This window comes from Arvicola amphibius, chromosome 10, assembly GCF_903992535.2.
Source record: "Arvicola amphibius chromosome 10, mArvAmp1.2, whole genome shotgun sequence".
Taxonomy (NCBI): Eukaryota; Metazoa; Chordata; class Mammalia; order Rodentia; family Cricetidae; genus Arvicola; species Arvicola amphibius.
The window spans coordinates 45312486-45445545 of NC_052056.1; the positions used below are offsets into that span (position 1 = coordinate 45312486).

General features: G+C 40.3%; 3 protein-coding genes across 6 annotated transcripts; 2 read left to right on the forward strand and 1 right to left on the reverse strand.

The window, feature by feature from the left end:
• Positions 1 to 824: 824 nt before the first annotated feature.
• Positions 825 to 55964, reverse strand: Atp6v1a (ATPase H+ transporting V1 subunit A). Its single transcript, XM_038344650.1, has 15 exons — positions 55663 to 55964; positions 34854 to 34948; positions 32348 to 32476; positions 29867 to 30081; positions 29498 to 29635; positions 27117 to 27268; positions 24944 to 25106; positions 24160 to 24268; positions 15101 to 15223; positions 14904 to 15018; positions 12908 to 12971; positions 11568 to 11771; positions 6421 to 6515; positions 4453 to 4624; positions 825 to 3068 (listed from the first exon to the last, which is right to left on the reverse strand). Exons 2-15 carry the CDS (start codon positions 34933 to 34935, stop codon positions 2976 to 2978), a joined length of 1854 nt encoding a protein of 617 aa, XP_038200578.1. The 5' UTR covers positions 34936 to 34948; positions 55663 to 55964; the 3' UTR covers positions 825 to 2975.
• Positions 55965 to 56523: 559 nt separating this feature from the next.
• Naa50 (N-alpha-acetyltransferase 50, NatE catalytic subunit) lies at positions 56524 to 72785 on the forward strand. Of its 2 annotated transcripts, none has more exons than XM_038344651.2 (5): positions 56524 to 56838; positions 67424 to 67560; positions 68131 to 68250; positions 68918 to 68984; positions 70525 to 72785. In XM_038344651.2, the coding sequence occupies exons 1-5, from the start codon at positions 56831 to 56833 to the stop codon at positions 70700 to 70702; spliced, it is 510 nt and encodes a 169-aa protein (XP_038200579.1). In that variant the 5' UTR covers positions 56524 to 56830; the 3' UTR covers positions 70703 to 72785. The 2 variants fall into 2 exon arrangements, with proteins under 2 accessions (XP_038200579.1, XP_038200580.1); XM_038344652.2 differs by having other exon boundaries at positions 67427 to 67560.
• Positions 72786 to 83201: 10416 nt separating this feature from the next.
• Positions 83202 to 132663, forward strand: Usf3 (upstream transcription factor family member 3). Of its 3 annotated transcripts, none has more exons than XM_038345250.1 (7): positions 83202 to 83455; positions 106426 to 106543; positions 108410 to 108474; positions 109890 to 109918; positions 113075 to 113157; positions 120687 to 120783; positions 124801 to 132663. In XM_038345250.1, the coding sequence occupies exons 3-7, from the start codon at positions 108428 to 108430 to the stop codon at positions 131235 to 131237; spliced, it is 6693 nt and encodes a 2230-aa protein (XP_038201178.1). In that variant the 5' UTR covers positions 83202 to 83455; positions 106426 to 106543; positions 108410 to 108427; the 3' UTR covers positions 131238 to 132663. The 3 variants fall into 3 exon arrangements, with proteins under 3 accessions (XP_038201178.1, XP_038201180.1, XP_038201179.1); XM_038345251.1 differs by lacking the exon at positions 83202 to 83455 and adding an exon at positions 97116 to 97134; XM_038345252.1 differs by lacking the exon at positions 106426 to 106543.
• The last annotated feature ends 397 nt before the right edge of the window (positions 132664 to 133060 follow it).

The window sequence follows — 133060 nt, forward strand, 5'->3', positions numbered from 1 at the left end:
CAGTGCGTATTTTATAAGCCAAGCCAGTAACCTCCCTTTACCTATGTTCTGTTCCCTGGAGAGCCCTGACTAACACACAAGTTGAGGGATGCCTGCATTAGCGAAGCATATTTCATGATGTGTCTGTGAGGCCAATTCTAGAGATGGTTAGTATACTAACTAAGAGGGAAGGCCAGTCCTAAATGTGGTTGGTTGGCATCATCCAATAGGCAGGAGGAAGCCAGCTAGTGCAAACTCCTCTCTTCCTGAATGTCTGTAATGCTGCCATCACCCACAGATGCCGACTCCAGCTTCTCCAGCCTTTTCACATGGACTCTTAAGGAAACACCTCGGCTGTCAGCCTTGGCCTGGGGGTTGTTTCATTAGTCATTCTTGTACTACGTACTGCTGAACATGCAATTGGCCACTGTGACACCATGCAAGCCAATCTAGTCACTCCCACATGTACACATCGAAATAACATATTGGAGGGCGACAATGGATATTGGTAAATTGCTATATTAGGTCTAAAATTATTTACATTGCAAACTGCAAGACTTAGTTCAAATTGAACAAAAATGGAATGAGTTCCACAGATCACCTCTAATTTTGAAAAAACATTCACTTAAGGCAATGATCAGAATGGGATAAGATTCCGTAAGCTGTACTTCCCACCTACCAAGTGATATGACTGTAGGCTACTGTGAATACCACAATCCAACCTCATGATGCAGTAATCTATAAAGTGAAACATTTTTGAAAGAACATATTTTAACACTAAGTCAAAATATAAGGTGGAATGTTTTCTAAGAGATCTTGTGCTCCCCCCAAAAAGGAAAGTAAAGTTAATTTAAATCCACTTTTTATTTTTCATAGACTTTAATAATTATACATTACTCTTGACAGAAAGACAGTGAAATCTTAAGGATAAGGAGGCAATTTATATAGCCTCTTCTATTCGTTGTTCAGGATGGAAGTTTCCAAAGGGTGTAGGTGTGAGATTTAACACTGGAAAAATACTTATGAAACTTGTTTAACTGGCTGCACTCGGGACCAGGCACAGCACAATAAATAGAACTGCATAATCTTTTAAAAAGATCGCTGTATTTTAACCTAGCCTTACTAAAGAAACACTATCAGTGAACAATCCAAAACTCTACAATGTGGATAAAAGGAAAGTTACAGTGGAAATCTGAGCAACATTTCTCTAGTTTCTTTGCACTCATACATCAACATTCTTATAAGGAGGAATAATGCACATCTCAAATCCAGGACAACAAAACCAAACTTGGTCAAGTAGTTTCTTTGGATCATTCACTCTGGTCACAGGCCTAGTTTGCTGGTAGGTGTAAGTAGAGGGTTTTTTTTAAAGATATTTTTCATTTCCACTAGTCAGGGCCTCTGGATATGAAGTCACATTGGAAGCAAACTGATTAAGCAGCACCATTAATCCACATGTCAACAAGTCATTGCATAATCGGTATCTGTCAACGTCGTTAACAGTCTTTAAAACATGGCATGGAAGAAGATCCTTCCTGAACAGCAGTCCACTGTGTAAAGACATGCACTGCGCAAGGATTTACACATTATGTACGTCTACCCAAAAGAAATGTACCACTTAATAATTTAAATAACATACTGAGGCTTAAAATAAATACTTTGTTATTACACTTGTGTACTTGAGAGTGTCAGACATATTCAGTACCCTTCCCCTCCTGAAGAGGAAGCATGGTGCTAGCACGATCAGCCAGAGAGTGAACAGGGGGCTAGCTCTCCAAGTTTTCAGAAATGTGCCTCATTGTGCAAACATGGAAACTATTATTGAAACATACTGAAACAGTGAGACAAAATTGATTATTTTCTTTTTTATGACTCAGTTTTTGTTACCAGTTAAATACAAGAATAATTCATCTAGTCACAGAATGGAAACTATCATGCTGCTATGACCACAGATACGTTGAGAAGCTCTCTGAGCCAGTGAATAAAAAACATATAAAAGTAATATTTCTGCGATTGGTAGACTCACTGTTTTCAGAATTTCAACAAGCAAACAAACATGACACATGTACCTTGTAAAAATAATGCCACTCTGGCCCCAAGCATCACTACAGCACAGCTGTTCTTACAGGGCAAACGCCTGTAACCACTATATGCTTCTTTGTGGCATTCCAGCTCCCACTGCCACTCTGAGAAGCTTGTCCACCTAAGTTTAAGGAAAAGAACAGCTATGATGTGGATCATATTTTCAATGATTTTTAAATTGTACTTTAAAAAGATTCTTAATAATTGAGTATATAAAAGTCCTTGATATTGAATTTCTCTTAGTGAAATAAAATATGCTTTAACAAGATGATGTTAATTTAAGTTTGACCACCTGACTCTATTTTTCTTTCTTTCACATTTTCAGAGGGAACTGAATTATCTGTTATGCTCAGCCTTGCAAATGCCTGTTATAAAGACAAAATAGTTCCCAAGTGCCCCATAAACACTCCTGATTGATAATGGGGGAAGCTATGTATAATTGGAACATTAATCTTTTATGTTTTTAAATGGAAATATTTCTTACAAAACGGTTATGCAACAAAACACAGAGCTGCAAGCAGTCTGGCCACAAACGCGGAGCCATTCCCTAAGTACCCATCCACGGGTACCAAGATCTGGCCTTCCATTCCCAGTAGAGTCCATGAGCAGTCCTGTTTACAGTTTAGTGGAGATGAGGGAAGGGGTGGCCACCTTACAGACACGTTTACAATAGCGCAGCCATTGTGTGCCACGGGCAATGCATTCACCAGTTCAGATAAAGGTCAGGGAGCCCCTTCAAACACTGGCACATTGGAATGTTTGCTTTGTAAGACCTACCAAAGAAACAGCAAGACAAATGAGAACACAGAGGCACTAGTCTCAAAGCTGCACAATATGGAAGCAAAGGATTTGAGATGAGAAATTCAGGAAAATATACACATAGCTTGCTGAGACAGAGGAGAGAGACTACAGTTTTAATCTTCAAGGCTACGGAATCCATTCTGCATGTCTTCAAGAAGTTGTGCGTAGTCTGCCTTGATCTTTGCCTCTCCATCTTTCACTGGATCCTGAAAAAGAAAATAATACAAATTCAATTTACCTATGGGAAACAATTTTCAAGATGTAATTCATATGGAATACCAGGTTAGGTTGAGGTATACTGGTGAATCACAGGTAGGAGTCAAAACTACCCCATTTTCTTTTACAGTAGAAATGTGCAAATGGACTAAAATAAAACAAAACCCATTATTTCAGTTTTGAATTTTGCCTGCTGCTGACACTCAGTGCTCAAACCTCAGCAGTGTGTCCATCAGTGGAAATCCTGTAGCATCACACATAAGCAGGTGTGTGCACACAACAACTGGGAGTTAACTCAGTGGACTTCCTGTGGAAGGCTGGAGCATCACAGTAAGTCAATACGGCACATCTAACTGAATCCAGGTCATCAGGCTTAGGAACAAGTACCATTACCCACTAGGCCATTTTGTGGCCTGCAGGTCTGTGTTTCTGTAGTATAAATATATCCAGAGCATCATTTTCAATGGGTGATTAATACATATGCTTATATATCATGACTTAGAAATAATGCAATGTAGTCCAATTCATCAAATATTTATAAAAACACTCATATATCTGGGTTTCTACTGGAGAGTTCACTTAACTAAACTTTGCTTATGAGAACGTGGAGTCTAGGTGAGATAATAGATACTTTAGTAAATTAACTGCCATCTAGCCTGGAAGTCACTCTAAACTGCCTAGTTGCTAAGACAGAAAGAAAAGGCATTAGGATTTATTTTAGACATGACACACTATCATGTTTTAAATGTGTGTGGTGTGCCTGAGTATATATCGGTACATCATTTGTGTGCAAGAGCCCTTAGGGGTCACGAAAGGTCCCACATCCTCAGTTTCATGAGTGTGATACACCACGTGGTGCTGGGGAGCAAACCCAGGCCCTCTTCAAGACCAGACAGTGCTCTTGACTGGTGAGCCAACTCTCCAGCACTACAAACGCGACACAGGACAACCTTTACCACTGGGATTCCTGCTTGACCATTACTTGGAAGACTGTTTTTGTTTTATACAACCTAAGCATTATAAAATGAAAAATGCAAATTTCAGGAACTTAGAGATGGCCCAGCAGTTAAAGGCTGCTGGTTTTCCAGGAGCCAAGCTTAGTTCCCAGTACCCACACTGTGCACATGCACGAGCTCCAGGTAATCCAACACCCACTTATGGCTTCCACAGGTACCTGCACACACGTGGCACACAGATGTGCAATAAATGCATATATACACATAAATAAAGTGAAGTAAACCTTAAAAAAGAAAACGCAAATTTCATATCTCAGGTTTGGAATTCAAATAGGGCAGGAAGGAAAAGTGAGGGACGAAAGGGAAGGAGGAAGGTTGGCTTCTCTCTAACAAAGGCTATAGCAGAAAGAAACTGTACCTTAAATTTCATGGAGGAAAGTTTATAGAGGATCTCCCCCATGTGCTCACGGATAATGGACCATGTGATTTTATTGTCACTCTGGGCAGTGGTCTCAACAGCTCTACGGGCCATATCATAAAACGAAATCATATTGGACAGCATCCCCACTGTCTTATAGAATGGACAGAACCTGGGGAAAATGAACAACAGGGCAGTTAGCAAAAACAACCTACAAAACAAACTCACACTTTTATCAATTGAAACTCTATAAATTACCAGTCATTAGTGTCTTTAAACATATATTCTGCTTCTAACTACTAAACAGAACGCAGTGAAGCAGCACAGCCACACTCTAATGGCTTGTCAGCAGTCTGTTTTGGTACAAGCAGTTAAATATGTAACTCAAGTGATAAAGCAACTGAGTTGTAAAGAGTCTTTGTGATCAGAGATAAGGTTTAATGAAAAATAGGAAAGCAGAGAATTGCAAAGTTCCTAAGTTACCCTGTCTCCCCCCACACCCGTTCTCTTTTCACTGTGCTGAACTGAGAGTCTTGGGTATGCCAAGTAAGCTACCCCCAACCTTCAGTGCCTTTTAGTATATGCAGTTTTATCTACATATACCTTTACTTGTTTTTGTTTGTTTGCTTTTTCAAGATAGGGTTACTCTGTAGCTTTGGGGCCTGTCCTGGAACTAGCTCTTGTAGACCAGGCTGATCTCGAACTCACAGAGATCCACCTGCCTCCGCCTCCCGAGTGCTGGGATTAAAGGCGTGCACCACCACCACCTGGCCTATCTATACCTTTAAAAAGCATACACACACATGTATGTGCACAGATACACACACACACACACAAGCAAATGCTCAATTCCATGTATTTTAATACAGTCTTTCTGAAGAATTCGGCCCCTCTTTTCTTTATATGGTGGTTTATTCAGGACAGATCAGAGTTCTGATGCTAACTGACATACTGACTTATATTTTACGTTCACTCCATTCTGATCACTCCTACTTGTTCAGTTTTCACCCTCTCCAAGACAGAGTCTCTTCTGTCCACCACTGTGTCCACCACACCAGCTTCTGCAGGCCGCTGACAGCATTCGCCTTGCTATCAGGGGAGTAAGACATGGATGTGCGCTACTGTGCTTGGCTTTGTGTGTTTGGAGGGCTTGGAATCAGGTACATTGAGCCCCTTCCCTAGCTCTTTTTGGTCCTTTATGGAGTCAAATATGATTTAAGAGAGAGGTTAGCTTAAGACACAAGGCTCAAATTCTCAATGTTGAAAAGAAGCAGGTTGTCTAACCAAGCTATAGCACTAGTAGAGAGTGAAAACAAGCAGGCACTGGGCAGGGGTGGGAGAAGGCAGGACGGAATCTCAACAAGATCTTCTGTAGCAAGAAGCTTCGGATCCTGGTGAAATTAGGCAGGGGCAGCACAAAATGAATACTTGGGCAAGGACAGGAGAAAGCAGCAGGAAAGAAAGATGAGGCAGGGGATGCTCCTCCAGGTCTGCGCACAAAGCCATAACTCACTCTAATTAGAGACATTTGTGTGCACGAAAGCGGCAGAATTTGACTAACAAGCAAACTGCGATGCAGGGGCACATTAGATGTCTGCTATAAACATACAGAACAAGCAAGATACTGAGTCAGAATGTACTTGTATGAGCAAGTTTTCAATGTGCAGGCAGCTTCTTTGCCAAAATACAACAGAAAGTCTTCAAATGTCTGTAACTCCAAGATCTGACACCCTCACACATGCAGGTAAAACACCAATGCACATAAAACAAACAAAAATACACTAAAAAAGAGGAAATTAGGCCTGGTGTGGTGGTACATACTTTTAATCCCAGCACTCTGGAGACAGACAGTCAGATCTCTGAGAGTTAAAGCAAGACAGGTCTGCAGAGTGAGTTCCAAGACAGCCAGGGCTACACAGAGAAACCTTGTCTAAGGAGGAAGAGGGGAAGAAAATCAGCACAGCATACCTGTCGTAAGGAGTGTACCCATTTTGCTGTAGGAAATCATCTTTGATAAGTTTTGCTACCTCCAGAGTGATTTTATCTGTCTCTGCTAAAGAGGCCTAGAAAACAAAAGGATATTTTAAGAAATTTCATCCCATTGGTGGGATCAATGACAACAAAATCAATTAGCAAGCAGGCACCAACACACACTTACTTATCACTAATAAATCCTTGATTTTTAACAGTCGTAAAACAGTACATGATATAAAATTAACATCCAGAGTGACTCATGCCTATGATGTCCATACTTGGCCAGCTGAAGCAGAGGACTGCTGTGAGCCCCAGGCTAGGCCGGATGGCAGAGTTTCAGGCAGGTCAGAATAGCACTTCTCGAGGTTCTTCAGTAGTGTAAAGCACTATCACAGTCAAACACTTTATCTTGTACACCTGAAACTCTAAGCCCACAAGGTGCCCTATTTCAGACAGCTGACAGAAGTAGAACCATACACTATTTGTGTATTTCATTTACATCTGTGTTGTAGCAGTGACTAAGGGATCTGTCTGCTTGTTCACCAAGAGGTGGACACCTGAACCACTTTTACTCTTGGCCACATGGATAATACTTCTATGAATATGAGTATGCAAGATTACTAATTTTTAAAAAATTGTTATTTTATGTGTATGAGTGCTTTGCCTGCATGTATGTATGTGTGTTATGTGTGTGCCTGACTCCCAGGGGTCAGAAAGCACTGATCCTTGGAACTGAAATTATGGATGGTTATGAACAGATATGAACCCTGAAAGAACAAGAGCTCTTAACCGTTGAGTCATCTCACTAGCACTGATTATTCTTTAAAAGCACCAGTGTGTATGTGTGTGCGCATCTGTGTGTCCTGGGATTAAAGACATGTGCCACCACACCACCACCTTGATGTGGGAGGGTCTTCTGTTTTAATAAAGAAACTGCCTTGGCCAGCCCTTAGGTGGGTGGAGTAGACAGAACAGGAAGAAGGAAGTGAGGTAGATGGCTCAGTCAGATGCCACGCCTCTCCTAAGTTAGATGGACTGCCATGCCTCTGCTCAGGGAGAGAGATGCGATGAAGCCAGCCACCAGGACAGACATGCTGAATCTTTCCCGGTAAGACACCGCTGGTGGTGTTACACAGATTATTAGATATGGGTTAGTCAAGATGTGAGTAAGAGGCTGAAAATAATGGGCCAGGCAGTGTTTTAAAAGAATACAGTTTGTGTGATGTTATTTTGGGGCACAAGCTAGCCGGCAGCCAGGGCAGGGCGAAAAGCAGGCCTGCCCTGCCGCTCATCACTACACCACCTGGCCCCATACCCATTTTTAAAAGAGTACTTTTTTACATCCTACCTTGACTCTATTATTTGAATTCAGCTTTTAAGCTTGTTTGGCAGAAACCTACAAAGTCCATAGAGTTGCTCTGTTAACATTACAGGACGTTTAGAACAATGATGGATAGTTAAGTATTTGCTTATCTGAGTGTTGTTTTATTGGTAAGCAAGCTAAATTACAAGAGCTCTTCAACCTGTGAGTACCACTGCCCCAATGCCCTGCTGTTAGCAACCACCTGGCCAGCCACAAGATAATACCATTTTGGCTAGGATAACTAACAGGAGCAAAAAGGGAAAATCCAGGAAGTTCCAGGCACTCTGGGTGATCAAATCTTTCAGAACCTTCATAAGCAAACAAACAAACAAACAAACTAATCTCTTTCATCTCTATTTCATTCTTCAACCACACTTAAATATTAAGCTTGATATGTTTTTGTTTTAAATTATGAAATAACACATATTTTGTTTTGTGAAAATACTTCTCATTATTTAAAACATTCTCTAGTGTTTCTGACTGGCTGATTTTAAGATCTACCATGCTGTTCTGGGATATATAATCACTTCTTTCAACTCTGGCAATTTCATTCTGTGTGCACATCCTCCATTCTTTACCTTTCTCTACCTGCCCTGGTAGAGGGGACTGAACTTTCATCTACTTTCTACTACTACAAGTCCTAAGAACTCAAGACACCCAGTAAATTCTGTCTACAATGGCCACTCCAAATGATATACCTACCAATAGTATACCAGTCCTGGAGCCCACACTACTTGACAACAACTAGCTGGACAATTCTTGCACTCAACCTAGTGTAGATTGGTGTGTCACTGCTGTTTGAAGGATTGCCCACAGGTTTGTAATATTTCTGGTTTTCTTTTCTCATCTGTCTGCTCTACCCTTTGCTTACAATTTAAAAAGTAGAGCATCAATTTTATTTACTGAAAACTTTTAAAACTTACTACATTTTATTTCATGTGTATGCTTGCCTGCATATATGTCTGTTGTACCAACATGTACCAGGTGTCTACAGAGGCCAGAAGAAAGTATCTGTCTCCCGAATCAGGAGTTAGTTAGGAACCGCCATGCGAGTGCTGGGAACCTCTGAAAGAAGAGCAAGCGCTCTCAACCACTGAGTTCTCTCTCCAGCTCTACTGCTGTTTTCTCTTGATGTTATGCTCAAAGAAAATCTAAGAAGTTCTTTTCTAATCCTAGATAACAAAAAGGTTTTAAAGATTTGTTTTCTTTTCTTTTTTTAAAAGATTTATTTATTAATTATGTATTCTGTCTGCATGTCTGCTGCAGGCCAGAAGAGGGCACCAGATCTCATTACAGATCGTTGTGAGCCACCTTGTGGTTACTAGGAATTGAACTCAGGACCTCTGGAAAAGCAGTCAGTGCTCTTAACCGCTGAGCCAACAATTATTTTGTCATCCTTCAGGATTTCCATATTCAACTGAACACAGTGATAGTAACCATTTGCTCAAGACAGGGTTTCCCTGTATAGCCCTGGCAGTTCTGGAACTCACTCTGTAGATCAGGCTGGCCTCCAACTCAAGAGATCCGCCTGCCACTGATTCTTGAGTGCTGGGATTAAAGGCATGCACCACCACTGCCCAGGAAGCATTCTAGTCTTAACATTGATTTTAAAAAGAAATGCATCTGAAATTTCTCCATTCTCTATTAAGTAAAACATTCCCCCATGTTTTAATATATTTTTTGTATTTTCATTTATCTGTGTGTAGCATATGTGACTGTGCACATGTACATGCCCATGTGGAAGCCAGAGGACATTGTGTTTCTTCCTCTATTATTCTCCCTTTTTCTCTTGAGACAGGGTCTCTTGTTAGTTTAGAAGCTCGCCACTTTGGCTAGGTGAGCTAGATGGTGAGCGTCTCAAATCTGTCTGTCCCTGCCCCTCAATGTCAGGGTTACAAGTGTGTGCAGCCATACCTGGTTTTTTGCATGGGTGTTGGGAAGTTGAACTTTAGTGCTCAGGTTTGCACAGCGTGTGTGTTTGCACAACACACCCCTACTGAACTATCACCCCAGCCTTTTTTCTCTTAATTTATTTTAGCTTTTATTCATGTGCATGTGTGTGAGAACATGTGCACTTCTGTATGTGTGTGAACACAAGCAGAGGTCAGAAGATGGCATTACAGGCCCAGCATGGGCGCTGGGACTGTACGCAGGTCTTCTGTGAGAGCAGCAAGTGTTCTTAACCACCAGTCCAGCCTTCCTGTCATCGTTTTTTATTTAAGATAGGGTCTTGCTGTATTGCCTGGGCTACTATCAAACTCCAGGGCTCAAATACCTTTCCTGTTCTGTGACCCCAGTAGCTGTAAAATAGAGGCACACACCAGCATGTGGAGCTTTGCATATTACTTTTTACAGAGTTAGAAACTCTATTCCTTGTTTTGTAAGAGATTTCTAAAATTGTAATAGTAAACATCAAATATTTCTTACTTATGGGTTGAGATATCATTTTTCTATTACATTATTTATACTGTTACAATGCATTATGTTGTGTGTATGAATGTGTGTGTGTGTGTGTGTACAACTTTGCATGTGTGCATGCGGAAGCCAGAGGCTGATATTGGGTGTCTTCCTCAACTGTTTTCCACTTTAATTTCACTCTCACTGAATTTGAGATTTACTAGTAGAATGGTGGCCCAACAAGCCCCAGGGACCCTCCTGTCTCTGCCTCCGCAATGCTGGAATTGTAGGTGCACACGCCACACCTGGCTTTTCCATGGGTGATGGGGATCTGAACTCAGTGCCTGTGATTGCTCAGCAAGCACTTTACTGACTGAGTCACTGCCCCTGTTCCTAATAATACATTTTCTGTGCCACATTTGCTAAACGTTGCTTGTTTATGATGGCATTGTATTTGTAATGCCCTACTAGGTTTAAGAAGTGAATGTTTAATATTTTTATCAATATTCATAAACAAAATGTTGTTCTCAAATTGTCTTTATCTGGCTTTGCAGGCCTATTTCTTGCTCCTTTGAAAGGATCACAATACTCTGTAAATACTAGATGTGTAATATATGCTATAGATGTTGGCTACCTAATAATATTATCCTTTGTTAGAAAAATTAGGAGGCTATTTTAACAATACAATATAAATAACAGGCCTTTGCACAGTGGTACACACCATTAATCCCAGTATTTAGGGGGTAGAGACATAAGGATTATGGGTGTGAAGCTCAGCTGAGCTACACAGGAATAATCTATCTAAAGAGTGGGGAGGGGTAAATCCTGGTTAGTCCTGTGTACAACCTGAGAAATCATTCACATGTGAGATTTAATGACTAAGTGTATTTACAATATCGTCCTTTGGAATATCTAGACATAGGCTATAGAATATAAGTCACTAATTGAAGGTCACATAGGCAATTATTAGAGGAACTAGAATCTAATCCTATTCCCAGTTCTAGTGCTCCTACAAAAATGATGTTAACTGGCCCTAATTTTATACTGAATTTGATTGGTGGTGGGTGTCTTGTTTTCACCTGTCATGAATCCAGAACCATGCTAAATGCTATATGGAATTTTAAAGGTTTAATTAGTGTAAAAGGTACTTCATATTTAAGATTTTTGCTTGTTTTGAGACATGATCTCATACTCACAGCCCACAATAACCTGGAACTTACTCAGTAGAGCAAACTGGCCTCATAATTGTGGCACTCTCCCTACCTCAGGCTCTGAGCACCAAGATTAGCCAGGAGCCATTAATACCAGCTAGGCAAGCACCTGCATACCTAAGCATCAGCAACTGGTATAACACCCCAGTGCAGTCCCCGTTCTAACTCACCTTCCCCACAAGCTGCACAATTTCTGCCAGGTCCTCTTCTTCCTGCAGAATCTCCTTAGCTTTGGTCCTCAGAGGAACAAACTCTGTGAAGTGTTTGTCATAGTACTCGTCCAGGGCACGCATGTACTTGCTGTAGCTGATGAGCCAGTTGACGGAGGGGAAGTGCTTGCGTTGAGCTAGTTTTTTATCTAAGCCCCAGAACACCTGATTTAAAAAAAAGAAAATTAGACTTTTCTTTTATAAAGTAGTGCAGTATATCTATTTGTCCCCAATAAACACCTTTTAACTCCTTGAGCCAATTACATATAATATTAGCATATATAAATATAATATTCATATATGTGCGAATATAAATATGCAAATAAATTGTGCAAAAACCAAACTTAACTAAAAGACACATTTCTCCATTTTCCAGGTGGGTAATATCTACAAATCAAGCCTATCGCAATTTCCTTAAAACTACATCAAATGTGATAGTTAAAAGGAAGATGGGTGCAATTAAAGATTATTAAAATAAGAACAGAAGAACAAGAAAGGCTGATTGAGATGGAACAGTTTCCTTGAGTAAAATTCTTAAAATGTTCTGATGAATTCAAGTCCCTATCATAGTGAGTCAATTAAATAATATTTGACATTCATTTTTGAGGCCAAATTCTCAGATACTTTATGAACTGATAACTTTGTCCCAATTCCCCCCCACAATTTAAAATCCAAAATTTAGCAAATATTAAATACTTTGATAACTATAGAACTAGTCTCTATTGTTTCACATGATGCTGGCAGAAACCGAGAAAGGTTTTTCCTACATAAAGATGTACTCATGAACATATTAACATTGTTAACATTGTTTTACTATAGCTCTGATTCACAGACCGCTTTTATTTGGGCTTCTTTAATGACTAGCTATCCAGTAAAATTTATGCCTTGACTCAAGTAAACAACTATCTAGGCAGAAACCACATTTTCCAAGCTTGCTCTCACGAAGTAGAAGACTAGGCGAGGTAACGGCAGAGCAATGAGAGTGGAGTCAGGTTGAAGATGCCCACTTTCTGATGGGTTCATCTGCTTCCGACTATACTGTGATATTCTGGCATTATGCAGCTTTGGGCCTACTTAGTTCTCTAGTTAGAGAAAACTTTGCTACCTGGATGTATTTCCAGACTTCTGTTGTTTATTATAGACTGTTAAGAACTAAGAAAAACCAAAATGTATCAAACTTTCACAATATTAAGGATGCTATTAAAACATTTTATTGCTACCACTTCTTTAGTGACTAGATGAAATATCTGCTGATCACTTAGCAGAATTACAGCTGCAGTATGGCAGAGGGGAAGACATACCTGAACAATACCCAGAGTAGCAGATGTGACTGGATCAGAAAAATCACCACCAGGCGGAGAAACTCTAGATTAAAAACAAAATACAATCATTAGAAATGTTTATGACTAGGCGATGGTGGCACACCCTTGTATTCCCAGCACTCAGGGGGCAGAGGCAAAAAGATCTCTGTGAGTTCGAGGCCAGCCTGGTTTACAGTGAGTTCCGGGATAGCCAGGGCTGTTATATAGAGAAATTCTATTTTGAACCACCCCCTCCCACAAATGTTCATGAAAAATAAATATTTGAAAATTAGACAAAGACATTGAAATATTTATAAAAATGATATATGAACATCAACCCTTTTTTTTGTTTGTTTGTTCTGCTTTGTTGAAACAGGGTTTCTCTGCTCAGCCTTCCCTGTCCTGGAACTAACTCTGTAGACCAGGCTAGCCTTAAACTCAGAAATCTGCCTGACTCTGCCTCCCAGTGCTGGGATTAAAGGTGTGTGCCATACAACCTGGCAGAACATCAACTTTTTTAAAAAGTTACTTTGTTTTTGTTGCTAGAAATGGAATCTAAAGCTTCATGCCTAAGCACGTAAGCAAGAAGCACATTATACCCGAGCTCTGTTTTAAAAAAGTCAAACAGGCAAAACAACAACAACAACAACAACAAAAAAACATAAACAGTGTCTGTGCACACAGATTTGCAGAGGTGGGTGTATGTGTAGCATGTGTACAGGGAACACACACAGCGGTCCGGGGACAGCGCTGCATTCAGCCTTTGCCTTTGAGACGGTTTTTGTTTGCCACTGTATATACTATCTTGAGGGTTTCTGGTGATTCTCGTCTCTATGCCTCCCATATTGCTATAGGTGTGCTGAGATTTAAAAGCTTCCTACCAGCCAGGCACAGTGGTGCACACCTTTAATCCCAGCATTTGGGAGGCAGAAGCAGGCCGAATTTGAGGCCAGCCTGGTCTACCGAGCTACACAAAGAAACCCTGTCTTGAAAAAACAAACTAACAAAAGAGTGCCCTATTACACCCTGTTTAAGTGGGCCCTGGGAAGTCAATGTGGTAAACATTTAGCCCAGTGAGCCACTCCCCAGTTCCCAGCATTAATGTTTGCATATGCATAAGATATTAGAAGTAAATGAACCTTGTAAAGAAAGATCTTGTTGAAAATAAGAGGGACAATTATTGAACGTCATCTAGTATGAGAAATAAGACAGTCATTTATTGTAATTAGTTTCATATTCTAATCAACAAGATGAAATAGTAAAGTCTGAGAACAAAGTATGGCTTTATGTGGTAATCGTAAATGTGTATTCTGTCTTTAGCATGCTATAACTTCACCCTAACATGTCTGCAATTTTTAAAGTTACTCCTAGGATATACCAATGAGGGAAGTCACACCAATGACCCAAAGGCACAGAGACAGCCAGAGTCGTTGCACAAAGAGCTTCTGAATCTACCCTCCCAGAGGAAGGTAAACATACTCTCCTCCCTTGCCTGGCTCCTGTGGGCGCAGGTGGGCGTATGTTCAGCCCAGTGGATGACTGCCATTGATTCTTGGGAGTCACCCACCTTCATTTTTGAGAACGTCTCTCACTGGGCCTGAAGCTTACCATGCAGGCAGCGCTGCCTGGCCAGCAAACTCCAGGGGTCTACCTGTTTCCACTCCCTACCCCGTTTTGGGATTAGAAGCATGTGCCGATATGCCTAGCTTTTTTTCCTTTTTAATGTAGCTTCTCAGGCTCAGTCTCAGGTTCGCATGTTGATGTGGTAAACACTTTCCTGAGTGATCCTGTCCTAGCCCCTCTCTTTAAAATAAACTTCCTTTTCTTTCGAGAAGCAAACAACATAAGCTGGGCATGGTGATGCATGTCTGCATCCTAGAACTTGGTAGGCAAAGGCAAGACAGCTAGTCCCAAGCCACCTGGGCTATTAGTAAGCCCATGTCTCCATTGAAAAAATAAACAATTAAATAAAGAAACAAACAGTTCGGCTGCTTACGCTCCTACAATGCTGACACTTCCTTCTCTTTCAGGGTTACCAAGACATTTCACTCTGCCTGCTCGTTCATAGAAAGAGGCCAGCCGGGCACCAAGATATGCAGGATAGCCACTATCTGAAAGACAAAGGGGGAAGTTTAAAAGGGAGTTCTAAGCTAGCCCCTAAAATTCTACCAGTGACAACAACATGAGACTTACCTGCAGGCATTTCTGCTAAGCGACCAGAGATTTCTCTGAGGGCCTCAGCCCATCTAGAGGTAGAGTCAGCCATCATACTGACGTGGTAGCCCATGTCACGGAAATATTCCGATAGTGTAATTCCTAAATTGAGAAGAAGATGTTGAGTTACCCTGCCAGAATACAAACTACTGACTGTTTTGTCCCTAAGAACTTTAAAACAGTGGGCGTATTAAGTACTTTGTTAGGCATTTCCAAGTTTGTTCTTCTAGGCATACAGCTTAGCCATATTTCTAAGCATCTTCTCCATTTAGATAATACCATGTAAGAGACCTCAATCTAACAGAATGTTATTAAGAATTCTGTTCTACAGACAGGCAGGTTATGCATTTTTCTAAACTTCTCAAAGCCCTCAGAGCATGTGCTGAAGACCAAGGAGTCACTTTTGGCTCAGACTTCAGCACAGAATGAGAAGGGGTACCCCAGCCACTCGAAACAGCATCTACTATGGTGATAACTGTAATTTGAGAACTTTTTGGTACCACAGCCAACCCTTCTCTACACAGTCTAGAAACCAGGAAAAGGTTTATGGCCCGCTCTAACTGAAATAAATTTCCAAGCCCGACTTGACTGCACCACACATCAGCCACTCCTATTTAACTAAGCTTGTCGACACGAGGAATACCACAAGTCTCCAAATCCCTGATGCATAGACCAACCCTGCCTTAGAAAGTAAGATACAAAGAAGTTTCTGGATTTTCGCTGTTATTTGTCTTAGCCAAAACTTTCCAATTCTAATCTATTAAGATTAATATATGTAAGTATATAAACTTATATATAAACTTATATACTTACATATATTAAAGAAAATAAAATACATATAAATGATTTCAAAAAATATATACTACATGCAACTCTAAGGTAACAGAAATGTACAGCTATGGTTATATTGTCAGTGTTTCCAAACCTAATGCATTGTTTTAGCAAGAAATTCTCCCCCCCAAAACCCAAAAATCAAACCAAACCAAAAAAGCTCAAATAAGCAAAGAGAAAACGTTGCTGCAAATCAGCACTTAAAATGTACCACAGTGTACAAATCAGAATAACAGCACAATATAAAATAGTTTCAGAATCAAGTCTTCAAGAAATGTTACTTATTAGTATTTAGGCTTAAAAACACATCAGCTATCCAACCTAATGGTTAGAACAGAGTTTTTATATAAACACAGATGTGTTTTAGGTCTGTGATGAAATGTTAGCAACACTTGTATGTTTATATTAGATACTTCTAGAAAAGATAAACAGACACAAGTAATGAAGACCTCTCTTATGACCTACATATGGATTCTGCCTTCAAAGAAAAACCAAAAATAAAACAACCCATAACTCAGACAAAATCAAAAGGGTGAAGCTGGGGATAGCGTGAGGTAATGGGGTTTGGACCCTTGCATGGGGTGGGATGTCAAAAACAAACAAACAAACAAACAAAAAAACCAACCCCCCCCCCAAAAAAACCTAGTTGCACTAAGAGATTTAGAAGAAAAGCAGTATCTTCATTGATCAAAAAAGCTTTCATAAATTAATATGAAAGATAACTACCATCCAAATGGAAAACTGACAGCAGGCAGAGTTTTTACATGGGTAACATACATGGGAAAAGAGGTTAGTTCAGTTTACATTACAGACTGACTAGGGTGTAATAAAGCAACAATTGGTAAAATGTCAATCATCATGCCCAAGATCAAAAACACTGATAACAGCTTATGCTGGAGAGGTTGTGAGGTTAAGGGAACACTCCTGCATTGCTGGCGGGAATGCAAATTTGTACAGCCGCTTTGGAAATCAGTATGGCGATTTCTCAAAAAATTAGGAAACAACCTACCTCAAGACCCAGCAATACCACTTTTGGGTATATATCCAAAGTATGCTAAATCATACCACAGGGACATTGCTCAGCTATGTTTACAGCAGCATTATCTGTAATAGCCAGTACCCGGAAACAACCTAAATACCTCTTGACCAAAGAATGGATAAGGAAAATGTGGTACAATGGAGTACTACACAGTAGAAAAAAATAATAACATCTTGAAATTTTCAGGCAAATGGATGGATCTAGAAAACATCATATTGGGTGGGGTAACCCAGACCCAGAAAGACAAATATCATATGTACTCACTCATAAGTGATTTTTAGACATAAAGCAAAGAAAAACCAGCCTACAGGCCAGAAACCCAGAGAAACTAGACAGCAAAGAGGATCCTAAGAGAGACATACATGGATCTAAATAGGAAGGAGAAAAAGACAAGATCTCCTGAGTAAATTGAGAGCATGGGGACCATGGGAGAGGGTTGAAGGGGAGGGGAGAGTAAGGGAGAGGAGCAGAGAAAAACATATAGCTCAATAAAAATAATAAAAAAGTCAATTATCAATTTCAAGTGCTAGGTACTTGAGTGTTCACTGTACTACTGCTTCAAGCTTTATGTGTTTGCTAATCAAATCAGCACTGGTGAAGATAAGAAACAGAATTCTTCTTATAGCTATGGCATCACTGAAATAGCTATCAGGATTAGACCATAATGCAATGTTCACCACAAATATGCTGGTTAGATTATGATTACTGACGCTAGAGAGATGGTGTAGAAGTTAAGAACACTTACTGCTCTTGCAGAATATGCTGTTTTGAGTTTCCAGCACCTAGCTGGGTGGCCTCTAACTTCAGTTCCAAGGGATATGATGCCCCCCTCTGGCCTTTGCAGGCACTGCACTCAAGCACCACCATTTAAATCAATATTTATTTAAATATTATTTTATGCTTATGGTCTACCCATATAAAGGGAAACTGCAGCCACATAAAAGAATGAGGCATATTTCCTGTCTTAAAGTGGTTAAAATAAAAACGAGTTCTACAAATTCAGCGTGGCAAAGACACATTTAACCCTATGCTAAAAAAAAAAAAAAAAAAAAAAACAAATAAGGAAAAAGACCTAATTAAGTGAAAACAAGCATCAAGAATTCACCTGAAGCCAGGCCATGGTGGCGCACGCCTTTAATCCCAGCACCTGGGAGGCAGAGGCAGGTGGATCTCTGTGAGTTTGAGGCCAGCCTGGTCTACAAGAGCTAGTTCCAGGGCAGGCTCCAGAGCTACAGAGAAACCCTGTCTCGAAAAACCAAAAAGAATTCACCTGAAGCTACACAAACTCAAAATGACCAGTGGTAGATGTTCCCTGGGCCAATTTTGGCATGGAGGAGAATTAGAAAGGCAAAACTCAAATCATGCAGGCACTCCCTACTCCCTATTTCTATTACATAAAATGGGCAGGCAGGGTAGAGGAGAAAGAATTCACTATCAATGCTTGCTGTTCACGAAACCGTAAAATAATTACACAACTGCATGCATAACAAACTTCACAAGTATCCGTGAAGAATTCCTGCTCCCCTGCAGCAGTCACAGCCAGCTCCGCCTGACTCTTACAAAGAGGAGTAATTGTAATAAGTATTAGCATGGGAACTTAAATGAAAACAACAGAGAAGGAAGCACAGTGATGGCAAAGGACCTGCCAAGGATCAGATCAAAAGTGTGACTAAAGCGAATTAAAAAGAAAACCTTAATCATGCATCCTTCCACAGCATAAGATTTCAGGGTGTAACTAACAAGATGAGCAGCTTTATGACCTCACCAAACTCAATAAAGACCTGGAAGAAAAATAAAACTACTACAGAAATGAAGGAGCAACACTAAGAACAAATACCATTGAGGTGGGAAGTCCTTCTGTATATGCATTGAACAAATTCCACTTAAAAACGTGAGAGAGCTTGAAAAGGAATTCTAGATGAGACACAAAAAAACAGAGTTTAGCGCAGTTTCCTGCTCTGTTTGCTGGCAGAAAGCAGAGACGTGACTCCTTTAAGAGGTTTCCTGACTCAGTTTTAGCAGTAAAAACTAAGTGGCTTCTTTAAGAAATGGCAGCTTCTTGGTTCGTCAGCATGGAGGGCTCCAACTCTGTTCTGTGAGCAGCATGTTACAAATTGCTTAGTGGTGACACAGACCCATTGCGACCCTGGAGCTGGGGGGGAGAGAAGGGCTCTCAGAGGCAGTGAGCATGCCTCTGCCATGTTGGACTGGGCAGAGCAAGCAGGCAGGGCTGATGAGTTGGTCTTAGCCATGCTTGCTTAGCAAAAAAAAAAAAAAAAAAAAAAAAAAAAAGCTTCTGGTCAGAAAATAATTACAGATACACAATAAAGACAGATTCAGATTAAAAAAAAAAAGACCTCTAAATGGGTCACAGTGTGGATAAATATACACAGGCTTGGGAGAGAGAAAAAAACGAGTATAGAGAATTATAAAAAGAAGTAAATTGTTTAAAAAATAAAACAAAGTTTTTAAAGAGACAGAGTAAGACGGTCATAAAGGAGTACAGAAAAATAAGCCATGTAAAGATGGAATATACACAGAGAGTCTGGATTATGCATATTATTGTGTTTTCTTTGAATTTTTTTGACCATGAATGAGCTAAGTACAGAGAGACATTTAATTGTACAGGCTGCTAAGCTAAATCAACATATATAGTTTAAAGGTAACTTGACTTCAAAATTTGATTCTAAGGATAAGTTGCTTGGAAAAGAGGTTCTGCTTTAGTTTCCATGGAGGATAAGAATCTGTGGATGCCTTCCAGACTAACGTGATATTGTTTAAAAATATTTGTTTACATTTAAAGAGGATATGCTATTGAGATTTGCATTGATATGGATCTTGGTTTATTGATACAAACTTAAGGTCAAATTTGTTATGTATATACGTTTACTCTTGATTTAAAAATGTAATTAAGAAATTATAATATATAATTAAGAAATATAGGTTAATAGATAATCATCTATAATAGTCAAGTTTGTAGTCATGTTAGGTTGTCTAGCTAGATAGAGATATATTTCAATTAGACAGATAATCTTCAAACATTTCAAAGACCTATGGAATATGGCATTTAAAATATTTTAAGAGCTTAAGACTTTTCATGACAATGAGACATATCTGATCCTGGTATCACCAATCTACTTCAAGAGGATGATGGGCATCAAAGAGGCTCCTTATGGAATTTGATAGCCATTTAGGCAAGAAACTGCTCTTGCCTGGACTGTTTGATGTTATTCTATATGAACTGGACATGCAGAACTCACAGAAAAATTACTGCTGAACTTGCCTAAAGTTGAGATGGTCCCTTTAGGGTTCCTGCTTCATGAAAGAATAGCCAGGCATTTTGCAGGACATAGAAGAAAGCAACTTATAAACTTTGTCAATACAAGGCATAAAATAATTTCAAATTTCCTGCTTCATGGGAAAATCTGCCAGATACTATGGGCCTATAGGCTGAAGAGTGGGTGCTCCAACATTACAGAAGAACTTTCGGTGACTGTCCAGGCAGTGAGATGTCTCTGTCAATTCTAGAGTTTTGAAGGTTGCTTACAATGCACTTCCTGTTTACATAGGTAATATAGGCTTCTGGAGTCTTTGATGGAGTTGAAGAATAGATAGTTATAATTATAGTTTTCTTTAGTTATGAAAAAAATAAAGCAGATATAAATATTGTAACTTTAATTCTTGCTTGATACCTATTTTGTTTTATGTAATTTTACTGTTAAAGTTAAAACCTTCCTTTTTATTTACACTGAAAAAGGGAGATGATGTGGGAAGTCCTTCTGTATATGTGTTGCTTTTATTGGTTAATGAATAAAGAAGCGGCTTTGACCTGTGATAGGGCAGAATAGAGCTAGGCGGGAAAACTAAGCTGAATGCTTAAAGTAAGAAGGTGGAGTCAAGGAGAAGCCATGTAGCTGCCACAGGAAACAGACGCTTCCACTGAAGCCTGCCAAAACTTTGCCAGTAGGACACTACCTTGTGGCAATATAGATTAATAGAAATGGGTTAATTTAAGATATAATAGTTAGAAAGATGTTTAAGCTATTAAGCAGGCAATATTGCAAATAATATAGTTTCTGTGTGGTTATTCAAGTTTGAGTGGCCGGGAACAAATGAACTGTCTCCACCAATACATCATTTATTTGTGGATATATGAAAGTCTAAAGAAAAGGACTGGATGGGAAATGGTACAGGTAGAAGATCTAGTATGTCTAGTGGAAGAAAAGGTTTCAGACACAATTTTCAAGTCTTTCCAAGTCGGGCACATGCCCTTAATCCCAGCACTCAGGAAGCAGAGGCAGGTGGATCTCTGTGAGGCCAGCCTGGTCTACAGAACTAGTTCCAGGACAGTTAGAGCAGTTCTACAGAGAAACCCTGTCTCAAGAAACCAAAAAGTCCTTCCAAATAAAAGATACACTCAGAGACTGAGAAGTCTCAAAGTTATCAGTACTGTCTCATGTCCTGAAAAAGCTATGAGGCCTCAAACTTAAAGAGATATTCCTTGGAGTAAAAAAAAACTTCCAAAAGAAAGGTTTAGTTGAACAAGAAATAAGGAAAGAAACTAGCCACAGCAGAGCCAAGGAACCCTGGCTCCAGATAGGAAAGCCAAAGTCTACATAATATTATACCTATTTTTTTTTTTTTTTTTTGGCTTTTCGAGACAGGGTTTCTCTGCAGCTTTTTTAGAGCCTGTCCTGGAACTAGCTCTTGTAGACCAGTCTGGCCTCGAACTCACAGAGATCCGCCTGCCTCTGCCTCCCGAGTGCTGGGATTAAAGGCGTGCGCCACCACCGCCCGGCTAATATTATACCTATTGTTTTAGAACAATAATTCTTGAAAATGGAGAAATGAAGGTGCTAAACAGAATGAAAGAGCAAAGATGAAAAGTTGTACTAAGTATACAAAATTTCTTATCTTTTATGCCCCTTAAAATAATTATGGAGGCACAGATTCAACACAATGCCCATCAAAATCCCAGCAAAATTCTTCAAAGACCTTGAAAGAATGGTACTCAACTTCATATGGAAAAGCAAAAAACTCAGGATAGCCAAAACAATCCTGTACAATAAAAGAACTGCTGGAGGCATCACAATCCCTGACTTCAAACTCTACTACAGAGCTACAGTACTGAAAACAGCCTGGTATTGGCATAAAAACAGACAGGAGGACCAATGGAACCGAATAGAAGACCCGGATATCAATCCACACATCTTCGAACACCTGATCTTTGATAAAGAAGCAGAAAATATCAAATGGAAAAAAGAAAGCATATTTAACAAGTGGTGCTGGCATAACTGGGTATCAACAAGTAGAGAATGAAAATAGATTCATATCTATCACCATGCACAAAACTCAAGTCCAAATGGATCAAAGACCTCAACATAAAGCCAGCCACACTGAACCTTATTGAAGAGAAAGTGGGAAGTATACTTGAACACATTGGCACAGGGAACCACTTCCTAAATATAACCCCAGCAGCACAGACACTGAGAGAAACAATTAATAAATGGGACCTCCTGAAACTGAAAAGCTTCTGTAAAGCAAAGAACATGGTCAACAAGACAAAACGACAGCCTACAGAATGGAAAAAGATCTTCACAGAGGTCTGATCTCCAAAATATACAAAGAACTCAAGAAATTGATCATCAAAAGAACAAATAATCCAATAAAGAAATGGAGTACAGTCCTAAACAGAGAACTCTCAACAGAGGAATCTAAAATGGCTGAAAGACACTTAAGGAAATTTTCAACATCCTTAGTCATCAGAGAAATGCAAATCAAAACAACTCTGAGATTCCATCCGACACCTGTAAGAATGGCCAAGATCAAAAACACTGATGACAACTTATGCTGGAGAGGTTGTGGGGTAAAGGGAACACTCCTGCACTGCTGGTTGGATGCAAGCTGGTACAACCCCTTTGGATGTCAGTATGGCGATTTCTCAGAAAATTAGGAAACAACCTTCCTCAAGACTGAGCAATACCACTTTTGGGTATATATCCAAAGGATGCTCAATTGTGCCACAGGATGTGTGCTCAACTATGTTCATAGCAGCATTGTTTGTCATAGCCAGAACCTGGAAACAACCTTAATGTCCCTCGACCAAAGAATGGATAAGGAAAATGTGGTACATTTACACAATGGAGTACTACACAGCATAAAAAAATAACGACAGCTTGAATTTTGCAGGAAAATGGATGGAGCTAGAAAACATTATTTTGAGTGAGGTAACCCAGACACAGAAAGACAATTATCACATGTACTCACTCATAGGTGGTTTTTAAACATAAAGCAAAGCCAGCCTACAAACCACAATCCCAGAGAATTTAGACAACAATGAGGACACTAAGAGAGACTTACATAGATGTAATCTACATGGGAAGTAGAAAGTAGAAAAAGACAAGATCTCCTGAGTAAATTGGGAGCATAGGGACCTTGGGGGAGGATTGAAGCAGGGAGGGGAGAGGCAGGGAGGGGAGCAGAGAAAAATGTAAAGCTCAATAAATATCAATAAAAATGTATATATAAAATAATTATAGAGGCATAAACATATTTAAACATAGTACAATATGTTAAAATATAAACTAATAGTAAGATGAATCATCATAGAGAAGGCAAATGTATTGTTTTATGCTCATTAAGAGAACTGGAAGCTTGGACATAGCTCATGAATACTTGTCTAGAATGCACAAGGCCCTGGATGTGCTGAACAACAGCAAAAGGTGGGGTGGGGATGTAGGGGAGAGCAGGGGGTAAAGAAGACAACGATGCCACCGGGTTACAACCATCTAATGTCTGGAGAGATGGCTTACTCAAAGATTAGGAACTTGCACTGCTGTTGCAGAGGACCTGAGTTCTGCCCACAGGACCTAGACGGGCAGCTCACAACTGCCTATAACTCTAGTTCTAGGGAATCTCACACTTTCCTCTGTCCTCTGAGCATACACATACATGTGATACACACACATAAAAATTTTTTAAAAAATTTTATACTCACTTATTTTCATGATACATATAATAAATAATTTAGACATTTCTTAAAAGCTAGCAATATGATTAGATGGGAGTTTTCTAGGATGAAGTTGTAAAAAAAAAAAGCAAAGGAAAAAAATGGGTGCTAGTGTTTTAAATGAGCTGTTAAGTTCTTTTATTCCAACTCCTAACTCACCAGTGTAAATAGAGGCTTCTCTTGCAGCTACAGGCATATTGGAGGTATTGGCCACCAGTGCTGTCCTCTTCATGATTGACTCTACTTTACCATCAACTTCCATAGTGAGCTGAGGGTATGAAATCCATTAGTGATCCCCCAGTTTCTAAGTATAACATTTCAACATTCCGATTTCTCCCCCCCTTTAAAAAGTTATAACTTGTTCATGCTTAATCCTTTCAGTCATAATTCCCAAAGAACGTCCCCCATCATGCCAACCCTCTTCCCTGGCCCACAATGCTGTTTGACAAATGGACAATTACAAGTGAACAAAAGAAACCCATTATTTTGTGAAAAAGGAAATGTTACCAGAGTAACCTAGATCACAAAGCCCATGTAAAGCTTAGACAATTAAATGTTTGGTTTCTTTTGTAGACACTGTCTCACGTAGTCCAGGCTAACCCTGAACTACTGACCCTCTTGGCTCTGCCTCCCAAAGTGCAGGAATTACAAGCATGTGCCACCACACCCAGCTAAATATAAACATCTTATTGTTTTATCCGTCTTATCTTTCTCTCATGTGAGAACAAAGATGAGAAACTTTTAGGTGTTTAACTCCAAAGAATTCATTTCCTTTTTCTTTAAATATACAAATTAATCATGAATATTAATTTAAAATTCTTCAAAAACATCTTGAAAACTGAAAGCACTGTTCTTTACCCAGCATAAAACTATTAATTGCCAATGACAGCTGGTGAGCCGTTATTTTCTCTAGAGAATTATTTGAAGTTTTCTACAGACAGACCTCGGGGAAGTCCCGTAGAACTTCAGACATCTCATTTCCTCTTTCACCGCATCCTACATAGATGATCACATCGCTGTTGGAGTACTTGGACAGAGACTGTGAAATCACTGTCTTTCCACAGCCAAAAGCACCTGGGATAGCAGTAGTTCCTCCCTGAACACACCTAAAAGACAACAACAACAACAACAAAGAGATGGACGTGGTAGGTCACGCCTGTAGCCCCAGCATTTGGAAGGCTGAGGTAGTAGGATGATCTATGATTGGAGGCTAGCTTGAATCACATATCGTTCAGAGTGAGACATTGACTGTCTCCAAAACAAGGTAGCAAATTAGCAAATATTTTCTCATGGTTAAACATCTCTATCATTTACAGTAGATGGAAAGTGAACATGTATTCTATAAGGCGCCCGAGGAAGAGCTATATGAAAACAGCAAGGTAACAAAATAGCATTGATGACATTCATGCTTATACAAGTCTGTTCACATAAAGGCAACATGCAGATTAAAGCTATAAACAATATTTGCAGCATATTTCCTGAGGGGGTAGAAAAGGCCTAGGAAATTTATATCTTACCATAAAGTTAATATAGTCAGAAGAAATAATAAGGTCATCCTAAAAGAGGTATGATATGGGATGAGAAAAAGCCTAAGAAATACTGAAGCTTACAGGAGTTGTGAGCAGGTGAGAGCCGGGATTTCATGGCAAGGCAATAAATACTCAAAGTCGTGAGAAATTAAAAATACTGAACTTCCTTTTTTTATAGTTTTTTTGATAGGGTTTCTCTGTATAGCCCTGGCTGTACTGGAAATCTGTAGACCAGGCTGGCCTATAATTCACAGAGATCTGCTTGTCACTGCCTCCCTGAGTGCTGAGATTAAAGATATGTGCCACCACCCCAAGCTTGAAATTTATTTCTTGATTGACCAAGTGTGGGGACAATGATGACACGGGTGACACCAGACATGGGAACAGCAATGCTAAGGGCAGGGGAGGAACTGCACGGTGAGAGGAGTGGTGGTACCCAGTGTTTTTTTTTCCAATTTGGCCATGAAGATGCAGGGAAAGTAGTCGACAGAACAGGATAAACATGGCAAAGCATACCTTTTTGTCCTCTTCCCTTCCTTTTTCACTAAATTGGATACTTATACAAAAAGGCAGAAGAGGGAGAGGTCCTTGGGGAGCCAAGAGATGTGATCAACTCCAAAAGGGGAAAGGAGGAAGATACAGACAGGAATGTGCACTAGGGGTTCATGGTGGGAAATGGAAGGAGCGCCACAGTGAAGGAGGAAGGGGAAGGAGGAGGAATGGAGTCGAATACTTGAAAAGCTGCTGAGAGCAGCAGAGGACCACAAGCAGGGACAGAAGGACTGCCGCACAGCAGAGTGTGCAGAAATCCATTACTACAGATCATCTGGTCTTTCTCAGTGTCTGTGCAAAGCACAGCAAACAGTGGGACTGACTCATAGCTCTAGGTGAGTCTGACAGAATACACAGCTTTTCTACACTACTAGGAACTACTAATAAGAAAAAGTTTGTAGAGTCTAATATGAATAATGAAGGATATGGAGTCAGGAAGAAATGACCAGAAAGAAAGAGTCAGAGGACAGAGCTCATTATGGGAAAGTAGAGACTCAGTAAGAGGGCTAGGGACTTGGGTCAGTGGCAGAGTGCCTGCTCAGTCACTGTAAGTACCGCTATTTTAAAAAATAAGTTTAGTGATGTGAGGTTGAGGAAGAAACCAGTCTTTTCTGAAAACTAAATGGTGAGGGCATTGTAAAAAGCACAGCAGAATACAGAAGCCTCATGTCTAGCAAAGGAAACAGAAAAGAGCACACTCTACAATACCACTGTTGGCAGCATACAGAGGCCATTTGATTTTAGAAATTAACAATAGAAAGCCAATCTATTAATTCTAGGAAGGATAGTTACATGCTTTGCCACAGAGTCTTCTGGAAATTTTATTTTTCAGTAAGTTTATAAAAATAATGCTATTTGTGACTATGGAGTCTTAAGTATTGGCAACAGAGGTACCTAATTCACCATTGTTACCCTGGCCTAGATAAAACCTGTCACAGTATCAAATACAGAGAACTCATATCTGCAATGATTATGAAAAGACAGATACATGCAGTAAGTAACTTGAGGGCAAACGGGGGAACATATCAAACTTACGGAAAAAGGGCATCAAGAACTCTCTGGCCAGTAAGCAAAGGATGGTTTGCTGGTAGCTTTTCTGTGACAGGCCGGACCTGACGCACAGGCCATACTTGGACCATGCTAAACTTCTCCTTCACACCTTCAAATTCAAGCTCCAGGACGACATCCTGTAAAAAACAAAAACAGTAGAATTCTAAGGGTGGCTAAATCTGTGAATGGTTCTCCCAAAATGTGAGCAGCCCCAGTTCCTCTTGTGACAGAACAGGGCTATGGACAAGAAGGGAGATGCACACTTTCTATTATGTGTCTTACATACGGCCATGCTTTTTTATCCTGGGTGTACTACTAGTTCATTGATTAATAAAAAAAGTGTGGTAAGAGGTTTTTGGAAAGGAGCACATGACACAGTAAGCAGCTACATAAATTGTATACTGTGAATAGCATTGGTTAATGAATAAAGCTGGTTTGGGCCTATTGCAGTGCAGAACAGGACAAGGTGAGAATTCCAAGCAGATAGAGGAGAGAGTAGGCGGAGTCAGAGGGAAGCCATGTAGCTTCCTCAGGAGATAGATGCTGGACAGGGGATGGAACCTCACTCGGTAGGCCATAACCACGTGGTAATATACAGATTAATAGAAATGGGTTAATTTAAGATATAAGAGCTAGGCAATTAGAAGCGTGAGCTAATAGGCCAAGCAGTGTTGTAATAATACAGTTCCTGTGTGATTATTTCGGGTCTAGGCAGCCAGGAAACGAACAAGCAGCCTCTGTCTATAGCGCACGTCTTTAATCCTAGCACTAGAGAGGCAGAGGCACGCAAATCTCTGAGTTTGAGGCCAACCTGCTCTACAGAAGGAGTTCTAGAACAGCCAGAGCTAGACAGAGAAACCCTATCTTGAAAATCCAAAAAACCAAACCAAATCAACCCAAAATTTAATGTTAACTTTTATTAATATGTTTAAAAAAGAAGTGATAATATGACAGCATCTATGAACACTGAGACTGTTTCAATTCTTCTCAAAGAATTCCAAATTTCAGGAGAAACCTGTAGCTTGCTTAACACACAAACGGTCTGTTTTACAGCAATTCCTCCACTGGGAATGGGCGAATCTCTTAAGCTAGTGAACAGCTCTAGAGAGCTGTCTTAGAACACCAAACCAACCCATGTTCCCATATGCTGTAAAGCACACACTTATTTTCGGCAAATAGTTTTTGAAAAACTGGTTATTTGCATTTTACTAGGGGGTTATTACATGTTATCATGGTCTTCTCAATAAATTATCTTCAGATTCAAAGACTGCTGAGTCTACTGTATCTGACACTACGTGACATAAATAAAATGGCACACTGGTGCAGGAGATTTGATTGTGCTGTGAAACGCCATTCAATGTTAATAAATGAACCTGGGATCAGAGGGTGGAGTCAGTGACTAGCTGACAAGAATGAGCCAGGGGACCTAGGATATGGACAGACACAGGAAGGAGGAGGAAAGGACTTCAGAGTTTCACAGTCTTTTGGGTTTGGGAAGGTGTGGGGAGGTTTACCCTCTAGCTGGGTTGGCTGGTTGGTTCTTGGCTTCTCTGATCTAGCAGGTTTTCATCCCACCATCTGACTCTCAAGTCCTTATTATTTTTTTGGGGGGGGGGGGGCTGGTTTTTCAAGACAGAGTTTCTCTGTAGCTTTGAGGCCTGTCCTGGAACTTTCTCGGTAGACCAAGTTGGCCTTGAATTCACAGAGATATGCCAGCCTCTGCTTCTCCTGGGATTAAAGGTGTGCCCCCACCGCCTGGCTCAAGTCCTTATTTGTAAATAGAACAACTTAGATAAAACAATAGCCATTCTGGTTGCCTGGGGGGACCTGAAATCCCAACAGGCCTTGTGGGCAGTGGGGTAAGACTGTGGGTCCTGGAGCATAGAGAGTAGTTAAAATATCAGTAGGCTGAGGTGCGGTCGCTAAGCAGAAATAAAACAGCAGTGCACTTAAAGTAATAATTCACACAATCTATTAAATAATTATGTGACTACTAATTGACAGTTAAAATCAAAGTTCATTCTAATCCTAATGAATATAAGATTTAGGCAAATCTATCAGTTAAAAAGATAGGAAAATGTCATACTTCTTTTTTAAAAGGTACACTCTGTTTCTTGTATTCTCAAGTCCAGGTCAAAACAAAATCACTCTTAAAAATTTATATGGCTCAGTGGTAGAATGATTACTTAGCATATGCAAGGCTCAATTTGTTCCCTACCATCATAAAAATAAGGAAAGTAAATGAATAAACAAATAAAAAAACTTAAATTATTAGAAATGTTTTAATGGTTTTAGGGAACGGAACTGCTGGTAACTGCCATATATGAACAAGTTGTTGTGTAGGACAAAACCCAAGTAGTACTTACAGAGGCGTCATAATGCCCAGGTGGTGCGATGTAAGTCACACTTCCTCTGTTGCGTGGGGGTAACATGATTTTGTGTTTGATGAGTGAGTTCTCATTGACAATCCCGTAAATATCCCCACCAGTGATATGACTACCAACCTAAGGAACAAATGCATTCACTTTTTAATACTTGAGTAAACCAAGGAGACTTACCCTTACTTTTGCATTTGCCTAACATAAATAAAGCATTAGTCTATGTACAATAAATGCATTAAAAATTGGACAGTACATCCATGGTTTGTTTATTTAGACTAAGAGTATAAAATAGTTTACTAAATACACATTTCAGTCTTTCACCAACTTTAGAAATTCCTGGTTACACAGACATACCCGTAGATTTTTGCTCGGTGTAAACTCCCATTTGATATCTCTGCTAAGAGCAGACACATTTACTCCTCTGGGAATGTAGATACTTTGGGTCTGATTACTGATATCTGACAGGGGTCTCTGAATACCATCAAAAATGGCTCCCATGATGCCAGGACCAAGCTCTACTGAGAGAGGCTTCCCAGTGCGGAGTACAGGGTCTCCAACAGAGACACCAGCTAGAAACAGCAGTTGAGGAAAATGTAAAACAGAGTTGGAAGATACTATTAATAGAAGTAACCATTTAAAAGGGGCATGACATTTAAGGAGATAAGATATAAGTTCCCAAGGTTTCCCATAGACTTGATATTTCAGTAATATTTTACAGTTTCTAAGGACAAAAGATATACCTATGATCATATCCAAAGAGTTTAATAAGTGTGTATATCCTAACAACTGATATCAACGAAAGAATAATGAATAAACTGGAAACAAAAAGAATTAATTTCATTCCTAAACAACCACAATTCTAATGATGAGAAGGGTGTATGTATTTTTTGGGATACTGTAGGACTTTCAGTAAGATTGGAAACCTACTGCATTTTTTGTCTACCACCTTGATTTTAAGTCTGTTAACCACAAAAGCTCAGCCTTGTAAACATTCATGATGTCAGTGACAAGAATATAATGCAACCAAATACTGTAAGCGGCTAGTCATGTCTGATGAAGTATCTTCACGTTCCTGTGTGAGCCTCGGCGCGTCCTGGGCACTGCCGAGTCTACTACTGCAACTGTTCAAGGGCCTCTGCAATTCAAGAGTCACAGGCTGAAGAACAGGAGCAAAAGCATTTCCTTCCTGCTCCACTGTGAACAACACTGCACAACAGCAGTCTTCTGTAACCAATAGTGATACTTAGACAAAAAATATAAATTCTGAGAGCTAAGGAGATGATTTAGAAAGAGAAGAGTCTAAAGTTGAGCACTGATAGTGAATCTTCCTTGTTTTATAGCATTTGTTGACAGTACAACTAATAATACTTCACTGGGAATAATTTAGAAAAATCTCTCAAAATTAAAAATGGTTACACTGTAACATTTTTAAAAAAGATTATAAATCATCAAAATGTATACTATTGATTACAGAATCATGATAATCCTATATGCTAGAATTATATGTAGCTATAAAAAAGGAGTAAGAACATCTATGAATTACAGGAGAAGGGTCTCTATAACATGTATTTTCATTATCAGTATCTGATTTGAATTTTATTAAACCTATGCATTCAAAGAATTTCTCAAAAAAGTATTCCTTTCTCTAGATTACATCATTAACATTTTTCCATGATCTCAGTTATTAAAGTGCTTGCAAGCATGAGGATCTGAATCCAATCTCCAGCATCCATGTTAAAAAGTACATTAAATCTCAGCTCTGGATAGGCAGAATTGGGTTCTTGGGGCTGGAGAGCCAGCAAGTCTAACCTATTTGGCAAGCTCCATGCAAAATGAGAGCTCTTGTCTCAAAAATAATGTTGGGTGTCACATGAGGTTACCTTCTGATCTTCAGCCACATGTGTCCTCACATGCATGCGTACCTGCACACACATGAACCAGAGACTTCAATTCCTTCGTAGATAATTCGGTTTTACATTAGCACCAACTACTCCTACAGGGAAGCTAGCTATTTCCAAGCATGCTTGTTAGAAGAGCAAGAAAACAAAATCTGCTTAAAACCCCAAAGAATTAATGCTGACCTTGAGAATTAAGTTAAAAGATATATGAATTTCCAAAAGACCAACTCTCTGTGAGGTTTACAGAGAATTACAGAATATTTCTTTACATTTTTATTTAAAAAATGTTTCTAGCATTGGTTTATCATGTGTGCATGTGACTGCAGGCATGGAAGGATAGGACAGCGTTGTACCCTCAGTTTTCTCCTTCCACCTTTGCACGAGTTCCAGGGTTCAGACATCTTGTTGGATTTGGCGCCAAGCATCTTTACATGCTCCACTATCTTATTAGCCCCTCCTCTATTTTCACAGAAAATTGGAAATAGGAATTATGCATAAAAGTCAATATAGTAGCGACCTAATAGCAAGAACTTCTTAGTGCTAAAGCTGTAATATATTATCCATTAAAGATTGAGAACAGTGAAATGATCTATATTTACTATTTTTTAAAAAATCATGACTAGGTAATTTTAACTACATCAGCCAATATTATTAGTCCATTTACACTTTCCTCTGCAATATAAAATCTTCTAAATAAATTTACAACTGTCCTTCCTGAAGTTTGTGACACCAAACATTAAGAGCAATAAAAATTCAGAATACAATTCCGGCTTCTTAAGCAAGAGCATAATTCCCAGTAGTTCTTTCTTGAATATTTCTTTATGATATGTATATCACTCATGCATTATCATTGGTTATTACTGCTTCTACTTTTGCCTTAAACCTTAAAACCCCTGACACACAGAAAGCGGCAGAAACCGAACAAAAAAAAGGATACAAGTTTCTTCATACACCTGAATGGTGGCCATGTCACCTTCCAATCGGATAATCTCTCCAACCAGCTCGCTGTGACCCACTCTCACCAGTTCATACATAGCCGCACCCGCCATGTCACAGGCTGTAACCACTATAAAGAACAAGAGACTGGTGACCCAAAGTTCTGTGAATAATTACAAATAATTTCAGCATCCAATAAATCCGGTAGCACGCCTTCTCATTTATTCATAAGGAAGAAGAACTCCCACCATGGAGCAACCTTTACGGTCTCACATAAAGACATACTTTTAGTAAGTGTCACAGAGGAGACAAAATAAACTTTTAGGCTAAGGTCACTGATCAATGCAACACAAAGCAGACCAGTTTAAGCGCTTGAAGTCTCACACGAAGGCGCTTACCTCACAGTGCTGCAGTGCATCCTGAACAACCCACGTTACTTTACACATGCGATGAAGGCTTTTGGAACCAGAAACAAACAAGCAAGCAAACACCTTACACTGGAATTAAGAGCTTCCGAATGTCATACAGTAAACAGTCTATTGTGCTGTTATCCCATGACAGATAACAATAAAGCAAGACTTTTGCTTTTCATTACTTTAAACAAGTGATTCCACAGTTTCCTTAGATGTGAACCTTTAGAACCTTCAACAAACTGTTAATTCGAGGATTAAAGAAGAATTTTATCCATAGTCAGATGGTACACATCTGCAACCTTAGTACTTGGGAAGCAGAGCCACGATCAGAATATGTATATGTATGTATGTATATAGCAAGTTCAAGACCAGCCCAGGTTATTTGAAATCTGCCTAAAAATAACACCACTGCCCCACATGTACATAATTAATTCCTTCTATTAAAGAATAGGATGTTTATAACCAGCCTCCACCCCTGTATAAACTTTCAGTTAAGAAAGGACCTCTAGGGCTGGAAAGATGGCTCAGAGGTTAAGAGCACTGGCTGCTCTTCCAAAGGTCCTGAGTTCAATTCCCAGCAACCACATGGTGGCTCACAACCATCTGTAAGGAGAGCTGGTGCCCTCTTCTGACCTGCAGACATGCATGCAGACAGAATGCTGTATATATAATAAATAAATAAATCTTACCAAAAAAAGAAAGGACCTCTATTTTCAACTCACAAGCAGGAGCCAGAATTAGAACTTGCTGCTATTTTGGACCATGCTGTCTAGCAAACAAAAATTATTTTTCTGAAAGGGAAGAGAAGGGTGCCCCATTTGTAGAAATGCATAAGAGCGAACCCATTCTTAATACTTCGCCTGCAATACAACTGATTACAGCTATGTGATAGGAACTGCTGCAGTGGAAAAGAATAAATGCTAATTAACTTGCTCTAGAAAACTGAAGATCTATTAGTTTCCTATTTACTTCTGTATATACAATACAAGAAGGATTAAAATGTCTGGAAATATCAAAGAGTGAATTTAAAAATCCTATTTCATAAATCCCAAAGGCTATTATTTTTTTTGTGGGTTGCAACTCTTTTGGTCACATGTCAGATATCCTGCATATCAGATATTTACAGTGAAATTCATAACAGTAGCAAAATTACAATTATAAAGGGGCAATGGAATAATTTTATGGTTGGGTCACCATATGAAGAACTGTATTAAAGGGTCACAGTGTTAGGAACCACTTCTCTATTAAGAAGTACTTAGGAATTAAAAGGGATCAAAAACAATGAAATGTGTACTCTTTACTTCTTGCCAATGAGCCTATGCTCATTAAATTCTTGGAGAGAAGTGGGGCACATAAATTAAGTCTTCATCTGTGAAACACCAAAAAGCTGTCATCACGCTCACTGTGATAAGAAGACAATAACTATGGTATGATAGGAAAAATGAATTTTTATGTCACTAACAAAATTAACAATGAGCAGTTGTACCCAGGGAACTGCAAGTCACATTTATTAGTGGGATATTCAACAAAAAAATGAATGCTAAAATGAGAAGATTATTTTAAAATACAAAGTTTGACCAAATGGATATATACAAAATTTAAAACTGCTTTCTATTCTCAGTATCAGGCCATCAGACTTCTTTCTTTCTAGTAGTCAGTTGTGAGATAAACCTGCAATAGTCATTCAGATCGATGTATAAACACAAAGACATGCTAACATTACAAAGAAACTCTCTGAACGTCATTATAGAGATCAACTGAACATTTATTATACATCAAGGTACTGTGTATTAAATGTTACAAACCTTAAAGCTTTTTAAATTTCAAATTTAACAACAATAACAAAAAATTGAAGCTATGTTTCCCTAATAAGCATGGTATCCCAAAACTGGATCTCAACGACAGACCACCGATGAACGTGATTAGTGCTTGAGGACCCACCATGATGGCTACACCCCTTCGTAGTCACTACAAGATCTTAGAGTAGCAACCCATCTCTGTGAGTCAGTAGGAACTTGTTTCTCCCCACGGCCCTTGGAAAGATGCTGCTCGCAGGGAGGCATCCTTCCTCTTAGATGACTATATATTACTTACCAGGCCCTGAGACTCCATGTACATAACCAAATGTGCTTTCTTTATCTTCATCACGTATTTTAGGTAGCTTGGAGAAATCCATTGTACTAATTTACCTAAGCCAAAAAAGGAAAGTAAATCAGAATTACAAACTCTAAGACAAAATAATTAGCATAGATGGTATATATTCTGTTCCAGATGAAATGTAACATAAAATTCAAAATTTAGTTACAAGGACTCCACCACTATGTTATAATAACCAAGTTATATTTTTACATCTCATACTCAACAGAAAATACTAAAAAATTTCTATTGATTTAGTTAGCCTTTATGCCCATATCCCCACCCATTGTTCCCTAACTTCCTCTCTAATTACTTGGATTCATTCCATAAAGCTCTGTGAAGGCCTTTGACTATAGTTTTTTCTGCTAGGTTACCTAGTTGGTTACCTCCTTTAGGGCTCTATTCAAATGCCATCTTTTTCAATTGTATCTAAGCATCTATCTCAATTGTACCCTTTCCTTTATTTTTTCAATGCTTTATCCTTAATGTGCCTTAATGTGTGTATGTGTACAAAATGCATACCTGGTGCCTGCAGACAGGCCAAGAAAAGGGTGCTGGATCTCCTGGAACTGGAGTGATAGGCTGTTGTGAATCACTGTGCAGGGGCTGGGAAACTGTCCAGGGACTTCTGCAAGAGGAAACACATTTGTAACCACTAAGTCCCCATCTTTGTTTATTTATTTTTTTAATCATAACAGTTGTTATGGAACAAACTGTTTTACATTCAAAATCTATCTTTAAGAATGCCTGGGGGGTCGGGTGGTGGCTGTGCAGGGCCTTTATTCCCCAGCACTTGGGAGGCAGAAGCAGGAGAATCTCTTTGAGTTCGAGGCCAGCCTGGTCTACAAGAGCTAGATCCAGGACAGCTAAAGCTGTTATACAGAGAAACAAACAAGCAAACAAAAAACCCCAGAAAAAGAAATGCCTGGGGAGGAGGGCGGCATTTTTCCATTTTTTTTTCTTTAGTAGAACACAGAACCACTAAGAACATTTAGTTCAGGGCCTGGGAAAATGGCTTGGTGATTAAGAGCACTCGATTTTCAGAGGACCCAAGTTCAGTTCCCAGCATCCATATCACAACTCACAACTGTCGGTAACTCCAGGTCTGGAGGTCCAGGGTGACATCCTATTTTGGCTTCCACAGGCACCAGGCATGCACAGGATACACAAACATGCAAGCAAAACATTTATACTCATAAAACAAAAGTAAATATCTATAAAATTATAAATATAAATATTTTATAAAATAAATAAATCTTTAAAAACAGAAAATGTACTTCAACCTCTCTCTACCTTTAGATGTACAATCTGAAAACTTCAAGGGACAACTGCCTGTGTGCAAACAGAGGCTAGAACCTGGCCGGGTGGCCCACACTAGTATTCCTGCACTTGGGAAGCAGAGTCAGGAGGTTTGTCATGAGGTTTTGAAAGATACCCTGGTCTATCAGAAAGCTCTGGACCAGCCTGTGCTATAGAGAGAGATCCTGACTAAAAACACAAAGGACACATAAAAAAAAAACCAAGAAGGAAAATTGGTGATGGGATTCTGATGTTGAAAGTTTATTTTGGGGGCTGCTGATTTAACTTAATAATTATTAATGATTATATTACGGTGATAAAAAATACTTGGATGTGTGAATGCATAAATAATGCCCTCCAATCAACCACAAAATAAGTGCTATATGATATACATTTAGTAAACGTTCAAAGACTACATGTTTAGTGAAGGCAGTATGTGTACAACTAGAAGAAGGGTGAGTGGCAAAGGCATTCCAGATGGGACAACCAGAGAAGAATGGAAATAAAAGATTCGGGAACAGCATAACAGACCAGTCTGGCTGGTAGAAAGCTTACCTTACGTCAGGGCAACAATAGGGATTAAGTATGCAGAGATACATGATACTAATTTATACGTCTCTACCTGAATGTCAAGAAAACAAATGCACTCATGCTGTTGCTCTAACACAGTAAAAATCAGGGGAGAGGCTTGAATGGCATTGGACTTCATGTGTACTGAATGTTTACTCTGCGGTCCTCTGGAGAGAAAGGTCCTGTGGTAACAGCTAGAGAAAAAAAGCTGCAAGCTAAAAACACGTGACTATGTTCAGAGTGCTTTTACTGGTTACCCCGCTGTACTATACAGAAAACTGACTTCAGTTTCAAGGTCTAAACACTGTATTGGGACAGGAGGGAAACTGACTCTACCATAGGAGATACGGGTAAAGTGCAGACCAATATGGAATAAAGCATATATAACAAAGGTAGTCCGAAAACAGTTCTAGAGCGCTGAATCCAGACAGAAAGAACACAGGCAGGAAAACCAAGGCCTGAGCTTTGTTGAGATGGCAACACCAAGGAGTGATTTTCAGTATTTTTGGAGATGCTAGATGATCACAGTTATACCACACACATTTTTGTTTTGTTTTGTTTTGTTTTCTCTGTAGCTTTGGAGCCTGTCCTGGGACTAGCTCTTGCAGACCAGGCTGGCCTCGAACTCACAGAGATCCGCCTGCCTCTGCCTCCCGAGTGCTGGGATTAAAGGCGCGCGCCACTACTGCCCGCTCAATTTGTAATCTTTAGCTGTGTGGAGCCTACAGGTAAATCTTGGGTGTTTATTTCTCAGGAGTGTCTGCCCTTGCCTTTGAGAAGAGTCTTTCGCTAGGACTTGGGTGAGGCCTAGGCATTTACCCGTCTCAGCCTCCAGGAAGCACACCTGACTTAGTGGGCCGGTGCTGAGGACTGAACTCACATCCTGATCCTATGAGCCACAAGCACTTTACGGATTGAGTTATCGTCCCAGTCCCGAGAACAAGGCTTCCTAGAAAGTACCAGATGCTGGGAGAAAAGACAAAGGAAAAAACCCTAAAGATAACATATATAGTTAGGATACAGGTTGTCAAAATCTTCAAACCAAGAGGAGGACGGAAAGATAGTTTAGCTAAGAGTCTTTGCTGCTCTTACGAAGGATCAGATAACACCCATGACCAGGCAGTCACAACTGCCTGCAACTCCAGCTCAAGGGGATCTGATATCCTCTTTTGGCCTATACAGTTAGCCTATACATACAAATATACACATAAAAACTCTCCAGGGCTGGAGAGGTGGCTCAGTGGTTAAGACAGTTTACTGCTCTTGCAGAGGAGCTCAGTTCAGTTCCCAGCACCCACACGGTAGTTCACAACTGTTCCAGGCGATCCACTGTCAGGTGATCTCTGTGGGGTCTCGTATGGATGTGATGCGCATGCAAACACACATTCAGACGTGCACACATATATGCACACCTTCAGAAAAGTAGACATGGTAGTGAGGTCATTGGCCAGACTAAGTTCTTCCCCAGTGTGGGTATTCCCTGTACAGTGCTTGTGACACATGATCATCCGCCCAGTAAAGTGGAGACAGCATGAGACCTTGAGTCAGCTGACTCGGGATCACATTTAGGTTCCTCTAATATGCTGCAGGAAAACTGAGACAAATCAAAATCTCTTATCTTTAACTGAAAAAAGCAAAAATTACACTGCTAATTCTCTAAGAATTGTGATTTAATTACAGATTTGGTCAAATGTTCCTTGTGAAGTGAGAAAGGCTCACAAACATTCCCTTAATAATGCTACTTGAATAAAATCTCAATTTTGAAAAACCCATTTACTTCCAGAAATGCCTTCTTTCACAGTGGGTTGTCTGTGCTCCCTCCCAGGTGCCTTCTGTTGTTCCTTGCTCCAAGGCAGTCTTTTTTATGATCCGTCACTCCCTGAGCTAGCCTTCCCGTAAGTATTTTATCGCATTTGTATTGACTGCTTTCAAAATGGAGCACTAGAAATAAAAACACTTTAAATATTGGGTAAGAACAAAAGACTATTACTTCGGGTGATCTGGACACGTCTTTTTTTGTGCGGCAGAGACCAAGGCTTTGAGTCAAAAAGACTGAGCTTAAATTTTTAAATTGTGGCATTGGGAAAATCAAATTCTTTGATTATCCTGTTTCATCTGTTGAGTCCAACAGGACTGTGGTAAGATACCTCACTGGTCTGCCTGAGGGAAAAGGGATATGAAGAGGAACTAATTTAATTTTATTATTCTAAGCCAAGATTGCCTTGTTTCTAAAAGGTTTAATGTTTAATGTAGCAGCAGCTGCTGCTTTTGCTTTTTAAATAAGATTTTTTTTAATGGTGCATGTTTGTATGTGTACAGGAGCAAGTGAATGCAGGGGTTGGGTGAGGTGGGGTGGATGAATGTTTGGTCTGCATGTATGTATATGTACCACATGCATGCCTGATGCCCAAAGAGGTCAGAAGAGGGCATCAGAGCCCCTGCAGCTAGGGTTACAGATGGTTGTGAGCCACTATGTGAGTGCTGAAACCAAATCCAGGTCTTCTGCAATAGCAACAAATGCTTTTATCCTAGGGAGCATCTTTCCAGGCTCCTAAATGTATTCTTACCTTTCTATTATTTAAGCAAACATAATTACCTGGCTAGTTTTTTTAAAAAAATTATGCTGTGTAATATCATAATTTTATTTATTGAACAAAATGTACTGTAGGCATCTATGATATGCCAGCTGCTGTACTACAGAAGAAAATATGTCGTGATATCCAAATTTCCTTTTAGCATCCTTTAATCCTCTTCTGGCATGGTGAGAAAAAAGCCAGCCGGGCAGTTAAAATAAAGAGATGTGCGTGCTCTCAGAAGCAGCACAGGCTGATTTTAGAAGATTGTAAAAGGAAGGCGTGTGAAGTGGAGCTTAGGGAAAGCTGAAACTCGAGACATCAGACTACACTTTGGAGTCACTCTGGTGACTAAGAGGCATCAGGCTACATAGGAGAGAAAAGGCATCAGAGTACACAGCAGTGTTCTCCAGTAGACAGCTCAACTCTCCTGGGTGCAGAAAGGCCTTCAAACGTCTTCATGTAATTTTTAAACCTAGATAATTAAAGTCTCAGCCATATATAAACGATGATTAATGGAAAGAAATCAAATGGATTTGTTCATTAGTCAGCTGTCTGTGGGTTTATCAGTCAGCTGGATAAGTATAGCCACAATGGGAATTTTGGGACCCATACTTTTAAACTTCTTTTTGTTGTTGTTGTTTTAAACATTTGAGGCACATAGTAGGCATTAGAAGCAATAACATTAAGATAATAAGACAGTGGGTTTAATCCCAGTGCTCCAGAGGCAGAGGCAGGTGGAAATCTGTGAGTTTAAGGCTAGCCTGGTTTACACAGTGAGTTCCAGGGCAGATACAGAAAAACCCTGTCTTGAAAAAACAAAACAAAGGATAGTAAGAGACTCAAAAGCCCAGGTGACACACTACAAATTTACCTCTATACAACTTGTCATCAGATGCACATCTTTGCTTTAATTTGACAATTTTTTTTTTTGAGATGGCATTTCTCTGTGTAGCCCTGGCTGTTCTGGATCTCACTGTGTAGACTAGGCAGGCCTAGAACTCATAAACATTCAGTTGAAAGAAAATACCTGGCCTGGTCCACAGAGTGAGTTTCAGGACAGCCAAGGCGACACAGAGAAACCCTGTCTCAAAAAAAAGGAGGAAAAGGAAAATAAATGCAGGATTTGAACCTGGGCAGCTGGCCTCTAACTCTATGCTCTTTACGTATTTATACTCTTCTGCACCCTTAATTTACTATGTTGATTTCTAGTACTTGCATTTGAAACAATTATATTTGATAAAGACAATATAATATTCTCTACCTCATTGTGACAGTTACATCAGAACATCTCAAAAGCTCTCTCTTCTCAGATCTATAATTTTGTGAATTCTACATCAGCTCTGCCAAAACAACATTTTCTATTAGTAATACAAAGGAGTTTAAGGAAACTGAAAATTTTTTATTAGGTAGACATATTACAGAGATTTGATAAGTGAACACAATTGAGCATGTAGCAGTTTGATAAACACTGTTATACAACATAGTAACTATTTCTTGCTATCTATAAAAACAGTCAAAATAAAAAGTGCCCAATAATTTTTTTTTTTTAAACTACACAGGGGTTCTCTGTGTAATATTCCTGGCTATCCTGAAACCAGGCTGGCCTCGAACTCACTGAGATTCTCCTGTCTTGCCTCTCAAATGCTGGGACTAAAGGCGTGTGTTATGGCCTAGGTCCAACACAGGCTGGAAAGGTGTCTGGGAAGTTAGAAGAGCAGTCTGCTCTTGTAGTAAAGTCTATTTCTGTGCCTCCGGTCTCCTGAACATGTACTTTGGGCACCCGTATACATGTGCACAAGGCCACAACCACAGATAAACAATAAAAAATAAAAAATAATTAAAAAATGTTAAACAACCTTCTAAAGTATTTTCAGGGGGAAAATTAAGAGTCATATTATATCAAAAGCTAACCTTATCCCAAGTCTTTACAGTAGAAGGTGCAAATATACTACTATGATTTGATGCTGCATAAGACTCCTTCGTTTATACAGTTATCCCTACCGGGGATGTGACAGGGATACAGCACTAGCTAAGCAGGTCAGAGTTTCTGGGCTGGAACTCCAGAGCTACCACCCAGAGTCAGGAAGAAAATGTGGCATACACAGCTACATTCAAACAAAAACCAACTCAATGATTACATTAAAATTTATCCTGAGCTACTGGATTCCTACTTAAGGATAAAAAGCAACTATAATTTACAACTAAGATACCCTTAATTATAAATTATAGTCCCCACCATATTTGCGAAAAAATGAAACAGAAAAGAATCTGTTATAGAAAAGGAACAACCCAGAAGGCAGCATAACAGTCATCTGACAGTGAGTCACCAGTCTCTCCCCACCAGCACTGCAGAACACCAGAAGCTGCCTTCCCACCTCCGCCTTACAGCACCTGCCAAACTGCCACTGTTAGTGTGCTGTACCTAGGAATGTCTTTTTCCTAGAACCAATTTCTTCTGCTACCATAGTTTGGGCTAGAGACAAGAAGGTGACTTAACAGATAATACTAAAGTTCCAAGGCAAATCACATACAAATCTGACTCACTTCACTAACACTGAGGTGTTAGTTAATATAATGTTTGAAAAAGAACATACTAATTCATTAAAAACAATTTTTTGGAAAGCACAGAGTTTTTTGGTTATTTTGTTTATAAAAAAATCATTAGATTTCAACCAAATACTTAAGTTTCTTTTATTATTAATTGTATGCATCCCAAGATATAGAGTGTGACAGGTCAATATGGGTATGCAGGATGTCACAATCACATCAGGACATGTATGTAGGTGTCCACTATTCCATTTCTTATTTACTGATTTACTTTAAAGACAGGGTTTCGTTGTGTGTACTGCCCATCTTGGTTTCGAATTTGTAATCCCACTGTCTCTGCCTCCTGAGTGATGTGACTATAAGCACGTGCCACCTAGTCTGACCTTACTTACATCTCTTTATTTTTATCAGCAATTTTCCTGCATAGAGAAAGGCACCCTAACCTGTTTAATATTTTTATGCTTGCTCAAAGTTAATTAACTTTACTTTGTTAAAAACTTTACTTTGGTCATTTCTAATGCAAGATACTACTGCAAACTAGTCATTCTGTAAGTACTTTCCTATTCATCTATTTTTACCTGCTCAGCAGATCTATCTGAAATATTATATGGCGTTGGTGGTGGCGGCGGCGCACAACTTTAATCCCAGCACTTGGGAGGCAGAGGCAGGAGAATCTCAGTGAGATGGAGGCCAGCCTGGTCTACAGAATGGGTTCCAGGACAGCCAGGACCACACACGAAAAGAAGAGAAGAGAAGAGGAGGGGAGGGAAGGGGAGGGGAGGGGAAGGGAGGGGAGGGGAGGGGAGGGGAGAGGAGAGGAGAGAAGAGAAGAGACAAAAAACCCCAGAAAGACAAAGAAATGCTATATGACAGATTTATTTCACTATACATACTTAAGACTCCTCTTTCTTTTTCTGTCAATAAAACCTAAACCCAAATTTCCTTCAAATTTTGGGAATTCTATCATTTCAGTTGCTTCAGCAACAACTTGCTTGGAAATGGCTTGTTTGGGAATAGTCTGACCAATAAAAAGCAAGGAAAATCTTTTAGGAGTTTCTGAGAGTAATTTCTCTTCTCTTTTAGAGAACACTGCCTAGGAGAAAGCACACCTTCCTTTGGAAGCCCATAATCTGCACAGGATGTATAAAATGTAGCAACAGTCTGGGACTTTGGACAGTCAGGCCACCTTGCTACAAATGAAAACACAGAAGGACAAAGGTTCTGGGTCTTTGTCTTTATGGATCAACTCAATTGGTCAAAGTAACAATAAAATAGAATGATTCAGGAATAAATATTTTACAAGTATACACATTTTGTAGTATCATAAAAAATGAATGGAAGGTAAACTTAAGGTCATTAGTGAAATAGTTCATGAAAATTACGAAAAATACTAAGGGAATGTATAAACAAAGCTGGGAGTCAAAGAGTAGAGGAGCACAAGAAAATTACAGGAGGCGAGCGGGTTTAATGGAATAAGATAACATGATGACACCCAAGTGCATGCCTACTTACACACCCTCTACACACACACCCTCTACACACACACACCCTCTACACACACCCTCTACATACACACCCTCTACACATACACCCTCTACACACACACACACACACACACACACACACACACACACACACTTCAGTCTTGTAGCAAAACAAAAGCATTTCTGAAAATGAAGACATAAGCTGGGAACAGAATTTCAATTTTACCAGTTAAATGGGTTCAAGCTTAGTTGTTAGCCTTGCCCACAATTATTTTTAAAGTATTTCTAGAAATGGTTATAAATTCTTTTTCTTTTTGCATATTGCAAATATAGCCACATGGACTTAAATTATGTACAACTAAAAGTATTATGTACTATTTTAGGACAATGGAGATTTAATGTGGCAAATCACTTGAAGAGCTACCTTAGCAGGTTCTGAATTAATGGTCAAAAGAATAACCCATAATCATTACAAAGAAGCAATTTGAATTTATTACTAAGGAACACGGGAAGCAATTTAGTAATGTGCAGCTAAGCCCTTAAAGCGGTTTCATTTCTGTTGCTATGCTAGAACACCCTGACAAAGGCACCTGAGGGAGAAAAAGGCTTATTAGGCTTACAATTCTGTCATCATCGAGGAGACATCAAGACAGAAACTCGAACAACTAGTCAAATTATATTCATAATCAAGGAGGAGGGTTACTCATGTGGCTGGCTTGCGTGTATTTACCTAGCTTTCTCTTGTGTTACACAATTCAGAACCTGTCTCAGGGAACTGTGCAGCCAACAATTGTCTACTTTAATTAACAATAAAGATGATCTCCCATTGTCTTGCCTACTGCCAACCTGATCTAGATAAGTCCTCATTAGGAAGGACCATAGTCCCAGTGATTTTAGGTTGTGTCAAGTCGATAGTTAAAACCAGCACAGTATCCAATATGGATAAAAAACCTCTACAACCTAAATTGAAATACACAGCTATGGTAAAAAGTCCACAGATATTTTTCAATTCAGTGAGCAAGAAATAGCATTTCTAATAGTTTGCCCAAGTATATTTCAATTAGTAACACCTACAGTTTACTTATTAAGTTGGCCGTGAGTTGAGAAAGACTTGGTCATTCATAGGTTTTAAATGGTGTAGTTTGCTAAGGAATTAACGTGGTACTTGCAATAAGTCTCCCAATTGCTATTGTGTAGCACTAAATTAACCATTACTGTAATTATAAATTTGTGAAACAAATCAAGGTGTGGTAGCTCACTTCTGTAATTCTTGAATTTGGAAAATGAGGCAAGAGCTCAAGTTTAAGGCTAGCCTGGGCTATATAGTGAGATCCTAGCTCAAGAAACTAAAAAGCAAAGCAGTGAGATGGCTCAGAGCATAAGGGCTTCTGCCTTCAAACTTGAGGACCTGAGTTCAATCCTCCCATAAGCTGCCCTCTAATGTCCACATACTTGCTGGGACCCGCATGCACCCACCACCCATACACATGTGAGTGCTGGACTGTAACTACCAGGAAAACAGAGGCACCTGCTTTTGTCATAAAGCAGTCGAGCTGCTCACTCGGGACACAAACACCTAGTATTATTTAGTTTCAGTCTTGGCTGGGGCATGAGTAAAACAGGAACTCCTATTCACTGAATGGAAACCGATAGCCCTTAGAAATGCAGCTTGGCCCAATGCCCAAGGCCCAAGTTTGTTAAATCAGCACTTCCCTGGGACCAAAGCTGAAGCCAAATATTATCACAGAATGACTTCTGAAATAAAAGTATTATTAAGCATCTTAAAATATTAGGAAAGTTCCTTTTATTAAGTATATTAGCTTGCTAAAAATTTAAATGTTATATTTTTATCAATAATTTGGTGGTTTAAATTATTAACCATAACACAAATAATTCTAAAGTAAATGCACAGAGTGTAAAGTCTATTATTTGGGCTAGTATTATTTAAAAATTTATAGTCAACTCAAAAAGGCTATGTATACATGATGGAAAAATGAAGAAATGACTTTTGACAGAAGTATGAATTCAGTAGAGAACTATTACCTCTTCAACAAGTGACAGTAGAATAAAAGGGTATGCACATACAAAACAAAAGCCACTACCAAAGCTCTTCAGTCCATACCTGCACTAGATAATAACCAACAGAATCTGAGTACGGTGGGGCTGGCCTTTAACCCCAGCACTCGGGAGGCAGAGGCAGGCGGGTGTCTGTGAGCTGGAGACCAGCCTGGTCTACAGAGCAAGTTCCAGGACAACCAGGGTTATACAGAGAAAAACCAAAACAAACAAACAAAAACCTAAACATACAAAAAAACAACTGAAAATGGATAGTAGACCTAAATGTCAAACCTGTAACTACAAAATGCATCCTTTGAGCCTGAATTAGTTAGATTTAATTTAACATAAACAAATAGCAAATTGACAAACTGGATTTTAGAAAAGTAAAAAAATTTACTTCTCAAAAAATATTATTAGAATAAAAGAGAAATTGCTGTGAGGAAATATTTATAAGGCAAAACTGTAATACCTTAATATAATTTTAGAAAAGCAATGTTTTTTCTTTCATATATTTATTTTCTAATTTTCTTTATGATTTTTTTCCATTAAAATATTTTTCTTCATTCAACATATTTTTTGATTATGGTTTCCCTCCCCCAATTCCTCCAAACTTCTCCCCTCTTCCTTACCCACCCTTAATGATCCTGAATAAGAAGACAATGTAGGTTGGTGAGATAGCATAGCAGATATAAGAATCTGCCCACAAGCCAGGAGGTGGTGGCGCACGCCTTTAATCCCAGCACTCGGGGCAGAGGCAGGCGGATCTCTGAGTTCGAGGCCAGCCTGGTCTATAAGAGCTAGATCCAGGACAGGCTCTAGAAGCTACAGGGAAACCCTGTCTCGAAAAACCAAAAAAAAAAAAAAAAAAGAATCTGCCCAAATGTCTGATGACCTAATTTTAGTCCTGGGACACACATGATGGAAAGGGAGAATTTACTCCCCAAAGTTGTTCTGACCCCCTCCACACACACAGACTGAGACATACACATGCATACAAATTTTAAAAAATGTTATTTAAAAGGCATTCCAATTAAAAGAGGCAAAAGACTTAAACATATTAATATACACACTGACACAAATGGCGAATAACTTAAATACTTTCAAAGATACCTTCTATCACTTGGAAAGTACAAATTAAAACCATAATGCTTATTAGAATGGCTAAAAAAATTAAGACTCACCAAGGTAGTATTAGTAAGGATTTGAAACAGGAACTTGGATTTTAATGCTGGTAATAAGTCAGGCATGGTGGTACACACCTTTAATCACAGCACTGGGTGGCAGAGACAGGCAGATCACTGAGTTCGAGGCCAACCCGGTCTAAAGAGGGAGTTCCAGGACAGCCAGGGCTACACAGAGATACCCTTTCTTGAAAAACCAAAATAGTGTCTTGGATGATGACTTAGGAAGAAACAGAGCCTATTCTAAATGGGGCCTAAGGTTTCTGTCTTAAGACCCAGGCCTTGCTCTAACATTTTGGATATATGTTGGTGTAGCTCAATGGCTCTAAAAGGCAGAGCATTGCTCTGTGCTATGCTAACTTAAGAAAGTCTTGATTGCTAATTTTTACCCACAGCCTAATTACCTCTATTTCTGGATGTTTCCTCAGCCCTTCATAGTCCCAGTATATGATGAGATCATGTTTAAAACAAACACAAACACACATCAACGAACAATAGCATGTTCTGTAAATGTACATTCAATCCCACCTGAGTAGATTCAGAGCTTTAAATTGCTTGTCTGGCTGACGTGATGGTGTATGTCTTTAATTCTAGCACTCAGGAGGTAGAGGCAGGTGGATCTCTGAGTTCTAAGACAGCCAGGGCTACACCGAGAAACCCTGTCTCGGAAAAATGAATAAACATCCCCCCCAAAAAAGAAGAGTTTCTGCTTTGGATCACATCAAAGATTTGGTGCCAAACAGTCTCTTATATTCTTATAACATGCTACAGCTCAAAAAATTTAAGGAGTTTGAAATGAATATGAATGATGGTAAATATTTATTATAGCACTTTCTTATGTAAGGATCGGGATGCCCATTTATATGGAGACTAGGGGCCAGTGAGATGGCTCTGACCTTGCCAACCTAGGAGTAACCTGGGTTTGATTCTCAGATCCTGCATAAATGCGGAAGGAAAGAATCAACTCCATAAAGTTGTCCTCTGACTTTCACAAACCACCCTCCCAAACACACACACTTTGTAAAAAAATATAAAGACTAAATAACTTGTGATAGAATTTGTATGCTTAATGGCATTAAAACAGTAATATCTAGAAAGATAGTCCCTGAGTTCAAATCCTGAATTCTACTACTTATCAGCTTTAGTTATATTATTGAATATTTAACCATCACATGCATAATTTTTCTCATTTGGAAAATGGGGATGAAAATAAGCATCACCTTAGAAAGTTGCGGTGAAGCTTCCATAGGTAATTAAAGGATTAAGAAGAAGGCCTTGCCACTTGTGGTGGCACATGCTGGTAGGGTCTGCTGAGGAGGCGGAGGCAGATGGATCAAAAAAGGGCCTGGACCAGAAACCATCTCCCAGAAATGTTTCATATGACAATGATGATTCATGGAGTAATTAAGTACTCAACTGGCATTTAAAAGGAAGCTTTGTGAAAAGTCTCCAAGGGACTAACACTGTTTAAGTGAAGAAAGATCAATGCTCAAATACTAATTCAAAAGGTACTAACCATGTATGGACAATAACATGGGGATGAGAGGGCTAGGAAAAGACAAACAGAAATGCTTCATATGAAAGGTTCACCATGCTTATACATGGTATTAAACCATTTAATTTAAAAGGTATATAAGGATTTTGTTATACCATTCATGATACAGAACACACACACACATACACACACTTAACAAACTAGCAAAAAGTTATGTATTAAAAAAGAAAGAAAAGCAGTGGCATGAGGTATATTTTAAGTATGAGACAAATTCAACTCCCAACCATCTGCCATTTCCTATAATGGTATTAAACAATGTATCAACTTCTAATTCTTAGACGAGAATTGAAATCAAGCTGTGTGCAATGCACTGCATCTCTAAACCCTGCGTTTGGAGAATGATGCAATAGGGACTCCAGTTTAAGGGCACTTGGGTAACACATCTATACTGTCTCAAAATAAATAAACAAACAAGTAAAATCAAGTACTAATTTACTGCAAATAGTTTAAACTTTGCTTTTTAAAGGCTTAAACTTTTCTTTTTATGCATGTGTCTGTGTGGGAGTCTGTGCATGTGTGTGGCAGGGCTGGTGAAGGGCAGGAAAGGGTCAGAGTCCCTGATCTCTCTGGAGTTACAGGCAGTCCTAACCTACCCAACGTGGGCACTGGGGACTGAATACAGTATCTGCAGACAACCACTGATGCATGCCTCTCACCAAATCCCCCAAACTTTGCTTTATTTCAAGTTTTCTTAAAGAAAAAGTATGTCTTGCAATCTGGTGGACTACAAGTGGACTTCTCCTACACTGATTGTGTCTAAGTCAGGAGGCAGAAACTCCACTTGTGCAATACGCTCTACGTCTCCAAGGCATAAAACATTCTGGAGCATTTAAACCAGCACCAAAAGACATGACAATTTGACCCTTATCTGCTAATATCTATCTCTTTTTTTTTGGTACATTTGCATGATAATTTCTTATTAGGTGCTCAATGGTTACCACAAATAAAATGAATAATTTATGGAGTTACAAGGATAATTCACTCAATTCCTTCTACAATATCTAAGACAAAAATATATTTCAAGTAACTTTCATGCCTAGCCACTGCAGAAACTATTTTTCATCTTGCTATTTCGTCTTTAGCCTACCTGACCTTTAGCTTCTTTTTTAAAATGTAAATAGTTCTGTTTTTACTACTTATAGAAACGCTGTATTCATTGTACAAATTGAAAACGACATAATGGAATGTTTATCTAGCCTTTCTGAGGCAACCACTAGATCTTTGATTATCATCCTTTCCCATAATTCCTTGTGCATATAGACGTGTACAAACATGTATGTGTATCTTATTGTGGACACTCTACCTCTTTGACCTCTCCTCTTTTTCTACTTATTTCCTCCTTTCCAGTGCTAACAAGACACACAAAACACATAATATCTCACACATGGTTTTAAAAAAGTAGAATCTTTTATGATATACATTTCCCTTCACTTTACTTTTATCATCTAAGGTACATGTTGGAAATCCTCTCAGGATATATTTAGAAATTCTTCCAAGTTACCAGGAGAGACTCAACTCCTACTACTGAATGACATCACAACATTTTAGAATATGACTGTACCATAATTTGCATAATACTTCTGCTACTATGCGTTCTCCTACTCCCAGGATTTTGGCACTGTCAATATCCATGCAAACATGTTCTCGCTTGCTCACTGGTGATTTTGTTTCCAAGGAAAAAGATTTCACTGGAGACCACTGGAAGGATTCATGCATTTCTAATACTAATACTGTTTGCTTGTTAGACAAACCAAACCAACAAAGAACAATTCATTTATCTACTAGCATTTATGAGACTGTTTTTCCCCATACATCCCTGTTAACATGGTTTACCGTTTAATTTTTAAGAGTCAGAGACATACTGATTCACTGTTAATGTTAATGTTAATGTTAATATTAATGTTACCTAGTAAGGTTATAGTTATCATCACGTTAGTTAAATGGTAAGCACTTTCTTCTGTGAACTTCTGGTCACATGCTCTCCATGTACGGTCCTACCAGGTAGTTTTTAAATTGTAAGATTACTTATATAGTTTCATATGTCTATTTTTTCCTTTCCTAACTTGGAGGTATTTCTCCTTGGTTTATGTTCTATATAGAAATAAAATTTGACTAATATCTAAAATACCTTATTTAGATCTAAATCTTTAGACAAATTTAATTAGTTTACTATAAATATGCCTCCCCTCTGCACTTAAGTATCACTTTGACACAATGAAAATTTCTTTAGATATTAGGATTTACACACATACACACACACACACACACACACACACACACACACACACACGACAAAAACCTCTGTACTCCAAATCGACCTTGACATCAGCTTGAGGATGACCTTGAGTTGCTGATCTTGCTCCCACTTCCTGATTACAGACAGGTGCCACCACAAACCTGATTTATGTGACACTGGAGATCAAATCAGGGCTTTATGCATGTTATGCAACCACTTGTCCCTTTACCTCTATTTCTTAAAAAAGAAAAAGTCTGTACTTACATATTTAAGCCTAAAAGTACACATACAATAAACTACTTTGTTATAAATAAGTCAAAGCATTTTCATTTAAGATATTCATGCAATTTTAGGATGAAAGAATTACTTGTGTTTAAATTTAAATGAGATTTAAAATTTTTTTAGCTGGACCTAGTAGCACAGACCTGTAAAGTCACCAACTTGGGAGAATGAGGTAGGAATCTAACAACTTCAAGATTTCCCTGTGTATAGAACATATTCAAGGTCAGTTTGGACAACTTAGTGGAACTCTGCCTCAAGATAAAAAGTGAGACCAGGTATCAGATGTAGTGGTGTGCACCTTTAATTCCAGCAAATGAAGGTGGATCTCTGTAAGTTCAAGGCCAGTCTGGTCTGCCTGGCAAGTCCCAGGACAGCCAGGGCTGTTACACAGAGAAACCCTGTATCAAAACACCCCCCTCCCCAAGAAATGCAGGGAATGCATTCTTATTGATCATATATTACTTATCAATACAAAAACGCATGAACATATACTAACTATATAGCAATTATTCTATAGTGAATTGACATTAATGTAAATATTCAATTATCTCTTAGTAAACTACTTTCCTTAAAGTAAATGAATATTTTTGTCATGATTAAAGAAAAATATAATCAAAAGCTATATTTCAACTATTATTTTATTTACTGATAGTTCCCATTGCAAAAGCACTAATTTGTGTGAATCTCCACAGAATTAAAAAAAATTCTCACTCTAGTTCATGTCCATGCTGTCTTTTGTATTGCAATGTAGGAATAAAACTCTGGAAGTAGAAAAATTGTTTCCTCAAAATCAAGTCCACACATTAATGATCATAAGCATCAGAAAGCTTTTAAATATAAAAACCCACTATAGTTAACCCCCCCCCCAAAAAAGGGGAGATTATGTTGATATTTCTCAGCTCCTACTAATAAGTTCAGAGTCTGTTGGAACCACATATGGTAACACTTGAGCCTGTAGTCCAGCGACTTGGGAAGGAAAAGCGGGTTGACCAGCCTTAGACGTCGGGTTTGAAAGCAGTCTGAGTAACAGCATAGCCAGTCTCAAAAAATAAAGGTAGCAAGTGTTTTTTTTGGATCTATTTTTTTCATGATCGACTCATTTCAAATTCTAGTCCATTCACTTCAACATAAACCTTTTGTGCAAAAATGGGGCATCGGTCACTTTGTTGGACATCTTAGGTCTCCCTAGAAGTTCAGCGTATGTCAGTATAATTGGAAAGAATTTCTGCTGGTGTGGCAGCATATACCTGTAATGCCAGCACTTAGGAGGGAGACAGGAGGGTGACCACGTTCAAGGCTAGCCTTGGCCTCCGTTAAAAAAAAGTTTATAAAATGTGTACTAAACACAGCATATGCATGATCTACTTTAATAACACCCATGGGCTAGATTTAACTGTAGGGAAACTTTATTTTAAGTGCCCAAGGCCAGACAGCTAATAACAGGGAAGGCTAAAACCTAATCCCAGGTCTCTGTGATTAGGCAATCTACTCAGGTAAAATTTGAATTGCATTGCTTTACACTTACATACCATCTAGGTTTAAAACTTTCAAGTTGATTGTGTATGGTTATCTCATTCAAACTCACAATATTCTTGGGAGGAAAGCTTCTCAGTACAGAACCCTGAAACTTCCAGCATCAAGTGCACTCAAAAGGGTGCATGACCAAGACAGGATGCTGAATGAAGATCCTCTGACTTTACTGTCAAAGCATGTGTGGTTTCTATACAACTATTTTTTTCCCATTTAGTACAACTATCTCTGCCCTCTCCTACTGAATAATAACCATAGGCCTTATCAATAAACATGACACACTGTGGAAGTAAATTGGCTACTGTATTATAAAGTCCATGCAAAGTCTATTCTATCCAGTATTTGCAAACGTGCATTAAAAAGTTAATACTTAGCACACAACCTCAGAAGGAACTACAATCTATGAGAATTAAAGTGGTTTAATTTACTTGTTAATTGCTCAACACTCTACCAGGGACCTTAGCATTTTGTTTGCTTGGACAGGGCCTCATCCACTCCAGCATTCTCAGGGAGAAACTGCAATAGAGACACCATCCTTTTCACTGCAGGGAGTTTACAGAGGAGTACCCCAAATCATAGAAATAATCTATAAGCAAAAATAAAGGAATAGAAAATATTTACTGCGTGGTACTCTAAGGGACTGGCTACCTTGGCCCAAAGGGGAAGAATACCTTCTCACCGATGATATTCAGTAAATAAAGACAGTGAAACTAAGACCTCACAGTGTGGGTGTGTGTGTGTGGGAATTCTTACATATTACTTAATGGAGGACTCATTCCCCAAATAAATTTCTGCATATAAATCTCTCTCTCCCCCTTTTGAAACATGTTCTCACTGTTCTAGCTGGCCTATAACTTTCTTTATAGACTAGGCTGGCCTTCGACTCACAGATATCTGCTAGGCTTTCTCTGCCTCCCATTGCTAGGATTAAAGGCATGCACCACCACACCCAGACACACACAGAAATCTCATCAACTATACAGTATCAGAAATGCCTTCCAATCCTCATCATCTGTGTGCATATAATGTCAAAACCTTTTCCCATTTACTCTCCATTGCTATTTAGTCACCAAATCCTGCCGCGAATCTCCCAGATTTCATCAGTAGTCTTAAGTTACTGCTTTCAATGAGTTCCCTAAAATTGGAGCAATTCATTGTGAAATAAAACTGCAGACTCATCCCATCTCTTTCCTATGCACTTCTCCTCCTCTACTACTCAGGGCTTTTAAACTAACTGGTTTTCTCTAGTCCATTTTGGTGCACCTGCACAGACTGGTTTGGACTTCCAAAGCACTTAAGAATTCTGTTTATTTGGTAAAATGTCACATGGGCAGGAAAGCAACACCATTTTCCCCCCTCTCCTCAAGAGATCAGGGAACCTCATTCTGGAGAAAAATAATGGCTAAAACTGTATTTCAGGAGATGGCTCAGTCACTAATGTGCTTGCTTTGCAAGCATAAAAATCCGAGTTGGGCTCCCCAGCATCCATGTAAAAGTGAAGTGGGTTGGTGTTTCTTTAACCTCCCTGCTCAGGGGCAAATGCGGACAGGAGGATGCCTGGGGCTTGCTGGCCAGCTAGGCTTGCTGAATCAGTGAGCAAAGGGGTGGGGGTGGGGAAGAACAGAGAAGACACCTCTGGCCTCCACAGGCATGCACAAACATGCAAATAAAAATGGCAACAGGTGAATGGTTGAGCCAACTGTGGTGCCACCCATACCACAGAATAATGACGGGAATGAAAAGGAAAGAACTGTTAAGAGTCTGTATTTATACTTGTTATAAAAACACATCAATAGCTATTGTCTAGTATAGATCACAGAATGGTAAAATTGTAAATACATATACATACCAATATGATTTTTCTGGGCAGTGCAAGATCATCCAGATAATATTTTTAGGAAGAAGTATCAGGCCAGTCTTCCTATTTTGTTAAAATACTATCTTTTTGTTTTAGTTTTTAGCTCTCGTTAAAAAATAAAGATCATGCAATTTCAAACTTTGGGAGGGGAAAAATTCAGTCTGCCCAATCACTGTAAGATAACCATTCCATCTTTCCCCTATTTTCTTTTCTTTTTAGTACTGAGAACTGGACGCAGCCCCTCAAGCATGTGAGGAGGTAAGAACTGTGTTGTCAGTACTCCGCAGATTTTGAAAAACAGATTCTTCAAACATATTGTTTAGAATTAAAAATCTGATTTCATATAAGAAAATGTATAAGCTAGGTTATAAAAGCCAAATGTGTAGTTTTGTAAGGCCTTCCAATTTAAAACAAGGAACTTTCTAAGTTTGCACAACAAATAGAAGAGTTTAGCCACAAACCGAAAAACATTCCTTTCCTAAAGCTCATATTTGAGGTGAAAACATTGGCTACTACATGCATATAAAATGGAGTACAAATGGTTGGGCAACCCTAGGCAAAATAATTCCCATATTTTCACAATATATTATATACCAAGCCAGAAGATGTCATTTGAATTTTTTAATGCAAAAGCTAATTGAAACCACAGATTTATTTCACAAATTTAAAATGGCCAAGAATTGATTGGGAGGGGCAATTATCTAGGATTTAAAGAAAAAAACGTCCAAAAGGGGAATGATGCCACAGGCAGAAAATACGAAGTCAGTAGTATCTAGACTTAGTCTTCCTGCTTTCAAATTATAGCCAAATGAATTTATGTTTTCAGCTTGATCAGTTTCTGAAGAATTACTTCTCTTTCGGGAAAACCTTATCACTTTCCCATAAGCTAGCCTAGGTCTGCAGCCCAACCAGGCAACACCATCTTTCATCGTCTTCCCATTCAACTGAGACTGTCGCATTACCAAACACCCTGTTCTGAAGATAGTACAACCGCCTTCTCTCCGAGACGAAAAAGCTATAAGCCCCGCTCTTACCCTTCCATACTCATTCAGAGCAAGTGAACACTCACTGCACCTCTCTGCAAGGATACCCGATAAATCCCTTGGAATCACCGAGAACGCACATTCATAGGGAAGCTCTTCAGTGACTCCGCAGTGAGGGCCGTGGCAGAGACATTCTCTCCCAAGCCTGTCTCACCGGAGACGCCTCTGCCTCCAGCAGGTTTTCCTATCTTCCTGCTCAGCCGGGCGAAGGCCTTTGCCAAGGACGGAGCTTTGGGGACTGGGACCTGAAGGTGGTTGCAAACCCCGAATAATGGCTAAAGCAACCCTACCACCTGAAGCCCCAAAGACTCCAAATAGGGAACCATAATGGCCGCATTTACTCTCAACCCAGGGAAAGGTGGGCATCCTAGTCCCTCGTCAGTCAACTACGGGGACCGGCCAGGGGTCCAGGAGATCTAGAGAAAGGAGCCCCTAGCCCATGCAGGATGACAAGGGGAAAAGAGCCCCAAGCACCGCAGACCGCGGTTCACATTCCCCAGTCCCCAATCTCCTCTCAGCCCGTCAATCGTCCCCAGGTCGCCAGTTACCTGTCGCACCTGACCCGCCGCGGCGCGAAATGCAGACCAGTACCCAGACCGGACCCAGAGGCTCTGTCACTGAGGGAGGGGAAATCTTCAGCTGCAAGGGGCGGGTCCGCCCTAGCCAGTCATGTGACCTCAAGCTCCACCCTGCTTCTCCTCCCCAGGCACGCCGCGCGGCGCAGGCTTGAACCTTTGCGGATCGTTTGGAGGTCAATGGTTCCGCGGTCGGCGAACGAGTTATTCGCTTTTTTCGCTATGACTGGATTATAAAATACAGCACAGAAAACGAGGATGGCAAGGGTTAAAGTGCATTGCTAAGGAAGTGACGTTGAGTCACGCTCTAAGGGCCGGAAGTGACGATGGAGTCCCGCCTCTCTCTGTCCCGAGTTAAAAATCCTGGCTGGAAGACTTAAGCCTATCACGTGATTTTTTTTTTTTTTAAATGTGGCTTGGCTGTTGGAGGATAGCCAAGTTATCCGGGCCGTTCGTTACCTTTTGATTTTAAAAACACATTTGCTGCAGGTCTCCACAGACTTTCTGACATCAAGAAGAATCCATTTTATAAAACCCTATTAGGCGACAAGAGCGTTTGAAGGTCACTGGAGACCTAGGGAGGGTGGAAAGGGGGGCGGGAAAGACTGATCTCTCCGGTTTGCGAAGAGGGAAAGGGTGGAGAGATCCGGATTTTACCGCCGGAGCCGCCCGTGCGAGCTCGGCGGGAGTGTCGCAAAGGGGGGGCGGAGCCAGCCCTCCGCAAGCCCAGCCCTGGCCCAGAGGGGAAGTCCTGGAGGGGCGGGGGGAAGGGCGCGCGGCGCGGAGCACTGCGGCTGCGCGCGACGCGGCGGCCGCGCCGGCGCGCTGAGGGGGCGGGGTGAAAGGTCACAGCGCGGCGGCGGGTCTGGCTGGCGGCAGCTGCGGGCGGGAGCCGAGTGTCCCGTGTGCACGTGTGGCGGAGCGGCGGCAGCAGCGCGGCGGCGGACCTTCCCGCGTCTCCCCGGAGCTTCGGGGCCCGGCTTGGCTTCCGTGGCCTCCTCGGCCCCTCGGCGCCCTTTCCCTCCGCCGAGAGGCCGGCGTGTGGGGTCGAGTGGCCTGAGCGCAGGGCGCGGAGTGCTCCAGGCGGCGAGGACGACGGCGTTGGTCGCGGCTGTAACGACGGCCTCAGCAGGCGGGGAAGATGAAAGGGTGAGAAAGGGAGAAGGGCAGCAGGCGGGGGCCCAGGCGGGCAGGGGAGAGGGGCGTGGGCCGGAGGACTGGGAGAGCGCTGCCTGCGAGGAGAGACTCGCGCCAAGACCGGGCCTCCAGGGGGGACTTCGCCAGGCTCCTCGGTCACTCGGCTTCGGGAGGGGGCGGAGGCTTAGGCCGGCTGTTGGCGGGCTGCAGGGCCAGCGGAGGCAAGGGCGCGAGTCCAAGAATCCAGCCCGGGGGACGAGGGTGCCCCGAGTAGGACAACGGGGAGAAGGGATCGTGGGCGCCCCGGGCCTCTTCCCGGGAGCGCACGACCTAGCCAACTCAGGTGCTGATCCGTATCCGGGCTCCACGCTGTGGCTGCGGGCTTTGACACGTTTCGGTTTTCCTTCATACTTGTGGGCTGTGCCGAACCTTCTGGAGGGAAAAGGAATTGGAATAAAGAGCATGGGGATGAGTGTTGGGAGCTAGTGACTCAACGAGATTTGGGTTGGGTCAGAGCGAGTGAAGGAGGGAGGGAGGGGGAACGAACTCGAGCCGCGGGGACTTTGGGGTGCCAAAATGTTTAAGGAAGTATCGTGGGTCAGTAGGTGGAGCTATTGCCTCGGGAGCGTGTTTGCCCCGATTCCACGGAGCAGCTTTTTGCTGCTGGTTAGCGAAGTTGAGGTTTGATCTTTTCAAATCTTGGGTAACGTTAGGAGTTATTTTGGTTTAACTGTTCCCGTTTGGGAAAAAGAATTTCCTTTCTATCGATTTATAGACTGTTACAGTATTAGCGCCGCGCAAACACGTTGCTTAAGCAAGCCGTTTTGGAGGTTGCCTTTACAGTCTTTAGAGAAAGAGATGGAAGCTTAAACGTGTTAAGCTTTATGAAATACCGAAAGCATTTTTCTAAGTCAGCTGAAAATTAGAACTATTGTTTCAGTTAGTTGAACTGTTTGAATCAGCATCCTTTTTGGAGAACGAAATATATCATTTCTCCAAACTCGTTCTGTGTAAAATAAAGGTCATTTATCTATACGCCTTAAAACTCAAACTATTCTGAGTTTTGATTTTTAGGTCTACATATAAAATACTTTTTTTACTCTGGTTTTGCTTTAGATATTGGTTACTCAGTATTGAATTTTTTTGCATGTGTTGGAATGTTTGCGCCGCTTGAGTCACGATCCGGGACATTTGGCTAATTTTAAAAAATGTGATCCAGCTATCTTTAGGACGTTTTATTTTTCTAGTAGCGTATGACTTTGATGCTGTCTCTTTTCTTACTCATTGATACTCAATACATATTTGTCATGTTCTGTTATAGTAACAGCAATGAAGATAATGAGTCCAAAAATTCTGGACGTTTAGATTAAAAAACTTGGATCTAGTTCAGTTTCTCTAGGCATAGGATGTAATCTTTCTGATACCTAATTTGACAGTAGAAATGGAGCCACACAGTGGGGTTCTTGTCAGTCTGTTTGAACTCGTTATTAAGTATACTATTAAAGTAGCTTTCTTTTTCTTACTGAAGTTCTGGGAACTGAAGGAAAGCACTCAGCCACTGATCTATAACCCCCAGCACTTTAGTTTGAGATAGGGTCTTACTATGTTGCTCAGGCCAGCCTTGAACTTGGCAACAATGTTCTTGGCCTCAGCCTTTTGGTTAGCTAGTATTGCAAACTTGAGCCACCAGCACCAGCTGGTTCTGTTTATTTAAACAGATAATTTATTTGTAACATTATGGAGGCAGATGCCTAGAAATGAGGAACTGGACAAATTTAGAGAAAACTACAGTTTTTTATTTCTCACAATTGGGAGCTTAGAATTGTGTTCTGGACTAAACAGTTTCAAGATGTTTTTGTAGGTATAGTTCTTTAATTTTCCACAATTAACTTCCAACAAACATGGGTCTTTAAATTTTCCTCTTAAGATACTAAAATGAAATAATGGTGTAGTACAGTTCTTGTTGTTTGTTAGAGATGTTAATGTCCTTGAGATCCAAAACTTGTACAGCTGCACTGTGTTCAGTCTCCTGACTTCATTGGAAAGACCTGTGAAAAGCAGTGGTCCTATTTTGTAGTTTTTGTTTGAAATTTTATTTGCTAAGTTTTCCTTTTTTATTGAGCTTACCAAACACAGTTAAGTAGTTGACTCTGAAGTGGGAAACCAAAACCCTCTATGATTTAAATTTTGGGTGTGGAAACTTTTTAAGCTTACTATTTTAAATATTTTTTATTGTTATTATTTTTATTATCAACAGCAGTAGGATATCCTGTTATAAATAATGTATTTTTCTTACCTCCATAGTAGACAAATTTGCAATTGATAGCTGCTGTAAGTTTTTATATGCATATCTGAAGTATGAGAAGAATACATTAGGCTGTTGGCTATTTCACCTGAGATTTCTTGTTTTTATGAACCAAAGACATTATGGCTTGGATTTGTGGTTGGCAAGCTGGTTACTTTTATATGTTATTCCTCTCTAGGGAAGATGATATTAAGGCAAGAAATAATGCCGTCGACAGAAATGGCTGGAGTGGCAGTGCAGTCAGTTATCAGTGCAATTGAAAAATAAAACTAAAGGAGGTGCAGATTAGTTCCTTTAAACAAGATTTGACTACTAAAGTGACCAAAATAAAAATGAAATGGTAGGTAGGAATAATATTAAATACAGAGCAGTGTGGTTTCGAATTGAAACTTGGTTAGATGTTTCTTACAGAGTGGAACAGAGTCTATGGCCATACCCTGAAAGCTCCGGATCTCATCTGATCTTGGAAACTAACAGGGTCGGGCCTGGTTAGCACTTGGATGGGAGTTGAACAGGATTCTGCAGTTAGAAATGAAACTATGTTGACTTATACAGAGTAATGGTTCTCTCCAATAGTGTATGGACTGGGGACAGGCCCAGAAAGTTTTCTATATCTTTATCTAGGTGTTGATTACATAGGAAATGTTTTTTTAAAAAACTGAACTGTAAAGAGTTGTGACATTTTTGTGTCTGTCCCTCTCATCTCACTATGGACTCAGGCTGGTTGGCTCCTAACCTTCAGATCCTTCTGTCTCTTGAGTAGCTGTTTGCTACTGAGCCTGGTTACAGAATGAATCTTCTGTACCTATAAAACTGGTTGTTGAATCTGACTAGAAATTGCAGTTTATATTTTGCTTTTTGTGTAAAACCAGTAATTTATGTTTTGTTGATTGAGATACTGAATTTTAACAAATACTGTGTAATGTCTCCTTTGCTATGTTGAGAGTTTTGAAATAGTGTTTGAAGTATAATCGTGTGTGTGTGTTTTAAGTATACCTTCTACCTATAGAGGTATGCATATTGGTGAGTGCTGGGTGTGGTGCTGCTATAAAAAACAAATAGTAGTTTCTATGAGTTTGGGGATTGGGTTTTGTTGGTAGCAAGCATGAAACACCAGCACTGCATAAGCTGGACTTGGTGGTGCACATTGTCTTCCCAACACTGAGAGGCAGGGATGAAAGTATCAATGTTCAAGGTTACACAGTAAGTTTAATGCCAGCTTGGGGATACATGAGGCACTGTCTTAAAAACTTTTCTACATTTAAGAATTTTTCAGGCGGATCTTTGAGTTCGAGACTTGCCTAGTCTACAGATCAAGTTCCAGGACAGGTGCCAAAGCTACACAGAGAAACCCTGTCTCGAGACACCAAAAAAAGGGGAGGGGGATTTTTTTAAAAAAAGGATCATTTAGGAGGCTAAGTGCTTACATGATTTTTCTGTTTTATCATAATAATTTACACAAATTATTATGTTCTTGTTATCACAATTTGTAGCCAAGCTTTAAATTATTACATCCTGATGTCAGATAAAGTCTCTTGTCAGATAAAAAACTTATTTTGTGAAGTGTTATTTTCCAAAGTCAGTAGTGCTCTTGCCAGATGAAACTAATTAAACCTTGCTGTTTTATCCTGTAGAAATCTTGATTTTTGTCCTCCAGTTGTTAACTATAGCTTTCAGTTTCATGGCATTTGAAGAGTCATGTGTTTCAGGTATTCAAATAATTTTCCTCCTTGTTTTAAACCTAGTCTTCAGTAGCGAATAGAATACTTCTACTAAGCAATAGAATGCTTTTCAATTCTAAAATTGTAGTTTAAGGTACAGAATTGTAACACAATAGTGCTGTTACTTTGCCTTCCTCTTGATTTTATTTCAACTAGTTAAAGCACGGTGTCTAATTTACTAATAAAGTATTAGTCTTGTCTGATGCAATAGTGGATAGCCACAGTTAATCATTGAGCAGTCGAAATATTTTTGTATGGCTAAATTTTTAAGTTTAGTTTAAATTTTTAAAAAAGATTTTACTTTTATGTGTATGGGTGTTTTGCCTGCATTTATGTCTGCTCCATGAATGTGCCTGGTTTATGGAAGCTAGAAGAGGATGTTGATCCCCTGAGGCTGAAGTTATAAACTGTAGTGAGCCACCATGTGGTGCCAGGAATCGAACCCAGGTCCTCTGGAAGAATAGCCAGTGCTCTTAACTGCTGAGCCATAGTTTAAATTAAATTTTAAATGTTGGTTTGGGGGCATTTTAAAGCATATTTGACATAGACTAGATATATAGATCTGTAAATTTTGCTAAATATTAATATATATAAAATGTTTCCTGGGAGTGTTAGACTCTAAATTTGAAGTATGCTGTGAGTAGAATATGGTGAGTTTTTGTGAGCCACTATTCGTTGCTGGGAATTGACCAGCACCTCTGGAAGAGCAGCCAGTGCTCTTAACTGTTGAGCCATCTCTCCAGCCTAAATAAGGTGAGTTTTAAAGACTTAGTATGAGCATGGCATGTTGGTAATCATCACCAGGGAGATAGAGGCAGGAGGACTGGAAATTCAAGGCTAGCTTGATTGAACTACATGAGGCCCAGTTTTAAACAACGAGACTTGGCAGGAATAAAGGTGAGGCTGTTCATAAAGATAGAGATAATACCTACTGGGTAGAAGCTAAAGGGATTGATCCAGTTAAACATCCTAAGATGTGCAGTCCCAATCCCCAAGGTGTATTCAATACAAAAATGTCAGTAGTTATAAGATTGAGAGATCTTACTTTAAAATCTAGATGAGAAGCCCAAACCCAACAACCATTTGGTGTTAGGTAGAAAAATTAAATATAAAAATAATGCCTAGCCAGGCTTTTTTGGTGCACTTGGGAAGAGGATCTGGGAGTTTGTGGTCATGCCCAGCTACAAAAAAAAAAAAACAGGTTCTGGGCCAGCTTGGGACCTGTCTTTAAGGGGGTTGGGAACGGAGAAGACAGACAAACAGTAATATGTGAGGTAGGAATTTCAGTAAAGAGAAAAGTCTTTGAATAGTTAGTATTCGTTTTAGTTACGGTTTCTGTTGTTGTGGAGAGGCACCATGACCACTGCAACTCTTTTAAAGGAAAGCATTTAATTGGGGGTGGGTTATTGTTCAGAGGTTTAATCCATTATCATGATGGTGGGACATGGTGGCACACAGACAGACATGGTGCTGGAGAAGGAGTTGAAAGTTAAACATCTTGATCTGTGGGGAACATAAGTGTAGGCAGAGACTGCTTGTTTTTTTTTCCTGAATTCTCAGGCCTGGATAATCACACAGAAACTATTAATTACAACACTGTCTATCTAGCCTTTTAACTCAGACTTATTAACTAACTCTTATATCTTAAATTAACTCATTTCTATTAATCTGTGTATCACCACAAGGTTGTGGCCTACTGGTAACCTCCTTCAGCAGTACATGGTGTCTCATTGACTCTATCTCTGTTCTGATTTCCCGCCTGGCTTTATTCTGCTATGCCATTGGCTCAAAGAGCTTTATTCATCAACCAGTAAAAGCAGCACATATACAGAAGGACATCCCACATCACATAAGGAGTCTGTGTCCTACTACCAGGCTTATAAAATCTCAAAGCCGGCTTACACAATGACACACTTCCTAATAATGACACTTCTGGGCAAAACAAACACATGAGTCTGTAGGGACCATAGGTATTCAAACCACCATGGTATTTAAACTGTGCTTTTGACCTTTTGTCTCATTTACTGAAGGAAATGGTTTAGATTAAGATTCCCACTAGCCAAGAGGAAAAATCTAATGTCTTGAATTTTTATTGACTTCAGTCATATTTTGATCTCTATTAAATAATGCTTTGAGTTCAGTGTGAGTGGACTCTTACCAGCGCATATCACACGTCCTTCTCCTTAACCTTAAGGAACAAAGATGATGATTCCTTTGAGGGACTATGATAGGACTGATCTCATTATAATAAAAATTCTTAGAAATGCTTGATTCCTAGCTTTATTTATACTGTTTACTACGAGCATATTCTCTGTTGGAGTCTTGGTTTTATCTCTATGAAGGGAAGTGGAATGGGCCCAGTGGATTCTAAGGCACCTTGAACATGAAATTCTGAACAAAAAATGACTAGTTAAAATTTTGTGCCAAGTTATGCTGTACCTCTAGAATGAATAAGCAGGTATAGGGAGTTTCCTTGCATTTTATTTTTGCTGTGTAACTAAGTCAGACCTTGAGGCTGGGGAGAACATTTCTTGGAGAGTCTTATCTCCATCTTGTGGTCTTTCTGAATATTGCCAGTAAATTTGTTTTAAATTTTGAGTTTGAAGGCTCGCTCAGTGGAAGCACATAGATTTGGTTTCTATACAAATAGCCATACAGGTATAAGTACCCGTAGTATTTGTTGTACAGAGACACACCAAAAACAGACTTAACAATTGGAATACTTGATAGAGTTGAAGGTTGAAAATTAAAATTTGAAAGTTTTTGTTAGGAAAGTGCTATAGTAGTTAATAGGTGAACACATTTCTGTCTTTCTACAATGTCAGAATTCATTGAGTAACATTAAGTTCACAAGGTTCAGTGATTTCAATGGCAGCAGTTTGCCCGGTAGTCTGACTAAAGTGAATGCAGAAGGTTTGTTTGTTTTTGAGATGATCTTTTGTATAGCCCTGTAGCTGCTCTGGAATTGCCATAGAGACCAGGATGGCCTGGACCTCACTGAGATTCCCTTGCCATTGCCTCCCAAGTGCTGGGATATGTGCTACTTGTCTGACCAATGTAAGTACTTTAATTCCCAACCAAATTGGCTTATATTACCTAGACTACAGTCAGGTTTCAGAAGTGAGCAAATAGCAAACTAAACCAGGAACTTACTGCTGGAGTCCATTTTGCAAGTTTAGCTTCAATATGGAAGGCTAAGCAGAGTCTTGACACAGCAAATGTGGAAAGATAGACACAGGAAGGTGGTTAAGCAGGTAGGGGACCAAACCAGTCTGGAGTCATGCCTGTTGAGCGCTCTCTCTCTCTCTCCCCCCCCCCCCCCCAATCCTGAGTCCTGCCTGTTGATCTCTGCTCTCTTACACGCTGCGCTGATGTGTAAGGTGTAGGTCTCTGTGGGGCTGTGTCATCACAGTGTTGAGTGTCCATTACTTTATGGGGCTTAGGGCAGGAAATTATACCCCTTTCTCTGATGTCCGTAGTTAATACTCATATTTCCATACAATCTCTACCTCAATAAATACATAAGGAAACTCCCTTTTTGCTCCCAGTTTGTACTGGGTAGGTAATTCCTTACAGGTAGTGTAGTTTTCGGGTTCCCCTAGGGCCTATAGTCATGTACAGGCACACTCAGTCTTTAAAGATAGAGGGAGGTTTTTTTTTTTAATTCTTCTTGTTTTTAATGGTAAAAGGTATGTGATGCAATATAATAACCTTGAATGGCATTTACCAAGAAATTATCTGATGTGTAGTCTTCTGATTTTAAGATTGAGTTTTATTTGTGAATGTAGGCTACACATTGTAAAGGCAAGAGGCCATTCTATTCCCCAGAGTTAAAGGGAAAGCACATGCCATTGTGAACTATGTAACAGGTACTTGGATCTGCGCTCTGATCCTTGCCAAGCGCCATTTCTCCTGCGCCAGAAATTGTTCTTTAAAATTTAAAAACCTTAATCTCTTTCATGTATCATTTAGAAGTGTGACGTCCTAGATGCTTAAGTAACTTTTTTATTGTTCTCATATAAACTTCAGAAGATTAGTAATTTTTCAAACATTGTTAAAACATAAAGGCTAAGACTTTTTAAAAATGCAGTGGAGTAATTTTGGAATGGTAGAATCAGTATAATCAATTTAAACTGCCATAGTTACTTCAATTGTGACATTAGAGTAAAATAGCAAGTATAGGCAAGATGTAAACGACATGCGAGTTTCTGTGTTTTACAGGATAATAATAGTACCTGAAAGTTACTTTTGGTTTGTTGTGAAGGATTGACAGTCTGGAATTGAATCCAGTAGATTTTAGTAATGGGTTTTAAGAGCTAGTGATTCAGCAGGTTTACCTGGTACCATGAGGCCCTAGGTTCAATGTATCGCACTGAAAAACAACAACAAAGTTTTAAGTAAACTTCAGCCTTAAAGAAAGGAAAACTTGGAGCTCTGTGACCCACTTAGAGAAGACATGATTGATTCTTACACAGGAGATTGTTATAGCTGCTAAACACTTGGGAACAAACCGTATTCACATGAGTGGTCTACTAGTTTGGCTGCTCAGTACATTGACATACTCTGTTTTTTTTTTTTGTTTTGTTTTGTTTGTTTTCTAAATGTGGAGAATATGCAGTAAACAGAATTGACAGAAAATGGCTAAAGTGAATCTTAAGGTTTTTACAACTCTTACAAATTATTAAAAGAATACTTTATACTATATTTTATGTTCTGGTTCCAGGTTGTTTAGTTAGAGCATTAAATTTCTTTATATTAGTGAGCAAAATGTTATCTGAATTTGACATTACAGAGTAAGGTACCTTAAAAGATCCTAACTTGAGATGAGGCTCTGCATCATTTACTCCTGTCTGGGTATGTTGGTTTTACGAATGTTTTTTTTCCTTGGTCCTGTTATAATTTTCAGTTGCTATTTTTGTTCAACATTTCAGAAATTAAACTTGTCCACAATTTTTACTAAACATTTGAAAGTAATCCTTTCAAAAATTTTTTGTCTATATTTACTGAGGGTGGATTGCTGTGCATAAGGTAGGGGTGTTCTTTTCTTCATAAAATGTATTTTCTACTAATACAGATCAAGTTTTTTTATTTAACCATCCCCATATATGTTTAAATGCTTTATGCTTATTATTTCTTGCTTAGCTTTTTCTTTTAACAGTGTTCATGCTCCAAATACAATATATCAGTACATGCATACATTGCCTTTCACTGCTGTTTGCTATAATGCTCTGTGATCTTCAGCTGCTGCCAAGTAGGAACTACATTTCTTTTTCTAAGCTCTTGGTTGTCTTAATTTTTATTTTATTTTGATTTTTTTGAGACAAGGTTTCTTTGTGAAACAGTCCTGACTATCCTGAAACGCACCCCGTAGACCAAACTGGCCTCAAACTTAGAGATCTCCCTGCCTCTGCCCCCGAGTGCTGCGGCTAAAGATGCATGACACCACCACCCAGCCTTAATGCTTATTTTGTCTTAGTACTTTTTATTGTTTATGCCATCCACTGTGAGCAGGTTATTAGCATAAGGGCACCTAAGTACTCTTGGTTCCCACACCCACGTGGCGGTTCCAGGGATTTGACACCTCTATGGTCAGGAGGCTCAAATATACATACACTCATACAGGCTAAATATTCATAAACATAAATAAAAACTAATCTTTAACAGAAGGTAAAAAGAGGGTAAATGGGGCTGTGGTTGTAGCTCCTGAAAGAGCACTTACCTAGCATGAAGGAGGCCCTGGGCTTGATCTCCAGCACAAGAAAAGAGTCTTCAATGTCTGCTGGTAGTGCTGGTAGTACTAGGAATGAACTGTTGTGTGCATTTCCAGCAGAGTTTGCCTCAACAGATTTTTATTTTTAGTATGTAGTAAAAATTATTTGAGCTATTAGAAATTTATGTTGTGGACTACTTTTCAAGGCAGAACAATTTCATTACCAATGAATCTTGAGCTCTCTTTTAATTCCTTATTTTTTGAAGTCCCTAAGTACTTGTTCTGTTTTATGAAATTCTCATGCTGAAATGTGAGATATGCTGGAATATGAATCCTTAATATCACTTACCACTGATATTGTTACTGGATCACTGTTCTCAACAGATAAATGCGAGTAATTTTTCACAGTTGACGTTTTCTGTTTACGTAAGCAAAGGAGATGGGCAGGTTTCTCAGTGCTTAGTGCTGGATTGTCTCAAGAAATAGTGTACCAATTATTCTCATCTTTAGTACCATTTCCTATCCCTTTGTTAATATTATCAGTCTGTTTGATCAATAATGGTATATCTACATTTTTAAACTATAAACTAGAAGAACAGTTTTAGCATTTATTAAAGGATAATATTCTGGCCTTATTGGTTAGTGTGTACTTTATTTGTCCCTAAATATGTATATTTGTAGAAAAGCTCTAAGTAGAATTTTGGTTGAACATTTGCTTATAAATGGTAGTGTTTTAAGAATATAAAGTAATAAGAAAGGATTGCATTTGTCAGTCATGCAAAAATGACTGGTACCCTTTTAATATTATCTTAATGAATCGAGTTAATTATCTTTTATTGAGTACATTTTGGTTTGTTCCAGTAGCCGGATCGAATTGGGGGATGTGACACCACACAATATTAAACAGTTGAAGAGATTGAACCAGGTCATCTTTCCAGTCAGCTATAATGATAAATTCTACAAGGATGTGCTAGAGGTTGGCGAGCTAGCAAAACTTGGTATGTCTTTCCTCCTTATTAAAATTTTGAATTCTCAAACTGTTAGTACTAGAGCAACTAATACAGGCTCCTTAATTTTATAAGTAAGAAAAGTTGAAATGAAATATTACAGATTTTTGAGAAAGATCAGTGTTGAATATTTGACTTTTAAAAGCAAATACTTAATGTCCTTTACAAAAAGTGTGAGTGTGTGCGTGTGCAGGCACACAGACACATGACCACGTTTGGACATAAGAGAACAACTTCAGGGAGTGAGTTCTAGCCTTCCACATTGTAAGTTCCAACAGTTGAGCTTTAGGTTTCCAGATTTGGCAGATACCTTTCTCTGCTGAGTCAACTCCCTGGCTCCAAAATGTTTTCTGTTATTTACTGTGAGCCTGTGTGTTTATTACAATTTAACTATTACAGAGAAAGCTTAACCTTCCTTGGACAATGTCAGTCTTGAGGTCATTGATAGTCTCATAAGAGTAGTTGGTTAAAATCTGATGCCTATAACAACTTTTTTTTGTTTTTAAAAGGAGCTGATTAAATAAAATGTTATAATTTACATCTTTGTATTTTCTGTGGCAGCATATTTCAATGATATAGCTGTAGGTGCGGTGTGCTGCAGGGTGGATCATTCACAGAATCAAAAGAGACTTTACATCATGACACTAGGATGCCTTGCACCTTACCGAAGACTAGGAATAGGTAAAATTATGTGGTGTTTTGTTCTGTTATTTTAAGAAAACTGGGAAGCCAGGTATTGGTAGTGTGTCTTAATCTGCTGGATCTTTGAGTGATTGAGTGAGGACAGCCAGGGCTAAACTGAGAAGCCCTGTTTCAGAGAGAAAAAAAAAGGAAACTGGGAAGTGGATTGTGAAAAGTAAAATAAAAACTATTCCTTAGTATTCATTTGGAAGCCCATAGATTTGATTTGTTTATCAATCTGGAATTGTTTCATTCTCATATATATATATATATATATATATATATATATATATATATATATATATATATATATATATATATATATATATATATGAGAAGGTCCTTTAGTGGTCTTAAACATAAAATTTACACACAGAACAAAATTTGGGGATGTATGGATGTCTGGTTGTCTTCTAGTCTTCTAGTTCTGTGTCAGGTCTTCGTAAAGATGGAAAGTAGAGCTAAGGTGGTGGTGGCGCACGCCGTTAATCCCAGCACTTTCGGGGGGTAGGGGGCAGAGGCAGTTGGATCTTCGTAGGTTTGAGGACAGCCAGGGCTACACAGAGGAAATCCTGTCTTAGGGGAAAAAGGTGGAAAATAGATGTCAAATTTCAAGGTTGACTTGTAAAGTTATTTATTTACTTATTTATTTTTGTCTTATTGATAGGAACTAAAATGCTAAATCATGTCCTAAACATCTGTGAGAAAGATGGCACTTTTGACAACATCTATCTGTAAGTACCTAATGTTCATCTAAGTGTCTATAGATTATCTGTTTAAATCTCTATCAAGAAACTTTGAAGTCTACTCACTCATTGTATATTTGATGAAGGTATGCTTGTCCCTTGATAGCAATAGACATATAAGGAAAGATAGAGAGAGTTCATCTGTTAAGAGTGTTGGCTGTTCTTCCAGACAACCCTAGTTCCATTACTAGCACCCACATGGTGTCTCAAAACCATTTGTAACTCCAGTTCCAGGGACTCCTGTACCCTCCTGATACATAAGTGGTACACAGGCATATTTGCAGACAGAAGTGACCACATTTATTTTATTTAAGTCTCATATAAATCCATATAAAGGGGGCATACTATTTACAGATGACCTATTTTATCCTCCCATGTTCTTTAAACTGACCTAATTTACTTAAGGGTGCCTAGATAAAAGAAAATGTTACAGAAGTTTTTATTATGTTGTATTGTTTAGGGAATGCTGAAGAATGGTGTATATGTTCCATTCAGGACAACTTCTTTTTTGTGGCTTTGGAGCCTGTCCTGGAACTAGCTCTTGTAGACCAGGCTGGTCTCGAACTCACAGAGATCCGCCTGCCTCTGCCTCCCGAGTGCTGGGATTAAAGGCGTGCGCCACCACCGCCCGGCCATTTTTATTATTTTTTTAATTGATTTTTATTGAGCTCAACTTTATTTTTAATTCCAGTTTGGTGAAGTGTGGGTAGAAAATTGTTGTGATGAATCATTTATGTTATAATCTGGTTTTAGTTATATGTAAGGAACCTATGATGAAACCAAGAGTCTCAGGAGGCCACAGTATAAAGATCTAAGACAACTTGGCGTGGTGGCTCATGTCTTTAATCCTAGAGCTTGCTTGCACTCAGGAGATAGAGGCAGGTAAATTCCCCTGGGTTTGAGGCCAACCTGCTCTACACATAGTGAATTTCAAGCAGCCAGGTAGAGACCCTGACTCAAAAAACAAAACAACATGCAGAGCTAAGACAGAAATCACAACAATGAATTGTTTTCATATTATGCAGAATATATCAATATATCAAGAATAAATATAAATATATCAAGAAGATATATTTAGGCAATTGAGACTGGAGTGTATTTTTGTTGTTAATTGTTTCTAGTGTGTATATTTGTGGGGAGGGGTATGTGCATGATTACAGGTATCCAAGGAGGCTAGAGGCATCAACAGTCTCTGGAGCTGAAGTTACTGGTGGTTGTGAGCTCCTTGATGGCAGTGCTGGGAACAGAATGCCAGTCCTCTGGAAGCCTCATGATGGTTTAGCCTTTGTTAAGTATAAAAATAAACACTGATCCTCCTAATCTTGGCCATCTGCCTTGCAAGTGGGGTAATTAGTTTAAAAGTGTAAAATAGTAACCTTTGTTAAATATTGGTCATTGTAAAGAAAATGTACAAAATGTCTGTGAAATTCCACCTCTGACCAATTTGAAGCTATCTCTGGTTAAAAAACTTGAAAGTTGATGAAACTGTCTTATATATGTATTTGTGTATATATACCCTGTATCTCAGGCATGTCCAGATCAGCAATGAGTCAGCGATTGACTTCTACAGGAAGTTTGGCTTTGAGATTATTGAGACAAAGAAGAACTACTATAAGAGGATAGAACCTGCAGATGCTCATGTGCTTCAGAAAAACCTCAAAGTCCCATCTGGTCAGAATGCAGAGACACAAAAGACAGACAACTGAACAAATTACAAATGAACTTTCTTGCACTTGCTTGTCGCCAAATAAAGAAAGACCCATTGATTCCCCTCCCCCTTTTCTTCAGCTTTCCTCCCTTGTTATTCTTCCTTTCTCTCTTAAAGTTTTTAATACTTTCAAGAACTCTTAAAAATGATCATGTTTGGATTGTTTTAGTTCTCTTATTTTTGTGAGGTGGTTAGGTTGAAGGCAGGAGAAGATAGGTCTGTATACTTTCACAGTTAAGATGTCCCCAAAATTGGGTGTTAGATGATTTCAATTTTTAGCTCTATTTTTTAACATCCTGCTTTCACATTGAAGGGCAGAGCCTACAATATTGTTTATTTCAAAAGATAAAAAGAAGCAGCAGCAATATCTTGTTCTCTAATTCATAGACAAGCTTAGTGTATTTGTGGTACTTTGAGTTTTAAGGACTATCTGTGGGATGCTAATCCCTGACATTGCCTTCACTCTACCTTTCGTCCTTCAAGCACTCTCAGGAGTTGGACCATTGTTATCCTTGTGAGAAAATACTAAGCTTATTTAGGTTTAAAATCTGTTTTTCTCTCTATTTGCTGATTGGTGGGGCAGTTTGTATAGGTAGTATTAGACTTTGATCAAAGTATTTCAGTTAAACTGCTACTTAGCTGATGAGTGGGTTGCTTGTTAGCAGATGTTCTTTGTTTTGGTTTGGTTTTTTATTTTTTCCTTCCTTCCTGCTGTTAATCTTGTTACTAGAGGCATTAACTTGTAGAGTATGGGCTGGTGAAATGAACTATTTTAATATCCCAGCTAGTAATATGGCCTTTAACTGACCTAAAGAAAATTGTTATAATTGGTTTTCTTCTCTTGTTTTTCAGTAAGCCCAATAATAGTGTAACCTTATAAATGGAGTTATGTCCTTATAAGCCAATACCCCTAAATAAACCTGAAGCAAGTGTTTTCTCTTGGACATACAAAATTACATAAAAAAAGTTTAGATGGACTTGTAACACTTTAAGTGTATTTAATGTCAACTAATAGAGATTGTTAAGTGTGACCATTGAGCATTGATAATATATGAAAGAATTTCTAGACAGTATTTTTGAAAATAACATTGTTATGCTATTGCTTATCTGTTGAAGAACATCCCAGATTTGCTTACACTCTGTGCCTATAATGTTGCGTTTAAAGATTTAGGATAAGAGGAATCAAGAAAAATTCCTTCTATTCTTGAAACAATAGAAGTATAAAGTGTTAATACAAATATCACTGTGACCTCCAAATGACAGGTTTGGTTAAGTCCAGATCATTTTCAGGCACATTGGGAGTGGCTCTGATGGGTTGAGAATTGTAATGTGGAGACTTTTCCTCATCTCAAAGATACATGGCATTTCTTAGATTGTCAGTAGTCATCAGTGGCTCAAGAAATGTTCTCATTAGACTTTAGAACAGTGTAGAGTGTATGTTTCCTTTCATTTAACTTTAAAGGGAAGTTTAATACTTCCTCTTAGGAAAATTGTGGTAAGGAAGTCTTATTTCCAATTAGGTTAAATGGTAAAATTATCTCACAAGATGCTTATGCACACTTTATAACACTTAAGTTTTTATTTGAGAATGTGAAAGTACATAAAATGGACTTCAGTAGTCTTGAGTGCCAAGAAAAATATGGGGTGTGGTTGATGAATGGATGGATGGATGCATGTGTAGGGTAGTGAAATTATAGAAGTACCATGCTTGTTTCTTGGGTATTGATTTCCTAGACAGTCCAAATCTAAGCCCAGAAAAAAAGTTTAGTGTTAAGCACCTTTACTTTCATGGATAAGCTTCAACTTGCTCTTGCCAAGAGAAGAGGGCATAAATGATAGCATAATTAGTTTGAAGAAGTACAAACCATTTTGTAAACTTCCAGATAGCAAAATAGATTTTGATATAAAAGAGTTTTCTGAAATGACACTGCCTCTATTTCTATAACCATTTCACTTGGACTATCTGAGTAGTCCTATGAATGTATCCCTAAATGTGGTTATTGAATACCGAATAGCTGCCTCACAACAATTAAGTACATGTTATTTAAAGAGGAGGAACAAATAATAAAGTTTGAATTGAGTGTGTAGGCTCCCTATTATTGTTTCTTTTTCCACTCTAGTCAGTGATTTAATCTAAATTTTAAATGTATGTATAGGGTCAATTGTCCTGTATCCAAGTTGCATTACATAATTCCATCCACTTACATAAGGGGAAGATGTGGAAGAAATAGAAGCTGGGACTAGTCCATATGCCTGTGAGTCGGGAAATACTAAAGTAACACCCCATGTTGAGTTTGGTTTTTGGTTTGGATTTATTTGTTTTGGGGGTTTTTTCTTTGTTTTTAATGTGTGATAATTTTTGAGGTAAAATAGTAATTCTATTAACTGGAAGATTAAAGGCTGTCTCCATCATTTTTTCAAGATAGATTGTTTATACTGTGGGGTAAATAGGTTAAAATTATTCTGTATGCTATTTGAATTTAGGTTCTAAAGTAAAGACACTGTAGAGAAATCTATGCAATATATAATTTGTCAAGATTAATTTTCATCTGGGGAAAGGAGTTCCTAAGTGTCTCCCAAGTAGGTCACTCATTAATTGAAAGTCCTCCAAAAAGAGAACTATTGGGAAGCATGGTGTGTGGTGGTGGAACAGAAAACCTCCCTCAGTTTTTGGAGGGAATATCTTTAAAGATACTTAAGTGGCTACGTTTACTTGGTGCAGTTAAGAATTAAACTTGTCAATTTTACCGTTACTGTTACATCTGAAATAAACTTACGTGATGTTCTGGTAGTGATCTGTCTATAAATGTCATGAAGCGCATTGTGCTGAGTGTTACAGTCTGCAACTATAAGTTGTGTGCTGTGACCCATACTGTTTATATTTAAGACCCAATGTAAAACTCATTAAAATAGTCCAGGTATAAACAGGGCATGCTAATTCAGACCTTGATAAAAAAAACACTGGCCAACAGATGGCAACGTAGCCAGACCAGCTCTACCTACAGAAGCCCCAGACCAACAAGTCTGCCTACAACAGCTATGGGAGTGTGTGTCCGTCCAGCTGAGGCCCTGACCCTCTTTTTTTAAGTCTTGTCTGAGAGGGCATTTCAGCCTGGAAACTATCAGAAACAAAAGAATGTGGGACAATTCCACTGCTCCATACCTCAGCTTCATGTCTGTCCCATTCCTATACATACCATCCTGCCCTGGTGTATGCATTACACCATTTGTGCCCCCCTTCCTCTTTGCATTCAAGATTATGAAACTTTGCTGTGGGCCCTACCTTCTTCCCTTTACTTCTTCCTGTTCATCTTGATGGTGTATGAGTGAGTCTAGGGATTTTTTTTTTAATCAAAAGTATCCACTTAAAAATTTCTTTTAATGTGATTAACAAATGTTTGATATTTCCATGTTTTATATAAATATATAACAAATATTTTATATTTCTAGTCAAGATGGTCAGAATTAGCACTTGGCTTATTCCACAGGAAACATTGGATGATCTTGGTGTCTTAGATACCATATCACTCCAAAATTTAGCGGTTTCAAGCAACAGATTTGTCGGATCCCATGATTTCCCAATCAAGCAATGTATGATTTCTCCAGTTGGTTCTGATATAAGATCTTAATACCATCAAGTATCATCGAGGCCTGAATTTTCTTGAAGGCCTGATAATGGTCAGAGGAGCTACTTTATCTCACATGGCTTTTAGGTCTCAGTTTCTCGTGTGAGTAGACTGCCTAGCCTCAAACTAAATCTGAGCTAGGAGTCATTTGGAACATAAAATTAATAGGAGACACTTGCCACTTAACAAAGCCTAATGTTGGTTTTGTAAAAAATATGGTCTTTGTTGTATTGTGATGAAAACTTAAATCTAACATTTGGAAAGAGTTAGTATTGGATAGAATAATTTGGAATTTTTTGTACTTTGAATTAGGAACTCACTGTTCTCAACAATTCAAGGATATGAGTTAAGTATGAATTAAACATGTTAAATAGCTATAACTTTACAAGATACTGATTGAAAGAATTTGTTTCTGTCAACCAAACTTCTAGAACCTATCTATTTAGCTCCTCTGAGAAACATTGGCAACATCAGGATTTATTTCTAAAGATTTGAGCAGTCTATACTAAGGAAAACTATCAGGTTCTACTTGTGTCTCCCTTAAATGATTTCTATGAGTTTATTAATAAACACTTGCCTTTTAAGCTCTGCACTACAGTAATGGTCAATGAGGTGAGGGCTATGGCCTCTAAAGGTAAGTTTAAGAAATGCCAGGGTTTCTCTGTGTGGCCCTGGCTATCCTGGAATTCTTTGTAGACCAGACTGGCCTTTAGTTCACAGAGATCCACCTGCTTCTGCTTCCAGAGTGCTAAGATTCGTGTGGGTGCCTGCCAAGTACTCTTGCTTGTTGGACTCTTTCTAGGCCTATAATGTTCTGTTGTAAGTAGAACATCTTACGACAAGTGAAGGACCCTTGGAAACAGCTGTTTGTGAGACGGTTTCACCTTGAACTTGCTATGTAACTGAGGCTAGATTTGAATTCTTGATCCAATTTCTATCAACTTGGCTGGCTGAAGGTTTCCTTTGCAAAAGTGAAGAAAAGTTCTCATCAGTCTTGAGTTTGCTTTAATGTTATAAAGCAATATGGAGAGGAATATTCTTTACACTGACTTTTTAACATTGCATCCAATATAAACACGCTTTAATAAGATTTAAAAGGCTGATAATTGAAAAGTCAAAAAGATCAGGATTTAAACATCGAAGTTACGTTTTGTGGTTATGATTGTATCAAACCTAATTTGTTTCTCTAGACTGGTGTAGCTTATTCCATTTTTATCTTTAATCAAGCTACAATTTAAAAGTAGCAGACTAGCTCAAATCTGGTAGGATTTTGTTATTTAGTAGGGGCCAGACTAATTAGGACTGACTTCCAGCATTTTACCATTTGAATCAGGAGAAGAGGCTGAAGCAATAAGAGTTTGAACTTAACCCCAAATTGGGTTACATAGACCCCATTTGAGGGAGAAATCTTAATCACAGCACCATCTCTAGCGGGCATGATTTAAAAAAAAAATTGTGTGTGTGTGTGCATGTTTGTTCCTCAAGCATGCATGAGGTCAGAAGGAGGGTCCGGTTCCATATGGATACTGGGTATCAACCTCAGTTTGCTATAATAAATGGTAATGCTCTTAACAACTGATCTTTCCAGCTATCGTAATTATTTTGCTGTCCAATGACAAATAACTTCCAATAGATGACAGTTAAGCCCAAGAATGACTTAATTTTTTTAACACTAGTAAGTCCTATAAGTATAATTTCTGCTTTCCACCTAGTAGCCAACCCACCTTCTGTAGTGTCCATAAGGTCTCAGAGGCACACGTGACTTTTTAATGTGTAGCTTAGGCCAAATTTAAAGCATGATTACTGAATTACCACCACTTCTTGGTGGTGGTTTTGTAATGTAACGGTGCACACTGGCTTAGGTCATGGGTTATACCCAGAAGGAATCTGGCAGTGACTGAAACTTAAAAGAGGGTGTGGCCCTGGCCTAGGGGTACCTAACACCAGTAAGAAGCATTTCTCCTTTTTCAGTACCAGGGATTGAGCTGAGTGCCTTGCAATGTTAGGGTACAGACTGATCTGTAAACAGCACCTCTAGGCTACCCTCAAAATTGCTAATTCTGCCTCTGTCTTTTTAACGTTACTTCAACAAATTACAGGTGGTTCTAAAGTGTTATATGTGGGTGCTAGGAACTGGGCCTGAATCTTCTCCAGGAACAGTAAATTCTCTTAACTGTTGAGCCATCTCTTCTCTTTCTAGCCTCTGGCCTTTTTTTCCCCCCTGAGAAAATTTACATGATCCCAGATAAGACATTTTTCAAGTTTCTACATACTTGCGAATTAAGTTCAGTCTAAATCACAAGAAATTTATATTTAGCAGAAAAAAACGTTAGGGTACAGTTACAGATTGCTTAAAGTAGAATATGTGGTGGTGAATGTTCATACAAAAAACACTTGTGTCTAGTTTATTAGTCTATATCTTGAAGTGGGTGGGGGCTAGTGTTAAACATGAAGTTAAATCAAGGAAAGTATAGCAGACATCTGTTAATATGGAAGTAAAATCATATCAAGGAAATAAACTGGACCTAAAGAAAAGTTATCAATAGTGTAAATAAAAAAGGGTCATTTGGGTTGTGGCTTAAGTTTTGTGAAAATGAAATGTCACAAGATGGCTCATTTGGTAATGGTGCTTGCTGTTAAGCCTTACAACCTGAGTTCAATCCCCAGAGGAGCCTAGATCTGGAAACAGAACTGACTCCACGGAGTATTGTTTGACTTTCACACACGAACACCACAGACACACACGAATGCTTAAAAAATATACACCAGCTTTACATGCTCAAAGCTTAGAAGGATTGCCTGAATTATTTTATGAGGTGTGCTTTATAACGCCAAGAGTAAGGTCAAGGAAATTATAGGTTGTTATGAATAAAAGCATGAAAATCCTTAAAGCACTACGAAGTTACTCAGCAATATATGGAAGAGGATACATGATGTAGAATTTGTGCAATTCATCATGCTCTATCTTAATGTATGAAGAAGGTCTGACTAGAGTACACCTAACCTCTTGGTCTGTTTCCACTTTTCAGCTTTCATTAGCAAATATTCTGTTTTCTGGCATCTCCAACATCTTTGGGTTTTAGATTTCACTTTCCTAGCTTCATACTTCATTTTTCCTAGCTTGCTAGCTTCATTTCAGGAATCTGACCCTGCCACGCTTGGCTTATCCACAATGGCCTTCTGGAACTGCCATAAGCTTCTATGACAAATCTTCGCCTAGATTGTAAATTAGCTCCACTTAGATGCTGTTGCCAGGCTCTGCTGACAGCTTAAGATATGGATGGTCGCCGGGTGATGGTGGCGCACGCCTTTAATCCCAGCACTCGGGAGGCAGAGGCAGGTGGATCTCTGTGAGTTCGAGACCAGCCTGGTCCACCAGAGCTAGTTCCAGGACAGGCTCCAAAGCCACAAAGAAACCCTGTCTCGAAAAACAAAAACAACAAAAAAAGATATGGTCTTGTCTCACAGTTGTATTGGCCTCTGTACTGACCCTTAGAAAACTTTCTAGACGGTTTTGAGTAGGGAACTCCAGTGACATTCCCAGGTTTTTTCCTTTAAGATGAATTTGCAGTTTTGGAAAATGGACCCATTGCTGGATGAACTCTTGCACACAGCACTTCATGCTCAGGAGAAGGGTCTGAGGTTTTCAATGGCACTAGTCTCTTAACAATTATAGATGCTTTGACTTTGCCCTGTGTGGTACTTTCAACTTGGTATTTTTCGTGTCTTTCTGCTCCTTCACTATACATTACAGCAAGAGCCATGAGCAATGCCTGTACCACAGCCTGAATTCTGTTCCATCTTGAAAGTTCCACTATCAAGCATATATTGTCTATAGCTTTGAATTGTGCTTCATGAAGTTCTCTGGGCATGAGAATGCAGCCAGGTTCTCTACTAGAATATATCTTGAGTGGTTTTGAAAGTATTCTGGAAAGAGTACCAGTTCCTTCTCCATGGTCACCTAAAGTCCCAGCTAAACTCTACTTACTGCATTCTGGAGTTTTAGCCCTCAACTCCAAAATTCACATTCTGCCAACACAACAAAAAGCCTGAATACTGTGTGGTTGTATTTTCACAGTAGCCCATTAGCAGTTTTCTGTATTAAGTTACTCCTGACAGGCAAACGTTTTTTGTTTTTGTTTTTTTCCCTCAAAAATTGGAAAGATTACAGTCTACAGTGCATCATGATGGGGAAGGTAGGGGTCTGAGGCTGATGCTCTACTTGCTTTCCCTTTTCGTTTTTTTCTGTCTGCCCCCACCCCCTCTGCAAGTAGGGACCCTGCCTCATAAGTAGTATCACATTCTGGGTAAGTCTTCCCTCTGGTTTAAATATAAATAAACTCCTCATAGGTGCATCCGGAGAGCAACATTGACTATGTTAACTATCATGATGGGAATTTTGAATGATACAGGAACTAAAAAGACAGCCTGAAAAGCTGTAAGAGCCTGCAGCTACTATGCTTATTCATGAGATCTTGTCAGTCTTTTAATATGTAAGATTGGCAAGACGGTGAAAGCTTCTTCAGCACTTGTATACTATTGTCATAGATCAATGATTAAAAGCTTTAAGCATGCCGTTTGGAAAGAAAATCAGTTTTAATTTGCAAGTGATAATGATTAAACAAAATGCTGGTGCTGTGTTTTGGAAGACTTCACTGCTTCAAGTTCACATCTTGTAAAGTTAAAGTGGTGTCATTGTCAACATAAACCAGGCAGTGTGACAGAGCTGAGTATAGAAGTATATCTGTACTTGTGTAGTCAAGGCACATGAAAGACTATCCTCAACAATCACATAGGGAAAATGGTGTTTATCAATACCCAGATGTCTTCACAATATACAATAAAATACAATAAATAAAAAGGGTGCTCAATCCTCTAGTTCTAGCTACTCCCAGCTGAGCAATACCTACCTGGGTAACTGAAAAAAAAAAAAGTCATCAGAAGGAAAGAGAGTCAGTGTAGTGGTTGTGGCAGAACTCCAGGAGCACACAGACACTCAAAAATAAGGTGGCAGAGAAGACTCAGTGGTTTAGGCACTCCCTGCACTTCCAGAGGACCCAGGTTCAATTCCCGGCACCCACATGGCAGCTCACAACTGTAAATCCAGTTCTAGAGAATCATACCTGGATGGCAATGCACATATCTTTTAAGAGAATGAGTTGTTAAAATGTCCTTTGGATATAGAAGACGAGTATATGACCTTGTATAAAGTTCTGGTTTTTTGAGTCAGGGTTTCTCTCCTAGCCCTACCTGTCCCAGAACTCATTTTGTAGATCAGAATGGTCTTGAACTCACACACCTGTTCCTCTGCTGGTATTAAAGGTGTTGTTTTTAATGTATTGCACCACAGGGATGATCCAGAAATATTCTGTAAGATGGATTTAAATAATAGTATTTTCTGGCTTTGAACTCAGATTCACCTGCATCCTTCCCAAGTACTGGAATTAAAGGAAAGTACCAATGCAGGGCATTGCTGTGCTTTTAAAGACATTTATACAAGACAATCCAACAGGTGGTGTGGTGCACACCTTGAGACTGAGGAAAAACTGAAGGGGACAGGACAGGGTAGTGAATTTGCTTTTAATTAGAAATTCACACCCATACATGGTGTGTGTATGGGAGAGAGACCAACATAAAACTTATAACCTGGGCAAACGGGTATTTCATGATCAAATTCAGAAAGCACAAAGGGTTTCTAAATGAAAAGGCTTCTATTTCAATTGCATCAAGAACTTAACAGGATAACATTCAGATCTCACCTCTATTTCTGGAGAACAGACAGCAATGGTATAATTAGACTGAGATTCATAATAAATCAAGATGGACTGCAATGGGGGAATGCCTCTTGAGTTGGCATCTCTATTGTGACCTTTGCTGTTTTAGTATGGCCACCTAGGTGTGGACACAAGACAATGGTTGCTTTCTCAGACCCTGACTTTCTTCATAAGATGACAGGAGCTTTGCAGGATGGTTATGTGGATGAATCAGATTAGTAAACAAGCAATTCTTATAAAATGCAAAACCCAAGCTGCACAATTGTTGAAAACATTAGTCCAATATGTAAAGGACTTCCATAAATCTGTGAGATGCTTCCAGACATTAAAATGAACTCTAATATCTGGAAAAAATGCACTAAAAACAATGATAGGGGAATATGCTCAGTACCACTAGTTGTTAGAAAAAGTGGTGCACTTCTGTAATACCTGTAATCCCAATACCAAGGAGGCTAAGGTAGCAGGTTCATCAGTTTAATTATGTCCTGAAATATCTAGTGATACTGTCTCAAAAGCTAAGAAACGACCGCAGCTCAGTCGTGGTGTGGACTATCTGGACCCTTCATATACTGTTGGGGATGCAAATTAAAAATTACAGCCTCTGGAAAAGCTTGGGTATTTCTTCCAAAAACATGAAAATAGTCATATGTACTTTATTCAGATAGGCCTCTAAAGCAAGACAGCCAAACTCAAAGTTACAAATCAAGTTTAATGAGTGATTGCAAACAAAAGCCATCCAATGAAACATAGCTATGCAATTCTGTGCAGCAATTGGACTATGATTACACATGCATGGCCGCAGCTCAAGACTCAGTGGTCCTGGTAACAGGATGTGTGCAAGTCGCAAACAGCGGAGCACTGGAAAGAGAAATTTGTTTTAATGATTTCTGGGCAGAGCAAGGAGGTAGTAGGTGGGGTTGACCCTTGGGAGCATCTGAGCTGCCAGAGCTGCTGCTCAAGTTCATTCTTCAAGCCATATGAATCTGAGGGAGCAAGCAAGCCATTATATACCATGCAAATCTTTCTGTACCATAAAGGGTCCTCAAGTAAGTGGGAGAAAGTCAGGTTCAGTCTGAAGGACTGGACCTGTAGACATGCCAGTTTCACCTGGCTACTGCATGTTATTAGCAATCTGGACACTCAGCACATACCAGCCATCCTTGTGTGGTATCATCTCAATCTCACATGCTAAATAATGTTGAATAAAATTAATCAAAAAAATCTTTAGTTGAAATTTGAACTTTTTTCATTTTATTTACTTATATATGTGTTTGTCCACACATGCACAGTCCATGTATGGAAGTTGGTTAGAGGACAACTTGGAATCTGTTCTCTCCTCCCGCCATGCGGAGATTCTGGAGCTTAAACTCAGATCATCAGGTTTGTTGGCAGGTGGTGCCTTTACTAGTAGCCACCTCACCAACTCAGCAGTTTAGAATTTGGACTTCAATTATAAAATGAGGATTAACATTAAAAGTTGATATTCTGACCTTTATCAGTGAATGGTTGACTTTCTATTTTTAAATTATGTCTGAATGGCATTAATAATAGTTCAAAAATTCTTAAATCTTGTTTTCTGAATCATCAAAACTTTGTTTTGCATCTGGATGTATTGGTGCACCCTTTTAATTCCAGCACTCATTCAAGATGCAGAGGCAGCTGGATCTCTGTGAGTTCAAAGACAGCCTAGTCTACACAGTGGGATCCTATCTCAAACAACAAAAAGCCAAGACATTTGATTTTAACTAAGAATTAAAGTATTGTAGTTCAGGAAGTTATGTATACCCTGGATTTGATATTTGTCACCCATTAAACCTTACATTCTTACTAAGATGGAAATCATGTAGCTGGACATATATTAGCATTACAGTTTCATGGATGTGTTATTCGTATTACTATTATGACTCTGAGTCACAAGGTCTCTGCTGCTTGAACTCGGGAATGACAAATCCATTCAAAAGCTAATTAAAACTCATTGCCCTGGCCCAGATGTCACAAGGAAGTGAAAAAACAAAATTCAGACTGCTTATTAGCACCAGTTTTGAAGCAACGTTAAAGGTCTATTTCATTACAGATTTCCAAAACGCGTAATAAAAGTAAAACGGACTTGTTATTTACCTTTTTCACAAAACAAGGTCTGCTTCCATTATGTATTTGCCATAGATGTGACTTTATCTTGTGAAGAGCTCATGAATCTTTCACCACCACTAGGTGGAGGACCCGACACCTGTCTCAGGCAGACTGGCTTGTGAAATGAAGCAAAACTAGAAAAAGATAGTTAGGGACTACGGTTCAAGAGCTCCAAAGGCAGCTCAGAAGAGGTCTCGGGTTCTAGATACAAGTGTCTAGTAACTTAAGTTTAGGCAATCCCCATATCCCAAAGACACACTCCCTCCCTTAGCTGGGGCTCCCGGTCATTTCTGAAAATGGCCTTCATGCTTTCTGGCAAATAAAGGACGTCAGCGAGTCTGCAGTACAAATTCCAGCAGCCTTGGGGTTGAAAGAATCTTGCACCAAAAGAGAAGTCCGGAGAACTGAATTCTCCCTCACCGTTTCCCGCCTTCTGATCCCCCACAGGCTAAAGGGACCTGTCTATCTCCGAAAGCCTCGGGTGCTTCCTCCTCTTCACTTTTTCCACTTGTAAGCTCACACTGACATATTCCAAAAGCTCAGTATAGAGCAGGAAGCAAGGAAGTTTCTTAAAACATCTCTTCTAGCTTCTCAAAGCTTCCCCTTTAAGGAACCAGGCCTACCTCTTTCTCATTCACCTACTGGCTTTCCTTTCTGCCCGTCACTCTACCTTTAAGAATATTTCCTGTTCTTTCAACCCAACTTGCACACCTCCGCCCCCCGGCCGTGTTCATTGGGCCGCCTGAGGCCTGTTCCCTCCTAGCTTTTCCCTCCGCCTCCTCCCGCCCTCTAGCCTAGCGCAGCGGCATTCCGGCTGCCGATTGGCTGCGAAGGCAGCCTCCCCAGCATCGGATTGGCTGGCCGGTCGGCTGGGGCGGGCGCGAGGCGCATCCAGGCTAGGCTGTGCGCGTGCGGAGCGGCGGCCGCGGGAGGGGCGGGAGGGGCGGGGGGAGGGGGGCTGGGAAAGTTGAGGCCGTGCTGCCGCCGGGTCTCCGGCCTCGAGGGCTCGGGCTCGCTGCGGCGGCGGTGGCCGCGAGGAGAGGCGGCGGGGGCGGGGGGAGAGGAGGGCCCGGGCCCGCGCTCCCCCAGCCCCGCAGAAGCAGGCGGCGGCTGCGGACCCAGAGGCTCGCCTGGCCGGCCAGACACCGCTGCCTTCCGCTCCTGGGATCATGACCCAGGCGGGGGTCGCCGCCACTGCGGCCGGGAGCGCGTCGCCGGCGGGTGAGTGGCCGCGGGAGGGGGCGCTGACAGCCTGGGCCGCGGCTGCGGGGGCGGCTCCGGGGGGCGGCCCCGGGCTCAGCTCCACCCACCCCCTCCGAGCCGCGGGAGGTGAGGGCTAAGCTGAGTGCCCCTGGCCCGGGGCGAGCGCCTTCTTCACCTTGGCCTGCCCGCACCCTCGGTGCCAGGCCCGCGGGGTCTCACCCCGCCCCGGTTCGCACCGGCGGACAGAGGCCCCATGCTGTCCTGGGTGCATAAAGAACTGGGCTGCCAGGTCCTCACCAGGTGGCCTTTGCCCGCCTCCTTCACCTTTTGCCATCTCTTCCATCTCTTTCCTCGTCTACTGACTTTCCTTCTGACCCACTAGTCAAACTCGTGCTGCCTGCTTTTGTAACTTTCACCCCTGTGTCGGAGAGTTAGGTTGGCGTTTTCGTTTTAGAAGCTCATCTTTTTGCTTCTGAACAGCCCTGGTCCAAGCGAATGGCTAGCTCATCTGATTTCCTATTTCCTGAACAAGCATGAGTTTTCTGGGCTCTTGCTGAGGTTGGACGCTTTGACTATTGCGTTCTCTCATGGCTTATTTTTCTTTATTGACCTCGTCTGCAGATAAGAGATCACATAAAACTAACTGCCAAATCCTAACGAATGTTCGAGTAACATTTTACCCACTAAGTAAAGTAAAATGCAGGACAGTTCTGGCTAACTTTACGGGTAGCAGTGGGCAAATTGCTTAAGAAAACTATGGTGAGTGGACTTTGCAGCACCTTTTCCTCATGGCCAGCCTGCCTTGCTTTTTGTGGTCTCTGCCCTCTGAACAGTCACCCTAGTGACGTTTTCCTTTCCCCAGGACTCTTGATTTGCTGTGTAGATACGGTGTTTCCATTTGTTTGGGAAGTACACTGAAAGTATTTGTTGCAAAATAAGTAAGATACATTGTAATCATTCCACTTTCTGAAACCAAGAGTAGTAAACAAAAACTGTGTCAAGCATGTCTCACCAAAAGGCCCATGTGACCCAGAATAAACATGCATGTGGCCCAACACAAAGTTAAAAATTTATTCAATACCTTAGGTTTTTTGTTTTTGTTTGTTTGTTTTAATCTGATCACGTGGCTCCCGAGGGTGACTGTGTAAATGACTAGGTTGTGTCACAATGTCAAAAGGTTGGGCACCTAGTCTAAATAGTATGACTTAGAGTCTCTGCGTACTTAAAAGTAGTTTTGTGAAGTTTGGGCATGGATGAGACCTAGCACATTTCCTTGCCGAGTGGTAAAGGCCACTTAGAATAGTTATTTTGTAGCTTAGTGTTCTATGGAACATCACAGAAGTTAAAAAAAAAAGTCACAGATTTTACAGTGATCTGCTTGTGCAGGAAACACTATTTAACTCAGGTTGGAAGAGAAGTTTCCACAAGTAGCAAGCTCAGAACCACTGCCTTTAAACCCAGACCTTAATGTTATCTCACATCGTTCCTTCCTGTGGTCAAGCTCAGTGCTTCCTAAACTGGACTGTTTTTTATAATCACCCTATTTCATTTCACAGCCATTACCTTTGACCTGGAGGGAGGTAGGCTGTGGGTATACTTCTTAACACTCTCCAGGCAATTCTGCTCAGCAGCCAGGACTGAAAATTACTTTAAGCTTGGCACAATGTCCAGACTGTTGTGCTTGTATTCCAGGGCTTTCCATGGCAAACCTTCAGTTGTATTCAACTGTTGCCCTAAAGCCTTCCGTGTGAACCTTTGGACCCCCTAACTCCCACAGATAATACAATTTAGATCCCTGCTCTTGGTAACATGGGTGTTTCTCAGGATATGGATCCCTACTCGTAATTCCCTTACCTATCAAAAATATGTAGTGTAGAGTCTAAGTAATTGTGCGACAGACCTCTTAAATAATGTAATCTTTGGTATATACATGCACATATATGTGTGTATTGGTATAGTGTGTGTTGGTATAATTGATACAGATCTCTTTTTGCTCCTAGGCTGACCTTGAATTTGCACCAATCCTTTGCCTTTATCACCCAAGTGTTGGGATTAGGAATGTGTCTTCATGTCTTCGTACTTGGCACCAACAGAAGTTTTAGTGTTTCATTACATTTATTGAGAGAGACAGGGAGGGAAGGAGGGGGGAGGGAGGGAGAGAGGGAGGGAGGGAGGGAGGGAGGGGGAGAGAGAAAGAATGTGCCCGTGCACGTGTGTGTGTGTGTGTGTGTGTGTGTGTGAGAGAGAGAGAGAGAGAGAGAGGCTTATTTTTGCCACAGTGTGTGTGTGTGTGTGTGTGTGTGTGTGTGTGTGTGTGTGTGTGTGTATGTATATATGTATGTGGCTCAGAGGATAACTTGAGAGTCACTTCTCTTTTCTGCTGTGTGGGTCTGGACTCAGATTGCCAGGCTTGGCAGCAAGTACTTGCTAAGCCATTTTACCAAGCAAACAACAAATTTTGTTTTGTTTTTCAAGACAGGGTTTCTCTGTGTGGCTCTGCCTGTCCTGGAACTGGCTCTATGGACAAGACTAGCCTTGAATTCTGAGATCTGCCTGCCTCTGCCTCCTCAGAGCTGGGACTAAAGGTGCCTGCCAACACCGGCTAACAACAAAAATTTAAAATTTTTAATTTTACATTTTATGAAGTGTCTTCAGAGAGACTACCCTAATTTTTGTTTTTCTTTCAATGTTGATTTGTTTGGTTTAGTTTGGTTTTGTTTTGTTTTTTTTTGAGACAGAGCTTCACTGTGTAGCCCTGGGTGTCCTGAAACTCACTCTGTAGACCACACAGTCTCAAATTTATGGAGAATCACCTGCCTCTGCCTCCCAGGTGCTGGGATTAAAGATGTGCATCACCACCACTTAGCTATTTTTTTTAACTGAAATAGAATTTTATCACTTTTTCCTCTCCTTTTCCTCCTTCTAGCTCTTCCCAGCTACCTTCCGTCAAACCCCTCCCACGTCCTCTACCTCGTTGATAGCCTCTTTTTCTTTATTATTGCTTGTTACATACATATATTGTATATATAAGTGTGTGTGTGCATGGTATATATAAATACAATCTTCTGAGCGTTTTTGTTGGTGGTGTTTATATAGTTTTAAGTCTGACCACTCTGCATTTAATAACCAGTAAGGGGCTTCGTCTCTGGGTGAGGCTAATTCTCCTTCTCCCAGCAGCCTGTAGTTCTTCCTGTAGGGGTGGGAACATGATGCTTTTCTCCCTTCCACACTAGCATGCCCACTGATGTTGCCATTGTTCTGAGCTTGCTTACGCAGCCCAGGAGAGACCATATCACAACAGACTTCTTGGTCTTCTGGGTCTTACAGTCTTTCCTACCCCTTTCCATGGTGTTCCCTGAACCAGATGCAGGAGCTGTGATATAGATGTATCTGCTGGAGCTTGCTCCCTCTAATCTGTTGTTCTCTGCATTGTGTCCAGTTTTGTGTTTTGGTGTGGGTGTGTGTGGGGGGGGGGATGTCTCCATCGCTGTAAAGAGAGGTGTCTTTGATGAGGGGTGCTAGCTACACTTATCTAGGAAAGATGGCTCCCACATCTTGGCCTGTTTTTATGATAAACTCTCTTTGGACTTTCAAACTACATGTTTACAAGACTCCCTTTGTACTGATAGTGTGGGTATATTTAACATATATTCTTGTTTCTTTCTTTTACAGTTCAATAGCAAGGGGCATTTTGTTTTTGTGGCTTAGGACACTCTAGGACTCATTATAGCCATGGTTTTGAGACACTCCTGTTGTCTCTCAGCGGTGTCTTTCCTGTATTCAGTTACTGTTGGCTGTATGGATGCACAGGTTTGTTGTTGTCAGTGGTTGCTTTTGTTTCTTTTTTTTTTTTTTTTTTTTTTGAGGCAGTGTCTCTTAAGTAGCCTTGGCTATCCCAGAACTCCCTATGTAGACCAGGCTGGTCTCAAACACTTGAGATATACCTGCCTCTGACTCCAAGTGCTGGGATTATGGTTGTGTTCCACCAGGTCCTGCTTTCAGGGTTTTTTTTTTTTCCCTTATATTTTCTCGATTTTTTTCAACAGGTTGATTATTTTCTTTTTCGTGTCTCCAGTCCACTTATTTCTGTGGTAAAACTTAATAGATTGCCACAGGTAATCTGTTTATTTGACTGCTACTTTTCAGGGCCTCTATGTTCAAGGGCATGATCTGCATTGTATTCCTAGATGCAATATGGCAGAGCTAGAACATTGCAACCATAGGAGCTGTAGCCTCTAGGAATGAATTTTTCATTTACAGATACACACACAAAATTTTTAAAAAGTGTGTTAAATTTGACTGCCGTATTTTATTATATACAAAGAGTATATACACACATCTTTAACAAAAATTTAGTTGATTCTGGACATTGGTAGCACATGCCTTTAATCCCAGCATTTGGGACATAGGGCCAGGCAGATCTCAGAGTTTGAGACTAGACTTGTCTACACAGCTAGTACTGGAACAGCCAAGGCCACACAAAGAAACCCTGTCTTGAAAAACAAAACAAAAAAGGTTGATTTGACATTAATTGATTTTGCTACTACATATTGTCTTAACTTCAGTTATAGATTTTTCATAAAGACCCCTTAAAGGTATAGTCTTCCATATGTACATACACCTTGAGCATTTTTCTCTGAGCTTATTATCCATAAAATATTTGTGAAACTCTTGCTAATAGGAAAACTGTTAATTGTTCAATTGGATAATTTTTCTTTTTCTCATTAAATTTTCCAAGTGGGTACAGTTGTGCTATTTCAGAAGGCCAGATCTTTTAATTAGATCAGTAGGCCATGATAAGTTGCTCCTATTAATGTGCTAATACTGTGTTTTTAATTCAGTTCATCAAGTATTTATTGAGTACTTACATTTGCGCAACACCGTAGGTGCTAAAGCGAATACTGAAATAGTAAATACTGAGCTCAGCTTGTAAGAAAATTTGGGGAGGCCTGTGGAACATCAGATAATTAAGGGACTCATTGCAGCATTTGTTGGCTGCCAAATTAACCTGTGATATTATAATAGTAATATTATTAATAATCATCATCATCACCATCATTGTCTAGGAAAGACTCATCGTTTTCTTTTGCCTGTTGTGTGGCTGATTAGGGCTCTAAACAGCTTTACCTCCCATACTTGGTGAAAGAGTTCTCACGTTAGTTGCTGTCATTTCATAAACAGCAGAAGCAACAGAGAATGGGGAGAGAAGAATAAAAGACGGTATGACTAAGAGAGGTACACCTCCACATTCAGGACTAATTTCTCTTTAATTATTAGCAACAGAATTTAACTTGGACTAATGTAAGAAAATAGAGATTTATGAATTGGGAAAGTTAGGAAATGCTCACAGGGCTAAGTCAGCCCCAACCAGCGTTCCTTCTCGTGCAGGGAGTCTTATGGTTAGTGCTGTACCACACTTTTGGTGGCAGCCCACGTTTGAAGTCCTGCTTGAGTTCTAGAGTGGGGTGGAGAAGCTCTTCAAAAGAGGCACAGGATATGCCACCAGACAGCTTGAGCTGCAGGTATTTTACACATGGGCTGTGCTTGGCAGTGTTGAGTCTTTGATGAGCTTGCTGTAAGCAGTTTTTGGAATGAAAGTCAGCACTAGCTGAAGAGTAAATGAAAAATAAGAGGAGAGGGGAGCAAGTGTAAGTTAGTTCTTCAAGAAGCCTTGTGCTCAGACAAAAGGAGATAGGCCCAGAAAAGAAATCATCGAAGCCTTTCAGATGGAGAAAAATGAGTAAGGAAATATTGTAATGGAAAAGCACCAATAGGGTAAGGAGAGTAAATTATCAGAAAGAGAAAAGAGACATGATGTAAGAGGTTACCAAGTAACCAAGATGTTACCAAGTAGAGTTGTGGAGTCCAGAGTACAGGAAGAGGGTTGGTGTTAGCTAGAAATATTAGGAAACTTGGTCATGGACAGACTTACCTTGGATTTTGAAGGATTGGTAGGAGTTGGACAAGCCACAAAAGATAAAAATGTCATTTCAGTGAGAGCAAAGCATGAACTTAGGGAAAATGAGCTTACCAATAAGGAGAACAGGAAGAGCAAATCTGAGTAGGTTAGGATGGAGAGTAAATGTCTGGATCAGCTATTCACCCTGCCTTCTGTGTTGTGCCTGATAGATGCGGATAGGTGAGACCTAAAGCCAGGATCCAGACTTTAGATGTGATGTAGTTGGGCATGAGTCAGTTGTTCTTCGGTATTCAGGTAGAATTTGTTCTAGGTTCCTCCATAGGTGCAGAAATTTAAGTATCGTTTAGGGATCTAGACAGATGGCCCAGTGTCTAAGAGTATACACTGTGCTTTCGGTGGACTCCTGCTTGGTTCCCAGCACCCATGTGCAGTGGATCACAACCATATTTAGCTCCATTTCTAGGAATCTGGCACCTCGGGTCTTCTGAAGCACCTGCACTCAGGTGTACATACCCTGCCCCACAGATGCACATGATTAAAGAAATTAAATAAATTTTCAGTCTCATGCACAATGGCATAGTGTTTTCATGTTTGTATAACCTATGCACATCCTCCTATATACTTTAAATTGTTTGTAGATTATTTATAACATTTTATATAAATTAAATGCTGTAAAAAGTTACATATTATGAAGATGGAATCCAGTCTGAGGAGTGCATGAAGGTAATTTTATTATTATGTGGACATCGTATGGTGTACTCTTACAAGACCAATAGTGTATAGCCTGTTAAATGTGTAACAGGCTGTGCTCTGTTCTCCCAGGCTATAAACCTATCTACCACATTGTTGTCATGAGTATTATAGACAATCATAACATGGTGGTGCTTATATATATAAACATGTGCAAACATAGTAAAATAAGAGGTAGTAGAAATCTTCAGCTCCATTCCAATTTAGGAGCCACTGTTGAATATGTGGATGTGAGTAACTAACCATCATTATGCAGTATATGGCTATATCTATTAATACTGTGATTTCTCTTGAGGTTTATTTTGTGGACATGATCTTGCTATGTTAGGACTATCCTCACACTTTTTATGCTCCTGCCTCGGTGTCCCAAATATTACAGTACAGGCCAGTATTGTATTTTACTTTAGAAAATAATAACAAGGGTGAAAGTCAGTATGTATATTCAGTATAGCTAAAAATTTCTTTCAATACTTTTGGTTCAAGAATTGTTGGATTCATGGATATGGAACTCTGTGTATAGAGGGCTGATGGTGCTGTAAGTTCTGGAGCATGCGGAATATGATGGAGTTTGGTGAATTAGAAGGAAGGATCAGCGGAATGTTGGGATGGGTATAAAACCCATGAAGAGCAAGAAGAGGGTTGAGAGCCAGACATGTAAAAAGGGCCTGAACTAACATGGTAATGAACAGAGAAAGTAAATGGGATAAAGATGACATCACTTGGTAAAGAGATCTGAATTTATTTTTTTGTTTTGTTTTGAGATTAGAGCCAGGTTAATTGATAAAATGGAGGCTTTGAATGAAGTGTCTTACAGTGTGAGGCAGTATGTACCAAATAGGCTTCTTCATTTGTTTTGAATGTTCTAATTAGAGCTTTGCCTATCTGCAGATGTAGAGCAAGATGAGAGTTGAAAGGAAGCTTTGTATATATACACCTATAGTATATATTATATAATATACAATATAATGGTTTTAGCCAGAAAAAAAATCAGGAACCTTTTATGGAAGAAAATAAACATAAAAGAGAGTAGTGAACTTGGGAACTCAAATGAGAAAGAGACAAGGATTCCTACTAAGAAACAAAAACACTTAAGTGAGAAAAGAGTAAGACAACACAAGGGATGGAATTTCAGGAAGATCTTTGATTTGATGAAATTTGTCCTTGGCCTCCAAGAGAGTATTTCTATTGGCTTGAGCAATCCTAAAGCAAACAGTCATGAGTCAGGAAGGATTTGCCAGTGAAGGAGAGAGGAAGTTCTGTGGAGTGAAATGAAGTGGAAGGGTACACAGAAAAAGCAGATATTTTTGTTGAATGTGAAGAAAATCTTTGCATTTTATAAGCAAAAGTTTGAATATAAAGGAAGCAATAAATTGTTGCTGAGGGAAGAGCTGAGAACTGAAAATTACAGAGAGGTGAAAGATTTATGAACATGGAAAATTATCCGGTGCAGGGACTCAGAGCAGCTCACACCTGTCTTTTCATGGGGGCTTGGGGGAGAAAAAGTTAGCTAACTTGCTGAGCTCCTGCTATGAAGTAGCTGTGTTGCTGGCCTGCTAACTGCACCTGTACAGTCACTATTGTCTTCTGGGGATTGCCGAGAGTCTCCTGACTTCAAGCTTGAGGATCTCGAAAGTGATGAGTGCTTGCTTCTAAACTAAATGGCAAATGTCAGCCTTGAGATTTGATGCTGAGTCTGACATCAGAGGCTGCTTTCATGGCACTGTAGGGATCACTCACTAACGTGAGTGAAGGATAAGTCGAGGATACATGATAGCAATTGTATTAGTGAATACAGTGGTAATGGCTCGGAACCATTTTGGGAGTTGTGGTTTTTTTCTGTGTTTTCTTGTATGCACATGCCTGAGCACACGTGTATATGCATCTGAAGACCCAAGAATGACTTGGGGTATTATCCTTGGTTGTGCTCCACTGTTTGTTTATTTCAAACCTGGAGATATACATGTTGATATCTCTCTTGTGCTGAGGGTTTGTGTGTTTTGCTTTTTGTGTGGGTGCCAGAGACCAGAACTCAGGTCCTCATGCTTTCTTCCCTGAACTGCTATTTGTCAAGGCATTGTATGACATAGAACTGGTACCTATTATAGTATGCCAGTATAAATTAGGGACAGTTCCAGCATGGGCTTTGTAGAGCTAGATAGTATAGGTAGAAATTTCTGTCCTGCAAGCTGCTCCCAAATAGCCAATATGGAGACATATATGAATTATAAATGTTCAGCTTATAGCTCAGGCTTGTTACTAGCTAACTCTTACATTTAAATTAACCCATATTTCTTATCTATTATTTGCCACGTGACTTGGTACCTTTTCTTAGTATAGCATGCCCATCTTGCCTCACTCTGCATCTACTCTCAACTCCCTTCTTCCAGCACTCTCAGTTTGGTTCTTCCATCCAACCTTATCCTGTCCAGCTATTGGCCAGTCAGCTTCTTAAACCAATCACAATGACATATATTCACACAGTGTAAAGGATGGGCTTTGTAGAGCCAAGGAGAACAGCATGGCCATATCTTAGAGAATTCTGATGCCACTGTGATCATGGAGTCCTTTCCTGCAGAGGCACATCTGGCTGCTGACTTCTACTCACATATACTTCCGATCACTAAAATGCCTGCACTCAGCATACACATTCTTGGCAAGGAGGAATGATTTTCACATATATTAAAACAGTGATTCTAGGGGCTGGAGAGATGGTTGTGTTTGCTATTCTTCCAGAGAACCTGAGTTTGGTTCCCAGCACCCACACCAGACAGCTCACAATTGCCTATAACTCTAGTTTCAGGGGATCAAACTCCTTCTGGCTCTGTGAGCACTTGCTGTCATGTGACATGTATACACACAAACATACATACATAAAACATAAAATATTTTATCAAGTGGTTCTTAGTTGAGGTGCATAGGCCTAAGAAGGTATTTTGTTTGTTTTTGAGACAGGGTTTCTCTGTAGCTTTGGAGCCTGTCATGGAACTAGCTCTTGTAGACCATCTGTGCGCCTCTGCCTCCCGAGTGCTAGGATTAAAGGTGTGTACCACCACCACCTGGCTGCCTAGGGAGTTTTTAAAGATTGGGTTTCGCTGTGTACTCCAGGCTGACTTGAAAAGTTCTATCTCATGGCTCAGTCTCCTAAATCTGGAGGTTACAGGTGTATTTCGCCACATCCAGGGGAAATATGCTTTTTACAGCTCAGCTGTAATTGATCACAGCTGTGTTGGGAAAACCAATGCCAGTCATTGGTTAACCAAGAATTATTATGTATTTAAGGAGAATCAACCAGAGACCAAGTCCAACAGATAAATTAATCTTAGAGAAATTAAATTGAATATAACATAAAGGAATTTTTTGTCCCAAAATATCCTCAAAGGTTTGAGAGACTGCTATTTCTATAAATAAAAAAAGCAGTGGATTGCTATGAAAAAGAAGTCTCTAAAAACCAGAAAGATTTTAGAAACTTAAAGCAAACTTAAAGCAGCAGTGTGTATAGCAGGGCAAGGGATTCTTCCAAATTACTGTTCATACGACAAAGAAAATGTACGTGATCTTAAGGCATGGGCTATAGACCTAGGAGAACTCTCACATTTAGTACTAAAATCCCAGACAGTTTTAGTGAGTCCCTAGCAGAAGACTGGTGGGCAGTTATTGATGGGCAGTAGAGTGTGTTAAAACTTTTATAGTGGGAGGGGAGGAGATTGTAAGTGCGGTTTGTTTATTAGATAGTTTTGTTGACTGACATATTTACTTATTTTAAGATTTATTATTAATGTATGTATGTATTTCTTGTGTGGGTATGTGCATGTGAGTTCTGATGCTCACAAAGGCCAGAGGTACCAACCAGATCCCTCTGGAACTGGAGGTATATGGTTATGAGAACCTGGCCCAGGTCTTCTGCAGGAACAGGATATGCTTTTAATGGATGAGTCCTCTCCACAACATTTTTTTTTCTTTTTTTGAGACAAGTTCTTTTTTTAAAACCTTAAAAAGATTTTACTATTTATTTATGTGCCTGTATGTTTTGCTTGTGTGTACACGTGCACACCATGTGTATGCCTAGTGCCCTGAGAGGCCAGAAGAATGTTTCTGATCCTCTGGAACTAGAGTTAGAGAGGGTGTGAGCCTTCATGTGGGTGCTGGGGACTAAAGTTCTCTGGAAGAGCAGCAGTGCACTTATCACTATGCCACCCTCCAGCCCCATGAAGACAGGCTCCTGTTGGATAGTGAGGGTTGGCTTGAAACAAAAAGTTCCAGAGTATCCAATGCCCTCCTGTCCCAATGGTCACTACACACATAAGGTGCACATGCAGGCAAAACACTCATACACATAGAATAAAGATAAATCTTTAAAATAAACTGGGTTTAGTGGCACACACCTTTAATCTCAGCACTAAGAAGGCAGAGGCAGGTAGATCTCTGTCAGTTCACAGCCAGTTTGGTCTACAAAGCAAGTTCTAGATGGCCAGAGCTATGAAGAGAGACCCTGTCTCAAATAAAACAAAACAAAACAAAAACAAATAAATGAGTGACTGACTGAATGAATGAATAAAGGTTATAATACCTTACTTTTAAAAAAATTATTATGTATACAATATTCTGTCTGTGTGTATGCCTGCAGGCCAGAAGAGGGCACCAGACCCCATTACAGATGGTTGTGAGCCACCATGTGGTTGCTGGGAATTGAACTAGGGACCTTTGGAAGAGCAGACAGTGCTCTTAACCTCTGAGCCATCTCCCCAGCCCCAATACCTTACTTTTTTAAAAAAATATTTATTTATTTATTATGTATACAATATTCTGTCTGTGTGTATGCCTGCAGGCCAGAAGAGGGCACCAGACCCCATTACAGATGGTTGTGAGCCACCATGTGGTTGCTGGGAATTGAACTCAGGACCTTTGGAAGAGCAGACAGTGCTCTTAACCTCTGAGCCATCTCCCCAGCCCCGATACCTTACTTTTAAATGTAATCTTTTTCAGCCCTTAATACTTAATTAATTCTCATTTGTTGTTGTTTAGACCATTCTAAAGGTTTTTGTTTCTTTGATTTTTGGTTTTTCGACACAAGGTTTCTCCTGGAACTAATTCTTGTAGACCAGGCTGGCCTCAAACTCCAGAGATCCACCTGCCTCTGCCTCCTGAGTGCTAGGACTAAAGGTGTGCACCACCACTAGATGTTTTATGGAATGATTACACATTTTATTAGCATGTATTAATTGTATGTAGTAGGTTTCATTATGACATTTCACAAATGCACACAATGTGCTTTAGTCATATTAATTCCCCACTACTCTCATGTGTCTTCCTGCATCCCCTGTCCCCTTACTCCTCTTCAGTGAATCACTTTACCCTACTTGATGACGGTGTAACTCATGGAAATTATGCCACAACTAAACTTCAATCTCTAGTTTAGATCAAATCTTCTGCTCTCTAACAAAAATGAGGTCTACTTACTTTGATGACCTTGTTTTTCCAGTTTTTTCTTATACTAAAGATAATAAACATGCCTAGGAATCAATTGCTTAAACATTCAGACTGTTCTCTACCGCATCTCCCAACACAATTACTGTGAATTCTTTTGCAAATTTTCTTCCTTTCTGCACCAAATTTTTCACAAATCATAGTCCATAAGCCACTCTGCATTTTTCCTTATATTGAACACAAGTCATTTCTCCATTTTACCAAACACTCAAAGCTGTTATTCAACAGTTCCAACCCCACATAGACACATGCTCTAACTCAGCATCCAGCTTAATGCTTTGGCTAACTGCTTATTTGCAGTTGTCTTCTCCAGTATTTTGGGCTAAAAACCCTTTTCCTGGGATGTGCTATAACTAGTTCCACATGGTTCAACTCACACCATCTATAAATCTTTGGATATAGACTCATTTATTGCTTAATGTCCAGGACACACTCTGGCCCTAAAATGCTTAAATGACTTTGACATGGAGCAAACACCATGAAATGTATTTGTGCAAACGAACACAGCTTCATCTCTGGGTGATTATCACTGAGCACTGCTCCGCAGAGCATAGCTCTCTGCAGGTGCAGAGCAGTGGTACTTTTCCACCAAAGGATCACTGTCTACACCTGTTTCCAGCAGCTGCTTTCTGTACCCCAGAGGAACACAAGGGCTGATATGTCAGGCTCTTTTCTGCTTCCTGTAACTGCCACCTGTCTGAAGTCCTGAAAGAGATCTTGCATATTTCAAGTGTTTGTTGGCTCCTTCCCATCAATCACACCACCATCATGTTTGGTACTAATGTCAAAGTTGAGCTGCTATGACTCGTGTTACAAGAACTTGGAATAATAAAGTCCTGCTCCCAGACTAGAACTGCCTCTCATGGTGAATCTCACCTAACTGTATCTAGAAAAAGGAAATAAGCCAAAAGCATAATTTCCTCGATACACTTCTAAATTTTATTTTTAAACTGTACAAGCAAGCTTTTAGCACAAAAAAAAAAACTATTTACAAAGCATAAAGAAATATATAAAGTTAAATTTTCTTTGCTATACAGCTCCAATTTCCAGGGATAACCACTGTCAACAGTATGACATATTTTAGCTTTTCCTCATTCTTATCACTGTAAACCTACAGTAGTGCTCCTGTCTCACCCTCTAGTGTTGGTTAGCAGGCATGTGTGACCACAGCAGGCTCACTTTCCCTTCCCTATCCTTCCCTCTACTGTCCTTCCTCCTTCTCTTTCCTTATCCCCTTCCCGGGCCTTCCTTTCTTTTAGTTATTTACTTATTTAAATTTGGTTTGTTTTAGTTCTTCAAGGCAGGATTTTTCTGTGTAGTCCTGACTGTCCTAGAATTCTCTTTATAGACCAAGCTGGCTTCAATCTCACAGAGATTTATCTGTCTCTGCCTCCCGAGTGCTGGAATTAAAAGCGTGTATGACCACTGCCCAGCCCTTTCTATTAATTATTTACATTTTGTTTCTTTTGGGAGGGTACTCTGCTGCCTTGGTGGACATCAGAGGACAACTTGTGGGAGTCAGGCCAGTCTCTCCTTTCATCAGGTGGGTCCTGGGGATCTAATTCAGAAATCAGGCACCTTCACCTGCTGAGTCCTCCCTCCCTCCCTCCCTCCCTCCCTCCCTCCCTCCCTCCCTCCCTCTCTCTCTCTCTCTCTCTCTCTCTCTCTCTCCTCTTCTCTCCTTTCCATTTTTGGATAGGGTAGACCTGTGAAGTATTTATCTAATTATTCTTTATCAATAAAAATTGGGAATCAGATATTGGGGTAAGAACCTGAAAGATCAGAGAAGCAGAATGCAGCCACCAGTTGCCTCCTACCTCTTCCATTCCTTCCTCCGAAATGACTGAGCTCCTATCTCAGCCCCACCTTACTAGTTCCTGTTCCTTATCTGTCTACAGTCCTCTGAACCTCTATGGTTAATTTTGGTCTTCTAATGGCTACCTCTGTCCTCTAACTCAAAGCAAGTTTTATTTGTCAGAACACAATCAAAATACCACACATCTCCTCTTTTTTGTCTAAATAAAAGTGAAGGTTTTAAATAACATAGTAAAACTATATACAATAAGTACAGTATCTATATACAAATAAATATAGGCAAGAATTACATTAATAAAGTCCAGTCCATTCGCATTTGGCAAATTCAGAGTAAACATTTCATTATCTACCCTATCTTGCTGAGTACAAAGTTTTGTACCTAATTCACTTACTATCGTAACTTCCATTACTCACCCCAAACTATCTTTTTTTGATTCCCAACCTTATAAACTTTATACCTCTTTTGTGAGTTTCTTTTCTGAATTTGATTACAAGGAAAACTATAATTATCTAGTCTTCAGCTCCACCAGAGACCCAAGAAGCAAATATTACATGAGTGAACAGGAAGTACAGAGCAAATAACTTCCACATTAAGACATGGCAGAAAGAGTTGGCTGCCTGTAAAGTCACCTAAGGCTCCTCTGTAACATTGAGGCATCCATCTTCAGCCTACAGGCCTGTAATATCTGACAGACTTTCCATGTAACGGGTTTTTAAAGGACTGCCCCTCCTTGTCTTGGCAAAGTTTGTCAGTCACTTTCTTTTGTGTCCTGCTGTCTAATTTGGACATCATACTGTCAGCAGTCAAGGCAAGGGCACTTTCTTGCCCAGTAGATAATGTTTGCAACAAAGAAAGTGAACTCCATATGGACTTTCTTTGTTGCCCATCATCTTCTCTAAAGTAGACTGGTACTGCCAGAAGCAGACATGTCTCATTTTCATTAAAAAAAAAAACTTATGTTAATGAAACATCTTAAATGCCATAATCTGTAGATCTCTGAAGTGTCTGACGATGACCTGTCTATCAAAAATATATCTCTGTTTGACCTTGAAAACTTAGCTAACATGACTACACATTTGATTGTGATAGGTGACTATTGACCTGTATTTCTTTATTATCCTAAATAGTTTATATTAACTTTCAAGGACTGGAAATTTACATTGCATTGTTAAATAAGCTGTATAGGTACAATACCTTCAACAACCTTAAATTTGTATCAGTATACAAAAATACCTCAAGCAAGAGTAGAAACACATACAACATAAAAATATCCTCAAATTTATATGAATATATAAAAATCCATACCAATGTAAAATATTTAAGACTAGTAGTTGCTCTTTTGGTTTAAATTAGATTCAGTAATCTACCCTTTTATCCTGTTATCTCTGTGTCCCCGTTTTTGTTTTCAGAACAAGATCCCTGAATGTAAACTCCTTTGTTCAGCTTTTTTCCTGACCATTACCAGTAACAACTTGTAGCCCATCCCCCTAAACTCACACCCTTAAAATTACTTCCTGTTGTCTGGGGTGATGGCATCGTTAGCATCTAAAAAGGGGGGGGGGTTTAATTGTCAAGTCCTGGGAGAGCTAACTTTATGGTTTGTTGTCCAGTCTCTGTGTGATGGGAAAGTGAAGGGCTTATTTTAAGTCCTGGGTAGAGTAATCTGTTAGGCTGGATCATCTCAGCTATATATCTTGAAATTGTCCTGGGCAGTTTGTAGTCCAAAGCCATTCTTTGGGTGGTGTTGGTCATCTTAGTGACATTACCACAATCCAGGTGGAATCGTTGTGGGATTTCATTCTCCTTTTGGAGACTTCAAAGGTCACTGTTAGTCATGGTCATGGTTCATTGTAGAAAACTTAAGTATTTTAAATGTAATATGCAGCAAATCTCAAACAGGTTAAAGGACCATAATTTGTTATGTACATCTAGAATATAAAAACTTAATTATTAGTTACCTGAGAGAGGCCCAAACCCGAAATCATGTACAGGAAGCTAGATTAAGCTTTTTTTTTTCCTCTAGAATTAGTTAGTGCTCTATATGGCCATTATTATCTGACAAAAAGTTTAAAACATAAATATATTAATTTTTATAAATTTTGAGAAAATATTTATACCTTAAAAAAGTTATAAAGAGTCAAAAATAAAACCAAAGAATCATGAGGTTAGTGGCAATAGAATAGTCCCATAATTTTGTTTTTTCTTTTATCCATATCAGGTGGCTCTTCTGACATGAAACAGAGATTTTAGACTTTCCTTTAACAAACATGCTTGGGTTTTGAGAAGGAGTCATGCTTCAACCCCAAAGCCAGCTTTAATTTTTAACTGAACTGGGACTACAAAAAGACCATTTGTATTATTATATGTCTGTGAAGAACAGCAGAAACAAACATTTGGGAAAATTTATGAAATTTTATCCTGTTGGAGATGTGATCTACCAGTAGGCAATTTACTCTTTTTCTTGGGACATTTTCTCTGGCTGATTTGTCCTTTTTCTTCAAATATCTCATTTGTCCAGTGGTCTTCAGATTCCTTAGTTAGATATCTTCATTTTCCTGAAAAGACAAAAGCAAAACCCTGCCCCAACTCTAACTTTGGGGAATTTCCCTTTTGACAAGTCATATCTGATCAAATGAAAAGCATTTCTTAGTCTTTTAAGTTAGTTTAGATTGAATGGTCACACTCTTGAATGAACTATTGCCTTTTCTAATCAAGTAGTCTCTCTTGTTCAAATCTAATCTTCATCAGTTTTGATGGTATCTATAGCTTTTCTTCTAGTGTGGAAACAAAAGACCTTTCTGGATGGTGGTGGTGCACACCTTTAATTCCAGCACTTTGGAGGCAGAGACAGATGGATCTCTGTGAGTTTGAGGCCAGCCTGGTCTATAGAACGAGTGCCAGGACAAGCACCAAGGCCACAGAGAAACCCTGTCTCAAAAAAACAAGAAAAAAAAAAACAAAAAAAAGAAAGACCTCATCCCCAGTGTAGCACATTTTCTGGTTTCCATTCTGAGGTCAACACATCTTTAATGTATACAGACTGATTTAATTCAGCAGTTTTTTTCTAATATCAAGTGTCTGCTCACAGCTGTTATTGTTTTCTCATTAGAATTCAGAAAAGTTTCTGTCTGACAGACCTGTCCATTGGTGAGAGTGGGGGTTTGATGTGTCATTTAAGCTTTGGGAACATTTCTTTTACAAATGTGGGTGCTCTTGTATTTGGGGAATATGTTCACAGGTGAGACTTCATCTTGATGGATTTTTCCTTTGATGAATATGAAATGTCCTTCTCCATCTCTTTTGATTAGTTTTAGTTTGAAGTCTATTTTAATAGATACTAGGATAGCTACATTGGCTTCCTTCTTAGGTCCATTTGATTGGAAAATCTTCCCCCAACGCTTTACTCTGAGGTAATGTCTGTCTTTGAAGTAGAGGTGTGTTTCATGTATGCAGCAGAAGGATGAATCCTGTTTTCATATCCATTCTGTTATCTGTGTCTGTGTACTGATGAATTGAATTCATTGATATTAAGAGATGCTATTGACCAGTGATTCTTAATTCCTGTTATTTTTTTTGAGGGGGGGTTGGTAATAGTGGTGGTAGTGTGTGTTTCTCTTCTTTGGGTTTTGCTGTTGTGAGATTATCTTTTGCCTGTGTTTTTGTGGTTGTAACTGAGTTTCTTGGGCTGGAGTTTTTCTTCTACTACTTTCTGTAATGCTTGATTTGTGGATAGGTATTGTTTAAATCTTGCTTTGTCATGAAAGATGGTTGGGAGAGGGAACCAGAGGAGAGGGGGGAGCAGAAACTGGTTGGTATGTAATATAAATTTTAAAAACTTAAAAAGATAAAAAATTTAATATTTTCCCAGAAACATATGTTAATTTATGGTTTATTTCTAAGACTGGAGGACTATTAATCTGGGTATTCCATTGTTGTAACAATAAATTCATTGCTATGTTAGCCATATATGGCTTTAATTTTCCTCTCTGTTCTTTTTTTAATTAATTAATTATGTATGTATACAATGTTCTGCCTGCATGTATGTCTGAAGGCCAGAGAAGGCACCAGATCTCATTATAAATGGTTGTGAGCCACTATGTGGTTGATGGAAATTGAACTCAGGATCTCTGGAAGAACAGTCAGTGCTCTACCACTGAGCCATCTCTCTAGCCCCCTCTCTGTTCTTCTGATCCTATACATTCTCATGTTTTACCTGAGATAAAGTTCCAGTCTAAAAAGTAAAAGTTGAACATTTACCTCCTCAAGAGGCCACTTTGACTTCAAGATTCTGGTGCAATTATTGTTACATCTGTCACTTTGTCTACCAGACTCTTAATTATAATGCCGTTTATTCATATTTTTAACTTTGGTCTTTTATCATTTATAGAAGTTTACCAAAATATTTGCTTTATGGTTTCTTCTGAATTTTTTGTTCTCTCTTCTATAGCTGTTCTACTATCCAGAGCAGTATGGTTTCTTGCAATAGGCATTAGGTTCTTTAATTGGAATAAATTTCCTCTAGACTGAACTGGATTTGGCATAGGGGTCTGCAAGAGGCCCATCAAGGTGTTTCCCAAAGGCAAAGGATTACCTTGAATATTTCTAACTCTGTTTCATTCATGTGTGTATTCTGTGTGTTAGTACTGTTCCATTTGAATTGCTCTGACTTTGTAGTAAGCTTTGAAACTGGACTCCAGCTTTGTTTACCGTCTCAATCTCACTTTTAAACTGTATTAGTACTAGAATTCCAGTTTCAAATTTTAATTACATGAAAAGCAAGTGACTTGAAAATTTTGTTGTACAAAAAAAAAAAACCAAAAACAAACAAAAACCCTAAATCAGATTGCTTCTTTGTTAACATGGCTTTGGGTTGATGCTTTTGCTTTTTAAGTTTTCTAGCCTGATGTGTTAGCTCATACCTGTAATCCTAGCACTTAGGAGACTGGGGCAGGAACATCAGTTCAATACCAAGTGGGCTATATAGTAGGTTTGTTGGCAGCCTGTGCTAGATGAGATGAGAGAGAGAGAGAGAGAGAGAGAGAGAGAGAGAGAGAGAGAGAGAGAGAGAGAAGAAAAAGATTATTGAGGTGTCATTTGTATACCTCCTTCACTCAGCGCCCACTTCAGTGGTTTAGGATGTCCACAGTGTCATATAGTCATTGTCACAGTAAAGTTTTAGAACACTTTTGTTGTTACCTAGAAAAGAAACTCCGTACCCATTAGTTGTTTCGGGGAACCCAGTTTATGAGAGTCGGTAACCAAAGGCAGCAAGTGCAGAGACTGAGAGGCCAAAGAAAACTACAGGCAAATCCAGGATTTAACAACCTGCAATGTGTTAGTGATGCAGAGAGCAGAACCTGTCTTGGGCAGCAACAGGACAAGAAGATCCTGGCACCTCACAGACAGGAGGAATGGGTCCAAATACTAAGCTAGACAAAGCTATGCAAAGGTAGCCTCCCCAAATCAGAACATACCTGAGCTTTATTTTAGGGGAAAAAAAACTCCCCCATGCAACTAATATGTCATTTGCTAGTTAGGAAACTGTCCAGATACCATCAACCAGCGCAAAGTGCTCAGCTGGCTGTCTTTCCATACAGTGTTTATAATTTGCACCTGTGGCATTCAGTAAACAAAGCGGCAGTCCATCAACAGAAAAATGGATAAAAAAAAGGTAGTGTTACAGGTTCATACACAGTTTAGGTTCATCCTCAGTAAATAAAAGAAGCAGTGTATACTTTTACATTAAGCTGAGTGTTAGCTTGCTACAAGAGAATTTCAGCTAACATGTCTATATAACATCCAGAGGAGGAAACAATATAGTAATTACTTTTTAAACTGGGAAGGGGTTGACTAGGAAAAGCCAAGAAGGAACTTTGGTGATAATATCTGTAGTTTGATAAGGATTGGGTCATAGAAGTGTATCCATCTGTCAAACCTCACTGAATGGTGTATTTAAAATGTTTGTAATTTGTGTTTGAGTTTCACCTAGATCATGTGATTAGATGCATGAGTTCTGAGAACCACCATGTATGAGCCACTGAGCTTGGCTGCTTTCCCAGTAATTGTTTCTTTCCACGCAGATATAATAACTCATAGATTATTAATATAAATTTAAGCATTTATCTTTAAAAATTCATGGAACTTTAACTATTTTAAGTAGTATGTTTATTTAGTCATATAAATATTGTATTAAAAATGCCATTTGGGCTGTGTATGTGACTCAAGTGGTCTAAGACCCTGAGTTATTTAACACTAGTGCCAAGAAGCGAAAAACAGCCATGTCTTCATTAGTAGGTTAATTGGTAAGTAGATGATGAGTTATGGTAATGTAGTCCTTTATTCTTGTTGTTTTTTAACATCAGAAATGTAAATTGTGGAGGGTGGGGAGATAGCTGCATCAGTTAAGTGCTTGCTTTGCGTACTTGAGGACCTGAGTTCACAGCTCCAACACCCATGTAAAAGCTAGGCATAGGGCTCATGCCTGTAATGCCAGTGCTGAGGAGGAAGGGAAAGGAGTACCCTGGGCCCTGCTAGTCACTCAGTGTCTGTCTCACAAACAAGAGTGAGGAAAGAAAGCACAGCATCAGCCTCTGGCCCCTCGCTTCTGACTCTGGCACGCGCTCACTGTGCAACTCCAATTGACCTGGATTCATGGTGCTCCTGCCTCAACCCCCTCAGTGCTGTGAGATTACATCCATGTAATCACATACCATACCAAAGATTTTGTATTCTGCTGCTTTTCTGAAGTTGTTTGTCAGATCCAGATTGTGTGTGTGTGTGAACTCCATGGGGTTTTTAAGTATAGAATCATGTCATCTACAAATAAGAATAATTTAACTTCTTCCTTTCTAATCTATATCCCTTTTAGATCTTTTTGTGTGCATGTGTATATATGTTGTCTGATGTATGATGTATGTATGATGTGTATGTGCATGTGTGGACATGTACACTTACCTGTGCATGCACATATGAGGTTGACCATGAGTACCTTCCTCCATTATCCTTGACCGTATTTTAATTTTGTTTTGTTTCCCCGACCAAGGTTTCTCTGTAACAGCCCTCACTGTCCTGGAACTCACTTTGTAACATCTGCCTGCCTCTGCCTCTGGAGTGCTAGGATTAAAGGTGTGTGCCACCATGCCCAGCTCTTATTTTAATTCTTTTAATATAAAGTCTCTCGCTGAACCTGGAATTGTTGTTTGACTTGGACTTTGACCCTTGAGCCTGTGGGATCTAGCTGTCTCTGTCCATCCAGACTGGGATTCCAGGCGTGTGCTTCTCTCTCAGCTTTTTATGTGGGTGCTGAGAATCAGCTTAGCTGCTTGTGCTTGCACAGCAGGCACTTTGCCCGCCCAGTCACTTCCCCGGCTCTAATTTGAAGTCTTTTGAGACGCCTCTACATTGATTTCCATAGTGGCTACTTTAACACCCTCCCTTGAATAGCATTTCCATTAAAATCAGGAACAGTAAGAGAGTGTCCACTTTCTTCACTCTTATTTAATACAGTTTTCAAAGTCTTAGCTAGAGCAAGAAGACAAAATAGAAAGCTATAAAAGGGGGCAATCAAATGGAAAGTGGTGTCCTTCTGTGGCCTCCACAGCTAGGTGCACCAACACACTCATGTGTACACACTGCACACACGAGTGCATGAATATGCACACACACTAACATACAAGAAAAAAACTAAAAGAGTTTCCATATATGTATGACCCATTCTTGGTATATACTATTCCTGGCATAAACCCAAAAGATTATATATGCTATTATTGTAGATACACTTGCACATCCATGTTTATTGTTGCTATCTTCACAATAGTAAGGAAATAAAATCAGCCTAGAGGTCCATGAACAGATGATTACTGTAATACACACACACACACACACACACACGGATTTTACTCAGTTGTAAAGAAAAATGAAGTTATGAAATGTCCTGGAAATGAATGGAATTGTAAACCATTTTAAGTAAGGTAAACCTAGACTCAGAAACATAAATCCCACATGTCTCTCACCTATAGACTCAAAGACATGAAACTCACAGATAGAAAGCACTGATACCCTTGATAATTGATATTATCTGTGCCTAGGAAACATTATTCTAAAACAGCTAAGTTTCTTGGATATTCTAAGCATAGAGAAAGAAAAGAAAGGAAAGGAGAAAGGGATGTCATCAAAGAAGATTTAGGATCCTAGACCCTCCTACAGCTTGTCGCTTGCCAGTCTGGTTGAAGCTGTAAAGTGTGTTGTTGCATACACAGTGCACAGGCCTTCCGCCTGTCTTCCTATCTCAGATCAAGTTTTCAGTCACTCCTACAGAAAAGAACAAGGCAGGGAGATGGCTTCGCACTTAATGCACTTGCTGTGGGAGCCAAGAGGACCAGAGTTTAGATCTCCAAACCCCACAAATACCAGGTAGTGGCTCACCTCTAATTCTGGCCTCTGGAGGTAGAGACGAGATCCCCAGAACAAACTGCCTTAGGAGACTAGCCATGTTGACAGCAAGCTGAGTTCAGCTGAGATTCATTGCCTCAAAAAGAATAAAGTAGAGGGCAATCAAGACAACTGGACACTGGGATGTCCTCATGCATGCACATTTGCACACTCACATGTGCCCCCACATACACATGCACATGTAGAGAAGAAATAAAATTTTACATAAGGGAAATAGGAACTGGAAAGTTAATTGTAGAACTGAGGGCTAGTGTTAATATTAGACATAACATGGAGGTCTTCAGAGATGGGTAATGAGGTCAAAGAGACCATGAGCAAACAGAATAGAAGAGAGCATGTCCACATGCCCTCCCTGTCTGTAAGACCCACCGTTTTTAGGGTAGAACATGGATTATCCATTGGGAAAAGGCTTTTGAGAGGAATTCCATTTACATGTCCTCCATTGGTGGGGAGCCGTCAGGATCACCCTGTGTCCCTCTCAAACATGCCTGCATGCCATTAGTTGCCAGCTTCACCTCATGCCTAACTGGTGCCTATAAACACTCATTGTTCTTTCTTTTCTTATAGTAAGAAGAGAACATAACCTATAGAGGCCGTCTTTTGGCAGAAGATGGTAGATTTGAACCAGAAAGAGGAGGAGTTGGAAGCTAGGAATCCAAAGTGAAGAAACTCTGCGAGCCCTTGGGTGAGAAAGGAAGCGGGTTGTTAGGGTACTTATGTGCTGACTGCCCCACACCGCTGCGAGTGGTTGTCTGTAAGGAGAAGGTAGAACAGGAGCAGACTGCTGAAGTGAGTTGTTTTTGAAAAAAAAATTATATTTCTTTTTTTGTGGTGTGTGCGCGCGTCTGTGACACGTGTGTGGAGGTCAGAACACAACTTGCAGGAGTCAGTTCCTCTTTCTGCAGTGTGGGTCTCGGGATGGAACTCAGGTCTTCAGGCTTGGCAGCACTCTTACCCACTGAGGCACCTTACCAGCCCTGGAGAGGAGTTTTGACACACATTCCCCACAGGGCACATCAGTCAGTGCTTCTTGTCAGTCCCTTGCTTACCTTCCCTCCTGTCCAGGGCTAGTGCTTGTTCTAAAATATCTTGTAAATATCCAGAGCTAACATTTCCTGCAGCCTTACTGCTTCCAGGCCCCAAGGTGTTGTGCCTTCCTTGCCTTACTTCATTCCCTTCTCAAAACAACCCAATTATGCAGATAAAACACCTGAGGCTCCAAAGAGGTAAACAGTTGGCCCACAGCCAAAAGCTAGGAAGTGGCAAGTCAGGTTTTAAACTCTTGCCTTCTGAGTTCACCTCTGTACTTAGTACTTTCTTTCCCTTCCCAGAAGAAAAAGGGGAGTCGTATTCGTACCTCCTTTCCTGTAGTCCAGCAGGCCCCCTAGCTTGACAGCCTATTCTGGAAGGTTGGTTGCCAGTTCCTGAGAGTTAAGCATTAATATTTACATAATCAAACTCTGGAAAAACCAGAGGCGACTGAAAGAAATCACAGTATATTGTTGACGTTGCATACCTGCACATCCTGTGTTAATATTTCCACCTCCAGGCTCTTTCTATTCATGTGTGCATTTTCCTGTAGGACTTCGTTTTTACCCGGGTCGTGGTGTAGCTACTCAACAAGCAGGAAGCTGAGACAGGAAGATTATAAGTTTTGAGATCATCCCTGAACTATATAGTGAGGCCTTGTCTTCATATTTTAAATATCGGTAGAGCTTTCGTGCCCACAGAGTAGTGAAGTCTCCGTTGAAAATATTAGACTGCTGGCACTTGGAAGCTAAAAAGCCTCACCATGGTTTGCACCTGCTCTTATAATAGTGTTTGTCCTCTGTTGTTTCTGGAGAGTGATCTGGCAGTGTGTTCTTACAGTTCATGCTGGCCAAGCACTTTACCAGCTTTGCCAGGGAGATCTTACTGTGAAGCCAGGGCTAGTCTAATGTAGTGGCCTCCATGTTACTAGGTGTCCTATGGGATGGCTCGCGAGTTGGGCAAGGGACTGGAGATTGAAACATACACACACACACAGAGAGAGAGACACGAGTCACTCTTGAAACAAGAATTCCCCCTTTATTGTGTCCAGGGCAGCTTATATAGGGCTCTCCTTGGCTATGCCCTAGCTCTCAGGATTTTTCAGCTGCAAACCCACCAGAAACCACTCCCCTGCCATCAGGAACTCATGAGAGTCTCGTGCTCAGAGCAGCTGCAAGAACAGGAAAACAAGCTGTTTACACTGGCAGGCAAGGGGTCATAGAAAATTCAGGGTCTGAGGGTCTACAGTCCCCAGCAGTCTGACACTTGCCATGCAGCTCAGGCTGGCCCTAAACTCATGATCCTCCTGCCTCAACCTTCCTAGTACTGGGATGCCAAGCATGTATCCTATTTTCTTAAACCCTTTTAATCTATGACACCTGGTCAAGTGTTTTTTGTTTGTTTGTTTGTTTTTGTTTGCTTGTTTAGCTTTTTGGTATTAAAATCAAAATTGCCATTTGGTTTCTCCAAACTCTAGAATGACTAAATGCCTTGGTGTATCTGTCTCTTTATATCTTTGTAGGTTCCTATTACTGCCACCATGCCAGAAATGACAGAGCATGAGACGCCAACGAAAAAACAGCACAGGTGTGTACCCACAGCCCCGAATTATATATACCACTTAGGCAGGGGAGAAACAGAATTAGCTGCGAGTTTGCTAACCAACCCTTAGTGAACCTGTATTCAGATGCCTAGAAAATGATTAATCTCCAAAATATGTGTGGATGGACAGTAAAATAGATTTACTAAAGGAATGCATGGCTAAAATTTAGCTGTCCTTGTTTTCTCAGCAGTCCAACAAGTAAGGATGGTCACCAGTAGTCGAACAGCAACCATAGGGCTCACAGAGACTGAACCAACAGCCAGGCAGGCTGCATCAGACTGACCTAGGCCCTCTGCATGTGTGTGACAGTTGTGTAGCTTGGTCTTCTTATGGGACTCCTAATGGTGGGAGTGGGAGCTGTCTCTGACTCTGCCAGCTTCTGGAACCCTATTCCTCATCCTGGGTGGCCTTGCCCAGCTTTGGTATGAGGGGATGGGCCTAATCTTACTGCAACATGTGCCATGTTTGGTTGATAGCCATGGGAGGATGCAGGAGTAGATGGGGGTGAGCAGAGGGGAGGTAGACGGGGGGGGGGGGGGGAAGCAGCAGGCGGGGGGAGGACTGGGAGGAGAGGAGGAAAGGAAAACTGGTTGAGTTGTAAAAAATATATATAATTTTAAAAATTATACCAAATTTTTGTTACATGTTTGCTTCCTAAGGACATTTTTATTGGTACATCTAGATTGTATTTAGTTTGTAACATTATAATCCATTAATGACAATATACGCAGCATTACTTTCATTTTCTTATAGCTCCTGTCCTGAGTTTCTAGCATTTTAGGCAATGTCTGCTTAGAATTGTATGGCCACTGTTTTTCAGTAAGGTTGAAACCACTGTATTCTCTTCCCTTACCGAAAAGCTATCAGTGAAAGCTAATGTGTTGAGTAATTATGCAAAATGGGGAAGTCAGTGTCTTTAGGAGAAGTTTTTAAGGAAAGGTAAGAGTTGGAAAATGTGAATACACAGATGAGAAAGATGACCAGATGCAGGGACACCGAAGGTGCTGCCGCCACCACGTCTCCCCTGCTGGAACTCACAAAGCTACGCCACACTGTCATTCCGTCTCCTAGTCACTCCTGCCTGCAGTCCCAGGCACTTCCCGGGACAGCCACAGTTAAGGAACATTTTCAAAAGTGAAGGCTTTCAGTGATCGATTCTGTTCTAGCATGTGATTTCTGGTATCAGTAGAGAATCGCTCTTCCTTCCGGAAATGCTATCTATTGGATTTATTTGAAAGTATCTGCATTGTGGTTCTCATGCTGTAATATGAACTAATTTTTTTTCTTTGGGTGTTCTTTATTGCTGCAACAAAGACAGTTTCATATTATTTATTTTTATGGTTAGGAAAATATTCTTTTTTATTATCTTCATGTTCCTGACTGTGTGCTTCTGTTTCAGAAAGAAGAACCGGGAGACACACAATGCAGGTGCGCACTGCAACTGGGACTCTGCTGGAATTAGTTATGCCGTAGTTGATTATACATATTATGTTGTGAACATAAAATTATTTGTTATTTTTTTTTTTTTTTTTTGGTTTTTGAGACAGGGTTTCCCTGTAGTTTCTAGAGTCTGTCCTGGAACTAGCTCTTGTAGACCAGGCTGGCCTCGAACTCAGAGATCCGCCTGCCTCTGCCTCCCGAGTGCTGGGATTAAAGGCGTGCGCCACCACCGCCCGGCCTATTTGTTATATTTTAGAAAGGGCACCTTTAGGGGCTGGAGAGATGGCTCAGCAGTTAAGAGCATTGCCTGCTCTTCCAAAGGTCCTGAGTTCAATTCCCAGCAACCATACGGTGGCTCACAACCATCTGCAATGAGGTCTGGTGCCCTCTTCTGGTCTGCAGGCATACAAGCAGACCCAATACTGTATACATAATAAATAAATATAAATAAATATTTAAAAAGGAGAAAGGGCACCTTTATTATCTTTATTGACAAAATCTTCCCAGAACCTCACAGAGCTGACTATAACACCTGATTTGCAGCCTACTTTGGACTGGTTATGATATTAGACTATTTGGGGGCCAGTGTTGGAAGGCTTTCACTCAGGACATTGGGAAATGTTATAGAGGGGCAGCTCCCTGAGGAAGAAAGGGATGAGCCATGGGCTCTTTGCATGTGGCAGTCTTCCTTGTGAGATAAGAGTGGCTCTGTAGACCAGGCTGACTTCGAACCCACAGAGATCCACCTGCCTCTGTCTCCTCATTACAGGCTTGTGCTGCTATGCTAGCTACATGTGGAGAATCCTAAGTTGTATAGATTTCTATTATAGAAACAAATGTATAAAATTAATATGATCTTACCTCAAGTGTTAGAAGTACAGGCTGCCCTCAGGGAAGTGTAAAATGTTCATTTTGTAACCATTTTCACTTTGACACACTCTGTAACATTTTATTTTTAATCAGGGACTGCATTCTGCACTCAGAAAAAAAAATATAAAAATTGCTTTCTATTAATCTATATCTGTAACTATAGCTATACATAAAAGATCCCTGGGGAGAGTTTATCCAGAAAGCTGCATTGAACACTGGTGGAATGAATTTATCATCTTTGAAATCTACTCTTATATAACAATGAGTACTATTGTTAGAAAATTAATAAAGTAAACCACACTTAAGAGCCTACCCATCAGTTATTAGAAAGGAAGACTTTAAGAGATAGCCAAGAGGTAGGGGTGTGTGTGTGTGTGTGTGTGTGTGTGTGTGTGTGTGTGTGTGTGCGCGCGCACGCCCACAGAGGTTTGGATCCCCTAGAAGCTAGAGTTACAGGTGATTGTATGCCATCTAATGTGGGTGCTAGAAACTGGATCTGGTCCTCTGGAAGAGCAATATATGCTCCCAACTGCTGAGCCATCTCTCCAACTCTTAGGCATGTTTTTACTTTCAGCATCTTATAGAAATTATTTATATGAATTCTTGTGTACTCTTATTTAGAGTTTGGTATGTCAGTCTGGAACATTTTGGCAGTTAATTGACAAGTTTTCAGTAGCCCTGTGTCCTAGTTTCATTTCTGTTGCCACAATGAAATATCCTGACCAAAAGCAGCATAGGGGAGGAACAAATTTATTTGACTTAAAGTTCTAAGTTACTGTCAGTCACCAAGGGAAACTCAAGCAGCTAGTCACATTACATTCAAGATCAAGAGCAAAGAAGCAATACGTTCTTGTTTGCTTTTAACTGCCTTTCTCCTTTCTTATACCATTCAGGACATTCTCTTCTATCATTCTGGGGAATGGAGTCACCCACAATGAAATAGGTTTTACTACATCAATTTGTAGTTAAAACAACCCCTCACAGATAAGACCACAAGACAAGCTGGTCTAAATTATCTTTTTTTAAAAGGTGATCTTAGGCTATGTTAAGTTGATGTTATAGCTAGCTTGTACTCTGTTTCTTAGATGAAAAAGATTGTACCTGGCCAGAGTGGGTATCCCAGAAACTATAGAAAACCAAGCCAATACCTTTTCTTATCTATTTTAAGACACAGCCAACAGCTGCTTCTATTCCAAAAGGGCCTAGTCATCCTACACTAGGTGTTTTAAGGATCTTAAAATTTAAAGAAAGGTCTCATTTGCCCAAAAGAGACAGCTTTTTCGTAACTTCTTAGTGATTTCTTTCAATTTGGTCATTGGGCTGTTGTGATAGAGCTCAACAGGTGACGTGGCTTGCCACTGAGCAGGGTAACCTGAGTTTGAGAACTGGAGCCAACATGATGGAAAGAGAACTGGCTACAGTAAGATACCATCTGACCCTCATGTATGTGCTGTACACATACACGCACACATGTGCACATGTAGTGACATTTCATTTGTATTTTAATAAATAAAGCTTGCCCGAAGATCAGAGAGTAAAACAGCCCCACTGGTCAGCCTTACAGACCAGGGAGTGGTAACACACACACTTAATCCCAGTAGTCACACTCGTTTTCCAGTGTAGAAACCAGGTGGTACATGCCTTTAATCCCAGTGTTGCACACATTTACTCCCAGCCCTAGAGAGGCTTATAAAACGGGAGGAGGCAGCTCTCAGACACAGTCTCATTCTGAGATTCCTGGAGGCAGCAGCACCATTTCAGACTGACACTGAAGGAACAGCCAGTGGCTGGCTGCTTTGCTTTTCGGATCTTCAGGTTGAACCCCAGTTTCCCTCTGAGTTTTTATTAATCATGCTCTAAAATAAATAAATAATACATGAAACAAGATAAAAGTGAATTTGAAAAATAAATTTGTTATCAGTAAATCTCTACTAGTTATTTTAATTATAATGGAAAGATAACCTAATAATAATTCCTTTTTATAATTTAATGTTGTTATTATTTATGGTTTTCTTTACAATGTTTATCATTTTGATTTAAAATATTTTATTCTTAGAAAGCTTATGTACAGTCTTTCTTGTTTGGGGTAAATAATGATTTTTGGCCCAGGGTTCAATTCTCTTTCCATGTCCATGCTAGACAGGTGTTCTGTCACTGAGCTGCAGACCCCCAGCCTCTTCTGTATAATTCTTTCCTGACAGTTCTTTGCCCTGAGAAATTAGATACTTTGACCAAGTAGTATAAGGGTTGATAATGTGTTTTTCCTCTTTGTAGTGGAGAGGCACAGAAAGAAGAAAATCAATGCTGGGATAAACAGAATAGGAGAACTGATCCCGTGTTCCCCTGCTCTGAAACAGGTAGGCGCCCTCATCCTCTGAAATAGGTAGCCCCCTCCCCTCCCCAAAAGCAGGAAGATATCCACTGTATTTCTTTTCTCTACTTATTAGTAGAAAGTGCTCTCAATTATTTTAATGTCTAGAATGATTATTGTTATTCACTGTCATTTATCAAGGACCAAGGGATGTTTTAAGTTGATAGCTTATTTTTCATTCATTTCATTTATCTGTATACTTTCATTTTTCTTGTGTTTCTAGTAATCTCCTAGTACAGTTTTCTACATGGTCAGATATACCATGTGGTTGCTAGACTGTTGTTCCTTTTCCAATTAGTCTAAGGTAGCCAGTGTTTAGATTGATATGATCTACTATGTTTTCTAGCATTGCTTTCTCATCATTAATGTTCTTTATGTTTTTAAAATTCTTACCTAGAGTCTTTTAGGGATTTTTGATTTATTCCTCATGCTCTCCACACATGTCCCATCCCATTTTTTTGAGCCCGGGTATTGCTATCTAGCCCAGAACTCAATATTCTCTTCCTTCACATCCGGTCTCTTCATGACTTATTAAATCCAATTATTAATTATAAATCTCAACTTAATGCATTATCCCTTTCTCTAGTGATGGTAATTTTTATTTCTTAAAATAATGAGGTTAAAACTCATTGAATACAAAACAAATAATTCAGATAATATGTAATCATAAAAAACTAAACAAAAATTGACATCCCACTTTCAAGTTATGATCACTAATAATACTGTACATCTGTCTGGATTTGGCTTTATCAGTGAGTGTCAGTTCTGCTTTGGAACCTGACTTGATCATTTCTACTCAGAGTCCATCCTGAGCTGTTAGTTGTAGATAACTTTTTCATATGATCACTTCTCCTTCATGGCTATATAGTATTCCTTTGCAGCTGGAATCTGAGAACTTGTAGTTTTTAAACTAATTTTAATTAAATAATCTATGTAAATAAATATGTGTATATAGTAAATAGCATTAAAAAAATCAATGTCAATGTTCTTCCTGCTTCCTAGCCTTAACACAGCTTTCATAGACAGCTATTCTCAACTTTTCCCTTTAATACTTAGTTTTTCATTTCTTAGTTTTCTGTATACTTTTTAAACTTTTGAGATTGTGCACACGCGCACTGTGTGTGTGTGTGTGTGTGTGTGTGTGTGTGTGTGTGTGTGTGTTGACCACACCTGATGTGATGGCCAGAGGCGGACATGGGATGTCTTCCTTTATCATTTTCCATCTTTTAAAGATGTGGCATTTTTATTAATTCTTTGAGAATTTCATTCATCTTACAATCTATTTTGATCATATTTACCCTCAACTCCTTCCCAATTCCTCCCAGTTCCACTCCCTTTCCCACCTCCTCCCAACATCATGCCCCCCCTCCCTTTTTTATTGCAGGAGAAAAGTTTGTCCTCATGGAAGAGACTGGTGTATAGGTCTATTCTGGTGTGGTGCTTATTCAGTAACCAGCACCCGTAAACCTGTACTCACTCATAATTCTTTTATTATGGATCTAGTCTGACTTTCTGGGTGCAACCCTGAGCTAGACCCCTCCAGTCACAGGGTAGGATGAGGTGGTGATTTGTCTTCAGGTGCTGGACCCAGCCTGCAGTCAGGGAGCTTGCCTTGGTGCTGGTTGTCCTGTCTCTGGCATAGAAAAGGAGCCTCGAGCTGGCTCACAAAGCAATTGCACAAGGGCATCTCTTTCTTTCCCTGTTGAAGTCATGGAGGCCTGTCTGACTTGAAGGACAGACACAACACCAGGTCACACCCACTCAAATGGACTAAAATTCAACCATTTTAAGTCTCCGCCTGGGAGTGTTAGAGACTGGCCTTCTAGGAGATGTCCAGACAGGGCTGGAGAATCTAGAGCTATGCACAGTATTTTGCTTTGCCCCATGTTGACTTAGGATCTTTATCTTGGCTAGTTGTGTTTCAACTGTCCCTGAGGTTGAAATTTTCTAGTTCAAATTTCACAGAAAATAAACATACTTGTGTGATCAGAGCAGAAGAGAAGTCATCCACTGGTTTAGGATGTGGGTGTGGGGAGGTGCTGGACCCTGCTCAATAAGCCTCTCTTGGAGCCCCTCAACAGAGCCTTGTACCTCACCCTCCTCCAGTAGGATGATGGTGGATGCTTTTCCATGATGACATTGTGGGAATTTAAGGCTGGATCAGCTTGTTCCTCCATTCTGCCTTCCATGACACTTCAATTTCTTTTTATCCCTGCTGGGTGGATTAAACTGTAATAAGTAGGTGGGGGTTTTGTTGTTGTTCTTGTTTGGTTAAGTTTTGTTTTGTTTTGATTTGTCTTTTAAAAAGTAGCCTGGTTTTCTTTTTCTGAGAGTTTCCTAGGTGTGCATATTGGGTCTCTATAGTGAATCAATTGAAGGAACCCAAAACTGAAGCTTATTGAATCAAGCCTCTAAATCACAGTGATAGATACATGAGAGAACAATAAAGGATAGGAAATATCAATACTATGACTGGAGTAGAAGTTGGTAACTCAAGACCACATACTTAGTCAAAAGAAAGAAACCAGAAGTAGCTAGTGGATAGCTTAAATGTTTCTTAGTTATAAACTGGCAAATAAAAGGAATACAGTCGTTAGAAAGAGTCAGCTAGTCCCCAAATGTGATGTAAAAATGCCTGTAAGATACATCTTTAGTAAAATGTATAGCATGATGTGTAACACCCGATTCTGTGTTACCCCCTCGGTACAGTTCGCGCGCCACTGTACCTTAAGCAGTCGGACAAGGGCCTGGAGATTGAAAGAACACACAAAGAGACCTGGATCATTCGAAAGGAGATCAGCCGAAGGCCGTTTATTTAACCTTGGGGAAAATCTTATATATTATCCCACTGCTGCCCAAGGAATTCCACCCAGGCAGGTGGGAAATTACTTTATCTAACTGCTGCACAAGGACTTCCGCCCAGGCAGGTGGGAAATTACCATACCAACAATAGAGTCAACAATGCCCTACAGCTAATCACCAGGCGGGGCCGAGGGAGCACAGGAACAAACAGAATGCTTAGTCATCTGACCAGAAACTGTCCTCAAGATGAGCCCCAGGAACAAGGGCAGACCCGGACCCTACAATGATGGTCATAGCATCCTTCTGTGTGTGTGTCTTTGTGTGTGTGTGTATACGTGCACTTGCATGTAGAAGCCATAGGTCAAGGTTAGCTGTCTTTCTAGATTGCTTTCCACCTTACCTTTTTGAGATTTGCTCTCACGCTGAACCTGGAGTTCAATAACTCAGCTAAACTGACTAACCAATGATTTCCAGAGATCTGTCTGTCTCTGTCTCCCAGTGCTAAGATTTCAGACAGGATATACCGTGCCCCATGCTGGTGATCAGAACTCAGGTGGTCATGCCTGCATGGCAAGTGCTTTAGTGGCTGAACCATCTTCCAACCCCCATATTATGTTTTCAGTCTTAAAGTTTATTACGACTGTGGCACTGATGAGAAGACTCAAGTTCTGTTCCCAGCACTCATGTCAGGTAGCTCACAACCACCTGTGACTCCATCTCCAAGGGATCTGGTATCCTCTTCTTCTGAACTCTGTAGACACCTGTGTTGGACCCTAGCGTCCAATCACCCAGGAGGAGGAGTCGCCCCAAGAGACCATCTTTCATATCACAGATGATATAAAAGCATGAGGATTTTATTAATCTTTATTAATTTTGTTATGGCAGGGTCTTCCAGCAGTCGGGAGGCTAGAAGACCCTGAATGTCTGATACAGGCTATTTTTAAAGGGAAAACCACAGAAGGAAGGGGTGTCTGAGGGTTGTTCTTTAACTATTATGATTGGCTTATTCAAAAAGGCTATTACCAATAATTGGCTGGAGAGTGGTTGCAAGATCAAATGAGGTAAAGGGAAACTTCTGAGGGTCACTTTGCCCCTTCCCAGGGACTAAGTCAAAACATCAGTAACTGAGTCAACACCTGAGGGTTATCTTGCCCCTATTCAGGGAGATGGAAAGTTCCCAACATCTCAGTACGTGCATGCATAGCTGTTAGGTCCTTGGTTCCCAGGAGAGGAGGGGAAGTACTGAGAGTTGTCAGAAATGGCTTCAGAATTGTCTTAAAGTTCTACACCTGCACACAGCGTTTTCTCCCACATAAACACACACATATATACATAATTGGAAATATAAAATAAATCATCAAAAATTTAAAAATAAAAACGTGCTTTAATGTAAAAATTTAGCCTTTAAAAAAGTATAGAAATGGGATATAGTAAGAGCATGGCACTAAGACTCAGTCAAGCAATATCCCTTTCTCAACCCATTCTTTAGGACACTTGAGGCTGTAGAGAATAATCTGAAATCTGATCTTTGACACAGTCTTGAAGACCTTCTGTGGCCCCTTCTTCAGTCTTTACAATATGTCTCATCAACCATTCCTGTCTTCACACACAAGTCTAGCATGAAAAATAAACACCCAGAGACAGATACAGGGGCTAAAGCTGAAAGATCAGAGAAGCAGAGCTGTACGCCACTAGAGAGACCTTTTACACCTACCAATGCTCAGACCAAAGGGGTGATCCTCAGACTGCCTAGACTGCACTGTGTCTCCACCAAACCTCAGACTCCACACTCAGTGAGTTCCTGTCTCTTCCCCTTTATATTCCAGCCATATCGCTCCGGTCTCTACCTCCCTACTGCTGGGATTAAAGGTGTGTGATTCTCAAACACTGGGATTAAAGGTGTGAGCCACTACCACCTGGATCTGTTTCTGGATTGATTTTGTGTAGCTCAGGGTCACCTTGAACTCACAGAGATCCATCCACCTCTGTCTCCCTGGAATTAAAGGTGTGTGCCACCACTCCCTGGCCTCTAGTGGCTTAGCTTTACATTCTGGTCTTCAGGAAAACTTATTTATTAAAATACAAATAAATCAAGGTCAACCCTGCCTAAGTGCCTTTGCTTTTTGACCCCATTGATAAGTATGGATCCCTGGTTATTGGGCATCCTCCACTGATGCAATAAGCCAATCAAGCCTAATTAATAAGTCCAGGTTTAATGAACAGAGCAAAGCAACTCCCGGGTGACTCTCAGAAAGGCAGGAGAGAAAATCTTGGTGGGTCTGGCAACCAGGTCTTTAATACCCTGTATGCGTGGTCTTGGGCAGCCCCAGGGGAGGAACTGACCCTTGGTGGGCTTTTTTTGGGAGGGGTCTGGAGAGGGCAGCTCCAGGGAGCTGCTGCTTGTGTGCTGAAGGCAGGGTTTGGAACCGGGCCCTGAGCTGGAGATCCCCAACACCCATGACTTGGTTCTTCCTCCTCCAGAGAGCCTCAGCATATGCTTTGTCCTTTCCAGAGAGGCCTTCCCAAAGCTTCCATTTCAAAAAACAGAGTGTTAGTACAGGCTCCTGTTCGAGTAACAAAGTGTAGCAGATCCAGTGACTTTACAAAAACACTTCACCTCTCTGTTACGGAGGCTGAGGAGTCCAAAAGGAAGATTCTAGTCGTTGGGTTTTAGAGATGGCTCAGCAGGTAAAAAAAGTAGGACCTACTCTTGCATGGGACCCCTGTCAGGCATCTAGTCATACAAGGGTGCTAATCTTAGTGTTCTTAGCTGCTGAACCATCTCACCATCTCTTTCTTCATGTGAGGGTGCTAATCCCATTCATGAAGGTAGAGCCCTTTCAGAGTTCAGCTCCAAATACCATCACATTACAGATTATAAGTGGTACATACAAACCTTACACATACTACCATCACCAAGATCCTTCCTTATTCTCTTTGATTTTCCTTTATATTGCTTCCTTTGTATCCTGCAAAATCTTTTCACCTAATTTTGTGTGCGCATGCGTGTGTGCATGCGTGTGGAGGCCAAAGGACAACTTTAGGTATCATTCTTTAGCAACCAAGCATTTTGACTTTATTTGAATTGTGTTTGCAGGCATACATGTGTATGTGGGTGTATTTGTGTGTGTGCATGTGTATACCCATGTGAAGGTCCGAGTACATTTCCTGTTCTGTTCTCCTGGGATACAGGTCTTCCACTTACTTTTTAAATCTTTTTTTAAATTTAATTTATTTTTTTAAAAATAAAACAAACTATCTTTTTTTCATTTTACATACCAACCCCCTCCTCTCACTTCTCCCTCCTACCTCCCCACTCCACCCCCATCCACTCCTTAAAGAGAGAGGACAAGGCACATTGCTTTGGGAAGGTTCAAGGTCCTCCCTACTATATCTAAGCTGAGCAAGGTATCCATCCAAAGAGAATAGGTTCCCAAAAAGCCAGTACAAGCAGTAGGGATAAATCCTGGTGCCACTGCCAGTGACCCCACAGTCTGCTCCAGCCATACAACTGTCACCCACATTCAGAGGGACTAGTTTGGATCTATGATGTTTCCTTCCCTGTCCAGCTGGAGTTGGCTCATGTAAACTGTTTCAGTGGGTGTACCCATGGTCTTGACCGCTTTGCTCATATTCTCACTCTTCCCACTCTTCAACTGGACTTTGGGAGCTCAGCCCAATGCTCCGCTGCAGGTGTCTGCCTCTGTTTCCACCAGTTGCTGGATGAAGGATCTGTGGTAATATTTAAGATATTCATCAATTTGACTACAGGGCAAGGCCAGTTCACGCACCCTCTCCTCTATTGCTTAGGGTCTTAACTGGGGTCATCCTGTGTATTTCTGGGAATTTCTCTAGTGCCAGGTTTCTTGCTAGCCCCATAGTGGCTATCTCAATCGAAATATCTTTTTCCTTGCTCTCATCTTTGTCCTTCTTCCATTTTGACTATTCCATTCCCTCAAGTTCTTCTCCCCCCTCCTCTTCTCCCCTCCTCTTCCCCTTCTGCCCTCCCTTCTACTCCCACCCCCATGCATCCAATTTTGTCAGGCAATCTTGACTATTTCCGCTTTCCAGGTGGATCTATGATGTTTTTTTTAGGGTTCACCTTGTTACTTAGCTTCTCTAGGATCATGATAGGCTCAATATGTTTTGCTTTACAGCTAGTATCCACTTATGAGTGAGTACATGCCATGTTCATCTTTCTGGGTCTGTGTTACCTCATTCAGGATTTTTTTCCCATTTTCATCCATTTGCATGCAAATTTTAATATGTCATTATATTTTATTGCAGAGTAGTACTTTAATGTGTAAATGTGCCTCATTTTCCTTATCCATTCTTCGGTTGAGAGGCATCTAGGTTGTTTCTAGGTTCTGGCTATGACAAATAAAGCTGCTATGAACATAGATCAGCAAATGTCCTTGTAGTATGATTGAGCATCTTTTGGGTATATGTCCAAGAGTGTATTGCTGGGTCCTGAGGTAGGTTGATTCCAGTTTTCTGAGCAACTACCATACTGATTTCCAGAGTGGTTGTACAAGTTTGCATTCCCACCAGCAATGGAGGAGTGTTCAGGGTCAGATGATTTCAGTGCAGAATTCTACCAGAATTTCAAAGAAGAGCTAATAGCTATACTTCTCAAAGTGTTCTTTATTTAACTCTTTTTTAAACCTTTACATCTAAAGATGAAATGTTTAAATGGTTAATTTTCTTTTGCAGAGCAAGAACATGATCCTGGACCAAGCCTTTAAGTATATAACAGAATTGAAGCGGCAAAATGATGAACTCCTGCTTAATGGAGGAAACAGTGAACAAGGTAGAGTTGTGTGGAGTCTTGCTGTCTCCTGTTTGTTAGACTATGCTTAGGTGTTTGTGTTGCAGTAACATGCACTTGAGGACATGAAAAGCTCCCCCAACCCTCAAATCAGAATAGACCAGCCTTCAAGGAACCCAAGAGAATAGCATTGCAAATGAGATCATTGTAACCGAACACCTCCTCCTCTGTGGTTGGTTAATTTCATCTTGTAGAAATACATAACTTCAATTTTGATCACTTCTGTGTATTTCATGTTTGTCTAAGTTATGAAACTAATAGTGTTCAATCTCCTTTGTCCACTTGGGTCTTGCAGTTAGGAGACTATCACAGGGCTCTGATTGATAAAGGAGTTCTGCCCAGTGTGACCTATAGACAAAATCAGAGGCTCAATCTGGGCTAAGTTTTAACAATGTATTGACTTAGAGAACCAAAATATTCATTTCATAATTGTCTACCTTAATATAAAGTATATATTGAACTTCCAGATCATTTAACAATGTTTGATTTTTAGTTGTAACTTTCTTGCTGTGGGTTTGGATTTTCCCCACAGTATTAGAGAGAAGCTGAAAGGAGACACACTGCAGGGTAGGAGACTGTGGAGTGGCTATTTACTATGGTTCTGAAAAGAACCTAGTAAATCACCTGAAATTACCTGGTGCGAGTGAGAAGAAAACACGGAACACCCAACAAACCCACTTAGGAGTTTATTGGCAGGGTGTGCAGAGAGAGAGAGAGAGAAGAGAGAGAGAACTGAAGATGGTGCAACCAGCTTTTAAGGGCTGCCTAGCACATGCACACGGGGATAACGTGGTTATATCATATTCAGATGATGGATCTCATGCATGCGCACAAGGGCTCATGCAGCTGTGTCAAACGTAGGTGATGCAACCATGCCGCATGTGGGTCATGCCTCAGGGCTTGTCGGCACATGCATAGCCCTGGAACCCAGAAGTGTTCCATATGGTGGCTGGAATCATAACACCACCTTAAAAGGAATAACGTTTTACTAAAGTTGGATGTGTTCTGCTATGCAACTTGTGATGGGCAAGAATGGTTTTGGAAGCCATGTCTGGGAGGCCAGCATTCAGATTCTTCCTTACATTCAGTTAAGTAGCTGCTTTCCTAAGTCAGCCCTCTTGTGATGGTGTAAACCCTCATGGGTGGTTACAGCAGGTAGTTATATATATTGGTGTTTGGGAACACTGTGACGCATCCCTTAAGATGCTCTGAAGGCCAGAATGATCCATAGACTTTCCCCATGATAGCACCTTTGGCTCAGAGCACAGAAGCTAAGCCAAACAGTCATGTTACCTTAGAGAAAAGGGAAACTAATGAAAAAATACCAGATGCACAGGGCTTGGGAAAGGCCTAGCAGCCAGGCCAGGGTGGAGCAGAGCCTGAAGCAGCCTCCTCTGGCTCTTTTGTCATCTCTGTTGTGATCCTTGTTTCTCTGGTTCTTTTTGTGCTATTTTCTATCCACTCTCTGGCCCCCACATTTTGTTGTTGTTGTTGTTGTTCTTTTGGTAGAAAATAGTTGATTTTATTTAATGCAGAGTAGACATTGTCAGACAGTGTCAGAGAGAGCACTATGCCGAGCTGTGTTTCAGGCAGGCTTTATAATAAAGTCTGTAAGAGAGACAGCTTTTCTTTCAGAGCATAATTCTGTCCAGAAGAGTTTTTAATAGACTCCTAATGGGACAATGGTATGCTTTATCAGAAAGCTTCTACACATACACACACACACACACACACACACACACACACACACATTCACACATACACACATACATACACATACACATTCACACATACACATTCACACATACACACATATACATTCACACATACACACACGGGGGGGGAGAGAGAGAAAGAGAGAGAGAGTAATATATATAACATGATTATATGTAATATTATAATTTAGTGGTGACCTTCCAGTCACTTCAGAATGTCACTTCTTTACATAGTACTAGAGATCTGCCCATTTCTTTGGCCAGTAATCAGAGTCCTGCAGTTCTGGTCCTTGGTTTAAAAGCTATTGGTTAGCTGGGTGATGGTGGTGCATGCCTTTAATCCTAGCACTCAGGAGGCAGAGGCAGGTGAATTTATGTGAGTTCAAGGCCAGCCTGGTCTACAGACAAGTTTCTGGACAGCGAAGGCTGTCCATGGAGAAACAAATAAATAAAAAAGCTGTTGATTGCCGGGCGGTGGTGGCGCATGCCTTTAATCCCAGCACTCGGGAGGCAGAGGCAGGCGGATCTCTGAGTTCGAGGCCAGCCTGGTCTACAAGGGATAGATCCAGGACAGGCTCTAGAAACTACAGGGAAACCCTGTCTTGAAAAAAAGAAAAAAAAATTAGAAAAATTAGAAAAAAGCTGTTGATTATGAGGGAGAGGCTCATCCCAGTGATCTTCAGATCTGCTAGTATCTATCCACCTGCTTCACATCACCTCTTCAGGAGATGAGCCCCTGCTTCACATCACCTCCTCAGGAGATGAGCCCCTGAAGTCACGTAGGAGTTAGACACCTAGTTAGTCTGGCTACTTTGGGCTGCAGTGGTTAGAAGAATTTAAGGTTTCTGTTCTTGCTGACTTTGAGCTGTATGAAGTTAGAATTGCTGCAGGACTGTCTGAGTATGGATTGACTGTAAACAAGAGGAGAAAAAAAATAAGATAATTAAGCACACTGTCATAAGCCGCATGTTGAGGTGACATCTTCGTGGTGCAGCCACAGCGGGTTTGTACATTCCAGGGTACATGTGGATTAGAAATGTTAGACAGAATAAACAGAGATACAGAAGAAATACAGAGACACAGGGTAGCACTGGGATGGCAACTCAGTGAATACTGAATACTGAATCCACCTGCATTTATTTTTCATACTTTATATACCCCAATACAAAAAGGGGGAGGGGAAGAAGGCAAAAGACTGTTTTAACAGGACACAAAGTACAACCAGAACAGTTATTTGCTTCAATACTTGTGATATCAAGCCACTATTTCCTGAGTAAAGCATTTGATGTTTTGGGCAGGATATGCAGTGAATACACCCTAGGCCAAGTATCCTGTAGGCAGCCACTCCCTATGTCAAACCTATTTAAAATGAATGAGCAAGAATAGGCTTGAATTCTCTGACCTTTGGTCAGGATGGAGCAGATCTTTGTGGGCCATCATAATGTTCAAAACACCAAGTAACTACACCCTAGGTCAGGATCTCTTGTTTGTAGCCACACCTATTGTCAACAACTTTGAAAGAGTAAAAATAAGCTCAAACTCTCTGACCTTTAGTCAAGGTGGAATAGTACTCACACCTGTGGACCCCTACAGCACACAAGATCCAACTCTGAAAATTCAGAGGTCCCATTCCAAAGCTATTTGCCAAAAGGGATGGTAGTGTCTAACATGGTTTTAGCCTGGTTTTGTTAGTCAGATGGGACATTAGCAGAATTAAGAATTATACCAATCAGCCTTGATAATAAAACAAGTGCCATCCGTGTCATCCATGGGTAGCTGTGAGGATATCTGTCTATTACATTCTGGCCACCCGTGGGCTACTACATCAGGCTGAAGCCTGTTCAGCTCAAATGTAACCTTTGCATTTCATATGGTTCAGTTTAAGAGGCCTGTCAGTTGTGGTAACCCTGAGCTTAGATAGAGCCCTGAAAGCAAAGAGCATTCAGCTTATCAAAAGCATGTTCCCAGGAATCAGCCTGTGATCCCGTTTAATCTGTTAGCTATCTATGCTACTTGGAAATTTTGGATTGGGAATGTTGAGACTTGTACACTTTAGGAGACTTTTAGTGGTTGGCCTTTAAAGGTATAGTTTAAAAGGAATTTAAAGAAGGCTTAGGACGTCAGTCTTAGAAGAAAACCTCATAGCAGCAGAGAGCTCATGACTCTGCTAAGGCCTTTGAAGGCTTGAATTGGAATTAGTGGCTTAGCACATATATTTTTGCTTAAGTTTTTATAATCACTGACATTGACCAGTAATTTTACATCTTCATTTCTAATATTTTAGCTGAAGAAATTAAAAAGCTACGAAAACAACTGGAAGAAATCCAAAAAGAAAATGGCCGCTATATTGAATTATTGAAAGCAAATGACATATGCTTATATGATGACCCCACAATCCACTGGAAAGGAAATCTGAAAAACTCAAAGGTGTCGGTTGTTATTCCGAGTGACCAGGTCCAGAAAAACATCATTGTTTATTCCAATGGGAGCCAGCCTGGGGGAAACAGCCAGGGGACAGCCGTTCAGGGAATAACCTTTAATGTTGGTCACAGCTTGCAAAAGCAGACCGCCAACGTGGTGCCAGTGCAGAGGACCTGCAAGCTTGTGACTCCCGTGTCTATTTCTGGAGTTTACCCTTCTGAAAACAAGCCGTGGCATCAGACTACAGTGTCTGCACTGGCTGCCAACCAGCCTGTTCCCCTTTGTCTTCCTGCTGCCATTTCTGCTCAAAATATTCTCGAACTTTCTACTTCCGAAAGCCAATCAAGTGTGCTTGGTGCCAGTGGTGGCTCACTGATCACTGTTTCAGTTGGCCCTGACCCTCACCAACACCGTTCCTTGCACACATGCCTAAATGATCAAAATGCTTCAGAAAATAGCAATGGGCAAGAGAGCCCTAAATCATCAAAGCAAGCAGTTGTGTGTGTCACAAGCACCTCCTCCAGCAGCTCAGCAACTGCCTCTAAAGTGCATCATGGAACCAGATCTGGCCCGAGTGTGCAGGAGTTCAGTGGAGATTTGCAGAACACCATTGTTGTGTCTGTTACCACCACAGTAAGCCCTGGCCCTCCCAGGTCTATAGGTGATTCTTCTCCGATGAGCATTAGCAAGACAGCAGACTCAACAACTACAACGACAGTGGTAGCACCAGCTCCCAGCAGAGTAGTGAAGACCACCCTCCCAGTGAGCAGTCTTTCTGTGAATCCTTTAGACAGTGGTTGGACTCTTTCTAGTTCTTTGCCTTCTTCAAGTGTTAGTGTTTCAGATTTGAAAAACATCAATAGCCTTACCCGAATCTCGTCAGCTGGAAACACACAGACAACATGGACTACTTTGCAAATGGCTGGAAACACTATTCAGCCTTTAAGCCAGACACCGTCTTCTGCTGTGACTCCAGTATTAAATGAGTCTGATACCAACCCTACCCCAAGCCTCCATAACCATGTGGCTACAGCCATCACTTTAAATAATTCCCTTCCAGCAGATGGGCCGCCAGTTGAGCAAGTAGTGGTCACTTTGCCTTCGTGTCCACCCTTTCCTATGCAGCCACCAGTTGCCCAGCCACAAGTTAAATCTCAGCCTCCAAAAAATATCCTTCCCTTGAATTCAACAATGCAAGTGATTCAGATGGCTCAGCCAGTCGGGTCAGCTGTCAGTGCGGCTCCAGGTAACCAAAATGTCATCATTCTTCAGCCACCCAGCACAACCCCATGCCCAGCAGTGATGCGGGCAGAGGTTCCCAACCAAACAGTAGGCCAACAGATTGTCATCATACAGGCAGCCAATCAGAACCCATTGCCACTCCTCTCTGCTCCCCATCCTGGTCCTGTTCGACTTCCTGTTAATGGAGCCAGTGCTATAATAGGGTCTCATAATAATGTGCCAGCCCCACAGACTTTTGGAGGAAAGCATCTTGTCCACATATTACCAAGACCTTCATCTTTATCCACATCTAACTCAACCCAAACTTTTTCTGTTACCATGTCAAGCCAACAGCAGCCTCAAACCATTTCTTTAAATGGACAGCTCTTTGCTTTGCAACCTGTCATGTCTTCATCAGGAACTACAAATCAAAGCCCTATGCAAATTATTCAACCTACCACCAGCGAAGATCCAAATACCAATGTTGCCCTGAACACATTTGGGGCTTTGGCCAGCCTCAATCAAAGCATTTCACAGATGGCTGGGCAAAGCTGTGTACAGTTGTCTATTAGCCAGTCTGCTAATCCTCAGACTTCTGCAAACAGTCAGCCCAGCCCAGCTAACTGTGTATCACTAACCACTGTAGCACCTACCATGACAACAGATAATTCAGCCACACTACCCAGTACGTACAGTCTTGCAACAGCTTCCTCAGCAAACACTGTCACCTGTTTGCCCTCTACCATGAAATCAAAAAGACCAAACAAGAAGCCAGGTGCCAAGAAACCCTTAGCAGCTAACAAGCCAGCATGTCCCCTGAATTCAATCAGAGATGTGGGCAAGCTAGATGGTCCCAGAACAGACAGCTCAGCAGAGCCATCGTGTAGTGATGGACTGCTGAACAGCCTCCCTGTTGGCCTCCCATCTGTTGCTGTGTCCCAGGCAAAGAATGTTAGTATTTCTGCTTCACATTCTTTGGACATTTTGAATTCTGAATCATTAATCCCTGAGTCTGTGTCCAAACCTAAGTCAGCAGGGGACTGTAGCTCATCCTCCCAAGAATCGGAAACAAATGAACAGTTTGCAGTGGCCCCAGCAAAATCCAAAGATTCTCCCATCTTGCAAGAGACATCTCAGGGCACACCACCAACTACTGTAGCATTGCCCAGTGCTACAAGCTCCTGTACTTCAACCAATGTGTTGAGTCCATCTCCTGTCGAATCCCAGATTTTGGTTTCTCAGGTTTCTGGTATGTCATCCACTACAAGCACTTCAAGTGCTGACTGTATTTCTGAAGTAGAAATTGTGGCAGACCCTTGCCCCATTCAGCAGGATTCACTGGACACCATGCAAGCAGCAGGGCCTTTAAAGGGGCAAGGTCTAACAATGCTGCTATCTGATCTTACTAAAGAAAAAGACCTTCAGAAACCATCTCTTTCTGTTCAGATGGATCATCCGGATTTTTCTCCAGATAATTCTAAGATAGGTGATTCTAATGTTGGTTTGCATCCCAAGCAGGAACTGTTACTGATAAACGACGACAGAGATCCTCCACAGCACCACTCCTGTCTCCCAGATCAAGAGGTTATTAATGGTTCTTTGCTCACCGGTAGGCAAGCTGACTCTCCTATGTCAACCAGCTCTGGCAGTAGTCGTAGTTTCTCGGTTGCATCCATGCTTCCCGAAACAGCTCGCGATGACGTGACCAGCAGTACAACAGCTAACACATGTGACAGCTGTACCTTTGCAGAGCAAACTGATATCGTAGCCCTGGCAGCAAGAGCTATTTTGGACCAGGAGAACATTGAGAAGGGAAGGGTTGGCACACAGACTGAGATGAGGGAGGTTACTTCCAAGTCTTCTGAAACCTCTTTAGAAGGAGAGCAGCCTTTTAAAACACAGATCCGTAAGGAGCCTTGCACGGGACAGGCAGATGCAACACCAAATGAATTTAACTCTCAGGATTCAGTGGAAGTCACAGTCAGTAGGCCTCTTGAAAAATCGAGCTGTTCTCTGGGAATTAAATCATCAAATGCCTCCTTGCAGGTACCGGCCTCTCAGCCACCAAGTCTGACCAGTTTAAGTGTGAATAATCTTGTCCATCAGAGCAATGTCAGCCATCCTCTGGTCAGCTGCACGGGGTTATCGCAGACTTCCGAGCAAACATCTATTCCTGTAACTGTTAATATGCCTGTTGTATCCAGCTCTTATAGCAGCCAGCCTCCTGCACCACCTCTGATGACAGACTATCCCCAGGAACAGCTGAACAGCATGAGTAGTGCCGTACCAAATCCACAGGCTCAAGAACCACGCTCGAAGCCGAGTCAGGAGAGCCGGAAAGATTCTGCAAAGCGCGCTGTACAAGATGATCTTCTACTGTCTTCAGCCAAACGGCAAAAGCACTGTCAGCCAGCCCCTCTGAGGCTTGAAAGTATGCCCCTGATGAGCCGGACCCCAGACAGCATTCCTGATCAAACCCAAATGATGGGGAGTCAGATCCCCACCAACTCTTCAAACTCAGTTGTTCCTGCTAGCAACCCAACTCATGGAGACGGCCTTACACGGCTTTTCCCCCCTGGTAACAACTTTGTTGCACCTGCATTGAGGCAGACTGAAGTTCAGTGTGGTTCTCAGCCTCCAGTTGCTGAGCAACAGCAACAAACTCAGGCAAGTCAACATCTGCAGGCCCTGCAGCAGCATGTACCAGCTCAAGCGGTGTCTCACCTTCACACCAACCATCTCTACATCAAGCAGCAGCAGCAGCAGCAGCAGCAGCAGCAGCAAGCAGGGCAGTTAAGAGAGAGGCATCACTTATATCAGCTGCAGCATCATGTGCCTCATGCAGACAGTGCTGTCCACTCCCAGCCCCATATTGTGCACCAGCAGAGAACTTTACAACAGGAAGTTCAGATGCAGAAGAAGAGGAATCTCGTTCAGGGCCCTCCTGCCTCTCAGCTGTCCTTACAACCAAAACACCATGGGACTGACCAGTCAAGACCCAAGAGTAGTCAGCCACATCCTCACCATCAGCAGATGCAGCAACAGATGCAGCAACACTTTGCAAGTTCCCAGCCAGAGAAGAGCTGTGAAAACTCTTCAACTGGCCGGGGCCACCATAACCATGCCCAGAGCCATATCAGTCAAGAGATTCTGCACCAGCAACAGGATGTTGGAAGCAGACAGCAGGGTTCAGCAGTTTCTTCTGACCATGTATCCGGTCATAATCCAATGCAGAGGCTTTTGCCATCAAGAGGCTTAGAACAGCAAATGGTGTCCCAACCCAGTATTGTGACTAGGTCTTCAGACATGACCTGTGCTCCACACAGGCCAGAGAGAAACCGAGTGTCCAGTTACTCTGCTGAGGCTCTCATTGGAAAGTCATCCTCAACTTCGGAACAGAGAATGGGCATGTCGATTCAGGGTTCAAGGGTTTCAGATCAGCTTGAAATGAGAAGTTATATTGATGTTCCCAGAAATAAAAGCTTGGCACTTCATAATATGCAGGGTCGCATGGACCATGCTGTCCCTCTTCCTGATTGTCAGACATTCAAACCAGCGGGAGCCAGCCAACAGCCCCAGAGTAATTTTGAAGTACAATCTTCAAGAAATAATGAAATAGGTAACCCTGTGCCATCACTGAGAAGTATGCAGTCGCAGGCTTTTCGAATTAGTCAGAACACTGGCCCACCGCCAATCGACCGACAAAAGAGGTTATCTTATCCACCAGTTCAAAGCATCCCAGCAGGAAATGCTGTCCCACCAAGGGACAGTGAGAACACATGTCACCAGAGTTTCATGCAGAGTTTACTTGCTCCTCACCTTGGTGACCAGGTCATTGGGAGCCAAAGGTCACTCTCAGAACATCCAAGGAATGCACAATGTGGTCCATCTTCAACAATTGAATATAATTGTCCCCCAACCCGTGAAAGTGTTCATATTAGAAGAGAGAGTGAAAGTCAGAATAGGGAGAGTTGTGACATGTCTTTAGGTGCAATTAACACCAGGAACAGCACTTTGAATATTCCTTTTTCAAGTTCCTCTTCCTCAGGAGATATTCAAGGTCGAAACACAAGTCCCAATGTTTCTGTACAGAAGTCCAATCCCATGAGGATTACTGACAGTCATGGGACCAAGAGCCACATGAACCCTCCTCCTGTCACATCCAACATGCATGGGGTTGCAAGGCCAACTTTGCCACACCCGTCTGTGTCTCATGGAAATGCTGACCAAGGGCCTCCTGTACGTCAGGCTAACTCTTCAGTTGCCCAGAGGTCAAGACATCCCTTGCAAGACAGCAGTGGTTCCAAAATCCGCCAGCCTGAAAGGAATCGATCTGGAAATCAAAGGCACAGTAGTGTCTTTGACCCAAGTCTTCCTCACCTTCCTCTCCCTGCTGGCGGCAGCATGATTCTTGGACGTCAGCAACCTGCTGCAGAAAAGAGGGGGGGTATTGTTCGTTTCATGCCCGAGAGTCCACAAGTCCCTAACGATAATTCAGGTCCTGACCAGCATACGCTGTCACAAAATTTTGGTTTCCCTTTTATTCCCGAGGGTGGCATGAATCCACCAATAAATGCGAATACTTCCTTCATTCCACAGGTTACCCAGCCTAGTGCCACACGAACTCCAGCCCTCATCCCAGTAGATCCCCAAAACACTCTACCTTCCTTCTACCCCCCCTATTCTCCTGCTCATCCTACTCTGTCCAACGACATTTCAATCCCTTATTTTTCTAATCAAATGTTTTCCAATCCTAGCACAGAGAAAGTAAACAGTGGAAGTTTAAACAACCGATTTGGATCCATTTTATCTCCTCCCAGACCTGTCGGCTTCGCTCAGCCAAGCTTTCCCCTTCTCCCTGAGATGCCGCCAATGCATATGGCCAACTCTCACCTATCCAATTTCAATATGACATCATTGTTTCCGGAAATAGCGACTGCTCTTCCTGATGGCTCGGCGATGTCACCTTTGCTCACCATAGCAAATTCCTCTGCTTCTGACTCCTCCAAGCAGTCCTCAAACAGACCTGCTCACAACATAAGCCATATCTTAGGTCATGATTGCAGCTCAGCTGTTTAAATCCAGAGAGACTAAATGCGAAGGTTTGGACTGAGTTGACAGCTGTTCTTGTGTGTACACGTGTGCATTGAGGGAGTTTGTGTGGGTATGTGTCTTTGTTTTGGATAACCATTTTTCAGTTAGCTTCTGATTATAAGTGAGCCATGTCAGAGAAGATGCATACATCGGGGTTGTCAAAACAATCACCTCTTATTTCTGAGTGATGTGCTTTCTTTGATCATCTAAATGATTTACCTTTCCAAGTTTGACTTGTAATCTTTTATTCCCTAAGTACTAACCAACAAGAAGTTGAAGAGATCTTGGCACATGCTGGATGGTAGGAAGGAGCTGAGATTCTAAACTCAATTGTTGATAAGTTAAAAGATAGATAGGTGAGATGGTTGGTTTGCAAATCCAAAAGTAAAAGTAACTTGAAAAAACGTGATTCATCACTCAGTGATGTCAACACCTAACAATTCTCAGCCATGGCAGGTGATAAATTGATAGTGGGCTAAATTTCCATACATAAAATCAAGCAGATAAAAAACATATGAAGTGTTTGACTCCTGAACTTGGTTACAGAGACTTTTCTTAATTATAATTTTAATAAACTACCTAAATTTCATGTCTTGTTCTTGAAAATAGTCACATTATCCTTTAATGTGCCAAGATCATGGAAAGTAAAAGTCTTCCTTAGACAATGAGCCTTAAAAATACAAAGTAAAGACAAAATACAGAAATGTTTTCCACTTAGTACTTGGGTTTTGCATTAGGCCAAAGAATAACAGACATTGTATTGTGGCTTTTCCTAGGGTCACTAGTGATTAGTGCATCATCAGTTGAGTTGATGTAGTATTCTCTCTTCATTCTATTTATTTGGTCTTGAAATAAATTAATTTACAATCATTTAAATATTAGAACTGCTCAGTGAATACTGTGTTTAGAAGACACATTTGAGCCTTTTCAGATACTTCTGAATAGGGGTTTAAGCTGTCTCAGTATTTTCATTTACTGATTATTTATATTAAATATTGCATTGTAAATTGCATTATTGTTCTTCATAGCAATTATAATAAGAAAATGAATTCATTATTTTTCTTGTAGGTATGAAATGGTGCTTCACAAGAACACATTCTCTGTGTATTGAGCTCATGAGTGCGAGTGTGTGTGAAAGCGGGTTCTCAAGTCTAGCCTGTCCTTGTATTGGAGACGCAGATCACATTGTACATGGTAAATAGGCATAGTCTCGTCTCAATTAAAAGTGAACAGATTGGAAAAGACAGTAGGACTGCCATCTGCAAATGGGAAATTGAGGCTTGCTCTATAGCAGTGGTTCTCAACCTTCCTAACACGACTCTTAATACTGTGTTCCTCATGCTGTGGTGACCCCCAACCATAAAATTATTTTCATTGCTACTTCATAATTGTAACTTTGCTACAGTTATGAATCATAATGTTTTCTGAGAATCTTAGGCAACCCCTGTGAAAGGTTATTTGAGCCCCACAGGTTGAGAACCCCTGCTCTAACGCATGCTGTAGTTTTTTTAAAGATTATTATTAATATCATTCTTCTCTCATACATTACATCCCAACTGCAGTCTCCCTCCCTCCACTCCTCCCATCGCCCTCCTCACCTCTCCGATCCTCCAGATCCACTTCTCCCTTTCCCTTCAACCAAACACTGCATAACAAGTTACAATAAAATTATACAGAAACCCTAATATCAAGGTTGGACAAGGCAACTTGGTAGGAGGAAAAAGGTCCTGCTGTAGATGTTTTTTAACACCACTAAATTAGTAATTAATTTTAAAGCATATATTAAGTCTTGAGAACTTAAAACTAAG

Excerpts from the sequence above, each read along its gene's own strand:
- Atp6v1a (XM_038344650.1), bottom strand. The coding sequence starts at position 34,935 with ATGGATTTCTCCAAGCTACCTAAAATACGTGATGAAGATAAAGAAAGC. Across the intron at positions 15,224-24,159 it reads AGAAGCCTCTATTTACACTG|GAATTACACTATCGGAATAT; the intron begins GTGAGTTAGGAG and ends TTCTCAATTTAG. Across the intron at positions 3,069-4,452 it reads TTTCCTCCATGAAATTTAAG|GATCCAGTGAAAGATGGAGA; the intron begins GTACAGTTTCTT and ends TTTCTTTTTCAG.
- Naa50 (XM_038344651.2), top strand. Across the intron at positions 67,561-68,130 it reads TGGCGAGCTAGCAAAACTTG|CATATTTCAATGATATAGCT; the intron begins GTATGTCTTTCC and ends TTTCTGTGGCAG. Across the intron at positions 68,251-68,917 it reads TTACCGAAGACTAGGAATAG|GAACTAAAATGCTAAATCAT; the intron begins GTAAAATTATGT and ends TCTTATTGATAG.
- Usf3 (XM_038345250.1), top strand. The coding sequence starts at position 108,428 with ATGCCAGAAATGACAGAGCATGAGACGCCAACGAAAAAACAGCACAG. Across the intron at positions 109,919-113,074 it reads CCGGGAGACACACAATGCAG|TGGAGAGGCACAGAAAGAAG; the intron begins GTGCGCACTGCA and ends TCCTCTTTGTAG. Across the intron at positions 120,784-124,800 it reads TGGAGGAAACAGTGAACAAG|CTGAAGAAATTAAAAAGCTA; the intron begins GTAGAGTTGTGT and ends CTAATATTTTAG.